The sequence below is a fragment of the Gobio gobio genome (assembly GCF_949357685.1).
Source record: "Gobio gobio genome assembly, chromosome: 25".
Lineage (NCBI taxonomy): Eukaryota > Metazoa > Chordata > Actinopteri > Cypriniformes > Gobionidae > Gobio > Gobio gobio.
Window position 1 is genome coordinate 21,515,284 of NC_137121.1, and position 144,179 is coordinate 21,659,462.

Below are 144,179 nucleotides of genomic sequence, written 5' to 3' on the forward strand. Positions count from 1 at the left end.
GGCCCTTGCACTTATCTTTTTTTAATTGTAGGATTTTTCACAACCTGCCCCAGAAACTGAGGCCTCTGCTTCAATGGGCTATAGGAGGAATGTGAACAAGGTAATTCTTAAAACCCTTGACCTAAATTAGTCAGTCCTAGTTATGCCACTTTAATAAAAAATAAAAAATAAAAAATTATTTAACCTCCAGAATACTTTAAATGATTGTTTGTGGTGGAATTATGTATCAGGTGGAAACAGACTCTGTCAGGGTCCTTTACAAAAGGAGTCTAGAACTAGACTGTTCCCTAAAGGAGCTGGACTGTGAGCTGAGGAGGCTCCAAATAAAAAAAATTAAATTGGAGATCAAACAGCTGGAAAAACAGATCTCAGTATGTGAACTTATTTAACCAAGTAACACTTTAATATGAACATTGTATATTTATTAATTTAGATACCATGGCAACTAACACCGATTAAAGCCGAGCTACTTTCATAGTACCTAAAACCCAGGATTGGCACAAACTAAGCTTAAACATATCTGGCTAGCCAGCTAAACCAGCTTCATGGTATAGGCCCCCGCTGTGTATAGTTTATTTATTTTCTCATTAAAACAGCAATCGATTGGAGCGCTGAAAACAGCGTCACAAGCACTCTGCGTGATTTCAAAAACACATTCCAGCGTCAGATCGCCTCTTATTTAACTACTAGTCAAAAGAAAGATATTTTAAAGAATGTTAGGAACCAAGCAGAGAGAGCAAAAATATCTTATTTTGTGTTCAGCAGAACAAAGAAACTCATACAGGTTTGGAACAACTTGAGGATGAGTAAATGATGACAGAATTTTCATTTTTGGGTGAACTATCCCTTTAAGCCGAATTGACACGGATCTGGCGCGCTGTCACATGCGTCCCATTACCTCACAACTCTTTGTTCATTTAAGACGTTATTTAACTCATTTAAAACTGTTCTTCTGAGGATACTCGACAAAACGGACATTTGGGCATAATTCTGTGTGTTATAGTTTGTTCGAGAGCAAAAGAGAACTGGATTCTGGCGCGCTGTCTGTGCTCACGATTCTTGCACGTGTAACCCACACCACTCTACCTAGTTGACAATGCATATGCACGTAAAAAGTCATTTTGGTGTATAAATTGCACGATAAATACAAATTGTGTTATAGATACGCATTTCATGTAACTTTATATGTAATTCGGGTCTCTTTCATTGTAATTCAATTCCCCGTTGAGTTATTTGATCCGATTCAACCCTTACAGTAATGATATTCATTTATTCACTTATAGGCTATTATTATTATTAATAATTCATTAACAGTTTATCAAGTGTAATGGAAATTTTTAACATAAACCACATAAGGTGTTATTGATATTAAACTCATATAAGAAATTTTGTTCGGTAATTCTCGTTTTCTGTGGTAAACACATTTTTGTTTGATAACCTTTGATACTTTTCTCAGTAGAACTAGTGTTTGTTATTAGATAACACCATCTAAGCCTAAGGAGTTTGTTATTGTGTTATCAAAGAAGCCCTCACCCACTGAAATGAGAGTAGAACGAGTGTGAGGCTTCTTGTCTTTCCCATGTGCGTAAATTTCATCTAACATAAAGGCAATAGTTGAAGGGGACACAAATACTGCCAAAATTGTACTTGTAAGGATGTTTAGCGTGCTTATTGTGCTCCACAGTATCCCTTATGGTACACTCACTTATGCTCCTTTCTGTTAATATAAACATGTTTATTCCTTTACTTATTTTGACATTTGTTTTTTTCATCATTAGAATCATTCCAATACCTTTTTCTCACATGACTTGAAAGGGGGAGACCATAAAATGCCATGAGATGGAATGCGGAAAGAGAGTAATGCGTGGGACAACCTGTTACTTTGATGTATTACCCCTACGGTTCAAGGCTTTATGACGTTTAAAGCAGCACTAGGTAGGTTTTGCTCTCTGGGTCCCCCTACAGTTGGGACACAGTATTGTCCTCTACTACTGTCGTAAACTGTCATTCTACATCAGGGGATGCATCGCACGTGCATTTATTGACATGACAACTATGATAGCCCTGAACACAGCAGGAGTTCACATGCAGGTGTTCTGCTTGTGTCGCGTGTGAAATGTCTTCATCCCAGGTACAGTGGCATATGTTTCAGCATGTCATATGAATATCATTTCATGGGTTTTATTTTTTTCAAACGCCAAATGATCGCGATGCTCACGTTTATAAGCCAGCGTCATTATAGTAGCCTAGTCTATTGGGTCCCGTTTTACAGAATCTATATGATACTTCAATTCAATGTTTGAGTGGTAGGAATCACCATATATTGTCAATAGCCTATTATAATATCAAGCTACCATAGATGAATCTGCAAATGTGAAAAATCGATTTGCATTATAGCTTGAGGCAAGACAAATAAACCGATATCACAGACATGTTAGGTATCCTAAAATATGATTTTGTACGTCTTATCATATGTATTTACTTGCAAGAATGTAGCCCCTCCTCCTCCAGCTCACGCCAACGAGCAAACGCTGCCCAATGTTGATCCTCGTCCTGCCTTTAATACCATCACTTTCTCGTTTCCTCTTTTTGCTTTCCTCCGACAAAACCTTTGCTTTCTTATTTTTCTGTGCTGCTTCGGCCATGACTATAACATTCGGCAAACAAATAATAGTTTGGCTCGCACGTCTGAATTTAAGGAAGTGGGGGTGGTGGTGGAAGTGACGTATATGCCGTAAAGCAGTCGAATTTTGTAGTTCTTTTTTTTCTCGGGTTACTACCCGAAACCCAAAGTTTAAAAGTACGATTAAAAACGATACAGACTCTGTCAGGCTGAGGCAGACGTGTCATTCAACCTATTGTAAGTCGATGTATCATCACAAGAGTTTTGAAAATATATTATAAAGGTTGAAAAGTTACCTAGTGCTGCTTTAACGGCCATAACAGTTATATGTTATACATAACAGGAATGGGCAGGCCCTCGAACCCAGTGAATCTGGAAACGTCATTTTTCAAATTCCTATCTGACTGCAACACGTGGCCTGCAAATGCGCCCTGAAATCCGAGCTCAAAAAACACTTCCTGATCACATAAAAACACATGGCCCACAGCTGCTGTTCTCATAAAACATCATAAAAAGGTCGTAAATTTGATGACTTCCGGAAATAGAGGTCAAAAGGTGAAAACCTGTTATGGTCGTTAAACCATAAATCATAGGGGTAATAAATCAAAGTGACAGGTTGTCCCGCGCATTACTCTCTCTGTTGAAGGATGGATGACAACACGTGCTCTACAAATGTGGCCGGATATGAGAGGTCAAAAACAACCCTGGGGAGTTCAAATATAATGTCAAAGTTCCAAATGGACAAAGGTCAAATTGATTCCCTGAGGATATGGAAGGCCAAAGGGCTACAAAGGTATTCCAAAAATGAAAGGTCAAAGGCCAAAATGATCCCCCGGAGAATATGAAAAGTTCAAAGGTGAGCATGACGTGGGTGGTCAAGGTCAAAAGTGAGTGTGATGTGGGTGGTCAAGGTCAAAGGTCGCCATCAATCACATTTTTTGACAGGTGGTGGACCTTACTACTGTCATCTACAGAACTGAAAAGAAATATGAGATGGAAGGAAAAATGATGCCACCGCTTTCATGTTCTCTCCCAAATATGTTTCGTTCCCCCGATAAACTTTGCGTTCCCTAGCAAAAGTTTTGCGTTCCCCTGAGAAACTTTGTGTTAGCTCGCAAAGGACACAAAGTAGGGCATAACCGTTCCCTCCTCTCAGGGAACCGAGGTTACGTTAGGTAACCGGAAACGTTTCCCAGGAGAAAGCGAAACCTTTGCGAGTGAACGCAAAAGCATTTAATTATATATATTTGTTTCATCACCATGTACAGCTGTTGTTCAGCTGGGTTGTTTGGGGGTATTGAGGGGTATTGAGAAACCGAGTCCCTCCCAGGAATCGGGTCTCCATTAGGACACCAAGCGATCCCAACGGCTCCAATTACTTTTAATAAGTACTCTCTTAAGCACCTGTTTACAATTCCTACAAAATCATGTTATGATAAATGCTGTTTGAACTATGTTATAATGGCCATTAATGTCTGTATTAGTTTGTTAATGTACTAGCATAGCATAGATACCCGAATTAGCCTGATAGCTTAGTGTATACACGCAGTTGCACTTATACCCAACAACAATTATCTTTAATGTAATTATGTTAATTTAGTGTTAAATGTCCAAATATTATCTTTAATGTAATTATGTTAATTTAAAGGAAATGTATGTAAGATTGTGGTCAAAACTGGTACTGCAATCACTTTCAAATTACTGTAGAGCGGTGTATCCCCTCTCTCCCTCCCCCTGACTCGAGGTTGCCAGATACGCTGCAGAATCCAGTAGGAATGTAGGCTGCTACAAGGAGCTTCCAATGGCAAGTGACGAGTCCCACACAGTACCTTTTTTTTTTTTCATTGTCATGACGTTTTTCTGATTCATAACGAGGTCTTTTAGGTTTCGTAAAGTTAGACATTTTTTATCCAAAAAGTTTGTAGCTGCAGCTGTGGTAACTAGAGCAGAGCTGGCACCCCGGATGCCGAAACACTACTGACTTTGTGATTGGTAGATAGGTGGAGGGTGGCGCTTCAGGCCTAAACACAACATGTCAACATCAACATCAGTTGAGGGCTGCAACTTAACTTTTAAATGACAATATCCTGGCCGGACAACTGTTGTCAGTGATATAAGTATTTGAAATGAACATGATTTCTTAATGTCTAGTGACATATCAGGGCGATTTTATGATTAATCAGAGGTGGACAAAGTACACAACTCCATTACTTGAGTGAAAGTAAAAGTACTACTGGTCGAATATTACTCTGTTACAAGTGAAAGTTGTTAAAAACTATTTTTACTTAAGTAAAAGTACAGAAGAACTTGCTTTTAAAAGTACTTAAGTATCAAAAGTAAATTTCCTTTTTTATGTCAATGCATTATTTTATTATTGTTGCATTGTTGTGTAAATGCACGCTATGTCATCATGATGGTTTGAGCAGTCAGTGATGCTCCATACGACTACCTTGAACTAATTTAAATACTTAAAAGTTACAAAGCTTTTTACAAAGCTGCTGTCACTTTAAGGCAGAATGTACAAATCCTACACACTGATACACATCCGAAATTCCCCCAACTGTTTACGTTCACTTAAGACATAATCAACTTTGTTTACGTGAATACTTTCCAAAATGAAAATGTTGACATTTTGTGTGTATTTGGTCTGTTTAAGTGCGAAAAAAACACAAAAGAAAGCTCTATTCAGTACTCGTGCTCTGGCATCTGAGAGGCACAAAAACCAGACTGAACTGAGCTTTATCATCATGCTTTTTCAGATTCATTCATATGTCTATGCTTCTCTTTCTCCCAGACATTTACATTTTGCAAAAAAAAAAAAAAACTTTTAAAGAAGAAAAAAAATCATCCACTGACTTTCAAAGCTGCTACAGAAATGACTTTTGACTTCGAGGGCCTTGATAGAAATGTAGGGGAGTAAAAAGTACTATATTTCTTTCAAATGTAGTGAAGTTAAAGTAAAAGTTTCCCTAAAAAAATTATATTTCAGTAAAGTACAGATACTCAAAAAGTGTACTTAAGTACAGTACTCAAGTTAATGTACTTTGTTACTGTCCACCTCTGTGATTAATTGAAATACATTTCTTACATACAGTTCCTTTAAGTGTTAAATGTCCAAATATTGGTTATAAAAATCATGTAATGATGTTCATTTATTCACTCAACAGGCTATTATTAACAGTTTATCAAGTGAAAGACATTTTCAATCTGTTTTATTATGCACTATATAATAAGCTATACATATTTAAAATTAATATTGTATTTATGTATGTACTTTGCATAATCATTAACTGATAGTTGAGGAGAACCGATTCGCCATGCCACCGAAAGTTCATTCGTCCCTGCCATGTCCCTTTAGAGACTCCGTAGGGCAGCAGAGGAGTGGTGACTAGGGCTGCACAATATATCAAAATATCGCAAATGTACATATCACGATATGCATATCGCTACGGCACGCAATATCTGAATGATTTTAATAGGCTACTTCCACATTGTAAAAAGGTCGACGCATATAGCAGAGAATAGACTGGGCACACGACTGTTACATATGTGACTTGCTTGATGTTAAAAATAGTTTTTAAACGCAATAACTTGCAAAAAACAACTCTTGCAGTCTCACGCTGTCTGACACACACACACCGAAACGTGCGCACAAGCCGCCTCTCTGAAAGCGTGTGATCCCTTCAGCTCTGTTTCGTGTCTTGTTACACACTCGAACTGTCAAATACACACACAGTTATGGCAAAATGGCTGTCTTGACGAGTATTCATGTAAACACAGTCGGTTATGCTTTAAGTGAACAATATCAGTTGTGGAAAGAAACCGAATGTGTGCAAATAGGATCCATGCATTAGGTCTTAAAGTTACAGCCTGCTAATACAGTAAACCTGCCGTTTATTACGTATCAGTGTATATTTAATTAATGTGAAGACTACTGTTTTTAGTTCTTATTTTTAATAACAAAGATAAATTAAAATAACAAAAATAATTGTCCACCCCTAGTTCAGGTGTCTTTGTTTACCTGGATGTTCTTGATGCTAAGTTTTAGGTTGATATATATTACCAAGTCAAGCAAAGAGTTTTTGGTATTTGTTTTTGTTTGTGTACATTGATGTTAAAATTATATTGTCAGATTTGTGACATTAATTTTTGCTAAAACACTCCTTGCAACACATAATGTGAAACTCATAAATGGTATCATTCTCAGTTTAATTTTTTTATATATATATACACACAGTATATCATTTAAATTTGAAGATTTTTAGCAATATCGTATCGCATATCGAATATCGCATTATTTTACAAGGTATTGCATATAGCAATTTTCTTCAATATCGCACAGCCCTAGTGGTGACTTTACCAAGGGTCAGGCTGTATTTATTTGACACTTTATTCTATTTTTGGTAGGGATTAATCTCAAATTATGGCAAATTTGTCCCTTGGCTTTTCAATCATGAAACATATTTCGAATATTCAAGAAATCCAAAACAAAAAACATAATTGAATAATATTTCCAGGTGTTACCGCCTTAATATCAACAGTTTAATATCCACAACATCCTGTCCTTTCCTTTCGTCATTAAGATATGCTTTATACCACTGACCATAAACACATTTATGCTGTGGGAGAATCATAAAAATAAGCACGATACTGCATAAATGATGACAACTGTGGGACAAATAAATTGTTTTTATAAATTAAAAATTTTAATGGTTTAGGTCTGCTTGTAAAATGCCATATTTTTATGCATTCTTAAAATAGTTGTTGTCACGGACTCGTGTATTTTAAACATAACTGTTTCAAAATTCACATTTACAGTGAAACTGAAATTTAATAAACACATAAAAACAAAATGAACTGTGGCCAGCAAGAATTTAATGTAAATTCATCCAAAGAAATTCATTGACCTAAAATGGGCCATAAATTAGAATTTTGATTTAGTTTTGGACTTTGATTGATAAATGCAGATTGCTTTAAGATGCGTTCTTCGTGTCAAGTGAACCGCATCAATACAAATTCATGAAAACATTGAGGAAAAAAACAAACAAAATTATTTACACAAAAAAAAGTGTTAACTTCTTATCAAACTGAAATTATACATGCAAAATGGTTTTCGTCTAAATATATATAAAAAAGGAGCAAAACACTCATTCCGCTAAATTGCAGGAAGATTCACATTTGTTCTATTTTATTGCTTTAATAGAAGGTTGGGTTATTCTTGAAAACCCTCGGGACCCTTTAAAACTCCAAATGTGTGACATAAAACAAACAAAAGTAACACCCAACAGACTAGTCACTTAAAATCATAATGTGTGTGCACAAATACACACGGAGCACACGTGAAAACACACGAAAATCTAAACATAGAAGTCCAGCTCTGTGACCTGTGAGAGCACAAGAAGAGGGTCCGCTGAAGAACTCCCACACAGACCCCACCGTTCAGGACCTTCACTTGTATGTGGAAGTGTGGAGGTTTGATTTGTGAAGATTACGTGTTGATTTCTGCATGTGACATTGCAGCGCATCTTCAGGAGAACTGGAGCTGTTGCACGCCCGGGATCTGCAACAGAAGAAACATAAATAAAAGCATCACTCAAAATGCTAGAAAAGTGTGCCATCTTTCTTTGAAATAAATGACACGTGGTTTGATGGAGGCAATAGATGAGAGATCATGTATGTTGTTTTTGGCTGCAAAGAACATGCCAGCATTCTCACCTGCTGATAGGCGGTGGTGTACACCATCACATTTTGTTGCTGTCCATCAGCTGTTATGATCCCAGCAGGGAGCGGGTTTGCTGAGAAAGAAAATATTTCATAGTGTTAGATTGGCTAATGATGTTTGTGTTGTATAAATCTAAATGTTGTCTCTATCTATCTATCCATCCATCCATCCATCCATCTAAAACAACACAATGGACCTTTTGGAGGCATCACACACCCCTAACCTGACGGGAGTGCAGTAGCCCGGCATCCAGAGATGAAATATGGATCGGTCTTTCATTTTATAAAATTGTATATTATATTTTATTCAATCTATATTTCCTTTTACTGAAACACTAAAGAATCAAGATGATATGGCCTGTACTATTGTCTGTACCTCTCACCGAGAGAAAGCACATGTTATCAGTATGTTTTGGGAAACTTTTTGTTGTTAGGATCAGAGCTCAACAACTCCAACCTTAGAGAGACTGTGTATCTGTGTATGTGCGCTGTATTCTGTGTTACAGATCAGTATTGGAGGTACGGGCATCCTAAGAGATGGGTGGACTTCTTGTTCTGGGCAAGCTGGTGCCTGGTCCAGAATCTAGAAGGTCACTACGTGCCTAATTCCGGGGTGAAAGCGTCAACAAGTGATCTATGTACACGTGAACCTGATTAACTGACAATGTGTAGAAATTTACCATGACTGTCCATTTTCTCTGAGCCAATCAGAATCATCCACCTTGCAGTAATGACATGGCTAGACCTTGAAAACAGTATAACTGTTGACATATTGTAGGCGGGTAGAGGGAGCGCGGCCTACGAACTCCTTGTGAGACTTGAAGCTGGCTTCTGCTGATAAACTACAAACTATTCTTCAGTAAATTTTTCTTTAATTAATTGCACTCGTGACTCTTGGTCTTCATTTTTCACTACTGGTTCTGGGTCCTAAACTGTTACCCCAACAATAACATTTTAGCTACGTTTGACTGTATAGACAGTGTTTTCTGCTATGTATCTGCAGACCTCATTCACAGCAGCGCCACCTTTGATTTTTAATGGAAATGAAAGCAAGGCTGTGAGGGATGAACATTCATCTCTTAAGTGGGTTGTACTGTTATTCAATGTGGTTTTGGATTGTTCTGCTGATGAAACACTGCAAAAATATCTTTCAGAGGAATTTCAGTAGACAAAAAAACTTGTCATCAGACAACATGAACTGTGGAAAATTAGTGATCTAGGAACTACTAGAAATACAGCTTTTGAAATGGTCTATCTCTCACAGCCTTGTTTTCATACCTGTCATCATGGCGCTGCTCTGAATAAGGTCTATTCTGCATTATTAGAGCCGGATAGACCTGTAAGCGGTACACCAATCACACCAGACTGGGCCATCTCACCAATCAGAGCAGAGTAGACCAATCACACCAGACTGGGCCATCTCACCAATCAGAGCAGAGTAGACCAATCACACCAGACTGGGCCATCTGACCAATCAGAGCTGAGTAGACCAATTACAGCAGACTGGGCCATCTCACCAATCAGAGCAGAGTAGACCAATCACATTTACATTTACATTTATGCATTTGGCAGACGCTTTTATGTAAGCAATGTAAGCGACTTACATTGCATTCAAGGAACACATTTTACATTTTTCTCAATTCTTGCTTTCCCTGGGAATCGAACCCATGACCTTGGCGTTGCTAGCGCCATGCTCTACTGTTTGAGCTATAGGAAAGCTCAATCACAGCAGACTGGGCCATCTCACCAATCAGAGCAGAGTAGACCAATCACACCAGACTGGGCCATCTCACCAATCAGAGCAGAGTAGACCAATTACAGCAGACTGGGCCATCTCACCAATCAGAGCAGAGTAGACCAATTACAGCAGACTGGGCCATCTCACCAATCAGAGCAGAGTAGACCAACTACAGCCGACTGGGCCATCTCACCAATCAGAGCAGAGTAGACCAATCACAGCAGACTGGGGCCATCTTACCAATCAGAGCAAAGTAGACCAATCACAACAGGCTGGGCCATCTGACCAATCAGAGCAGTGTAAACCAATCAACAGGCTGGGCCATCTGACCAATCAGAGCAGAGTAGACCAATCACAGCAGACTGGGGCCATCTTACCAATCAGAGCAGAGTAGACCAATCAACAGACTGGGCCATCTGAACAATCAGAGCAGAGTAGACCAATCACAACCAGACTGGGCCATCTGACCAATCAGAGCAGTGTAGACCAATCAACAGACTGGACCATCTGACCAATCAACAGACTGGGTCATCTGACCAATCAACAGACTGGGTCATCTGACCAATCAGAGCAGAGTAGATTCTAATCACAACCAGAGTGGGCCATCTGACCAATCAGAACAGAGTAGACCAATCAACAGACTGGGCCATCCCACCAATCAGAGCAGAGTAGACCAATCAACAGACTGGGCCATCCCACCAATCAGAGCAGAGTAGACCAATCAAAAGACTGGGCCATCTGACCAATCAACAGACTGGGCCATCTGACCAATCAGAGCAGAGTAGACCAATCACAACCAGACTGGGCCATCTGACCAATCAGAACAGAGTAGACCAATCAACAGACTGGGCCATCCCACCAATCAGAGCAGAGTAGACCAATCAAAAGACTGGGCCATCTGACCAATCAACAGACTGGGCCATCTGACCAATCAGAGCAGAGTAGACCAATCACAAACAGACTGGGCCATCTGACCAATCAGAACAGAGTAGACCAATCAACAGTCTGGGCCATCTGACCAATCAACAGACTGGGTCATCTGACCAATCAGAACAGAGTAGACCAATCAACAGACTGGGCCATCTGACCAATCAACAGACTGGGCCATCTGACCAATCAGAGCAGAGTAGACCAATCAACAGACTGGGCCATCTGACCAATCAACAGACTGGGCCATCTGACCAATCAGAGCAGAGTAGACCAATCAACAGACTGGGCCATCTGACCAATCAGAACAGAGTAGACCATTTACAGCAGACTGGGCCATCTGGCCAATCAGAGCAGATTAGACCAATCACAGCAGACTGGGCCATCTGGCCAATCAGAGCAGAGTAGACCAATCACAGCAGGCTGGGCCATCCCACCAATCAGAGCAGAGTAGACCAATCACAACAGGCTGGGCCATCCCACCAATCAGAGCAGAGTAGACCAATCAAAAGACTGGGCCATCTGACCAATCAACAGACTGGGCCATCTGAACAATCAGAGCAGAGTAAACCAATCACAACCAGACTGGGCCATCTGACCAATCAGAGCAGAGTAGACCAATCACAACCAGAGTGGGCCATCTGAACAATCAACAGACTGGACCATCTGACCAATCAGAACAGAGTAGACCAATCAACAGACTGGGCCACCCCACCAATCAGAGCAGAGTAGACCAATCAAAAGACTGGGCCATCTGACCAATCAACAGACTGGGCCATCTGACCAATCAGAGCAGAGTAGACCAATCACAACCAGACTGGGCCATCTGACCAATCAGAACAGACTGGGTCATCTGACCAATCAACAGACTGGGTCATCTGACCAATCAGAACAGAGTAGACCAATCAACAGTCTGGGCCATCTGACCAATCAACAGACTGGGTCATCTGACCAATCAACAGACTGGGTCATCTGACCAATCAGAACAGAGTAGACCAATCAACAGACTGGGCCATCTGACCAATCAACAGACTGGGTCATCTGACCAATCAGAACAGAGTAGACCAATCAACAGACTGGGCCATCTGACCAATCAGAGCAGAGTAGACCAATCAACAGACTGGGTCATCCCACCAATCAGAGCAGAGTAGACCAATCACAACCAGTCTGGGCCATCTGACCAATCAGAACAGAGTAGACCAATCAACAGACTGGGTCATCCCACCAATCAGAGCAGAGTAGACCAATCACAACCGGACTGGGCCATCTGACCAATCAGAACAGAGTAGACCAATCAACAGACTGGGTCATCTGACCAATCAGAGCAGAGAAGACCAATCACAACCAGACTGGGCCATCTGCCCAATCAGAACAGAGTAGACCAATCAACAGACTGGGCCATCTGACCAATCAGAACAGACTGGGTCATCTGACCAATCAGAGCAGAGTAGACCAATTAACAGTCTGGGACATCTGACCAATCAACAGACTGGGTCATCTGACCAATCAGAGCAGAGTAGACCAATCAACTGTCTGGGCCATCTGGCCAATCAACAGAACGGGTCATCTGACCAATCAGAGCAGAGTAGACCAATCACAACCAGAGTGGGCCATCTGAACAATCAATAGACTGGGTCATCTGACCAATCAGAGCAGAGTAGACCAATCACAACCAGACTGGGCCATCTGACCAATCAACAGACTGGGTCATCTGACCAATCAGAGCAGAGTAGACCAATCACAACAGACTGGACCATCTGACCAATCAGAACAGAGTAGACCAATCAACAGACTGGGCCATCCCACCAATCAGAGCAGAGTAGACCAATCAAAAGACTGGGCCATCTGACCAATCAACAGACTGGGCCATCTGACCAATCAGAGCAGAGTAGACCAATCACAACCAGACTGGGCCATCTGACCAATCAGAACAGAGTAGACCAATCAACAGTCTGGGCCATCTGACCAATCAACAGACTGGGTCATCTGACCAATCAGAACAGAGTAGACCAATCAACAGACTGGGCCATCTGACCAATCAGAGCAGAGTAGACCAATCAACAGACTGGGTCATCCCACCAATCAGAGCAGAGTAGACCAATCACAACCAGTCTGGGCCATCTGACCAATCAGAACAGAGTAGACCAATCAACAGACTGGGTCATCCCACCAATCAGAGCAGAGTAGACCAATCACAACCGGACTGGGCCATCTGACCAATCAGAACAGAGTAGACCAATCAACAGACTGGGTCATCTGACCAATCAGAGCAGAGAAGACCAATCACAACCAGACTGGGCCATCTGCCCAATCAGAACAGAGTAGACCAATCAACAGACTGGGCCATCTGACCAATCAGAACAGACTGGGTCATCTGACCAATCAGAGCAGAGTAGACCAATCAACAGTCTGGGACATCTGACCAATCAACAGACTGGGTCATCTGACCAATCAGAGCAGAGTAGACCAATCAACTGTCTGGGCCATCTGGCCAATCAACAGAATGGGTCATCTGACCAATCAGAGCAGAGTAGACCAATCACAAACAGACTGGGCCATCTGACCAATCAGAACAGAGTAGACCAATCAACAGACTGGACCATCTGACCAATCAGAGCAGAGTAGACCAATCACAACCAGACTGGGCCATCTGACCAATCAGAGCAGAGTAGACCAATCAACAGATTGGGCCACCCCACAAATCAGAGCAGAGTAGACCAATCAACAGACTGGGCCATCCCACCAATCAGAGCAGAGTAGACCAATCAACCGACTGGGCCATCCCACCAATCAGAGCAGAGTAGACCAATCAACAGACTGGGCCACCCCACCAATCAGAGCAGAGTAGACCAATCAACAGACTGGGCCATCCCACCAATCAGAGCAGAGTAGGGTCTAAGAAAGGAGAGGTTTAGGGCGTTTTCACACCTGAAAGTCCGCACCAAGGTCCGAACCGAAGTTCATGTTTTGATACTTTTTATATATTCGGTTAGTTTTGGTTTGGTTTCACATTGCAATTATGTGAGCGGACTAAAGAACTTTACATGACGCACTTGCGTCCACTCGTCATCATAATGTGGGCTGCATCTCGACATTGATTGGTTTGTAAACGGACGTGCATCTAAGGTCAGCGTCTTTTACAAAAATGAATGAACGGACGGACGCATATCGTTGGCACTAGTGAACAGTGCGCACTGCTTGACTATTTTTTATTCGTTACGTTTAAAAGTGGACATTTCAAGCTTTATATACACATATTTCTCATGTTTGTAAGGCAAGTAGCCTGCTGAGTTTCGGTTTATTTGAGACCCGCTCCAGTTCATGTAAAGCATGTGATCGCTCCCGCGATTATTGTCTGCTATAGACTATTTGCTTCTTATTTATTAAATCCAGGCAATTATCTGATTAAACGTTGATTAAAATTAAGATACAATTTATACAAAACGAAATTCCCATTAAAGAAATGCTTTCTAAGCAAAATCATACAAAATTTCGTTCAAAATTATTTCTGACTTTCTGTCTTCTGACATATTGCGCATATTTTCACTTTTCATTATCAATGTAGCCTAGATTGAATTTAAAAATAACGTTATAATATTTAAACATAAACAGGAACTTCCTGTAAATGCTCTGAAAGTCCGAACCATACAGAAAATGCTTTCACACTAGAAACGAACCGAACCTTTGATCAGTTTGATCCGGAACGACGACCTCTTTTCGTCGGACCAAATTTCGCCTGTTTGGTCCGGACCGTGGTACGGGGGAGGTTTCACACCTGTCATTTTGATTCGGACCAAACTGAAAAGTCCGAAAATCTGGACCAAACAAGGTAGGTGTGAAAACGCCCTTAGAGAGACCGAATCTTCAAACAAATAGTTTTCACATTCTTTGAGAAAAGAGGTGATGCTGCAAATGTATATTGGGAGACAATTAAGGTGTTTTCTGATCTTGGATGCATGAAGGAGACCTTCAAAATAAAACGAGGAACCTTTAAAATAGCACAATAGGGACACTTGAATGAAAATTAGAAATGTTACTTTTGCAACTAAATGAAATATAACAAGTTCATGTTGAAAATGAAAAAATATACATATAAAGCTGCATAAAAATATTACAAGAAACAAAATACTACTACCTAAATGACTAAAACTTAAACTAAAATGAAACCTGGAAATATTAAAATAAAAAAGATAACTCAAAATATGAATAAATACTACAATAGCATATAAACAAAATGAATAAATTCAGGTTTGTCTGTATGTAGAAGTAGCGTAGCCATCTGTTCTCAAGTTCATAAGTTACTTACTGAAAGACTCATCGGTCAGCTCCTCTCCCATGCCTTCGGTTACAGTTACAGTGCTTATGCCTTTCTCTCCTTTCATGGCCTGAGGACACACAGACACCACGTAACGTCAACCTGAACCAATCAAGAGGAGGACACCTCTGACAGAAGTGTTTCCAAAAAGCCTTTATTTCAGTGATGTATGAATATGATGACGACATTAGAAATATGAATGCTACCTCTCTGAACTTCTGCAGGTAGAGCTTCAGAGGCTCCACATACATGTCGAACCCCAGCGTGGACATAGCGAACAGGATGTCTTCGCCGTTTATCGTCTTGCGTTTCTCCTGATGGCACCTCTCGCTGGCTTCTGAGGTGATGAAACTGATGAACTCGCTCACACACTCCTGCACACACTCCTTGGCGTCCTTTGCTATCTGAGGGGATGGAAGGACAAAAATATATTTTTGAAGAACATGCATTTGACTTAAAAGTTTGTTTTCAGCAAAAAAGTAAGCATTAAACAAAACTGCCTGGAAAAGAAATTACTTTTCCTGTTTGTGGTACTGCATTCTTCATGATTCGGGCAACGTTGGCGATTGGGAGATAGATGTCTTGCTCCCGTAGGTTATCTCGGCTGCCATTGCCATCCTCGTGGTCGAGTCCCTCATCACCTTCATCTTTACAAAATAATAATTAAAAAATGCATTATCTAAATAACATTTTTTCACTAAACCAAATTATTTATCATTTAAATTATCTAAAATATTATACAAAATATATTATATTTGATATTATTAATTAATAAATTATCTAAATGCTAAATAAATCACTTGGATTCCTTTACCATCCTGAGCTTGGAGAACAAAGTGACTACCAGCCATATATTCTCCTGTTATGCCAAGTTGAGAGGCATCTGTGGTTGAACTGTCTCCGTCCATCTGAAACATAAATTACATTTTATTATTATTTGATTCTCAAATGGTTCTTGTCTCAAAACCAAGTGAGCTGCCAACCTAGACAGCATTTGTGGCCATTAGACAGTGCACTACTAGACGTGTGGGCATCTAAGATGTTGAGACAGCCATCTTGTCATAATATATGTACAATTAATATGAATTGAACCTATATTATATTCAGCAATAAACTATTTTTATTTTAAAGAACAAAGCAAACTCATTTGACAGGTTTCATCTATCTACACACACCTAAGATATCAAAATATTATGTCATAGAAATGACATATTTGTTTACCCTAAACTGGCTGCCTTTGATATATAATTGATAATAAGATTCTTCCGTGTATCTATATATCATATATTGCATAGATATGTTGATACCAAACCACATTGGTGTATTTTATTGGCTAAACAACCGGTGATAGCAATGAACATATAGGCTGAAAGCGCTAAATCAACTCAAACCACATTCCCCGCTGAAATATTCAGACAAATTAATTGATGGACGCATTTAATAGCAGAAGAGGGCAGATAACCAGGACGACGAGCCAGGACACTCGTCGATCCGTCAATATTGCTGGTAGTAAACAAAGGGGCCGCGGCGCGCACCGTGACGAGCTTTTTGCAATTATTCCCACAACAGCGAGCTGCTTTTCATATCGCCCGCTTAATTTCTCATTCTCCCCGCCAACTAATAATAAAACACTCGCGCGCGGAGATTTCCATTCGATGTAACAAAATATGGGTTAGCAATCATTGGCCGGAGCCGCACACTAACCTGCGATGAAGCCCTGGTTGGTTCTCGTCTCAGTTCGGCCGTTTGGTTGGACAGAAAATGGCTGCGGGAGAGCCAGTCCCTGCGCAGGGCTGAACAGTCCTCGAGGAGGAGCCTCACTCGGACACCAGGTGGCGCTATAGTCCAGTGTAAAAATGAAACACAATGTGTCGAAATAGCGCCTCCCTTTGGTACACTTCACTAAAATTGCCTTGAGATGACCAGTCTACCGCGTAACACATCAATTCCCCTAACAGATATCAACGGTTTCCGTTTTTGTCAAGGCCACTTTTCTGTCTTCATGATTTATTTGTGTTGTGTGTGTGTGTGTGTGTGTGTGTGTGTGTGTGTGTGTGTGTGTGTGTGTGTGTGTGTGTGTGTGTGTGTGTGTGTGTGTGTGTGTGTGTGTGTGTGTGTGTGTGTGTACGTACAGAAGTGTGCTTCTCCCACTTTTCCAAGACTGAGTCTTTCAGTCTTAAACAATCCATAAACTAAATGAACTAAAACATTTTCTTATCTTCAGTTTCACCATAGCATTTTTCCTCCCTAATTTCATTATTTCATTGAAGAGCTTAAAAAAAGTTAAAAAATACATTTATCACAAATATTTGTATTGTATTTATTAACAATTATTGTCGATTTTTTTTACTTGTCTTTGATTTTGACAATAAAGTACATGGGTTCATTTCGATTTTACAAATTTATTAACTAAACGTATTAACTTTATTTAATAACTTAAGTTAATAAATAGGATATTTCTAGGTTTTATTTTAATGCTTTGCTTTGAATAAAGTACAGTCTCAATATAAAACTGTTATTTGTGTAGGCTAATCATATGCTTATATTTTTATTTTATTAAATGTTTCTCACAGTATAAAGAGGTCTGTTTACATCCAGTTGCCTGGATCAACATTATTCAGAAATTAAAATTCAGAAATTAAGCAGAAAAATTAAAACAATTTCAAATGTTGTCCTTTTTTAATATCAGGCATTTAAAGACAAATTATTAGCAAAAAGGATTCTATTGAACTGTGGATATTAAATAATGCTAAATAACTATAAATGTCATGTACGTGGTAAACATGCAGGGACAAAGGATTTTTCAGATAACTTAAATGATTTCTATACAAATTATTTATACACATTTCCTACAGTAATTTTCTTCCTTTCATCGATCTACTTTAGCATTGATACATTTACATGAGTGATTTATACGTTTTATTTCTTTCACATCAAAATATAATAAAATACTAGCAACACTGAGACATTATTGTTTTAATCCATCTTGAACATTAATTAATAAATAGAAAAATAAAATCCACATGCATTAGTAAATTGTATAGACTGCCCAACACAAATCAAGACGAATTATTTATTATAAAATGAATTTCATTAATGGCCTGCCACATCTCAATGTCACTAAATACACATTTCTGAACCATAAAACATATTAGAACCATATTGAAAATTCTGCTGAGTGCAAATCAGTCATATGTTCAACATAATAACATGGAAACAGACAACAGTTCTTTATTCAATGAAGATGGTCACGTGACTGCTGTCACATGAGGCAGCATGTGTGATTCATTGAACTGCATGTATGGAGAGATTGATAGTTCAAATATTGGAGTAAAGTCAATCACTAATGTTTAACTGTGCAGAGAAATGCAAAAAAAATGTAGGTCAGCGCATCAGATCTAACCTGTTTAATGAAATATGACAATGTTGTTTCAAAATTTACGTCACCAGTGATATTAAAAGAAAACACAGAGCCAGAAAGGCAGTGCCCAACAAATCCGCCAGAGCCGTCAGATACGGGATGGAGAAGCTATCAGGGTCCCGGCCGCATTTCCACAAGCAGTGAACCATCACGTCAGCAGTGCCCAGCAGGAGAAACACCTGAACGGAAGAAGATTCAGCTTAAATACCACCCCTCTCCTCAAGAGGGCGCACCCTAACATCACTTGCCTGTGTGAAAGCTGCTACCAAATAGAAGGAAATGAAGACTGCAGTGGGCGGAGCCGGGCTGCCTTGTATTAGGTAAATGGTGTAGATGAAGACCAGGTGACCTGGGATGGCCAACATGAGGAGCACCTGTGCTGATCTTCCATTCGGCCCTGCCAGAAACAATGCAAATGGGATTTTTGTCTTTGTTTTGAAACCTTAAACATTGATGGAAATCTGTTAGGGCCCTGATATTCTTCAAACACAACCGAAGTACGAACTAGCGTGACACAAAATCAGACTTGCGTTGGAGAGCTGCTTTATAGTAGAAATGGAAGATTCTAATTGAAAGCGACTAACACTGTTTTAAAAAAGTGAAAGTAATACGCAAAGACAAAGTATGGTAACACATACTTGGAATTTGTCCTCTACATTTAACCCATTAAAGTTAGTGTACACTGCACACTCACATTAGGAGTAGTGAGTAGTGAACGCACACACACTGCAAACTGTGGACACACACACCTGGATCAGTGGGTCCTCCTACCCTGAGAATCTTGAGATGCACCCATCACTTAGAACACTTAAAGCGGGCAGGGAATTTCCCGCTTTTATCTCAGAGAGGGGATCCAGAGCTTCAAACTCAGTTGAACAGGAGGTTACCTCGGCCCTGACCAAACGCCACTGGCCACAGAGTTCACGCCCAGATTTGGAGTTCTCTGGTCTGCAACTATGGCTCAACAACTGGTGTTTGTAATCCCCCCCTATACCCTCATTCACTATTCCCAACATTACTCCATTAATATTGTTCACTTGAGAGAGTGAATGAAAATGAGTAAGTAAATTCAGCCACTGAGTGTGCCAAAATGGCTGCTGCTTTTACATAGTTTGTGCTTGATTTTTAATAATTATTTGAAACTTAGCAAACTGGCAGCTCCGGTAGTAATGAAAAGACATGTACTAGTCATGGAGACTATGTATAAACCTTAATGAAACAATTAAACATAATTTGAAAAGGAATTTACACCTGTATTATATTATGTTGTAGCCACACTGACCAGTGGTTTATAAAATGGATGGATGATAGATTCAGCTGTGGGAGGCATCTTCTGGCGAGACGAGGGAATTCATTCAGTGCGGGACTCTCATAGTGCATTATGGGTGTTATCTAGCCGTTGAGCGTACATTAGTTGTACACTCGTTATTGCGGTGCATTGTGGGATTGAATGAGTGCACTCAATAATGTCCACAATGGTTTCGGAAAGCACTACAAATGGCTGTCCCCTCAAATAGTGGGCTTTTTAAAGGTGCACTATGTAACATTTTTTCAGTAAAATATCCAAAAACCACTAGGCCAGTGTTATACATTTTGTTCAGTTGAGTACTTACAATATCCCAAATGTTTCCAACTATTTGTAAATTGTGAGAAAATTGCTATTTTAACCAAGGAACCGGGACGTGTGAGGTGTGATCTGCGTTACCCTCGGTTTATTTTTGCAGAAACGCTTTACTCTCACTGCAGTGTGCAACAAGTGTCATAGCAGCCGCCGAGTGAACGCACAGAGTAACCTCATAACATAATTTTCAACACACTCAGATGTATCTAATATGATAAACAGAGCTGCGTTACCTAATACTCATGACCGGAAAAGCGGAAGTGGCGCCGGGGACTGTGGCATAATAAAAGTCCCGCCGGCGACTATGCCATAGTAAAAGTCCCACTGCACGTGAGGCGTGTATTCCGCTCTTCTTATTAACAATCGCTCCAGTGGCCTTGCTCAGCTCCACAACACTCAGTCCTGCTCTGCTTCATACTACAGTAACGTTAATAATCGCATCCATGAACATGAGTCTTATCCCGATTCTTTTCCACCAGCTGTGAGGTGAAGACCACATGTCCCAAGATTCTGCACTCACACGTGACGTCATCAAACTACGCCTTTGTTTTGAATAGGCGACTTCTAGTGGACGGAAAAGTTACATAGTGCAGCTTTAAGGGTATAGGGGGCGATTTCATGCTGCGTTCTCACCAAACGCGAATAGTGCATCAGGAGCGAGTGATTTCAATGTTAAGTCAATGGAAAGGCGCGTTGACGCGCGTCTGGAGGTCCCGCGGCGCGATGGACGCGATTTGAGCATCTTGCGCGAGTGGTGCTTTTTGTGCAATCACGCGTTTGAAGCGAATTCGCGTCTGACGCTAGCCTGACAAGCCAGACCCACATCAAGATGTTTGGTCTGGAAACTCACCATTGACAGGGCTCAATCCGAGTGGCGGGATAAACGGTTGTCTGTCAAATTCCCTCTGCACGCAATTGGATAGCGCCACAACCAACCGAAGCGGAGCTAACATTAGTTGATCGATTAAACTCTGAATACATCTTCCTTTCTAACGAATGACTTCAGTGCCGTTCCTTGTTCTTTCCTCAAAGAAAAGCTTAACTCCAAGTCTTCCAGAGTAGCGGCCAAAACCGATTTGAAAGACGCTGATAATCAGCTTCTTTGTTTACCTGTAGCACCAAGAACCTCCGCAACTCCGCTCCGTCATTATGTTAAGCCCGCCCACCGACTCTATACATGATGTGATTGGCCTGAGCAGAGTTTGTTTTTTCCAGCTCTGAGGTCAACCAAGAGTTGCTAGACTACACTCGCGGCAAAAACATTTTCTGCCGCTAGGGTGCGTCTAGTTTTCTAGGCTAGTCTGACGCCCGAGTTGAAAAACTTTGGCGTCAATTCGCGCCGCGTAAACCAATCAGGAGCCTGCTTGCTGCTGTCACGTGGTAAAGTGACGATAATTTAAAAATACTACTATTGTGTCATAAAATGTAGTTTTAAAACTTTTTCAGGTGAGAATGCAGTTGTTTAAAGCGCAAATCTGTGGTTTATTTATAAAGAGAGCGTCTATTTAAAAAAAATTATCTTGTGTTTTTGAAGTTGTGAGATCCAGGCGATCACCGGGCACTCAGCGCTCATTAACCCCGGCGAGAGCAGCCTTTCCTCGGCTAGTCCTTCTGACGTTGGCCGCTGGCTGTGATGTCGTGTAGTGGTTCGTCTTATGTGGATCTAACGGGCGATCTTTGGTGTCATGAATCTATAATTTGTTGTCTGCCAAATCGTTTTGACTGAGGGCAAAGAGAAGTTTCATAACTTTACTTTTTAAGGATATTTAAATATACATGCAGTGAAGATAATGTAGGAGTTGCCTGGACCACATTTGTGTGACTATTAATGTTTAATATATATTTTTAATGAAAATGAAAAGAGGCAGACGTCAAACTAGATGTGGTAGACACGATTTTGACGCTCTATTCGCGTTTGGTGTGAACGCAACATCAGACATTAGCTCTGATCCGATGCTTTCTTAACTGCTGTTTTTATTGTGTTATTGAAAGAAAAGAGCACAGCACGTATTTACATGTTCATCTAAACATCGCTCCAAACAGTGTGGTCGGCGTCAGGATGATCGCTAACAGTATACCATTGCAAAGGTACATCCCAAAGTCTATTAACCCCAAAGTAAAGAATAAAAAAGAACTTTGAATTGCATTTCAGGGCCTTTACCTGTGGCACAAAAGCTGCGGCAGGGGCAGAAACATCCTTTAGCGTCGTCTGGAAGTTCGCCCAGTGGACACTGAAAATGAAGATAAGTGGCTATACGACTAGCCTGGATGGAAACCAGATTACCACCAACACCTTAAGGAAAGGTTGATATTGGAAATTTAAAACAGTCACAGTTGATCAGAACGCAGCAAGTGAGGTTTGCTTGACCTACCACTTATAACAGGAGTGTAGAGAACAACTCCCTCAAGCATTGGATCTGCGATGGTTCGGTCCAGAATCAGTCCTCCAAGACTGGAGATATGAAATAAAAACCAACATAAGCTGGTTGCATCATCACAAAAAGGTCCAGGCTAGACTTATATTTATACATTTACCTGCTGATCACCATTGCGGTTATTATTGGCTCCCAGCTGGAAAACAGCAGTTTTTGGCTTTCAGGGTGCCGAAATGACAGAATGACCCATGCCGGCGTCAGGCACAGGAAAACAATACACACCAGATAGGTAATATAAGGGTAAGGTTCTACAAACAGAGAGAGTTACAAAATAAAATGGTGTTAAAGAGAGTGAAAACAGCCCACACCTCTCATGTGGAAAAGCAAACTAGTCTTTGTCCAATGAACTGGTCTTTCATTCTCACCCATGCAGTAAAAAAAGCCTTGACCGATGAAGGCGAGCAGTCCAAGTGTGATGAGGTCACCAAAACTGGCAGCGATGGGCGTGGCTATGTTGTCAGGGTTGACGCCCACCTTCTTGGAACCAAAAATTACACCAACCATTAAGATCCCTAGAAAAAAAATTATATATCAATTATCAAATCCATTCAGAATGTATAAATGCGGTAAACAATGTACAAATTAATTCTTATGTACGTCAAGTCTGGGGTCCAGTTTTAAGTCCAGTTTTATTTCTTTTTCAAAGACATTAAGACTTGTATTCAGCAAGGATGCATTAAATTAATCAAAAGTGACTGTAAAGAGATTTATATTGAATAGATTTATATCCTGAAAAATTGTATCACAGTTTCGACAAAAATTTGAAGCAGCACAACTGTTTTCAACATTGATAATAACAATAAATGTTTCTTGAGCAGCAAATCAGCATATTCGAAGGATTTCTGAATGATCATGTGACACTGAAGGCTGGAGAAATGATGCTGAAAATTCAGCTTTGCCATTACAGGAACGTCCAAATCTCACTATTGTGATGATTGGGCCGTTGCTATGCAGTTGCTAAGGTGTTCTAAGTGGTTGTTAAGGTGTTGCTATGGTGTTCTGGTGTTACTTTCCGGCATTAATTACAAAAGCCCCTCCATTGTCTCTATTATATTCTGGTCTCTATATATGGCTCAAGTCCTTCAATGCAAGTCAATGTATTTTTCCCCACACTTTTTATCATCTGCCTTGTGAAAATGTTATGTTTGATTGATTAGAAAAGTAACAACCTTTCCTCAAAATCTTTTGCCCTTAAAGGTCCCATGGCATGGATTTTTTTATTTTATTTTATAATGTATTCTGAGGTGTACTTATATTGTTAGTATGATTTTTACGTCATAAAATGTAATAATTTAAAACATCTATACTGATGTTTGCCCTCTGGCTAAATGCCCTGTTTCAAGGGGCGTTTCTGCTGTGAGACTTCAGTAAAAACGCACACTGTTGTGATTGGCTGACATCTTTGCATTTGAAATGAGTATTAGATCTTGTAGCGGAGGGGGCGTGGTTTAACGAGGTCTACGAGGCAGGCACGAGCCTGCCAGAGAGACGGATGGACCTGAGTTCACTTCTCATCAGTTCTCTCAGCACGTCTCAGTTCAGTGAACTGTTGTAGTTACAGCATATACTTCAGGTTATTAGTTTATTTCTAGTCGGAGGGGCTGTCACTCATGTCCGAAAGTTAGTAACTTTCGTAAATGATGGATCAGCGCTGACTCGAGACGCAAACCGTTTAGAACGATTCAGTCCGATTTGGTGAACTGGTTCGACCGGTTCACTAAAAAGAACTGGTTCAAAAGAACGATTTGTTCGCGAACCGGACATCACTAGTGAACCAGAGACGGAGCGATTGCTAACAAAGTTATATTGTACCTACTGAGTTGTGAGAGCGCTGTCAGCACGAGTTAATTTTGTTTGTATCTGAGAGTTCTGAATAAACACGAGTCCCAGTCACGCAGAGCCCGTCTTCCTCCTTATTCTACCAACTTTGTAACACATGTAATGTACCATTACAGCTGTCGAGATGAACGAGTAAGTGTTGATTATAGCATTATTTTTGTATAATGTAATCCAGTTTATTGTGGGGATAGCTGGCTAGCCTAACCCGGATACCCCGCGCTTACCCCCCTTCTGCTTAATCTTGCGCCGCATATGGCGCCTCCGCTGTGGGCCAGATGCAGTACTGGGGGTCGGTGATGTTGAAGGCCAACCGGTCAGTGCAGCCTGAGCTTCGGCGTGCGTGAGGTTTATCTCTAAAGATGTGGCTCTGCCGATGTTGAGCAGAAACTCACGACTGTGTGCACATTTTAGAACAGATAGACGCGACAAGGACGTACAAAAACACTGACTCACAAGATAGAAAACACGAAAACACCGTTCTGTCGGGAGAGAGAGAAGCCGCAGCACGAATAATAAAGTTCTGTGTGAACTTGAATAATTAGCTACACATCAGAAATCACTGATCACAGATCAGAAGGAACTGAAAAAAGACTTCTGTTTTCATTTGTACATCCAAACACTGAGAAACTGCCAGCATCCACTGGACAAACAAATATGGCGCTCGCATGGGCGTGCCAAAATCTCTGGGTGGAGGAAAGGGAGGTAACTGTTCCTGTTGTGACGTCATAACAGGAAAATTCAAGATCAGCTCGTCTGGGCTGTCATTTTCTCAAAGGCAGAGAAAGACAGCCAGAACTCGGTTTACACCGATCAAAATTTCTAGCCACTTGGGGACAATATTCAGGCTAAGGGAACTCATATTAATGTTGAAAAACCTCCTAAAATTAAAATTTCATGCCATGGGACCTTTAAGAGAAATTTCCAATCACGTAGATTTCTACTGAAAAGACACACAAATTCCCAGAACGACTTGTGAACGCACCTTAAGAGTGTGGGGGTTAATAATGTTCAGTGCTTAACCTTGTCTGTCATCACTAAGGAATTGCTTCCATGAATCAAACACTGGCAGTTCTATCCATTTATGATAAACGCTGATAATGTGAGCTATGTGGCCTGAGGATATTAGGTCTATATTTGGGACCTGTATGGAAAATGGGTTTGCATGGCCAAGATCACAAGCGATGAGCCATTCAAGTGAGAATAACCTCATGATCAGCACCCACAAAGACGATGTCCTTCTTATTTGATGCCCTTGAAGCATTTAACGATTATAAATGGTCTATTTTAGGAAGATAAACATTGGTCAGAAATTTGGATGCAAACCCTGCAGCAGGGATGCTGTGAACGCCGTCACCACGCTGCAACAGCAGAGCAGAGCTACATGGTTCACGATGAGCTCCTCTTCCAGCATCCATCCAAGAGCAGATGCTACAAGAGCAGCCAGGAAGCCCAGAAATGTAGCTTGTACCTAAAGAGACAAAATACGTTTAATGAAGAATTTCAGAATTTCACCAAACAAGTATCAAATGAGCGGCATTAACCTGTTTGAGGGCAAGATTCCCAATGATCAGGTTCCTCTTCTCGCTTGAAGAGTTAATTCTGCCAACATTCACCTGCAATATTGATATTGAAGAGTTGAATGACTGTTTATTTGTTTTCTTTAAGCAATATAAAGCATTACATAAAGCATAAGTTTTTTTTTGTTCAAACCGCTAAGAGACATTCAAGTATAACCCTGAGGGCTGTTCTCTTCACAGCAGGGTGTGAAGTTCCTCACCATGACAAGAAGCATGTGATGAAGGGGAAAGAACACAACGAAGATACAATACAGCAGAAGACCTCAATGAGGAGGAGGAAGTAGATCATATGTGATGGGACAGTGGACAGATCAGGGTTCCCACTTCCTACACATTTCAATCAATGAATTTCCAGGACTTTTCCAGTCGTTTGTGAATACTGTATGTTTTTCAATGGCTTTAAAATATTGTATTAATTACATATTTATTAAATATTGTGTAAATATAATTTATTTATTAATCATTTATTTCCAATATTTTCCCCATTTTAAATTACCCTCATAATTCCAGGGTTCCCTCACTCTTAAAAATAAAGGTTCCAAAAGTTAATCTGAAGAACCTTTTTTTCCTCTAAAATGAACCTTTTGTGCAATGGAAAGGTTCTATGGATGTTAAAAGTTCTTCATGGAACCATGGAACCTTAATTTTTGCGGACATTTTCACATTGTGGATTACAGATGCAAATACACATTTATTACATTTTAAATAATAATAAGAACATTTAAGCAAGAATGTAAAAGAGATCATTAGTACTAGTGCCCCACCAGGCTTCTTAACTAGGTTAACCAAGAATTCACTGATCAGATTCATCAGAAAGACCATTCTAGTTGAATATTTTTAGGGATGCACCCAATTTAAAATGACGGCCGATACCGATAAGTCAATTATTTGTTTTACATATAGGAGAAATGGCCTATATAAGAATTCTATACTACTTTTCCTAAAAAATAAAAATAGAACACAAAAAACTCATTATATAAAAAACATTTTATGTTAGATGTGATTAATCGCGATTAATTGATTTGACAGCACTAAAAAAAAAAGATATTCTATTTGAGATTTGTTAAAAAATTACATTTAACAGAGTAATTAATTATTAGAGTTTTTAAAGATTAATTAATGACAAGCATTAAATGACAGCAAAGGTAATCTAAACGCACAAATAGAGAAATTGAGCAAATAAAATGTAATTTCCAATAACAGCCACTACTGCTAAATAAAAAATAATTACTCCAATAATTGCCTATGGCCAATATGGTACTAACATACTGTGCATCCCTATATCTTTTTCTGGGGAAAAGCATGGCTTTTAGACTGGCACAAAACCAGCATAAACCAGCCTGAAAATCAATGGTCCAGTGGGGTTTAATAGGTATATAGATAACATAATAATCTTACAGCGGTGGAGAGTCTTGACGCCAGTGTCATCTCCAGGTTCCCCTTTAGGCCCAGTAGAGGGGGGACAAGGATGAAGATCTCGGTCACGTTACTAAAAACGTCCCAGTGCTAATTTGTAAACACAAGATAACCATTTACAGTATAGTCAAAAATCCCAAACATCCACCCCAAGATCATCTTCCACACTCACCTGCACTAGGTCCAGCAACATCCCCGCCAGCACCGTTCCAAAACCTGCCAGGAGGAATGGAACCAAAATCTGTATCACCATAGCCCAGATCGACTCCCTTGGCATCTCCCGGCCATGAATATTCTGAGGTTTATCCCATGATATGGTCCCGGAAGCCGATGCATTGGGAAGCAGGGGATCCGACTCTGAAAACTCCTTACTGCAGGTACGAGTGAAGCTTGATGTTCTGATCTCTGGTATAAATTGATGCCCATTTTCTCCGGATGGCAGGTAAGCTGAGGTCAGCTGACATTCCTTCTGGTTTGCTTCAGTGGTGGATCCCATTACACATCCAACCTTTCCAAAAAGAATTCAGGTGTTTGAAGTCAAAGTAACAAGAGGTGTTTGTTTGTAGTTCATTATGTAAAGATGTTTGATATAATGAAGAGTGTAAATTTTGGATCAAACTAGTGTAGATGATTTGACATTTTAACATGAAACAAATTAAGAAAGGAAGTCACAAATGTAATTTGTAATAATAGTGAATTGTAATAATAGATAATAGTGAATCTTTAATCTCCAATTATTTACATATTTATAGTCACCTTTAAATATTGTACAGTCTCGTTTCTAAATTATTGTACAGTTCTCGAACTAAAACTGTAGATCAAGTTTGAACTGTTAAGCTTTAAATTCAAAGTTAAAGGTTTTTATTTGACCAAAAATATCTGTGGCTATGGCATGATATATAAAAAATAAATATAATATTATTTAAAATTTAAAAGAGATATATATTTAGTTCTGTGTACATAGCGCTTTTGTGAAGTCAAAAGTTTGAGAACTAAGGTTTACATTTAGAAAAGAAAAGACCAGTGCATATTTCTAAATTTAACTTACAGACAACATAATTATTATTCAGCACATGTGATTATATTGATCTGACATACTAATATATAAGCAGAACATTTAAATGCTTAATATTTAATAAGATGTGCTCAGGTAAACATTACTATACTGAAAATCTTATAAAATTGCAACTTAAATTCAATGTTTACAAAAATGTGCCTTACCTTAAGCAGCAAAGCCCTAAAACCAACAAGTTGTGCATGTGGTGGTTGTCGAGCACATTTTTTAAAAACTTTTTTCTCTCATTCAGCCTGACATACACATTATTAGCAGACTGACTGTGTGACAGTGAAGTCAATCAGGTTTGTGAAGTCACTCTGTTTGTGCTGAGCTCATACTGACAATGAACTCATTTGGCACACATTTCTCATTACAAAACCGAGGACAGACTCAAATTATATGAATGTGGGCTTCAGGCGTTTGCGCCAACGGACTGGTAAATAATTCTGTACAATTGTACAATTACAAGGAGAGAGTTGTTCCATAATTTGTGTTGTCGCCGTGCTTAAGGCGCCACACACAGGACAGAGTGAGAACTGCAAGTTAAAGGGTATTCTTGTTCTTGATACGTAAAGCCATTGTATTTATTTTTAAATTGATCGGAGATTATATATTTTCACAAATGCAATATTTAATTTGTTCGCCTTCTCTTTTATTTGTTTTTATAAAAATTACGACTTTTTACTGTCATTCTCCCCACAAAAAAACTATCCTCAGAGCATAGCTCAAAAGTTCATATATATTAAAATATATATTACAATATAAAAATATATGTAACAAATCAAAACGACCAAAATAGACATTCGGTCATTTTCTACGTGCCTTTATTATGAATTTCCCCCAGAAGCGCAGACCGGAAATTTGCGTCACCGTGCGAATCATGTGACTCCCAGCTCAGCCCCTCCCCTCTCTGACACTGTGCAGTAACCCCCCAAACAGACTGATCTAATGGCAGCTGTCTGAAAACACCAGTCTGTGTCGTTTTTATCAGGATGGCTGTGGATTCATTATCTCCTGATTGGGAGTTTGACCGCTTTGATGATGGATCACAAAGTAAGTAACGCGTCTGTTCGGGATGACATTGGGAATGTGTATAAAGCTGAATAGACCAGAGCCTGCAGCTAAGTAGCTGAATAATGTTAGCCAGCTGTCAGATGACCAGGGAAAGTGGCCAACTTTAAACACTGATTAGATTCATGTGTGTGGGCTTTATTGATTACACACAAATTGTGATCAATTTTGATTTCACTTTCATTTGGAAGTGTCTCTACATCATTGTAGATGAGGATTGGATTTCTTTTAATGCAAAAATAGGCAATTCATTTAATTAGCCAGTGAATTCAGTGCTCAGAATATTATTTTATTATTTATTCACTTATTATTATTACATTTAAGTAAGATTGACTTGCCTAAAGTCTGAATATCATACATTCGGATTCGATATTGTTTTGGTTTATAACAGGGGAGATCAAACTTTAAAGAACTAAAGACCTATTATTTTTATTTTATACAAGATGTCATATAAAATAATATCTGTATTTTCATATATATATATATATATATATATCTCGATTAATTGTTATTAATAGCATCCAAAATAAAAGTTCATGTTTAAGTAATATGTATGTACACACACATTCATGTATATGTTTAAGAAATATTTGCATGTACATACTGTATATATTTATATAATTTATATTTTATATACATATAAATATTTAATATATAAATATAACACATTTTTCTTATATATATGCATGCATGCATGTGTGTGTATTTATATATATACATAATAATTATACATAGCACACAGACATTATGTAAATATGAAGTTTTATTTTGGATGCGATTAATCGATTTGACATCGCTAATATAATTAAAATGACCTTTGTGTGTGTGTACGACCTTTGTGTGTGTGTATAAGTCTCTTATGCTCATCAAACCTGCATTTATTTGTTCAAAAATACATTTAAAAAACTGTAATATTGTGAAATTTCAATTTAAAATAGATTTTCAAAATAATAATTTCTGAAGGATCATGTGACACTGAAGACTGGAGTAATGGCGGATGAGAATTCAGCTTTGCATCAAAAAAATAAATAATATTTTAAAGTATAATAAAATAGAAAACCATTATTTTAAATTGTAATAATATTTCACAATATTACATTTTTTTCTGTATTTTAAAAAACATATATATATAAAAAAAATTTTTTTATTAATTTATTTTCCATTTATATAATTATACAAATATATGTGTACTTAGAATTTCCTGTCCCCCAATAAGGAAGGAAATCATTTTGAGCTTTTATTGCTGGTTTTGTGACTGTTATGTGTTGCATTTGGTTCCTTCCTGTGTAGAAATTCACACAGAAGTGCAGGTTAAAAACTATGAGAAGTTTTTAGAAGAATATACCGCTCAGCTCCAGGGTATTGAAGAAGCGCTAGACGACTCTATCGGGGATGTATGGGACTTCACCCTGGATCCCATCTCTTTGAAGGTGTTGTGTAATTTATTGCATCTTCATATCAGTGATTATTTCTTGTTGAATTGCATTTAAGATCACTGTCTTTGCTCTTCCTCACCAGCTCCTGCCGTATGAACAGTCCTCACTGTTGGAACTCATCAAGACAGAAAATAAGGTCTGCCAATCCTTGGTTCGAGTTTGAACAATTTTCTGTTTTAGATGCTGCAGTTTACATGTGATGGACTGAAGTGAAATGAGTGTATTATGAGTTTACCTGTTGCTTCTCTCTCTCTCTCTCTCTCTCTCTCTCTCTCTCTCTCTCTCTCTCTCTCTCTCTGTCTCTCTCTGTCTCTCTCTGTCTCTCTCTCTCTTCAACAGGTGCTTAATAAAGTCATCACAGTGTATGCAGCTCTTTGCAGTGAGGTTAAAAAACTCAAATATGAGGTAAGTTGGAGACTTGAGTAATGAATGGAAATAATACGAGAAAATACAAGGAGGACGCATTTAAAGGGTTAGTTCACCCAAAAATGAAAATTATCCCATAATTGCATTTATTTATATATCAGGTCAGAGGTCACTCTCCCACTGGAACTCGACTTGCGTATGGCCCTTACCGGAAGCCAGTGATTATAGTTTATAAAGTTATAAATATGGATATTTTTCTTACAAAAATGGATTGCTTCGCTTCAGAAGGCATTTATTAACCCCCTGGAGCCGTATACGCCGTATAGCTGCCGCTATTTTGTATTGAAGTCTATGGGAAGTCTAGTTTAATTTCCCCTAAAAGTGGGCGTGAATCTGTTCAGAGACATTCTATGACGTTGTGCCGATTGTGCGTATGCTCCGTATGATTACTTTTATGAGGGATGGATGCCTTTTGGGCTTCAAAATCTATGGTACCATAGTTTTTTTAAATATATAACTCCAATTGTGTTAGCCTGAAAGAATAAGGTCCTTTATACCTAGGATGGCTTGAGGGTGAGTAAATTATGGGATCATTTTCATATTTGGGTGAACTAACTTTTTAATTTATGCAAAAGTAAAGCTATTTAAAAATGTTACGAAAGATTTCTTTTTCAGATTTCTTTTTCCTGAAAAAAATGTATCAGTTTCCACAAAAATATTAAGCAGCACAACTGCTTGCAGCATTGAAAATGATATGAAATATTTCTTGAGCAGCAAATCATTATATTGGAATGATTCCTGAAGGATCATGTGACTGGAGTAATGATGCTGAAAATTCAGCTTTGATCACAGGAATAAATTACATTTTGAAATATATTCAAATAGAAAAGAGTTATTTTAAACTGTAATAATATTGCTGTTTTACTGTATTTTTAATCAAATAAATGGCAGCCTCAGTGGTTAGCAGAGAGAGCAAATAATCTTTTGAACAGATGTTTATAAAGTCATATGTTTAATTATAAAGTTTATGGTTTTGTACTATTTTTTTGTCTGCTTTTAGGCTGAAACCAAGTTCTACAATGGCTTGTTGTATTATGGTGAAGGAGGTAACAATTGTTGTTTTATTTATTTGCAGTTCAGTTTACAGCTTGTCTGCATGAGAATCTTTTAAGTTTACTATTATTCCCATTTTAGTTCAATAATCATATATCTGAGTGGATATTCATTGATTATTGATTTTATCCAGCTAGAATGGAACGCTATTCATGTTCAACTTTGTCGTTCGACTTTAATTGAACTAACCTGTACTTTTTAATAAAAAAGTATTGCATGACTCCATTTGATTGGATTGCAGTGTCAGACACTAGTGTGGTGGAGGGAGAGTCTCAGATTCAGATGGGCCGCTTCATTTCCTTCTTACAGGTTTGACATTATGATCTTTTTGCATTCAAAAGAAATGACTGAGCCTTAAACACATTAATGTTTTCTTTGCTTCCATGTAACAGGAGCTGTCTTGCTTTGTGTCGCGCTGCTTTGAGGTGGTGGTCAACATGGTTCACCAGCTGGCTGCTTTATACAACAGCAGCAAGTGAGAAATATAAAATATTCACATGTTATGTAGTGTTATTTGAATGCGCTGTTGCTGAATTATTATTATTTTTTATATCTCAGGGGTGCAACAAAAATCATTGAGTCCACAGGTGTACACTTTCAGGTGATTTTCATTTTCTCTGTCATCTTCATGTGGTTCTTGACTCATACCTGACGTCTTGTATTGAAGGTTTCTCTCTGTCCACAATCAGGCAGTGTACGAGCATCTGGGAGAACTTCTGGTGGTGCTCATCACCCTGGATGAGATCATGGAGAACCACGCCACACTGAGGGAACACTGGAAGATGTATAAAAGGTGGAGTGGGAGAAGGCATTTATGAAATGTGAGAAGAAGGCATTTATGAAATGTGTTTGAAGAGCTTTTCTGTGTTGTTTTCTAAAGGTTACTGAAATCTGTCCATCATAACCCGGCTAAGTTTGCCATTCCAGAGGAGAAACTGAAGCCCTTTGAGAAGCTCTTACTGAAGCTGGAGGGACAGCTGTTGGACAGCATGATCTTTCAGGTCAACACCATTCTTTTTTTGTTTTTGCATTGTAAAATAAAACCTGGAGCTGTAGTTTGCTTTTTTGCCATTTAAAGGAACTCGCCGACTTTTTGGGACTTTAGCTTATTCACCGTATCCCCCAGAGTTAGATAAGTCCATACATACCATTCTCATCTCCGTCCGTGCCATAACTCTGTCTGACGCACCCACCGCTAGCCTAGCTTAGCACAAAGACTGGAGGTAAATGGCTCCAGCTAGCCTACGTGTTCTAAGACCGACGGAAAATGAAAAGTTGCGATTTTCTGGAACGATATGGCTAGGAACTATTCTCTCATTCCTGCGTAGTAATCAAGGAACTTTGCTGGCGTACCATGGGTGCAGCAGCGCAATGATGAATAGCGCTTGCGTAATATCATTGCGCCGCTGCACCCATGGTACGGCAGGAATGAGAGAATAGTTCCTAGCCATATCGGTCTAGAAAATCGCAACTTTTCATTCTTAGTACACGATGTAACTATACGCATCACAACATATAAAAAGGAAAATGTTGCTGTTATTTTGTCGCTTATTGAGCAGTAGGCTAGCTGGAGCCCTTTACCTCCAGTCTTTGTGCTAAGCTAGGCTAGCGGTGTGTGCGTCAGACAGAGTTATGGCACACACGGGGATGAGAATGGTATGTATGGACTTATCTAACTCTTGGGGATACGATGAATAAGATAAAGTCCCAAAAAGTCATCGTGTTCCTTTAATTTTGTCAGATAAACACCCTTTAATTTTGTCAGATAAACACCCTAACCAAGTTTAGGGTTTTGTTCTTCCCAATATAACATACTCCTCATATTTTGATGGTCATTAAAAACACATTACTTTTCTGTGTGTGTGTATGTTGCGTTAAATTTATGTTAAAATGCCCCTATTATGCTATTTAAAAGGCTCCTGATTTTGTTTTGGAGGTCTCCAACAACAGGTTTACATGCATCAAAGGTTAAAAAACACTTTTTCCTCATAATATCCATTGCACATCACCACATTTTGGATGAATCAGTCCCTCTAAATCTCTCCTTTTCACAAGCTTACTCTGCTCTGATTGGCCAGACAGCCCAGTCTGTTGTGACTGGTCTACCGCTTGCAGCACGTTTCGAAAGCTACATATAGATACATCAATAATTCATACTTGCAGGTTGTGATTCTGAGGAGCAAATAATGCGTTTGAGGGCGGGTCAAGTTGTTTGCGGGCGGACAACGTACAACATAGCATTACGCGAATGTCTTTTCCAATGACGTAGAACCGGGATTCGAAATACAAACGACTCGTATAGGCGGTTCAGAGTCGATTCTTTCTTTTGGGAGACAATAACTTTATTTATTGTGCACTTTCGACTTAACAGCTTCAAAATTTGTTATTTTGATATGGGTGTGTGCAATTAATTAAGTATCACCATCTTATGTTTATCACAGACCTTATTTCACTCCCCATTATAAAAACCCATAGGCAAAGCTCGAGGGAACCACTGGCGAATTAGTCTTCCAGGTTTTGACATCATACCTGCGTCGCTCTATATTGGCTGTAGGTTAATAAGTGTTTTTTTCCTTTTTCATGCAGGCTTGTGTGGAGCAGAGGTTTGATAACCCAGGAGAAGGTGTATCGGTTTCTAAAAACAGTGCCTTTGCAGAAGAGTTTGCGTACAATATCAGAACCATTTTTGCCAACGTTGAGTCAAAGCTCGGTTTGTATTTGTTTTCAATTCCAAATAGCATCAATGAGACTTATTTTTTTGCTGTAGAGAACTGATAACAGTCATATAATCCATGTGACTTGCAGGTGAGCCGTCAGAGATTGACCAGCGGGATAAGTATACAGGCGTATGTGGCCTCTTTGTGCTACACTTCCACATCTTTAGGTCTGTTGACAAGAAGATCTATAAATCCCTGCTGGATGTGTGTAAAAAGGTGGGCACACTAACTAGTGGGAATTGTGCAATCTGCTCTTATCAGTCATTATCAAAACGATTTCCCTTCTCTAATCTTCCAGGTCCCTGCAGTGACATTAGCAGCTAATATAATCTGGTTTCCAGACACATTTCTGATAAACAAAGTCCCAGCGGCAGCTAAACTACTGGACAAGAAGAGCGTCCAGAGCATCCGCAGCAGCAGAGATGCATTCCTGCAGCAAAAGGCACAGACACTAATGAAGTAAGACAATTCTTGGAACAATACATTCATGGTCAGTGTATTTTATGCCATTATATCATTTGGGGTTCCTTATATTGACTGAATATGTTCCGGTGTGCAGGGACATGCAGTCCTACTACATATTTGTGACCTCCTGGATGATGAAAATGGAGTCAATATTATCGAAAGAACCGAAACCAGACAAACTGTCTGAGGACTTGAGCCACAGGTGTAATACCTTTGTCCAGGTAGAGATTAAAGTGTTCTTCTTTTTTCTGTCATTTTTGGGGTTAAAAATGTTGTTTATAGAGTTGGAAAATAATAATCTTCGGAATTACATTGCATTTCCAGTGCGGTGACGGTTTCATTATCAGATGTGGGTCACACATTAGATTAGGGTCCAGTTCTCAATATTAAATAACAGGGTTGCAAAGGGGCTGAAAATATCTTGTAAATTTCCGGAAACTTTCCAAAAAATCCTGGAAAATTTCCAAAGAATCCTGCAAAACTTTTCAACCCTATTAACTAACAATTAACTACTAATTTTGCCTCAAAAAACTCCTAATTACTGCTTATTAATATTTAGTAAGGTAGTTGTTAAAGGGTTATGAGGGTGAGTAATAAATGGCATTATTTTGAATTTGCATTATGGTGAACTAACCATTTAAGTTTAGGTATTGGGTAGGGGATTGAGGGATGCAGAAAAAGGCATTAATATGTGCTTTATTAATACTAATAAACAGACATTCCTAGTAATATGCATGCTAATAAGCAACTAGTTAATAATGAGAATTGGACCTTAAACTAAAGGGTAACACTTTGTTTTTACCATGTCCTATTTTGTTTCATATGTTACATGTACTTACCATAGTAATAACAGTAAATACTGCATAATTACATGCAACTAACCCTAACCCTCAACCAAACCCTAATCCTACCCTAACCCTATAGTAAGTATATGATGTTAATAAATATTACTCAGTACTTAAATATATTATAACACTGTAACAATGACACCTTAAAATAAAGTGTACAATCAACTAAAGTGTTACCCAGATGTGTCTGTGTTTCAACAGGGAATCCTGTACGCTTACAGCATCAGCACCATCATCAAGACCACTATGAATATGTACATGTCCATGCAGCGTCCCATGACGAAGACTTCGGTGAAGGCCCTGTGCCGATTGATGGAGCTGTTGAAAGTGGGTTGATGAGTCAGATAATTAAACAAATTAACATTTTATTTTCATATGCGAGCAGTGTTTATTATATACCGACTGCACTTCATCGTAGTGTGCACAATCATTTACACACTAAAAGTAGTGTATTAGTTATGGTGCTCGCAGTTTAAACACTAATGTCGTACATTAGTTATAGTGTGCACAATAATTGTAGTGTGGACAATATTTTAACTGTAGTAGTCATGTTCACTACGTATCTAATATATTGGTTGTGTGTCAACATTAATAGTAGTGTGCATTATAAGTATATTGTAGTATGCACAATAATTTACACAATAACAATAGTCTACACTAAAAATGTAGTGCATTACTCAGTTTAAACACAGATATTGTGCACTACAACTGTAGTACATTACTTGTAGTGTGCACAATAATTTGGAAACTAATAACGATGTGCACTATAAATTTAGTATATAATTTTACACATTAATAGTAGTGTTCACTACATATCTAGTATGATGGTTGTAGTGTGCACCGAAATGTCTGCATTAATAGTAGGACGCACTATAAATCTAGTGCATTGTATTGTGCACAATAATTTAGAGAATAATAGTAGTCCGCACTACAAATTTAGCGCATTACTTGCAGTGCTCACCGTTTTAACACAAATAAGTGCGCACTACAAATGTAGTACATTACTTGTACTGTGCATGATAATTTGGAAACTAATAACGATATGCACTACACATTTAGTATATAATTTTACACATTAATAGTAGTGTTCACTACATATCTAGTATGATGGTTGTAGTGTGCAGAATAATTTGGAAACCAATAATTATAAACACTACACATTTAGTATATAATTTTACACATTAATAGTATTGGTCACTACATATCTAGTATGGTGGTTGTAGTGTGTACAATAATGTCCATAAATCTAGTACATTGTAATATAAGTCATGCAAACTAATATTAGTAATGTACAGGCTGTTCTAGGTACCAAGTGTACACTAGGTAGTATGCACAAGTTACACTGTGCAGTGATAGGTAGTGTGTACTAGTTTTTTAGGCTGTGTGCAGTGTGCACTAGTTCTACTCTCCACCATAAATCAAGTACTCTAGTTGTAGGGTGCATTACAGATGTGCTACACTGATGGTATTCTTCTAGGTTGAGGGAAGTGCACAGTGTTTATATGAGTGTTTGTCAAGCACAGGCTGTGGAGCACACATTCCACCGGCGCTCAGTGGTTGTGGCAGATTCTGTGTCTCACATCACGCAACAGCTGCAGTCTCAGGCTCTGGCCTCCATCGCTACTGCTAAGGTACAAACACACAACCATTTCACATACACCAGCTCTATAGACCAGATATTCTAATGATTGATTGATGTCCTCATTCAGAAACGAGTGATCTCTGATAAGAAGTACAGCGAGCAGAGGCTGGACGTGTTGTCGGCTCTGGTTCTGGCTGAGAACACTCTGAACGGGCCCAGCACCAAAGAGAGGAGACTGATAGTGTCTCTGGCTCTCAGTGTTGGCACTCAGATGGTGAGTATACATACACAGAGTGCTTTTGAATCAAATTAATGGCCAATTTGTGACATTTGCATATAAACTATTATAATGAATGTCGAAGCCTCCAAAACTTTGAACAAGTTACTTCCAGTTTATTTATTTATTTTATGTTGCAAAATGCCAATGGAGTTTATTTTCCTAATAATGCATTTTATGTATTTGTTTATTAAATATTTTTTGTTTCGTTTGTTTGATGTTCATCGTTTTTGTTTGTTGTTTTTATGTTGGTTGTTTTGTTTGTTCGTTGTGTTTTGTTTGTTCATTGTTTTGTGTTATGTTCATTGTTTTGTTTTGATGTTTTGTTTGTTTGATGGTCGTTTTTTGTGTTTTGTTTGTTTGTTGTTTTTATGTTTTGCTTGTTTGTTGGTTTTTGTTTTGTTTATTTTCTTAATAATGCATTTTATGTATTTGTTTATTAATTATTTTTTATTTATTATTTTGTTTTGTTTGTTTGATGATCATTGTTTTTGTTTTTATGTTTGTTGTTTTGTTTGTTTGTTGTTTTGTTTTATATTTTGTTTGTTTTTGATTTTGTATGTTGCTTATTTTCGTTTTGTTTGATGTTCATTGTTTTTGTTTTGTTTGATGTTCATTGGTTTTTTATGTTTTGTTTGTTTGATGGTCGTTTTTTGTGTTTTGTTTGTTGTTTTTATGTTTTGATTGCTTGTTGGTTTTTTGGTTTTGTTTATTTTCTTAATACATTTTATGTATTTGTTTATTAAATATTTTTTATTTATTATTTTGTTTTCTTTGTTTGATGATCATTGTTTTTGTTTTGTTTGTTTGTTGGTTGGTTTTGTTTTTTGTTTTATATTTTGTATTGTTTGTTGTTCATTGTTTTTGTTTTGTTTGATGTTCATTGTGTTTTTTGTTTTGTTTTTGGTTTTGTTTGTTTGTTTGATTTGTTTTTTTGGTTTTGCACAGAAAACCTTTAAGGATGAGGAGCTCCTACCTTTACAGCTTGTGCTGAAAAAGCTGGACTTAATCAGTGAACTAAGAGAACGGTGAGCCTTGAATTTGTTCAACTAGTTATGATTAGCAGTAGCCGATTTTGAGTCAGTGATATCTATGTGGCTGTGTTGTAAGTGCATGATGGGATATCCTCTCTCCTCAGAGTCAAAGTGCAATGCGACTGCAGTTTTCTGTACTGGCATCGAACTGTCTTCCCCATATACCTGGATGACGTGTACGAAAATGCTGTGGATGCGGCCAGAATTCATGTAAAAGCATAGCACAAATTTTTTCTTTTTGTGAAATATTTTTTTTACATGTCATTTAAATATGTATATATTTTCTCTAGTACATGTTCAGTGCGCTCAGAGACTGTGTGCCCACCATGTTGCACGCCAAACACATGGAGTCATGTGATCAGCTGCTGGAGTGTTATGACACTGAGATCATGGAAATCCTCAATGAGGTAATCAGAGTGCTGGATGCATGTTTCTTTGTAGTGTAACAAAAGATGATGTAGCACTTTGGGTTCTACGGAGTCTGAATGAAACCAGAACATCCAATTATCAAACCTTTTATCCCATGACAGTTTACGACCCCAAATGTAAATGCTGTGTGTTAATAAAGTTGAGACACCCCATTGTCTGAGATGATTGTCTACAATTAATGACCATTTGCTCACGATATGATCCACTCAAATGCTGCAGAAACAACAAAACTGTTGACTTTGTTAACCATAAGGGAGTAGAATTTGGCTTGAGGCAGACTCTAATTTCTTACAGTAGTAATTTTGTATATATTTTCTGATCTTTAGCACCTGCTAGACAAGCTGTGTAAGGAGATTGAGAAGGACCTGCGCTTGTCTGTGCACACACACCTCAAACTGGATGACCGAAATCCTTTCAAAGTGGGCATGAAGGATCTGGCGCACTTTTTCTCTCTCAAGCCCATTCGCTTCTTCAACCGTTTCATTGACATCAAAGGTAGGGCATGAAAGACTGAATGCATGAGTTCTACTAAATCTATTTTATATAATGAGCACTTTAAAGGGAACATATCCTACATGTTTGTCTTTTGTACCTGAAATGTAATTATAATGTTAGTCAAGGTTTTTCGCATTTAAAAACAAGTGTTTTTTTAGTACTGTACCTTAAAGACTAATAACTGTAATTCAGGGAAATTTTGAGAGGAAAAAAAACAGCACTGCCAAAGTCAAATAGTTGAAGTATTAATATATTTTTTAAACAATGTTTTAACCTTTATTTAATCTGTATGTAATATTATTAATGTTTTTGCCTTTTTGAAAATCATGAGATTAATCCCAATTATTATTGTTTTTTTAATTTGTCTTATTTCTTTCTTTATTTTTTTTACAGAAAATGTATGTAACAAAATGTATTTTTACGTATTCAAGAATTAATTTTTTTAACAATAATTTATTGTAAAAAAAAGATTTATCTAATACTCTAACATTAATCATGGGTTACAGTTTTTTATTTTGTATAATTTAATAGAGTTTATTTAAGTTAGTAAATAGCTTTAGGAAATTGAAAATATCAATGTTATTCATAATCTTTTGTGATTTATGTTGTTTATATTATTATAGTATTAATACTATAATATAATAAATACAATATATATATATATATATATATATATATATATATATATAATGTGTGTGTGTGTGTATGTATTATAACATTTATATTTGATTTAATCATAAAGAACAATACCTTTATACATGAAAATAAAGAAAAGATGTCTTTCAATTGGGATAATTTCACTTGTCCTTGGTAGTGATGCTTCTAAGCAAGATGTGTAAGATATTAAGAACAAATCCTCTGTTCCCTGCAGCCTATGTGACTCACTATCTAGACAAGACATTTTACAACTTGACCACTGTGGCTCTTCATGACTGGGCCACGTACAGCGAGATGAGGAATCTTGCCACACAGCGCTATGGTTTGGTCATGACTGAGGCCCATCTCCCCAGCCAAACTCTGGAACAGGTACAGTATGTACCTCACTCAACAGATCAGCTCAAAAATGTCACATTTAGCCTCACAACACTGCTGGTGTCTTCTAGGGACTGGACGTCCTTGAGATCATGAGAAACATTCACGTCTTCGTCTCCCGCTACCTCTACAACCTAAACAACCAGGCAAGACTTTACCTCTGAAGTTACCGGTCCACAAATGTACATTACTTGATGTGTTTGTGTAAAACATGTTCTCCATTGTGTGTAGATCTTCATAGAAAGGACCAGCAACAACAAGCACTTAAACACCATAAACATCCGTCACATTGCCAACTCCATTCGCACTCATGGAACGGGTATCATGAACACAACGGTATGTAGAGATCCGTCTGTATTATGTGACCAGTAATATCTCATCATAATATGCCGAAATCTTAGAAAGCAGGGTGGCCGATTTAAAGCTGAAATATATGGTTTCACACTATTTCATTTAAAGATAGTAAAAATACATGCATAAAAGTTGCTGAAATTAAATGTATATTTATTTTAGGGCTGTCAAACGATTAATCACAATTAATCGCATCCAAAATAAAAGTTTGTGTTTAAATAATATATGTGTGTACTGTATATAATTATTATGTACTTATAAATACACACACATTCATGTATATATTTAAGAAAAATTTTATATTTATACTGTATATAAAATATTTATATATAAGATAAATTATATACATACAGTATATACATGCAAATATTTCTTAAATGTATACATGCATGTGTGTGTTTTTTATATATGTATTTATATATACATAATTATACACAGTACACGCACAGATTATGTAAACACAAACTTTTATTTTGGATGCGATTAATTACTATTAATTGTTTGACAGCTCTAATTTATTTTACATAGTATGTACTAAATGATAAATAAATAATTTGCAAATGGATATGAAAAAACTTGAACTTGTTGAAAAATAAATAAATAAATAAAATAAAGTAAAATAAACAGATTTATAATTTAGATGGCAACTTCTTGATTCTGTAGTACTATTTTAGTGTTTTCCTATATTACTATTACTGTATATTACTATAGTGTAATTCTAGTATAAGTACTGATAATAGAAAATAAATGCTATAATACTTTTTCCTAGAGAAGTGACCGAAGCTAAATACTGAAGTCGGAAAGGAAATGACGCATTCTACGCAGTCCCTAAAGGGACATAAGCATGAAAAATATATTTCAATGCTTTTGCGTTCTCTCTCAATTATAAGTTGGGTGATTTATATTGTATAATTTGTGGGCATCAGGTAGCCGCTATCAATATGCAGGGTTTTAAAATTGCTTTTTAATGTGCGCTCACTTTTCACTATCGCATTTGCTATCCCGCGTACTACCGCGTACTAACATTTTCCATGTCTTTCCGAATAAGGAAATCCCTACTCTTTCATATACCATTTACATTCTTTAAACAGAGACAGTAAAGTAATGAAGACCCGTGAGGCACTGGTGTTCTCGGTGCTGTCAAAATAAAAGCCTGGCACACCGTCAAAATAAAAGTCTGTTTCTGACATATCTGCCAAACAGAAAAACCTTAAAAAATGCTAAATGTATATCGATTGCCCACTAATATTGATGGTTTGAAGTATCTCTCTCCAGGTGAACTTCACGTATCAGTTTCTCCGCAAGAAGTTCTATATTTTCAGTCAGTTCATGTATGACGAGCACATCAAATCCAGACTCATCAAAGACATCCGCTTCTTCAGGGAAACCAAGGATCAGACCGACCAAAAAGTATGTTGCTCTCCGTTTGCATGTTGTTTTTTTCATGAAGCAATATCATTTTTTGAAGACGTGTTCTTCTGTTCGTTTCTGCTGTATGAAGTACCCCTTTGAGCGCGCGGAGAAGTTCAACCGTGGCATCAGGAAGTTGGGTCTTACTCCTGATGGTCAGAGCTACCTGGATCAGTTCAGACAGCTCATCAGTCAGATCGGTAAACTTTGTCTAAAGATTTTTAAACACATCTGGAACTCTTTCCTTTTGTAATGTTCTCAACGTCATGAGGTGCATGCTGGGATGCTTAGGGCCCTTTGATTTGAGCGGTGTGAAAAACGCAAACGGTATCCAGCCAAAAAAAAAGGAATTTACGATATAACGCAGAATATCACTGAAAACAGAAACTGAGAGGTCTGTTACAAAGAGAGAGTGAAAAACAGGATCGAAAATATCCTATTACTTCTAAATTATGTAAATATCTTGCTACCACAAGTGGATGTAAGAGAACATTATAAAATGTAAAAAAAAAATACAGGGAATTTAGGGTGGGAAAATAGAACATATTTCATAGAGCCTAATATTTTTTGCATTTTAATAATATATTAAATTGTTAAAGTAAACAGATTTATTAGAGCCTAGATGCTTTTAAACATCACGTGGGACACTTTGGGCTGATTTTACTCAGTCCAGTCCAATTCATTAAAAAAAAGAAAACTTTAACAAAATTTTTTTAAAGGGATAGTTCACCCAAAAATGAAGATTCTGTCCTCATTTCTCAACCTAAAGTTGTATGAGTTTCTTTCTTCTGCTGAACACTAACAAAGATATTTTGAAGAATGTCGGTAACCAAACAGATCTCGGCAGCCATTGACTTCCATAGTATTTTTTTTCTGTGGAAGTCAATGGGTGCCGTCAACTGTCGGGTTACCAACATTCTTTAAAATACCTTCTTTTGTGTTCAGCAGAAGAAAGACACTCATACAGGTTTGAAACAACATGAGGGTGAGTAAGTGATGGGTGAATTATCCCTTTAAGCAGTCTGAAGGTTTTTATTATTATTGAGGCTTCTTTCATTCCCTTTCTTCTGCTCTCTTCCAGGCAATGCGATGGGCTATGTGCGCATGATTCGGTCAGGAGGGCTGCACTGCTGCAGTAGCGCTATTAGGTAGAGCATCACTTTCTATTACCACTATAAAATAAGATGGACAGCGTCTCCGCTTCCTTCCACTGTAGAAAAATGAAAATATACCCAGAATATGACCCAGAAATGGTCATTGCTGATGACGTCGTTTGGAGCCTGAGTCTGCACAGTAATGATCCTGTGGTGGAGTCGCGGCATCAAGGTCCCGTCCACACTCCCGCTCCCGCAGATTCATTCGCAAGCACACCTGTCAATCATGACGTCACATCCCATTTTTAAGGCATCAAATAACTAACACCTGAACATTCGTCTGCAGGATAAGAAGTACCTAAAATGTCAGAAACCATTTTCAGAAACTTCAGAACTTTGAAGTGTAATTGGATTGGATTAATTGGATTTGGCTTGCATCTCTTTCGATTACATGGATAGGGCGGGTTTATGACCTATACTGCAGCCAGCCACCAGGGGACGATCGCAACATTTTGGCTTCACTTTTCAGGGCATGTGCTGCACACTTGACAAACTAAACACAAAGGTTATTTTGACATTCAGATCATAGTAATATTTGACTAAATGATTAATACTAGATAAAGTTGTCTCGCATGAAATGAGACACACACACACACACACACACACACACACACACACACACACACACACACACACACACACACACACACACATATGGCATATAGCAAGGTATTTACACTGACATGTCTTCCAGGTTTGTTCCTGATCTAGAGGACATTGTGAACTTTGAGGAGCTTGTAAAAGAGGAAGATCTTTCTGAAGAGACGCAGAAGGCCGCCAGGTACTGTACATCATAACTCACTCAATCAGCATCTCTGCCACCTGCCAGCTTGGGAACCTATTATAGAAAATTAATATGAATTAAATAAATAATAAAACATAACAATTAAAAAATACTAAAACAATAATAATGCTATTACTAATAATAATAATAAAAACTAGCAATGATAATTCATACTACTACTAATAATAATTAATGATAATACTACCTATAATACAATAATAGTAATGAATAAATCATAATAATCATTGTTAGTTTTTAGCATTTTAGTTATTATTAAATACTAAAACATTAATAATATAATTGATTTAATATAAATGGTATTAAAAATATACAATAATTATTAATAAATAATAAAACGACAATAATTCATAAATACCAAACACTAATTACTGAAATATCCATCCATCCATCATCTTCAGCTTATCCGGGGCCGGGTCGCGGGGGCAACAGTCTAAGCAGAGACAACCCAGACTTCCCTCTCCCTAGCCACTTCCGACAGCTCTTCCGGGGGAACCTCGAGGCGTTCCCAGGCCAGCCGGGAGACATAATCCCTCCAGCGTGTCCTAGATCTTCCCCGGGGCCTCCTCCCGGTGGGACGTGCCCAGAACACCTCCCTGGGAAGGCGTCCAGGAGGCATCCGAAATAGATGCCCGAAGATTTCAAAAGGGAAAATACTTTCCATTCTTTTTCTATTTGGTATGATGAAAGTCTAAATGGATATTCAGCTGGCCCAGATACCTCAGCTGGCTCCTCTCGATGTGGAGGAGCACCGGCTCTACTCTGAGCTCCTCCCGAGTGACCGAGCTTCTCACATCTCTAAGGGAGCGCCCAGCCACCCTACGGAGAAAGCTCATTTCGGCCGCCTGTATCCGGGATCTTGTCCTTTCGGTCATGACCCAAAGCTCATGACCATAGGTGAGAGTAGGAACATAGATCGACCGGTAAATCGAGAGCTTTGCCTTACAGCTAAGCTCCTTCTTTACCACGACAGACCGGTACATCGACTGCATTACTGCAGAAGCTGCACCAATCCGTCTGTCAATCTCCCGTTCCATCCTTCCCTCACTCATGAACAAGACCCCAAGATACCTGAACTCCTCCACTTGAGGCAGGAACTCTCCACCAACCTGAAGTGGGCAATCCACCCTTTTCCGACTGAGAACCATGGCCTCGGACTTGGAGGTGCTGATTCTCATCCCAGCCGCTTCACACTCGGCTGCAAACCGCCCCAGTGCACGCTGAAGGTCCTGGTCTGAGGAGACCAACACGACAACATCATCTGCAAAAAGCAGCGACAAAATCGTATGGTCCCCAAACCGAACACTCTCCGGCCCTTGGCTGCGCATAGAAATTCTGTCCATAAAAATTATGAACAGAACCGGTGACAAAGAGCAGCCCTGCCGGAGTCCAACATGCACCAGGAACAGGTCTGACTTACTGCCGGCAATACGAACCAAGCTCTGGCTCCGGTCACACAGGGACCGAACAGCCCTAAGCAGGGGGCCGCCGACCCCATACTCCCAGAGCATCCTCCACAGGATGCCACGAGGAACACAGTCGAATGCCTTCTCCAAATCCACAAAACACATGTGGACTGGTTGGGCAAACTCCCATGAACCCTCCAGCACCCTGGAAAGGGTATAGAGCTGGTCCAGTGTTCCACGGCCGGGACGAAAACCACAATGTCCCTACTGAATCCGAGGTTCCACTATCGGCCAAATTCTCCTCTCCAGTACCCTGGCATAGACTTTCCCGGGGAGGCTGAGAAGTGTGATCCCCCCTATAGTTGGAACACACTCTCTGGTCCCCCTTATTGAAAAGAGGGACCACCACCCCGGTCTGCCAGTCCAGAGGTACTGTCCCCAACCGCCATGCGATGTTGCAGAGGCGTGTCAGCCAAGACAGCCCCACAACATCCAGAGACTTGAGGTACTCAGGGCGGATCTCATCCACCCTCGGTGCCTTGCCACCGAGGAGCTTTTTAACTACCTCGATGACTTCAGCCCGTGTGATGGACCTCCTCCGAGTCCCCAGCCACTGCTTCCTCAATGGAAGACATGTCGGTGGGATTGAGGAGATCCTCGAAGTATTCCTTCCGCCGCCCGACGATATCCCCAGTTGAGGTCAACAGGTGCCCATCTCCACTGTAAACAGTGTTGGTAGGGCACTGCTTCCCCCTCCTGAGGCGTTGAACGGTTTGCCAGAATCTCTTCGAGGACAACCGATAGTCTTTCTCCAAGGCCTCACCAAACTCCTCCCAGGCCCGTTTTTTTGTCTCCACGACTACCCGGGCTGCAGTCCGCTTGGCCTGCCGGTACCTGTCAGCTGCCTCCAGAGTCCCACAAGCCATCCAGGCCCGATAGGACTCCTTCTTCAGCTTGACGGCATCCCTTACTTCCGGTGTCCACCACCGGGTTCGGGGATTGCCGCCTCGACAGGCACCGGAGACCTTACGGCCACAGCTCCAAACGGCCGCATCGACAATGGAGGTGGAGAACATGGTCCACTCGGACTCAATATCTCCAGACTCCCTCGAGATCCGGTCGAAGCTCCGCCGGAGGTGGGAGTTGAAGATTTCTCTGACAGGGTTTCCAACAGACCCTCACAGTACGTTTGGGTCTGCCGAGTCTGTCCAGCTTCCTCCCCCGCCATCGGATCCAACTCACCACCAGGTGGTGATCAGTTGACAGCTCCGCCCCTCTCTTCACCCGAGTGTCCAAGACATATGGCCAAAGGTCTGATGAGATGACCACAAAGTCGATCATCGACCTCCGGTCTAGGGTGTCCTGGTGCCACGTGCACTGATGGACACCCTTATGCTTGAACATGGTGTTCGTTATGGACAAACCGTGGCTAGCACAGAAATCCAATAACAGAACACCGCTCGGGTTCAGATCAGGGGGGCCGTTCCTCCCAAACATGCCCCTCCAGGTGTCACTGCCCACGTGGGCGTTGAAGTCCCCCAGTAGAATGACGGAGTCTCCAGTCGGAGCACTTTCCAGCACCCCTCCCAGAGACTCCAAGAGGGCCGGGTACTCCGCACTGCCGTTCGGCCCGTAGGCACACACGACAGTGAGAGACCTATCCCCGGCTCGAAGGCGCAGGGAAGCGACCCTCTCATTCACCGGGGTGAACTCCAACACATGGCGGCTGAGCTGGGGGGCTATAAGCAAACCCACTCCAGCCCTCCGCCTCTCACCATGGGCAACTCCAGAGTGATAGAGAGTCCAGCCTCTCTCATGAAGTGTGGTTCCAGAGTCCAAGCTGTGTGTGGAGGTGAGCCCGACTATCTCTAGTCGGTACCTCTCGACCTCCCGCACAAGCTCAGGCTCCTTCCCCGCCAACGAGGTGACATTCCACGTCCCTAAAGCCAGATTCCGTGTCCAGAGATCGGGTCGTCGGGGGCCTTGCCTTCGACTGTCGCCCGATCCACTATGCACCGGCCCCTTACGCTCCCTCCTGCAGGTGGTGAGCCCACAGGAGGGCGGCCCCACGTCACTCCTTCGGGCTGAGCCTGGCCGGACCCCATGGGGGGAGGCCCGGCCACCAGGCGCTCGCATACGAGCCCCAACCCCGGGCCTGGCTCCAGGGTGGAGCCCCGGCTGCGCCATGCCGGGCGACGTCTCGGTCCTTGTTGTAAATGTCATCATAAAGGGTTTGTGAACTGTTCTTAGTCTGGCCCGTCACCAGGGACCGGTTTGCCTTGGGAGACCCTACCAGGGGCATATAGCCCCAGACAACATAGCTCCCAGGATCATTCGGGTACTCAAACCTCTCCACCACGATAAGGTGACAGTTCAAGGAGAGGAATTACTGAAATATAATAATGATAAATAAATCCTTAATAAAAATCATAATTATAAATAATTAGTAATACATGATAATAGAACCATACCAATAATAATAATAATAACAACAATTAATTATTATTATTCTTGTTTTCATATTTATGGGTTATATTAATAACACTCATTATAATACATAATTATTACATGATTAATCAATCATAAACATGGTTGATAATTAAAACATATCAATAATAATATTAGTAGTCAATCATTTGTAAATTATTAATTTCTAAAATGATTAATATAACAATAATTGATAAATACTAAAAATACTAGTTACTGAAATATAATGAGTGATAAATAAAACAATAATAATTAGTCATTAATAATAAACAGCAACATTAGTAACATAATGATCATAATAAAAACATACAAAAAATAATAACAATAAACTATTAATAATATTGTTTTCATATTTATTGGTTCTTCAAAATAACACTCATACTATATATTTACTACATAATTTAAAAAAACATTAACATTATTGATAATTAAAATAGACCAATAACAATAGTCAAATATATAATGAATATTTTCTAAATCTTTATTAATGATAATATTTTTTTTCTTCCTCCAGTCAACTGGATTGTGTGCTTAGCGACCTGACTAGCAACTCGGCTGAAGGAACCGAGTACTTCAAGATGCTGGTGGGGGTTTTCGCACCAGAGTTTCGCAGCATTAAGAACATGCACTTGAGGAACTTCTACATGATTGTTCCTCCTCTGGTGGGTCTTCAGATCTGGGATGTGGCAATCTCTTGCTAATTTCAGCATCACATGCATGACGGTCATTTCTCTTCTCCCTCACAGACGGTCAATTTCGTGGAACACTCCATCGGCTGCAAAGAAAAACTAAACAAAAAGAACAAAGTGGGAGCTGCGTTTACAGATGATGGTTTTGCCATGGGTACGCGTTCAATGCAGTTACAAACATCGGTTGTATTATACATTTTTTGCTATGAGCGATCTATTCAGTGACCTTTCCCGTGTTGTCCAGGTGTCGCCTACATCCTGAAGCTTCTAGACCAGTACCAGGAGTTTGACTCCCTCCATTGGTTTCAAGCTGTGAGGGAAAAGTACTTGAAGGAAATGAATGCAGTGGTGAAGGAGCAGAACGTTCAGTCCACCAGCCAAGACGAGAAGCTCATGCAGACCATGAACCTGACCCAGAAGAGACTGGACGTGTATCTACAGGTGTGGGAGCATCTTCATGCTCTTCAACAGTGATGGCAAATTGCTGTGTTTATTCACTTCTTCTCTCCATTTGTAGGAGTTCGAGCTGCTTTATTTCTCTCTGAGCAGCGCTCGGATCTTCTTCAGAGCTGATAAAACAGCAGCCGAGGAGACCCAGGAGAAGAAGGACAGAGGTTGGTTGATGGATCCATGATCTCTAGAACATCTTATAGGGACTTTATGTAGCACAAACACTTATTCAAGCTCTTTTTCAGAGGACGTTGCCAAAACCGGTCCTGGTTCCTCAGCGATTGAGGGTTCTCCTGGGGAATCAAGCGGCAAGTGAAACTACGAAACAGCTTGAATGAGATAAATCATGGAGGTTATAAACATTGATCCTCCAGCCACTGTACTTCTTTTGGAGTCTGTACAGCGTCTTAAACTCATTTTGGCGTTACGCCACCTGCACTCTTTAGACTGGAACTGACTGTGGATTTGGACCAACGATTCGCTTTTAGACCACATTTGTTTTATGCATCTACAATGATATGTTCAACCGCTGTTTTGCCAACATTGTTTCCGATACTGACATGCTCAAATGTGATTGGTAGATGAAGGTTTCTTAAAGGGATAGTTCACCCCAAAATGAAAATTGTCATAATTTGCTCTCACCCTCAAGTTGTTCCAGACCTGTATAGATGTTTTTGTTCTGCTGTACACAAAGGAAGATATTTGGAAGAATGTTGTAACCAAGCAGATCTCCCAATTTGACTACACCATAGTATTTTTCCCCCCTACTATGGTAGTCAATGGGGGGCGAGATCTGCTTGGTTTTATACAGTTTTAAAACAACTCGAGGGTGAGTAAGTGAAGACTGAATTTTCATTTTTGGGTGAACTATCCCTTTAACGTCCTCTTGAATAGGCACAAGTATTTTTATATGATAAAAACTATTAAGTATACTTTTTTAGATATAGAAATTAAAAAACAAAAATTCAAAGATAATGAAATTTAAAGGTTAGTTCACTTAAAAATTTAAATCATTTTTTATTCACCCTCATGTCACTTCAAATCTGTATTACTTTTATTCTGTGGGACCAATAGAGTATTTTGGACCCCATTTACTTTCATTATATGGACAAAAATGGTTCTTTCTCAAAAGAAAGGAAATTCATACATGTTTGGGACAACATGAGGGTGAGTAAATGACAGACCTTTCATTTTTGTTATATCAATGTTGATTTATGGAAACTAGAATGCTTTTTTTTTCTGTCAAGAGAATTGAGTACTAATTTACTTTACTAACGCCCAAATCTTATAAAAAAATTGACATGTATAATATAAAATGTAGCACACTGACATGATTTGTTTAGTCTATTTGTGCTGTTTAAAATGTGTCCGAAACACACATCGTGATGGAGGAAGTTGAATCGCACTTGCCTTAAAGCTGCTGCCGTCTTACAGTATTCATAGTGATCGAGAAGCACACTACGCAGCAGTTTCTTCACATCATTGACACTCCATCTGATTTTCTTGTCTATTTTGACCGGTTGTAAGTCGTTTGTGTGTATTAACCATCAACCTCATGGCGTCTTTATTAAAATACTTGGGGGGTGAAAAAACAACAAACCGTCTGCTCAGGTGAAAGAGGAAAAGGCATGTTAGTTTTAGTCATGCATTACAGAGAGATTACACACAGCATGCTGGTACTGCAAGTGCGGTTTCACCCACACAACCAACCCCTTCCCATACAGAGTCCAAACACTGGTTCAGGAAAGCCGTTCTGCTTTATTACAAAGAAAGGGAGCCTTAAAGGTGGTCAGAAAATACAAGATTGGTCTGTTTTTCGTACTATCGGTTTTCCCTTTCCTACGAAATGCTTCTATTCAAATAGCTGCAGCTGAAATGTCTCCACCCCCTTGGTTTTGTCCTCGGTAGGCCTTCCGTGTCGCCTTTATTCGTTTAGTTGAATTGGTCTTTAAGTGCACGGGGTAACAAACGTGATTCCCCGTCTGGCAGCTCAACATACTGTTCACTAATTTTTTTTGTCTTTTGCATTTTTGCTTCTACCACATAATGCCATTTCTGTTTACCTCCTAAAAACGAGGTCAAGCATAGTTACTTCTTCCAAAATAGACGTAATGTATATATATATATAGATACATCTATCTATATATATCATATATATACACATTCATACATACATATCTTTATTCATGTGATGTCAAAAAATTAAAAAAATGTACACGTTTATTACAAAATCGTAACAAAGACTGAAAAGGGTTTGTATTCATTCTGGAACAATGTTTCTCGATAAGCTCACAGCCGCCTGGTCCGCGGCTTGTGCCCAGCAACGGTCACTGAAACAGTCTGATTGGGGTTTTATTGAAGCTAAGCAGAAAACAGCTCGGGATGAGGAACGCAGGTGGATGGAGCAAAAGGAATGACAAACGAAAGAAAAGAGAAGGAGGAGGGAGGGGGGGGGAGCACCTCCATGATGTTAATGACAGGGCCGCGCATCCTTCCAGGCAACGACGGGCGCGGAGCGATTTTCCCTCATTAAAAAAAAAGCAGAAAACAATTTTTGTGTTCTTTTATTACTAAATAGTGCAACAATGAACATTGCATTTTCTTTTGCCCTTGTGTATTCACATGTATTGGATTTGTCTTTGTGTCTGTCCTGTTTGTTAGCGCAGCGCGCTTCGGAAAACAAAGCGCAAACTGCTTTTTTTTTTCTCTTTAATACCAATGGATGTGTTTGTGTGCTGTACTGCAACTTCAAAGACTCCAGGCAAACACCAAAAGGGGCTTTCCATCAGAGGAGTAAACAAAACATTGACCCTGCTCGAAATGAAATGGAGGGAGAAGAAGAAGAAGAAAAAAAACGTAAGAGGGGAATTTAAAAACAGAATGAAAATATATAGAAGTGTTTTTTGTGTTCGGGCAGCACATAATTTGTAAGGCAGGGTCCCTCCCCCCCAGTTCTCAAGGTGGAGATCCCTGCCACCCTCCCCTCCCCCTCCCGCAGTTCTTGTCCAGACAGTTGAGGAATAAAACCAGGTTTTTTGTGGTCGGGCAGGTCGGCTGGCTGTCTCTGGCCGATCGCTCCTAGAGCTCCCGGGTGCTGATGGACGCAGCTTCAGAAGGCCTGCTGGGCCGGATTGTAATTGAAGGTGGTTGGCACGTGAGGCCGCTCCTCTAGCTTGTCGTATTCCAGGTGAAACTCCTGAGAGATGAGAAAAGCACAGAACTGACGTCCAGCCATACATATATATATATATCTATATATGAATATATGACATGCACATCACTTGAACGGTCAGTATAATTACGACATATTTCGACATTATCAGCAATGATAGATAACGGTGCACAATTGGTCAATTAAGTAAAACTAATTGTATTTGTTTGTAATACTTCATTAATTTCCACTCTGCAGCAGATTGATTCAAACATACATTTTTTTGCAGTGAACGTGTGAATAACTGAATCTCCAAAAAAGTAAATTTTATCAAATTAAACTAAAGAAAAAAAAAACACATTAGAGGTGTGCAATATATATATATCGTCTATGATAACATCTTGATTGTTTTAAAGAGATGTCCCTCACTTTAAATAAAAACACATACGCTACGTGATGTAGTCTTAGTAGGTTAGTTAGACTAGAGTGCATGCTTTCACTGCATGAATTAGTCTATTAAAATGCATTTAGAATACCCCTAATGGTTAAGATAAGGGCAAAAATACCAATGCATGTCTTTTATATTGATATCATATAATGTAGTTAATCAATATCACATGAAGAGTGCTGTATTTTCTCCAAATATCAATAGGATTACAAAAGTGATATTGATTTTAAACAACAGTTAAAAAAATAGAAGTTAATATTAAGTGACTTCCCCTTTAGACACCATTTCCTGTTTTTGCCCAAATGACATTTTACACACAAAATTGCCTGTTTTTGCCAATGAACATAGTTCCAAACAAAGCAACAGGACTGTTTTGACTCATTAAGACAAATGCTTCGTTCCTTGAACGAATCGGTTGAAACTCAATGGCTGAATCCAAAATCGCCCCCTAAACCCTCATTCACTATTCCCTACGTTAGTCCACAAATACAGTTCACTTTGAAAGAGTGAACGAAAACAAGGGAGCGAATTCGGACAGCCGTTCAGTGTATATCGTCTGTAAACTCGCTATTGCGGTGCAATGTGGGACAGAATGAGTGCACTCAAAAACGTCCACTATGGTTTCGGACACCACTACAAATGGCTGTCCTCTAAAATAATGCCCAATTTGAGGGTATAAGGGGCGATTTTGGGTTCGGACATTTATTAACAGGGACTTGCTGCCACCTACAGGCAGTTTTATTTTCATATTTAAAGTATCTTTTCATGTCTAAATAATTTAAAAACATCAAAACATTATGCATTTGTAACTGTAGGTTAAATGCATTCATATCCCTCTGAGCTGTGTAAATGTCACTTCAGGTGCAGCTTTTCTTTTTCTTCTGCATTGCAAAGATGAATTTTGTTGATACTGATTTCATTTGGTTGGTAACTATTGTGTCGCATTATTGTAATTTATTTGTTGATTAAATGTAAGAATTTGACACAAAAGATGATACATGCGTTTAATTAAGTTTAAAATAGCTATATAAACATAAAAATTGCTCATAAAAGGTCAAAATAAATTTAAACTTTTTGGAAAAAATTACTTCTGTCACTGCTGTGAATTGACCAGTGCACAGAATATGAATAATATCAACAAAATTTGGAGTCAGCTGTCAATGGCAGTCCTAAACACAATAAACACACTCAGCAAAATATTGTCTAATTATTGTTATCAATATAATCCCAGAAAATATAATTTTTTGTCAATATCGCACCCCTACCACACACACACACACACACACATTTTAATTAATATATTAAAAAATGATTAAAAAAAAATAATATATATTTAATATATAAAAAAACCCTTCAGATTCAGTTTCAAAGAAGAAAAAAAGTGGTATAATATATATTATTTTGTGTACATATTTGTTATTATTAAATTATGGTTATTTAAGCATTATATCATACACTTTCTAGATATTTTATTCAGAGTCAGCTCATATCGTATAATAAAAAATAAAAAAAACACTATCATTGACATTGCAAGGCTCGAAATTGCGACCATTTTGGTTGCATCTGCTCCCAAAATTGAATCTTTGCGACCTCAAAATATATTTGGGAGCATTTGTGTGAGTGCAAATAATTGTTGAGGTGCGACCTGTCCATTTCTCTACAAAATGTTCGCTTTTTACTGCACTGTATGTGCCTGCTGTGAGCTGATACAGTGACCGGTCCACCGTTCCATCACAACCAATTACACTGCATCTTTACGCTCTTAACTTTAAAGGCGATTTTAGGTTGGTTAATATTAGGCGTCAATCACTCCCTTTCACTGCGCTCTGTTGTCACGTGACAGGGAGCTAACTAGCGCGCAAAATATAAAGAACTGAAGAGAGAAGATGAAAAGAACAGTTACATATCACATACTCAGCATTTGATTTTTCCTGGTTAACTACTTCACTAAAACGTAGGGGTGTAACAGTACACAAAACTGACGGTTCGGTACGTACCTCGGTTTTGAAGTCAAGGTTCGGTACGGGTTCGGTACAGCAGGAGGGAGAAAACTAAACATAAAATTTCTTTTTTATTATTAAACAGTGGTTTACTGAACAAATTGTGTCTCTGTCTTTAAATGAATTCCATTAAAATTAAAAGTTTCTGAAGAAAAAAAAAATCTGCTAATGCTGTAAACTATATAGGAAGCCTTTACTTGCATATTACTATAATATTAAAGGTTAACAACAGAGCCCAAACTAGGCCTAAATTCAGTTGCTATTTATTTTTAGATATAATAAACAATCAAATAACAAATTATGCAAACATGTAAACTGCACACAAGGCAGTTTTTGCAAATAACTTCTAAATCTAATTATACAATTATGTTTTTACTCCAATAAATTTGTTGAAATATAATCATTTACACATTTTCAAGACATATATTTAAACATACATTAAATAATCAAGACATCACTAACAGGTTAAGTAAAATATAATGAATATATAGGCTAATATAGTGCATATATTTAGCGAAAGTATTAATTTCTCTAGCAAACTAACAAGCTGTAGATACTGAATGACTTGCCTGCTAATGCTACGTGACATTGTTTACAAGCTGTTTTATAGACGTTTTTCTGCGGTTAAAACATTGATAGAGCGATAGTAAGTTGTACTACATCTTTTAACATATGGACTGATGTTCATTCTGTAACTTTTATTAAAGAAGAGATGATCGCATTCACTCGTGCTCCGTGCTGCCGCTTGAACTGAGGCGCCTATACAGTGTCATGCCACATTAAAGAGCGTCAAAACGGCATTTTTTGTTTGAATTTCGAGATAAAATGACAGAAATTTGAAAGATGACACTTTGTTACTTATTGAAAGTAACAAAACGCGGAGCTTATTGCGATTATTGGTGGTTGGGTTACGACCACAAGACACATTCCGAAAATTCGTGGGACGAATGCGTGTACAGTTACACCCCTAATCATATTTAATCAAATGTCACGGAAGAAAAATGTGTTTTGTGACATAAGGTAAAGTGAGGTCAACCTCAACAACGGGCCAGGGGTCTTTCGGTACACCATGAAAGTACCACGGTACTTTGGTTCGGGCTGAATATTGTTACATCCCTATTAAAACGCTCCCACGCTGTACTTTTCCTTCCTTCCTTTTGTTTTGTTTCTCCTTTTTGAAATGTCTCTCAGGTCTGTTTTGTCTCCATTGCTGCTTAAAGTTTAACTGATGTTATTTGTTAAATAACTGATAATATTTAACGCAAATAACGCAGCATCCATTTTTTCTGTCATCCTTGGGCTAGCGTTACATTATATGATCACGGTCTTATTCATGCAAATGCTTTGAAACAATTCAAATGCGTCAAGACTAAAGAGAACGCACTGACTGTGAATGCCCTGACACACACACGACACAAAGAAAGACGCACGTTAGTATCGCGCGAGCGCACAGACAGAGCGGCAGAAACGATTTCTCTTCCGCGCTTGAACGAACAATAACAGAATGATGCCAAAATGCCCGTTTTGTCGAGTATTCTCATAAGAGACGTCTTACATTAACTTAATGAGTTGACAGCACGTCAGATCCGCGTCATGTTCGCCAGTGGCAGATCTTAAAAGTCACAGCAGCCTAATAAACCAGTTGTTGTGCATTAATGTTAATCAAAGAACAAAGGTAACAACATTTTTGCTTTAATAAGGATTCATCTACATTTGATTTATTTTATTTATCATATACATTGAACTTTATTCAATTTCTGTATAGGCCACAGGTAAATATTACCTTTATAATGGGGTTATGTGAAGGTTGTTTTAAATTCCCTTAAATTAAAAGTAATTTTTAAAAGCCTAATACGGTAACTGTTGAAATTGAGTCCGCTTTCAATTATACTGTAATGTTGAATGTCTAACATTAATGTATATAAACATTTTATTTGTGGTGCTGGTGCTCCATTTCTATAACAGTAATCCTGCTGCTCTCTAAGATATCGGCACGAGCCATTAGAAATGGCACAAATCAGATGTTACGTTTCAGAAATAATCAGCAACTCTCTGTAGCTGAAGACAAAAAGATGGAAAAGGACAAAGATTTCAGAATCTTTACCTTAGCGACCTTCCTCCAGTTATGACAATCAAAGAAGTAGTATGTTCCTCTCTCGTAGGTGTTGGTCTTTAGCGTGGGCTCCATGCCAGGTGCTCTTGTAATCCAAACCCTTTCCTCTTTATGGTACCGCCAGTCCCGGTTGAAGCTGCAATACAACAAAACGACCCATTTAACCCCTCGACGACCACCTGTGGTTAGTTAAAATGTTAATGACTTAATCAGCAGGACGTACAGCTCGACGGCAGCGAGGAGTTGTAAGAGGTCTCCTCCGTTCATGTAGTAGAGGTAGAACAGCAGGTCTTCACCATATCGCCCCAGTTTTATTGCAGCCAGCTGTATAGAGCACATTATGAGGTCAGCTGTGTGCGCATTACAATTTCAATGCAGTTTTATTGAAGTGTTTATCACCTCACCTTGTCCCTTATGTGAATGTTGGTTAAGTACTCTGAAGGAACATGGAAGTCTAAAAAACAGTTGCATTCATTACTAAAGAGCCAAAATGAGTTGGTCATCTTTACCAGTTAGGTCAAATTAACTCTTACCAATGTCTTGTGGTCGACATGGAGCTGAAGCCCACGGAGATGCAAACTTAGGATACAGATTCCTACAAGGAGTTAAAACAGAAATGAAGAAATGAATGTGTGGAACCGTGACATGTGTGTCAATATGTGGCAAAAAAACCCTAAAGTATCATACTCTGGAGAGTTGAGGTTGAGTCCTAGCGTTGTTAGGTCACTTCCTAAAGCCAGGTGAACCATCCCAGGGTCCGTCTCAGCTGCCCGGATGAATGTCAGGAGTCCAATCATTCCAAACTGATCCGTCACCATTCCTGAGGGAATGTTTGTTACCTTGCCTATAAAAGACGAGAACAAACGTCAAGTTTGATTGAGTGTTTCCAATATACAGGGCTCCTACATATTAGACCAATTAATTTAATTTCCTGCAATTAGCAGTGAATGTATATTATATAATAGGGGTGTGACGAGATCTCGTGCCACGACGAGATTTCCCGTCGAGGTGAAAAGCCGTCTCGTGTTATATTGTCATGACAGGGCGTGAGGGTAAAGTTAGGATAGAATATGCCAACGCTACATTTACATTACGCCTCCACTCTAGTTTTGCTTTGTATATAAATAAAACCAATATAAATTTAAAATAAGTGTGTTATGAGTGCGTGTTACGTGTTAGTGGACTGCACAGTGGCGGAGAATTCGTTACGCAGCAGAAGCATCAGACTTATATTTTAAAATGTGCGTTCAGCACCACCGCTTCATATTCACAGAGTACGCACTATCGCAAAATGAACATTGAAAGTAAACGTAATACGTTACCGCTGTTTGAAAGCGGCTCCCTGAGGCACGCAAATATCTCCCAATATAATCTCATTGTAACCATCTCTTAGCTCTGTATCATGCTTGAAGAAAAAATTGGTCTCTATATGAATATTGAGTACTTATGGATTATGGTTATTGTTTGTACTTAATATCTATGATACATTTGTGGGAAGGAGTTCAGTTAGGATGTCAAAAGAAGCTCATGTGCAGTTCTATGGTCTGAAGAGACAATCATACAGGACAGAAGCCAGTCAGTTGAGTTTTTGGCAAAACCTTTACAGTGCTTGTTGTCTTTTACTGCATATGATAATTCATAATCAGAAAGAAGAACTGAAATGACATTCATTACAAGAGGAGTTAAAACACTTCAAATTCACCTGGAAACAATTTTTCTAGTCATGCGTTTCATCATTGAGGATTTCTTAAAAATACTATGTAAAAATCTCGTCTCGTCTCGATCTCGTGTCTCGTCTCGTGAGATAAGTGTCTCGTCACACCCCTATTATATAATTATAATATTTCATTGCTATCGGGCTGAAACCTTTCCTGGATCAAAAATGTCTATGGTTGTGGCTTACGAAAACAGTCATCCACACACAGTACACAATTTATTAACATTTGGTATTCGTCCCACCCCTTCTCCACTCTGATTGGACGACTGGGTGAAAGTGACAGTGATGAGCGCTGGGTTTTACCCAAAGTTGAACATTCTTCAACTCTCGGCGACCAGTAAAAAAAATGCAGGGTGCCAAGCGCTTCAGTGTGAAATAGACACTCAGCACCTTGATACGTTCCAGCCGTTTTTAAAACCTCTCACTGAAAAAAATTGGGAAAATACGCTAACCTCAGGAAAAAAGCTTCTATAGGCCATATATATAACAGGGTCTATAACTGGTGCACCGGGCCCCGCGATTGATGATTTAAGATATTGTTTCCTATGCCTTTTAATGGGGTTGTAAGTATTATTATTATATTTTTAAACATATAAACTTAAAATGGAAACCTGCCTGAACAGATTCTTGAAAATAATTGATTAAAAAGCACATTACTTGTTTTATTCAACAGTTATGTTTTCAAAGCTGGAAGTTGTCGGAAATACATCCGTGCATGTTGCTAGGGAGCCTCACCATCAGGCAACACCTGGATCCCTTTCTTTTGCTGGTTGTTATTCTGTGCTGATGATGTCTTGTCGCCGGGAAATTTGGGTCCATCTGCACTTGAGCTGCCCTTGCCTGAGGAGTTCAAGTTCTGTGGAGAGAGCAGAGGCAGAACAATGAGTTAAAGGTCAAGCAATCATCACAGCACTGGACAGCGTCACTTCAAATTTGAATAGCTGAGTATCCTTACCCATCCTGCAAAACAATGACATGTTATTTATGCAATCTGTCTCTGAAGCTTATCATATTGAGGCAATACTGACTGATTTGCTTTCATCCGTGCTCAATGTTGGGTCCTTGTAGTTGGGCCCAGGTAGGGCTGGGAAGTCTTCGTTGTGAATCGAGAAGTCCTGCGACTGTTCGTTCGATGGCTTTGTGACCATTCCAACTACAGAAAGATTCATTTTAACAAAGGGTTATAGTGAGGAAATAAAAATAAAACCACTGACCTTGTCATGCATTCACAACACATCATCCATTCAAGAAGAAGCATGCTTAGTCATAAAAAACTAAGAGGGTTTGGGTTTCAGCTAAGTAATGCGATGTGTAAAACTAACTCGTACCATAGGGTGCCCTTCCAGCCAGCGGATTATGCAACGGTGTTGGGTTGCCGTTTCCCTCCCTCCGACTTCTGTCTGCAAGTGCTGGGAATTCTGAGAGATCTATTCCTGTCACATTTTCACTCCCGTCTGCCACACAGATGATAGAAAAAGAATACAATGAGAATGGTCTAATTTTCTTTCTAGAACACAATTGAAGTGTCACGGTTCCTATCATGGTGTATCATCACCAAGTATGTTCAATGAAGCACTCACCTGTCCCGTTGAAGATGTTATTGGATAAGGAGTTCATTCCAAACCCCTGGCTCCGGCCCATTCCAAATCCTGACATACTACAATGACACACATGAGGATTTGACCCTTTTGTTAAGGTCAGTCTTAATCAGTCTTGATTGGCCTTATCTTGGCCTAAGGTGAAAGTTAATTCAAATACATAATATGTATTTAAGATTATTTTTAACATAAAAGCAGCTTTAATTTTAGCAATAAACAAAGGAGATGTGCGTATTTTAGAAAGAAGATTTTTTGAAGTTTCATGTGTGCCCATCAACCAAAAATGTGCACAGAAAACAAGCTTTACAAAATATGTAGACCTGTGATTCGGTTATAATGGGAAAGTCCATAAACAAGGCTCAACAATAAGGATGGCTTGCTGGTCCAGGGACAGTGTAAAAAATGTCCAGCCAGTTGACAGAAGTGTGCTATTGGGTCACTGCTATACGCTACCATTCAAATGTTTGGGGATTATTTTTTATTTATTTTTTAAAAGAATACTTACTTTTATTCAGCAAGGACACATTAAATTGATCAAAAGTGACAGTGAAGACATTTATAGTGTTACAAAAGATTTCTATTTATTAATTTAATCAAAGAATCCTGAAAAAAAGGTTTTGTTTTCACAAAAATATAAAGCAGCACAACTGTTTTCAACATTGATAATAAGAAATGTTTCGTGAGCAGCAAATCATCATATTATAATGTTTTCTGAAGAATCATGTGACACTGAATACTGGAGTAACGGCTGCTTTTTTGCTTCTATCTTATTTCACAATATTGCTGTTTTTACTGTATTCTTGATTAAATAAATGCAGCCTTAGTGAGCATAAGTGACTTAAAAAACATTAAAAAAAAAACATTCAAAAGTTGATAAGTAGAATTCGCCACCAAAAGACAAATGTATGAGTACTGGCACAGAATGAATGGGTTGAGTATACAACACACTCGTAACAAATATACATACAACTTATTAGTAATGCATCCCATTATTTTCCAGTACAAGTGTTTTATTTATTGCTGCCAGCGAGTTTCCTGTATAATTTTAATAGCAGTACAATTTTCAGCTATTAATGAAGATAAAAAAAATTACAATGTGTACATATGTATAAGAAATTCATTTTAAAGTGCTCCTATTATGCCATTTTAAAGGTTCCTACTTTTGTTTTGGAGGTCTCCTACAACAGGTTTACATGCATTAAAGGGTCATGAATTATGAGTGTTGAGCATCATATAAGTCAATGTTACCATCCATTCATTTTGATTGTAGGAGAAAACTAGTTAATTTTAAAAATGTTTATTCTATATTCAACTTCCGTGTTTAAATTCATCTTTGTATTAACGTCACAGAATGTGACGCTTTGTCGTACTATAGTACAGCGATGACTCATCAATGTCTCATTAATTATTCATGAGTCTGCGTGTCCTTATCCTATGAGAAGAGGCCTCACTTTATTATTCATGAGACTGCGTGTCCTTATCCTATGAGAAGACGTCTTGTTTAATTATTCACGAGTCTGCGTGTCCTTATCCTATGAGAAGATGCCTCGCTTAACACAGCAGCACGCGTTGATTGACAGGCGCTTCAAAGAGTGAGATCGCATTCAGTAAGTGAGAGATGCATTAATGGATCAAAAACAAGTGATTATTTTTGCTTTGTATTAGTTTCTGCGTTGCATAAGTTCTCTTCAGTAGATCCTGAGTCTTCACACAAACGCGATTCATCCACAATGTGAGTGTAACCTGTCGTTACGGCCCATTAACCAATCAAACGGCTCATAAAACACTGCAAAATAAGCCTCAAAAGTTATCAATGATACAACAGCGTGTTCGTATATATTTTCTATACAGAGAACATGCGAATGGCTGTGCATTTATTTGTGCAATAAATAGCTGTCCTAGGATATGTATTTTATGTATTAATGCTATTTAAGGAACACTTTTGTGTGCTAAAAACAAAAACAATGACTTAATTCAACAATTTCTTCTCGTCAGTGTCAGTCTCCTACACTGTTGACGTAGTAAATACAGTCCAGCACTTTCTAGTTTCTAGGCAGAACGGCAGCTCACCATTGGCCAGCTCCTGCGTCAGCAATACACGTATGCGTCGTGGTGCTCACGTGAACAGCATCGGCCTAACTGTGCGTTCACACCGCCGGCGGCGTGAGTGTCAAAGTGGCCGGAAGTCATTCATTTTCAATGGGAGCCGGCAGCGAGATCAGGCGAGAGCGGCGCGGCGTGTCTTCGATGATTTGGGCATCGAGGGGAGTTGAAATCAGCTCAGCAGCAACTTTAGCAGCAACCAGGCGGCTACCAATCAGAATGTAGAAGTGCTCCGCTTGATAGGATTCCAGAGAGCGCAGTGCTGTAAACTTTGATTCCGAGCACATTAGTTCCCAAGCAAAATGGAGGCGAGGTTGATCATTGCTGTGGCGGGTTTGATAAGAAGGCCTGCGACACTATTTATAGGCAACCTTTTCGCTCTATAACGCTTGTTTTTCAGCAGGAATGTAATTAATTTGCTCAAAACAACACAGATTTAACTAATTGCATTAATGCTGCACAGTATTGTAATGTAGGCTGCACACAAATTAATGTTAATTAAAGACCAATGCTAGCAAACGACTCCTATAAACTGCATGTTGAAATTAGACTAGCACTTAACCATGAACACAAAAGTTGGTTTATTTTGTTAGTAAACATGTAACTATAAATGTTAAGTTCTTTCCATTGATTTGTTTTTTATTTTTTAACTGTCACTTTATTCAGTGTCACATAAATTATTTCATGAGGTTAACTTATACGGTTATACCCTACTCGTGGACAGTCAGCACAAAAGCCGATCAACATGATTGTTTGCTTTAAAGCATTTGATCTACGTCAGAGCGTCCACAAATCTTTCTACAGCGTCGATGGCAGGGCAGCCAGAGCAAATTTTGATGCTCTTGCTGGCGGCGGTGTGAACACGCAGTAAGCCGGCGTTTTGACGTATAATTCAGAAGCGATGCACTGTATTTACCACGTCAATAGCGTAGGAGAATGACACAGACAAGAAGAACTTGTTTTATTACAAGTCGTTGTTTTGGGGGGGTTTTGTGCACAAAAAGTATTCTCGTCGCTTCATAAAATTAAGGTTGAACCACTGTAGTCACATGGACTATTTTAACAATGTCTTTACTACCTTTTCCGGACCTTGAGAGTTGCAATGACATTGAAGTCTATGGATGGTTCATAAACCTCTCAGATTTCAACAAAAAGATCTTAATTTGTGTTCTGAAGATGAACGATGGTCTTACGGGTTTGGAACGACATGAGGGTGAGTAATTAATGACAGAATTTAAATTTTTGGGTGAAGTAACCCTTTAACTAGTTCAAGCACCCTTGCAGTTGGGTCCTTTTGTGCAGCTACAAGTTGTAATGCTACGTTTATGTTGTGCATCTAGAGCCACGTTTCCACCGCAGGAACTTTCCCCAGGAACTAGGAAATTTGGGGTGGTACTCTGTGTGTTTCGACCGCAGGAACTGGGGTCTAAATGAAGTTCCGGGTAAATATTTCCCCCCTCCAAACGGCCCTGCTCCCGAGGTAGTACTTTTTCAAAGTTCGGGAACTTTCGGGGGTGGGACTTGGGCGCTGAACATGCTGATTGGTTGAACTCACGCAGCATATTATTTCAACCGGCATTTTTAAAAGTCTTTTGCGAGGTTCATTCGTTCTGCGTTCAGTAAATATCAGTCTTGCTCTTTCTGTCCGATGGCGCGCGTTCGTCTCAGCAATCGGTCAATGTCTGTAATAGCTGATCATAACATACGTTGTCTTATTTTAAATCTAGCTTTACGAGCTTTCAGAATACGCTTTAGTATCAGTGCTCGTCTCTTTTCCGCAGTTTTGTTAATGACCTCTTTATTAAACCAATACAAAACTAGCAAAAGCAGCGCTGCTTGCATCTCCTTGCAATTGTTGCAGACAGAATCGCACAAAAATGATTACTGTCCGTCGCTGACTGGGAGGAGCAGCCGCGCGCAGTCCATACATCACCGGACTAATTTGCCTACTCTTCCCGGTACTTTAGACCGCAGTGGAAACGCAGACAGTAGCAGATCTGAGGGGAAAAAAGTTCCTGGTACAAATTGTTCCGAGTAATTTCGGTGGAAACGCGGCTTAGGATATCTGATTAATAGAATGCGTCATAGAACGGCCTTCAGTTTACTGGTGTTCTATCAGTACTCAAAATTAAAAATTGACAAAATTGCCCATCCTTTCTATTCATTTGCACTTTGGTCTTTGTGCTTTTACATTCATAAACAGCTATATTACACACTACATGAAAGGGTAATATCCAAAAAAAGCATAATAGGGAGACTTTAAAATAAATAAAAGTATACAAAATGTGAAACTGCAAGCCTAACGCTCCTAATCCTTGCTGTTGAGCCGTGCCATAAACGATAAAGATAATTCAAAGACATTCTATTACTGTGGGAAATAAAAGCATTGGACGTTACAAAAAGTGTCTTCAGAAGTAAATTTACAGTTTGTTTTATTCCCATATCATTGAATACAATCTGACCACTGTCCTGGCACTGGTATTTCTGTATTATATAACTTTTTTTTTTAATAGTAAACTGTACTAGTGTTAAATTGACAGCCTCACCAAAACAAGTCGTGTTTGCTCTCTCATTTGTGGCCAGTCTTACCTGTTAATGGTGAATGGTTGGCGTGCTGGTTGCTGTTTGGGCATGCAGATAATGCTGGGAGAGCTGCGGTTAGGGCTGCCCAGGCCAGAGCTGCCCATGCTGTTGGTCCTGCCGCTCATGCCCATGCCCTGCCCTACCTGCGAGCTCATCATGTTCCTGGAGTTCATGGGCAGGATGCCCCTGCGGAACATCAGCAAGGCTGGGATTTAGCACAGCAGACCACGTCATCCCACACAACACAAATCACACAGAGGAGATGGCGTACCTGTTCGGCGAAGGTGGTGTGTGGAGGGACATTGTTGGGACGCCTGTCGTTGGGGTGCTATGGCTCGGTAACTGAGTGCCTTGTGTTAAACTCCGGTTCAATTGAGGATTATTGTTGCTCATACCCCTCATTGAGAAACCTAGTGCACCTACAAATTGAGAAACACTGCTCAAATGGTGCTCAGAATCAGAGTGCATAGTGTTTTTATGAGAAGCACAACAACTTATCAGAAATATAAGCTGGAGCAAAGACTGGTACTCACTTTGCGGACCATACAAACTCGCACCAAGCTGTGACAATTGACCTGACGATGACGGCGAGGGAGATGGCAGCATCTGTAAACCAAGTTTTTAAACCAATATGTCAGCTCTGACATTATTAAACACACAAGCTAGAAACCTTTTTCATACACAAATTTACATATACTAGACCTGCTAGATTAATCGTTAAAAGATTGCGATCTCGATTCAAACACCCACATGATTTTATTCCTAAATGACCGCAATTCTGCTATGTTTTTTATGCCTGTTTCACATTGCAAGCGTCAGGGGAGTATTTTTCCACTACCCATGTAAATGAATGACGGTTGTCCATTGGCGCAAAGCAAGCAGAGCAGAGCAAGCATTTTCAATTAATTTTTATGGAAGTTGAACTTTACACTTGAATGAATTGAAAACGCTCACTCTGCTCCACGCCAGTGGACATGCACACCTGGTTCACGCGGCTTTCTGACGCTTGCAATGTGAAACGGTTTAAAACAAAGACCCCAGGAGTTTGTCATTGAATCATTCATTTAAAAGTTTTATTCACAAACGCTGATTCATCCAATAACAATACAAGTCTTGATGAATGAGACATTAGCCCCTTTCACACATACAGTCTTTACTGGTAAATTACCAGTAACAGATCATGTGTGATCAGGACCTTTTCAAAAAATACTGGTAAATCAGTTCTGGCAATTTACCAGTAAGGGAAGTTGTAATATTACCAGTAAATTACCAGTAATGTGCTCTGTGTGAACGCAGAATGAAGATTACCGGTATATTCATGTATGAAGTCAGAACGCGCTGACATAAGAAGTCTGCTTTGGGCCAATCATAAGTTCTTATGGAGATGATGTGATTACTCCACTCTGTTTACGGAAAGCTTTTTAACAGTTTTTCTATGTAAACACTGTTTACAGTTGCGCCATGTCTCGCAGCTTTTTCAACATGTCTTGCTCGAGACCCTGCCTTCTTTCCCATTCATCAATGCTGTGGCTCAGCAGTTGGATACTATTACGTGAGTGTCGTGTTTTTAAGAGCAAACATGCGTTTTGTTTGATCATCTGTTATGCCTGTCATTCAGACATCAAAAAGATGTTGTCAAATTGAACAGATAAAGAAAACTAAAGCGCTTCATCCCGTGCGGGCGAATGAAGACAACAGCGCAGCGTTTAAAGATGACTGACATCACAGAATTTACCGGTATTTTGCTGCTGATGTGTGAACGGTCTCTTACCGGTAAAAAGCCAGAACGCTTGTGAAATGAAAGACGCTTTTTAGTGCTAATGCAACATAAGAACAAATTATCATTAGATTTGTATTTGATGCGCTATCTGTGTATTTTACGGTTGCTACCTGTGTATATCACTGTCATGTTGTCATTCAGAATAATGGGAAATACAGTTTGTCATAACTTGCTGCTCGGTTCTCCTCATAAAAAGCGAAACTGTAGTGTCCTAATTTGTTCCCGCCATAATGTTTTAAACGCTCCCAACTTCAAAAATTTGGAAATTATGACATTATAGTGGCATTCGCATTGTAGTTTTAGTAATGTAATTTATCAGTAATACATTTCAGTAGTTTTGAACCATATATACATTTATGAAGGACTATTTCAAAATAAAAACATGAATTATTGTTTTGTTAGGAAAACATTTTAACATTTATATAGTCAGTTCAGTGGTAATGTTGAAAGAAGCCAATAATAATGTAATATTTTGTCATTCTATCAGACCTCTGGTCAACAAAACCATTATACACAATAATCAAAATTAACAAACGACTGTTCTTACGTCTTTCTCCGATCGATGCGGGAACATTGACGGCTGGCCATAGTACATGCTCTCATCAGGGTAGTCACTTTCGACCCCCTCAACAAACTTCTTTCTCGTTGCACTGAACATTCCGTTTGTCACCTACGGAAAAAGAGGAAATGTTTAAAACCAAGATATTTAATTCCTGATCACCCACATCTGGAGCAAAATCATATCAGATTATTTTTGCACACATCTAGTGGACATATCATTAACCAGTTCTATATAGCACCACAGAGAACTAGTAATAAATAATGAATTACCACTGCAGAACAAGACCTAAGGCTATTTGCTGCTTCAAAGTGCATTATGAAAAGGTACAGGCTGTTTTTTCTACACAATTTACACCTAACTCTTGCAAATAGGATGTGCAAGATTAAACTTTAGTGTAATTTAGCGAATAGTCATATGCTTTAAGAACATATAGTCCAGCTCTGGCGGTACGTTGTTAAACACATAATGTATTCATCTATTTAAAACATAGCAGATATTTGGCATATGGTTGGAAAACAAACAACTATCGCTTTCTAAACTGACACCTGACAACAAACACAAAACCAGCTTAGTACACCACCTAAACCCATGAAGAAACAGCAATTACTAGCCAGATACTTACACAAACTCACATTTCAATACACCGTAACATTGTTCAAAACATTACAAAAGATTCGTACGTGTTATGATGTTACGAACACAATTACAGAGAGACAGAGCTAAAATAAACAATGGCATGTCGCGAAATGTTCTCATTTATATCAGCTAGTTAGCTTTGCCGTTAGCTGTGTAGCTGCTAACTAGACATTTTCAGCTTTAATAAAGATTTAAATAAAAACCAAAACACATCGTACCATTTAATCTATATTAGCCAGGGTGTTTTCGTTTATACAAAACTTCTAGAAACACATAATGCATATATCTATCTGTTTAAATGGTCTAGGCCTCTGTCTCGGCTGTCTGTTTTTGTTAGCGCTCAGCGCTAGTCGGCTAACTCTGGCCTCCAGAACAAAAACAGAAACCAGTAAAGCCGTGCAAACGTGTCACTGCATTCATTCAGCTACTAAATATATGCTTGGATATACGCATAAAGCTGCAAATGTTCATTTGGCCCTGAATATGCGAAGCAAACCCTTTTGTGCAATGTATTTTTTTTGGGTGAAAATGAAATTGACTAACCGCATTAATTTACCCTCTCCTCGCAGATCCAAGATGGCTGTGTATCCTACAGGCGAGAATGCTGGGGGAATAGCCTTTACCCTCTGACCCCCTGACCTTCAGTTTATTTCATACTAGACTGAAAATTGTGTTGGACACAGTCTGCTGGATATTAGATACTTTGCAGGAGATTTTTATTATGTTATAATAGCATGATACCATTACATTGTATTCACTATTTTTTACCTACCTGAAACATCACTAGCACAGTTTCATTTGATTTTTTGTTGATATTTTGCACATTATATTTTATAATAATATTTCGTAGTCTGCCATTTAACAAACACTGTTTAGAATACAGAACATCTTACAGAATATGTATAATTTACATCTGCAGCCAAGTGCAGGTAACATATTGATTAAGAATTCATAATTTCAGCTGCATGACACAAAAGGGAGGTTTTCGAGATTTAATTCTAGGAGTTACAAACTTTTTGCTGATAAGTGTATAAGGCCTGTTCATGCCACACTCAAAAGCAGCATGTAAATAACGGATAACGTACAGTCAGTATCACAAAATACAGCCACGCAGTGTGGTGTCATATCACATTAAAGGTGTTTCTTTAAACAATGTTAACCTAAGACCTTGTTTTACTAAAAAATTCAAAACCACTGGGTTGTTATGTAGCAGAAGCATAGACGGTACCATTTCGCCGCTGATCTGAAATTGAAATTGCATGATGATCCTATTTTTTGTCTTTTATGTAAAACTGTCTTGATATCATGATGAAGTAGAGTAGATATAGTAGATATTTTTTTTAACTTTTAATCATAATAACAAACACATAAATATATATACACAAAAATCCAGAAAATCACATTTTTAAATAATTATTTTGCATTGTATTGCATTACATAAGTATTTGATCACCTACCAACCAGTAAGAATTCCGGCTCTCACAGACCTGTTAGTTTTTCTATAAGAAGCCCTCCTGTTCTCCACTCATTACCTGTATAAGACACCTGTCCACACACTCAATCAAACAGACTCCAACCTCTCCACAATGGTCAAGACCAGAGAGCTGTGTAAGGATATCAGGGATACAATTGTAGACTTGCACATGTCTGGGATGGGCTACAGGACAATAGGCAAGCAGCTTGGTGAGAAGACAACAACTGTTGGCGCAATTATTAAAAAATTGAAGAAGTTCAAGATGACGGTCAATCTCCCTCGGTCTGGGGCACCATGCAATATCTCAACTCGTGGGGCATCAATGAGGAAGGTGAGGGATCAGCCCAGAACTACACAGCAGGACCTGGTCAATGACCTGAAGAGACCTGGGACCACAGTCTAAAAAAAAACCCATTAGTAACACACTACGCCGTCATGGGTAAAATCTTGCAGCGCACGCAAGGTCCCCCTGCTCAAGCCAGCGCATGTCCAGGCCCGTCTGAAATTTGCCAATGACCATCTGGATGATCCAGAGGAGGAATGGGAGAAGGTCATGTGGTCTGATGAGACAAAAATAGAGCTTTTTGGTCTAAACTCTACTTCCCATGTTTGGAGGAAGAAGAAGGATGAGTACAACCCCAAGAACACCATCCCAACGTTGAAGCATGGAGGTGGAAACATCATTTTTTAGGAATGCTTTTCTGACAGGACGACTGCACCGTACTGAGGGGAGGATGGATGGGGCCATGTATCGCGAGATCTTGGCCAACAACTTCCTTCCCTCAGTAAGAGCATTGAAGATGGGTCGTGGCTGGGTCTTCCAGCATGACAACGACCCGAAACACACAGCCAGGGCAACTAAGGAGTGGCTCCGTAAGAAGCATCTCAAGGTCCAGACCTGAACCCAATAGAAAATCTTTGGAGGGAGCTGAAAGTCTGTATTGCCTAGCGACAGCCCCGAAACCTGAAGGATCTGGAGAAGGTCTGTATGGAGGAGTGGGCCAAAATCCCTGCTGCAGTGTGTGCAAACCTGGTTAAGAACTACAGGAAACGCATGATCTCTGTAATTGCAAACAAAGGTTTCTGTACCAAATACTAAGTTCTGCTTTTCTGATGTATCAAATACTTATGTCATGCAATAAAATGCAAATTAATTACTTAAAAATCATACAATGTGATTTTCTGGATTTTTTGATTCCGTCACTCACAGTTGAAGAGTACCTATGATAAAAAATTACAGACCTCTAGATGCTTTGTAAGTGGGCAAACCTGCAAAATCGGCAGTGAATCAAATGCTTGTTCTCCCCACTGTATATAATTTAGAAATTATATATATTTTTTAAAGTTATGTATAAAATTATGTATCAACACACACACGCACACACACATATACACTCACCTAAAGGATTATTAGGAACACCTGTTCAATTTCTCATTAATGCAATTATCTAATCAACCAATCACATGGCAGTTGCTTCAATGCATTTAGGGGTGTGGTCCTGGTCAAGACAATCTCCTGAACTCCAAACTGAATGTCAGAATGGGAAAGAAAGGTGATTTAAGCAATTTTGAGCGTGGCATGGTTGTTGGTGCCAGATGGGCCGGTCTGAGTATTTCACAATCTGCTCAGTTACTGGGATTTTCACGCACAACCATTTCTAGGGTTTACAAAGAATGGTGTGAAAAGGGAAAAACATCCAGTATGCGGCAGTCCTGTGGGCGAAAATGCCTTGTTGATGCTAGAGGTCAGAGGAGAATTGGCCGACTGATTCAAGCTGATAGAAGAGCAACTTTGACTGAAATAACCACTCGTTACAACCGAGGTATGCAGCAAAGCATTTGTGAAGCCACAACACGCACAACCTTGAGGTGGATGGGCTACAACAGCAGAAGACCCCACCGGGTACCACTCATCTCCACTACAAATAGGAAAAAGAGGCTACAATTTGCACGAGCTCACCAAAATTGGACAGTTGAAGACTGGAAAAATGTTGCCTGGTCTGATGAGTCTCGATTTCTGTTGAGACATTCAGATGGTAGAGTCAGAATTTGGCGTAAACAGAATGAGAACATGGATCCATCATGACTTGTTACCACTGTGCAGGCTGGTGGTGGTTGTGTAATGGTGTGGGGGATGTTTTCATGGCACACTTTAGGCCCCTTAGTGCCAATTGGGCATCGTATAAATGCCACGGCCTACCTGAGCATTGTTTCTGACCATGTCCATCCCTTTATGGCCACCATGTACCCATCCTCTGATGGCTACTTCCAGCAGGATAATGCACCATGTCACAAAGCTCGAATCATTTCAAATTGGTTTCTTGAACATGACAATGAGTTCACTGTACTAAAATGGCCCCCACAGTCACCAGATCTCAACCCAATAGAGCATCTTTGGGATGTGGTGGAACGGGAGCTTCGTGCCCTGGATGTGCATCCCACAAATCTCCATCAACTGCAAGATGCTATCCTATCAATATGGGCCACATACATACATTGAAAAACTGTAAATGGTTTATCTCACATGTCAATTTACTGTAAAATACTGTTAAATGTATGTATTTTGCAAGTATTTTGAGGTACCATATAATTTATAGAAAAAAAACTGTTGAAATAATATTCCCAGAATTCCTTGCGCTACACTTTTTTTTTTTTGTCTGTAATGTACATAAGTCTGTTTTGTGTTACATTTTGTTATGTAGTTAATGTTTATTGCATTATTTTAGTGTCACCCTTTGTTACCCTGATGGAGTGCACAGTCTAGAATTTCCTATGTTGTATGAACAGCCCACTTAGGAACTCATCATGATTCATCATGTGGCCTTCTATTGTGCCACTTGTATTATTGTGGTGGTTAACATTACATTTTAAGGCAAAAAGGCAGATTATTTCACTTAATAGAATAAACAGTTATACGTTGTAAAATATATAGGCATCCTGTAAACCTGGAAACACTGTCACAGTATTTTTACAGTGAATTTCTGGCAACCACAGCTACTTTTACCATAAATGTAATGGGATGTTTTTTATTATATATTATAATCAGTTTGATTATGAAAAAAAAATTCTTATTTTTTCATATGTACTCTTAAACTTTCCAGACCAAATACTGTGGCATGCCATGTGATGTTGACAGCCTCTATTGGTTGCCCATAACTGGGTGAGTCTTATCTTTTTGGGGTGGTGCACTCAAGTGCTCTCAGTTATGCAGAGGGTCCTGACCGAGATATAAGTGCTTAAATAGAAGGTCTCAGATTACCCTCAAATTCCTTAATCACAAGACACCTTTAGGCTTATCACAGCTCTCGGTCAGCTCCACCTTCCAGAGCTGGAAGAAATCATTTAGCCGGAATGGGGAGGAGCATGCTGGATGTCATCTCTGGTGCTCTCGGCGACTGGCAGGGCAGAGGTGTCAGCAGAACACAGGAGCATGAAACACCACACTGCCGCCCATTTTGCGCTTTCAGCCTTTGTGACAAAAAAGCACAATGGTGAATGAAGATCTACATTTTCAGCTACATTTCTGGTAAGAAGGAGGGAATATTTATATCATTTTATTGCGTCTTTCATATCACTTATTTACACTCTTAAAAATAATGGTTCTTTATGGGCATCGATGGTTCCATGTAGAACCTTTAACTACCATGGAACCTTTCCACTGCACAAAATATTCTTTATAGTGGAAAAAAAGCTTCCATAGATGTTAAAGTTTCTTTATGGAACCATAGATGCCAATAAAGAGCCTTTATTTTTACAGGATTGCTGTATTTTTGAGAATGTATTTCATAAACGCTTATTTTGTGTCTCAAGAGACCATGAATGTGGGCAGAGAAGATGGGAAATGTTGTGCGGGGTGCCGTGGCCTTCGTGCCCTCCGAGAGATGTCAACGCTTCTTAGTAGGCGACTTGAAGGAGATGCCGCTTGATCGTACACTGGACCTGAGTAGCCGGCAGTTACGTCGCTTTCCCGTCAGAGCTTCTGCTTTCGATGAACTAGTCAAACTCTATCTGAGTGACAACCACCTGAGCAACCTGCCGTCGGAGCTGCGAAACCTGCAGAAGCTCCAGCTTCTAGCCTTGGACTTCAACTGTTTCGAGGAGCTTCCTCTGGTCGTATGCAGCCTTGTTCAGCTTAACATCCTCTACCTTGGTAATAACCGACTGTACGGGCTGCCGAAGGAGCTGAGGAAACTCACTGAGCTTAAAACGTTGTGGTTGGAGACCAACTGCTTCACCAAGTTCCCTCGAGTAATATGCAGCCTTCCTAACATCAAGACCCTTCATTTGGGCTACAATCAGCTACGTAGTTTACCCTCAGAGCTTGGGCGACTGGAGGAGCTGCGGAGCATCTGGCTAGCGGGGAACATGCTAACTGACTTCCCTCCTGTGCTGCTGAAGATGCATTACTTGGAGGTGATCGATGTGGACCGCAACCGCATTCGGCAGTTTCCGTCGCTCGCCTACTTGAGAGGCTTGAAGCTCGTCATCTACGACCACAATCCCTGCATTAACGCGCCCGTGGTGGCTGAGGGCGTGAGACGGGTAGGCCGCTGGGCTGACAGCTCTGATGATGAGGAAGATGAGGTTGATGGACAGGTTGCCAAAGCAAGCGTGAAGGTCCAGGGATCACTGGAAAACATTGAGTGAGGAAGATCAGGGAGGAACCGTAGAGCAAACAGCTTTATGACATAAAGAGCATCAAGATACTGACGAGTTATTGAAACTGCAGAGGATGACTGCTGAAATACTGAGATGTTTGGGAAAATTATTGCTCTACAAATGTAGCATCTTTTATAGTTTTTATAATAGTATAGGCCTGGTTTCACAGACAGGTCTTAGATTAAGCCAGGATTAGGCCTGGGTTAAATTAGGCATTTTGTGACAAAACAATGGCACTGACATACTTTAAGATATGTCAGTGCAAGTTACATTCAGTTAAAATAGCTCAAACAAGCATTTTAGTCTGGGACTGCTTAAAGAGTTTATTCACCCAAAAATGAAAATTACCCCATGATTTGGTGAATGAGGGGGGTCGAGATTTTGAAGGCCATAAAAGTGCATCCAAGGCTTTCTGAAGCGAAGCGATGCGTTTTGTAACAAATATATCCATATTTAAAACTTTATAAACTGTAACCTCCAGTTTCTCCGGAGTATGCGCGTTCACGAGAGAGTGCGTATGACGTAGGACGCAGGCGTAGCTTAGATGAGAGTAGACGCCTCTCGAGTTTCAAACAAATAGGGCTGGGCCACACTGACATTTCTCTTTAAAAATTCAAATTTAAGACTTCTAATTCGTGACCAGTGTTTTGTTCTGCTCTATCCTCTGCGCTTCCGTGTTAGTCAGTACGCCATTTGTTGGGTCAGCGTTCACTCTTCGGACGGAACTAGACATTGCATAATGTTATACAAGAAACAATGATATTAAATATGGATATTTTTGCACTTTTTTGGCCTTCAAAATCTCGACCCCCATTCACTGCCATTATAAAGCTTGGAAGAGCCAGGACATTTTTTAACATTACTCCGATTGTATTCGTCTGAAAGAAAAATGTCATATACACCTTGGATGACTTGAGGGTGAGTAAATCATGGGATAATTTTCATTTTTGGGTGAACTATCCCTTTAAGCCTTGTCTGTGAAAAAGGCACAAGTATATATTTTATAGTAGATTTTTGAAGTTTATAGAAATTATTTAAATGTAAATAATTGTAATTAATAAAATGAATTAGATTCATAATAAACAATTAGGACATATATTAGATATTAGAATGAAAGGGTTAGGGATATTTATGAATTTAAAGATTAAATTAATAAATACATTTTTTCTGCCATTTGTAACACAATTATTTAAATTAAAATCAGCTTCCTTGATATGAAGTGTGCCAAAGTCTTTCTTTCTATCTTTTTGAGATGTTATTTATGGTTGGTCCTTCATTTCAGTGTTTTACAGTATTGGCAACATTTCTTCTTCGGAAAAAGACATATTTCAGGAATACCATTTTTGTTTTTCCAAAACCGCAACCTAAATATTTTCTGTAGAAAATATTCTCAGATTTCAGTCAGACTGTTTGAATTTAATCAACCAGATTTCTGGATCTGTTCAGTGAGGTTGGCCATGCCAATGACAAATGGTATAATTCTAACAATGTGCCCATGTTCATAAATAATGCAGGTTTCCTGTAACAGATTCGGGTCTCCATTTTGATGTAAGACTCTTAATAGGTTTTAATCATCCTCTATTGTGCTCCTGCTCTGTAATATGAAGTCAAGCAGGACACTGCTCACTAGATTCACAGGTTAAAAATGTGTGAACAAGTCAACAAAGATGACAGAATAACTATAAGCAATCAAATATTGTTTAAAATTATGTATATTTACAAATTAAAACCTGTCAATGATGTAGTCCCTGAGAATAGTGAATTTCACATCGAATTTTCCACCCTTTTATGTGAATGCAACAAGAATGAGAACAACTTTTCTTGCAACTTTTCAGCCAAGCAAGCAAATTTGCATTTAAAAGACGTCTAATAGCCGTCCAAACACAGCCCTGACGTCTAGGCTAAAACAAGTTTGGGCTGTCAGTGAAAATGTAAGAGAATCAACGCACAGAAAACCAAACACCTTGTAATAGCTGTTGACTATGCTTACATAATGGAATATCATACATCTCCCAAGTTATTTTGGAAAAAACGACATGAAACCAAATTCAAGGTTATTTTGGCTAGAAGTGGGTTACTCATAGCCGGACTATATCGGGTCTAGACGGTGAAATGATGGCTATTACTTGCTGGAAGCCCTGTCTGGGAGGTGATAATATTTTGGTATTAGGCTAGTAAATTAAACATACGACATATAGTATAAACCTTGCAAATATATGATCTGTAGTTAATTGTAGGCCTATCTAAATCTTGTATAAATAAAATAGGCTATAATATATAAGGGTTGTTAACGTGACATGGAATTGTCACTGTCACACATGATAAAAATGAATATAAATAGTATTGTCATCATTTAAAATGCTGTAAATGGCAAAACATTTCTTTGTCTTACATGGACCTATTCATATAAAAACTGCTTTGTCTTTAGATTTGTTACATTTTTGAGCCAGATCTCAAAATTGTCCTATGGTGTGGCTGTCTCGAGCATGGTTCAATAAATTACAACTTTTATCAATTAAAAGAAAAGCATAATTTCTCATCAAAACTCATGTCACAATAAGAAAAAAGAAAAGAAAAGAGAAAAAAAGCATAAAAATGATAACAAATACCTCAGGCACAATTAAGTGTCTATTTTAGCAAATGACAATCATTTTTTCATCCATATTTTTCTAAAAGCATGGAACTTGATACATTTTGTCACCATTTTGTCTTTCCAGTGTGACACCATATCCTGATTTTAATCGGGCAATTCCACTGACAAGTTTTATGCTGGCTTCACGTGCTATCGGAAATGTCCTACTTCCCACTTCAGAAGTCGTGATTACGAGCTTGTTGCATTCAAGTGCTTTTGTTGTCGGAAGGAATCGTGGAGGACACCAGGTTTATTCTTGCCTATGTATTGGGAAAATCTTATTAAACCCAAAATTATATGTAGTGTCACATGCACTGACAACCATAAACATTTACGATGCTATCCAGATAGTCCGCTTTCTTCCGACTCTGTAGGCTATAATCTCGGTCAAATGAAGGCTGTTTTCGCTGTGTATAATACAATAGCCGCTTCAAATGATACTCGTACATGTAAATCTATGCACTACAATAATGACAAGACAAGACGATCTAGCTGTTTTAGTTTTGGGGAAAAAACTAATAAATCATACCTGTCACAGCAGTAGTTCTACAATTTTGAAATCAAAATTATTACCGAACTTCCAAGTTGCAAACACGACATCAGAGGGCGTTCGTGTGCATTTCCCCCCAAGGAAACTCGTATTTACGATCAATCCGATAGCACGTGAAGGCAGCATAATTAGTTGAAGGACCCCATTCAAGGTCATGTTACTGAAGCCCCCTGTGAAGCCCATGACGTGCACAGGGGAAGTTTTTGTCTCAGAATTGTTCAAATGTTTAACTTTTTTTGGAACCACTATAAAAGTGTTAATTTCTGCTGTCCTTTGGTGCGACACTCCTATATTCTTAATTATTTCTATGTCGCACCATAGGACACATTTCAGTAAAAAATGTCAAGAAACAGTGAAAGAATTGACAAAGTTAGTGACCCCTTATATTTTCTCAAACATCAGACTTCACACTACATAATAATATGCTTTTTTTTCTTTAAAAGTGGTTTTACAAAAGCTTTTTTTTTTTTACCGCTTATCTGTCAACTACCCATAAAAATAATATAAATAACTATATAAATAAATTAATAATAAACGTACGTGAAAATTATTTCAAAACGTCCCACAAACAACAACAATAATATTTTAGCCTCTTTTTTACGCAGCAGCTGCACAATATGACAAATTCAAAGTCTTTCTTCTCCTTTTATACATCTTAATAATATAACAGTAAGATATAAACGAAGATCCTCTGAATGTAAATATATATGTTTGGCAGAAAGGAAGACAACGTTATATAAGCTATATGAGAACTTTTATTTTGAAGGACACGAAGTCAATCAGCCATTTGGAAAGAAAGAGCGATCAGTTCCACACAGGGCTGAGATTGAGAGCGGAGCTCCATTACTAACAGCAGTGATGGGGAAGAAGACTCGCACAGGCACCGGCAGGAGAACCATATTACAGCTCTCACCGCCGGGACCGAACCGCAACGTTACGGGAGCCGCTAGAGAGGACGGGGTCGCCTCTGGATCCGAAGGTGGGCAAGAAAGAAATCAGTCAAATCGTACAAAGTCGTCGGTAGAATCAGATACACAAAAACATGGAGCAAGGCGAAACCATTTTAAGACAAACACGCTTGTGGAAAACGGGTTTATTTAGTAAACTAGTTGGCTTACATTTGAGACATTTGGCTAATCATAATAAAATATAACGTTATAGTTTAAATTAAAGTTAAATAGTTTAAAAACCACGTAAAAAACACAGTTCATATCTTTTGAACATCCGTTGTCAAGTTTAGCGTTAGCCACAATGCTACCGAGGAACCGGAAAATGTCCCTGCTGATAGAGCTTGACAAGCTGTTTATGACTTAAACAACATAAAATCATGCTTAATGATTTACTTTCATGTATTAAAGAGGAGTTTTTCTTATTCAAGACATTTATAAGCCACATTTGGAGTTAGCAGCGCAGCCGGAACAGGGCTTCAGACAAAGCGTTAGCCAACATGCTAATTGACCCGCACCAGAACAGCTTGGTTATAAATGTTTTAAACATGTTACAAACTGTATGTTTCCTTTTGTAGACGAACCTGAGGGTAACACGGACGGTCAAAGAGAAGTTAATATAGTAATGAAGACACCAGCTGTGAAGGCCACACGTGAGTTATGCTAAATTGTTGTCACCATAATATGAACTGTAGAATAACATTGTAACAATACGTATGTATAGCATGTAGGATGTATTGTAAAAGATCCTGAAATGTATTTTATGTGCAAGTGTTATATATATATATATATACACGCATACTTTTAAATACAAGTTAAAGAATGTGAATCAAATGTATTACAAATATCATTGTATTTGCTGCTGTAGAGGGTTTATCTCTGCTTGGAGCTTATGAAGACAGTGAAGATGAAGATGCGGCGGAAAACACCTCGACTGCCACAAAGGCAAAACATAACCAGTCGGCAGACATTGACAGCACACTTGCCAATTTTATGGCGGTGAGTGAAGTCATGGGCTACTTAATTCACAAAAGTGAAAATTGTCGTCGAAGCACAGTTTTTCTTAAATTGTCTTTTTTCTATCCACATGGGTTATCATATGTCTTCCCCCCCAAAGGAAATTGATGCGATTACGACCCAACCAGCCCAGACAGATGAATCAGGGACAGAGCCAAGTGCACCCGCCCCAACTCCTCCTCGCCCTGAACCCAAAACAGACCAGCAGACTCAAGAATTTCAATACAACACACAGTACTCCCTCGCAGGAGGTGAGTTTTCTAGTCGACTGGTTCGGTTTCCTACGTAGTGTATAAATCTCAAAATAATTAAAAACGTGGGAGTTAATGCTTGTTTTTTTTGTGTTTGGGGATGTTGTAGCTGGATTGGAGATGGGAGATTGGCAGGAAGTGTGGGATGAAAATACCGGCTGTTACTACTACTGGAATACTCAGACCAATGAGGTGGCCTGGGAGCTTCCTCATTACTTGGCAGACCAGATGCAGAGTCAACAGTACACTGGCAGGTGAGTGGAGCTAAACCAACACTTTATATAAATATATACAGTACCAGTCAAACGTTTGGAAACATTACTCATTTTATTGTCTCTTTTGTTTATCAAGCCTGCATTTATTTGATCAAATGTACAGGAAAAACTGTGTGAAATTATTACAATTTAAAATATTGTTTTTCTATTTTAATATACTTTAAAATATGATTTATTTCTGTGATGCAAAGCTGAATTTTCATCAGATTTATGATACATTTTGGAATCAGTTGTACTGCTTAGTATTTTTTTATAACCTGTCAGTTTTTTCCAGGATTCTTTGAAGAATAAAAAATTATTTATTTTAAATCTAAATCTTTTGTACCAATATTCACTACCGTTCAAAGGTCTGGGGTCAAGGTTTTTTTTTTTTTCTTAAAGAAATTAACTTTTATTCAGCAAGGATGTGTTAAAATATAAATAAACAATTTAAAACTCTCTCTTTATCAATTTATGCGTTTTAGATGTACCTTTTTATATATAATATATTGTTTATAATAAATATTAGTAATATTCAAGAAAATGATCAGACTTTGTTCATCCTAGTTTAAGAAGTAAATATTGCAATGTAAATGCAATTTTTTAAATATATACAGTATTTATTATATTGTGTATTAATATTGTATCTACTATGTATATTATGTATAAGTGTGTGTGTGTGTGTGTGTATTTATCATGTATTTGATATATTCATCTTGGAATTTTATTTTCCACAGCTCATCTGTAAATGGTAATGGTGTGGCACATCATAGCAGTTTTACTGAACAGTCTGTTGCAGCTGCTCCTGCATCTAAGAGAGAAACCAAAAAGAAGGCATGGACTTTTTTGTTGTGGCAACTTTCCCCTTAATTACATGAGATGGGAAAACTACCTGGAATTATTCATATTATTTTCTTTTTATTTACAGTTTGGTCATTAGTGTAATTCTGCCTCTGTTCACACAGGAAGTAATCGAGAGTGTTGTGGCTTTGACCAGCGAAGAAGAAGAGCGGAGAGGAGTGGCGGCTACTCTTCTTGCTCCTCTCATCCCAGAGGAGGTGAAGGAGGCAGAGGAGAAGTGGAGAAAGAAGGTGCTGGCCATAGAGGAGACCGTAGAAGCACCACTGGAAGTAGAGGGAGAAGGCACTCCATCTTTGGACTCCCCCGCTCTCCGGGACACAGATAGCCAGAGTAACCAGCGCAGCAGGAACCACTCAGCAGAATCTTCCGACAGGGAGGAGGAGGAGGCTGAAGAAGACACCATGGAACTAGAACTAGCACTAGAGAGGAAAAAAGTGAGTTGCATCTTTAGAAATAACTTTTTAGTCTATATTGTATGAATATTCCTATATTCTGATTACGAAGCATCATGTAAACCTCTGAGTCTTATTTTCATAAGCCATTATTGTCAAAGAAATATATGATTTTCTTTTTTGAAATGGTCATATTGAAAGTTTTTTTCTTCTACAGGCTGAACTTCGTGCCTTGGAGGAAGGTGACGGCAGTGCCGGTGGGTCGAGCCCCTGTTCTGAAGCTAGTCAAGATGGTCCTCGTAATTTACTCTTGAAGAAGAGCAAATGGAAGACGGCCTTCCTCCGTGCGCCAAGTCCTGACTCGAGCAGCCGGGGCTCAGACAAGGCGGAATGGACCGCTCCAGAGCACTCAGAAAATGGTAAAGATTGGCAGTAATAACCGAAGTTTGGAAATGTAATTATTAAGGCTGGGTATTGACAAAGTCAATTTGATTTCAATTCACAAGATTGCGATTTTTTTTTTTTTTTTTTTTTTTTTTTTTTTTTTTTTTTTTTTTTTTTTTTTTTTTCAATTTTACAATAAAAAAAAAAAATCTCTCAACTAATACTAGACAGGGATTTAGTTGGTACTACATTACTTTACCTGTACTATTGAAGGTTAAAATATTTTTTTATAATAATAAGTTATAATACTACTAACTTAAAAAAAAAAACCTTTAAATGGTGGCTGTCAAACATTTTAATGGATTTATTCAAACATACGTTACATATTGAAGAACACCAAAATTAATATGTAATATAGTATATATTTAGCAAAACACTGAGCTAACTGTAACATTACGTGACATTGTTTACAAGCTGGTTTATTGATGTCTCCCTGTGATTGAAACCCTGATTGAGCGATTACATGTGACGTGATAGGGATTTCGGTAAGTTGTACTGTATCTTTCAACATACCTTCTGATGTTCATTATTTATTTCGTGCTGTAACTTGTAGTAAAGAGGAAGAGATGATCAGTTCACGTGCTGCTTCGCTTGAACTGAGGCGGCAACAGCGATTCGTCACGGCACAATAAAGTATGCAAATTGGTATTTAAGGTTTGAATTTCATAAAATGGACAGAATCTGATATAAGGCTTTGTTTCATATCAACACTAACAAAGCACAACGCTTATTGCTATTTATTGGATGGGAGACGCAAAACAAAAGTTTTGTCACACTAGGGTCATAAGGGTCCAATACTCACTACTAACAAATTTTTTATGACTTTTGCCTCAATAAACGCCTAATAACTATTTAGTAATAGATAGTAAGGTAGTTGTTTAGGTGTTGGGTAGGATTAAGGGATATAGAATATGGTTATGCAGAATAAAGCATTGTGTGCTTTATACGTATTAATATCCTAGTAAAATGCATGCCAATAAGCAACTAGTTAATAGTGAGAATTTGACCCTAAACTAAAGTGTTACCAAAAGTCCTTTCATTCATCAGCTGAAAACAGCATATCAATCAGTACATTTGGTTTTGAACATTGTAAATGAATGAGTGACTTACTGAACCTTTTGTGTTTCAAGCACATTCCAAAACCGCTGAGAAGCAAGGAGAAGAGGATGAAAAGGAGAAGCCTGTATCCAAAGCTCTTCAAAAGGAAGAAGAGGACCTCAAGGTATTTAATACACTTTCCTGTTCTTATTGTGCACAAATAAACGTTGTACATTACGATTTGCTTCACAATCTATCGTCAAAATGTAATGGCTTATTTAGGTTTGGGGTCAGTAAGATTTTTTTGGTAATACTTTACAATAAGGTTCATTAGTTAACTACTTTAGTTAACATTAACTAATAATGAACTGCACTTTTAAAGCATTTATTTATCTTTGTTAATGTTAATTTCAACATTTACTAATGCATTATTAATCTTGTTAACATTAGTTAATGCACTGTGAACTAACATGAACAAACCATGAACAGCTGTATTTTTATTAACTTATGTTAAAAAAGATTAACTAATGCTGAACAGAGGTGTTGTTCATGGTTAGTTCATGTTAAAGGGTTAGTTCACCCAAAAATGAAAATTCTGTCATTAATTACTTACCCTCATGTCGTTCGACACCCGTAAGACCTCAACTCAGCAAGAACACAAATGAAGATATTTTAGTTGAAATCTGATGGCTCTGAAAGGCCTCCATTGGCACAATGCACCGTTCACTCTCAAGACCCTTAAAAGGTACTAAAGACGTCGTTACAAAGTCCATCTCACTACAGTGGTTCTAAAATAACTTTATGAATCGGCGAGAATAGTGCGCAAAAAAAACCTAAATAGCGACTTATATAGTGATCATGAACCTCATGAAGCTTCGAAGCGTTATGAATCAGTAAGTCGAATCATGATTCGGATCGCGTGTCAAACCGCCAAACTGCTGAAATTTGGCGATTCAAACTGCTCATTCGACTCACTGATTCATAACGCTTCGAAGCTTCATGAGGCCGTGTTTTGAAATCGTCATCACTATATAAGTCGTTATTTAGGGTTTTTTTGCGCACAAAAACTATTCTCGCCGATTCATAAAGTTATTTTAGAACCACTGTAGTGAGATGGACTTTGTAACGACGTCTTTAGTACCTTTTAAGTGTCTTGAGAGTGAACCGTGCCATTGTGCCAATGGAGGCCTTTCAGAGCCATCAGATTTCAAATAAAATATCTTCATTTGTGTTCCGAAGATGAACGGAGGTCTTACGGGTGTCGAACGACATGAAGGTAAGTAATTAATGACAGAATTTTCATTTTTGGGTGAACTAACCCTTTAACTAATGCATTAACTAATGTTAACCAATACCACCTTATTGTAAAGTGTTACCGAGTTGTTTTTTTAACATACCTTTTTTGGTATTTTCTGGTATACCTCAGTTACACTAGTATGAGAAAATGAGCTACAAGTTACTGGTAATATGAAATGTCATGGGACGGCAATGGTCTTTATTAAAAGTTGTCCATGTTGCCGCCTCTAGTTTCAGATCGGAGAGCTTGCTAACACACTCACCAGCAAAATGGAGTTCTTGGGAATTGACAAGAAAACCATCTCAAACTTTCAACTGCTGTTGCTGCAAACGGAGGTAAGGAAACCAGACAATAAGCTCATAAGCATTGTTTATACTGCTGGTCCATGTATTGAAATGGCCTTTTGACTTGTTTCCTTTCCTCCAGACGCGGATCGCAGACTGGAGAGAGGGCGCTCTGAACGGAAACTATCTCCGGCGCAGGCTGCAAGAAGCCGCCGAGCACATAAAACATTACGAACTTAACGCCACTCCCAAAGGCTGGTCCTGCCACTGGGACAGGTACGCGCTCCTTACCTTTCACATCCTTATCACTCCCCCTCCCTAAAAGTCCCCCTCCTCATGTGACGATTGACACTGCCTCCGCCGCTATGACATACGCGCGACTGATTTGCACTTGTTGTATTACTGGGGAGTGTTTACAAGCACGGATAAAGACAGAAGGTAATCCTGATAAGGGAGCGTCTCTAAAGAGCCAGCCTGACCACCAAAGATTTGGGCCCCATCGCTTCCCCTCAAAATCAGTCTAAAGGGTTAGGAAGGTGGTTGCGCGTGCGAGAGCTTTGAACTTTTCAGGACTGCCCCCAAAATGATGGGAGGAATGAGTGACACAGAGTGACCATATGGAAGCAGCGTGTCACACGAGCATCAATAAAGGAAGACGATGCCTTGCCCTCGGAGCCTGAAGGTCAGACCAATCTATTTCATTGTTTTACTGGATTTCTTTCCATGCACTATTGATGATTGTTAAATAAAAATGTTGTCTTTTACCCTCTGTTGAAGATGCCTGCCTTAAGGCATCTTGCGGAGGGGTTTTGTCACTGTCAGTGTGAGTATTGCCATGATTTGTAATGATGTTGGTAACTTTTCAGGACTGGAGATTTCTCTCTCTTTTTTTTCCCCCCATGTTTTTTTTATTTATTTACTTTATTTTAGTAGAGATTAAGGTGGGTTCTTTATTAGTGCACCCATTATAATCTGGTTTCTCCTCTGGGCTCCCAATGAAGCCCAGTTCAACATTCCCTCATTAGGGAACTAGAGCCCCCCTTTCCCTATGACTCTCCAAGGGTCTCACGACCTTGAAATCAGTTGAGGGAAAAGTTTCTAAGACGCATATGTGTGTTTGTTTCTCCACCTCTAGAGAGCACAGGCGGTACTTCTATGTGAACGAGCGGACCAATGCTTCCCAGTGGGAGTTTCCAGTCGTGCAGGAGGAAGAGGAAACCAAGCCGCCCCTACCGCCCACAGCTGCACCCGGAGACACTACTAGCCAACCATCTGCAGACACTACTGCTGCTATAACAGGTCAGGATTGTTGGTCATGACTCCTTTTATTTAAAAATACATTAAATAATTTTTAATATTATACATACAATGACTTGAATACACCTCTTTCATAGATTTTTAAATTCTAATAATGTTAAAATCACCAATTGCATAGGCTGAAATTTTAATCAAATAATTTGAAAGGGAAAAAGTACCTTTATAAAGTAGCATAATAAACATACAACTATGGGATTCTATTTTTTAATAAACAGTAACTTCCTTAGGAGATGTGCAGTCTTATTGGTTGGCTCCCCCGCCTCCTCAGCCACCGTTGCCGCCTCTTCCTCCAGAGGTTCCGCCCCCGCCACCTACGGAGCAACCTCCGCCACCCCCTCCACCGCCTGAATCTCCACCTCCACCCCCTCCACCACCCCTTGAGGATGACGGAGAGATCGAGGAAGTGGAAATGGAGGATGAGGATTCCGAGCCCCCGGCTCCTGGAACAGAAGAGTTCAAGGTCACTTTCTTTTGTCTTGAGAGTCAAGATTGTTTAGCTTGTGCTTTAGTGCAAACTAAAGCTATATACGTTTTAATGTCTTTTCCTTAGGCGGCTGAAGCAGCAGCATCTTTGGTATCTGCGGCTAAAGGACAGAAACGCAAGGCCCCAGGCTCCGTCCCGCTGCCCAAAACGGTCACCATCGGCAGCAGCGCCATTCTTTACACTCAACCCATTGCCACAGCTGGTAAGAATCAATACATTTTACACATTACATCAGTAATCAGTAATTTTGGAAGGGCGACCTGTCTTGTGGCAAGATGTTGTTCATGTTCCTCTCATTCTTTCACAGCCCCTCTTCTTGTTAGTAATCCTTACTGGGGGATGACCGCTGCAGTTGCACCTCCTCTGCCTACAGAAACCATAGTCCCACCAATGCCAGCCCTGCCCCCCCAACCACCCCCTCCTGCTCCACAACCTCCCAGCGTCCTGGAACCCATAAACAAAGTCCTTACAGATAAAACCAAGAAGCTAAAAAAAGAGAAGGTAGGTTTTGTTTTGTTTTTTATGTTGGGTTTTTATTACTTGATTTGTATTAATTTTTTTTAAAATGAAAAAAAAAAACTAAAATATTTGAGAAAGAATTCATAGGAAATAATTTGGTGCGATTTTGTTTTCGTTGAGACAAAGAAGAGCAAGACGAAGATGCCGTCCCTTGTAAAGAAGTGGCAGAGCATTCAGAAAGAGCTAGATGAAGAGGAGAAGTCAAGCTCGAGCGATGAAGATCGAGATCAGCTCAACAGCAAACGCATCGAGGAATGGAAACTGCAACAGCTTTCAACGTAAGTTCGAAGAAGCCAATGCCAAGAGTATCTACACACATTTGAGATGATAAACTGATTGTTTAAATACTTGTCTTTTTTTGTCTTCATTTGCAGAGGGAAGGCTGGGAAGAATGCTAACTTTGAAGCACTGCCTGATGACTGGAGGGATAGACTGTTAAAGAAAAGAAAGATGCAGAGTTCATAATATCAGTCTTGAAAGCTTCTGGCAGGGTTGGACTAACTGCTTTTTGGCATTGTGTCCCACTTGCTAAGCTTCAGTGGACTTTGAACAAATGTTTATTTTTTTGATATGCGCACATTGTCTGTCGGAGCCTATTTTAGGTAAACTCCGTGCTGCATCATCTCGTGATTCAAAGGTATACATTGTTCAGAAGTTATTTTAAAGATGCAATGAACCTGAAACCAGGTTAAACATGTACAGAATTTTTTTTGTTCTACTTTTTTTATTACCCCAACCATGAAACCTGTGCACGATTTGTCTATAAATTAAAACATAATGAAATCAATATTAAACTGTCCCATTTCTTCAGTTCCTCACAACTGTATTCTTACAAAGAAAATCCTGAGTTTTGTTCAATATGAAGTGTGCGAACATCAGCTGTACAGTGATCTCTCCTCTTTTACATTGCTGTAACTGTGTATCCAGCTAAGATTATTCTCAGATCAGACAAATTGACTACTTTTAACAATTTTCAGCCATGCATCCAACAAAATCAGTTGAAACTTTCACCTTGGCCACTCCATTGCACTTTAAAATATGATTAATCTTTTTTCCCCCCCATGGATGTGTGACGAACAGTCAACTCAACACAAATGCTATGTTCACTATGTCTTACTTTTAAATCTTGTGATGTTCAGTGTAAATGTTCCCCGAATTGGGGCTGTAGAGCCATTTAACTTTTTCTACATTGTAGATAATAAACTTTTTTTTTTCCACAAATGTTTTGTTCAAGAAACTGTTCTGTGAGCTGTTACTAAAGCTATTTAAAATTAAGTGAAAAAAATGTTAACATAAACTAAAATATAAAGAACTTATACTTCAAGTACAGATTTCATTTTGCTGCCAAGACAACAGTTCTAAGTTTTGGTCAGTTTAAAGAGATGGTTCACCCAAAAATGTAAATTACACCATGATTTACCGTCAAGCCAAACTAGTTGTATATGACTCTTCTTTCAGATGAATACAATCAGTTATATTAAAAATGTCCTGGCTAATCCAAGCTTTATAATGGTTGTGAATGGCAGCCCAAAATTTGAAGCCCAAAAAAGCCCGTCCATCCATTATAAAAGTAATCCACACGACTGCAGGGGGTTAATAAAGGCCTTCTAAAGCAAACCGATTTTTAGAACCATATCCATATTTAACACCCTGTAAAGTAAAAAAATCCAGCTAAAGTATCCGGTCTGGTGGACGTTTTTTTTTTTTTTTAAATGTAACTCTTTTTGTATTCGTCTAAAAGAAGAATGTTATGTACACTTAGGATGGCTTGAGGGTGAGTACATTTGTTGTTGAACTATCCCTTTAAGTAGACAATGAATTACTAAAACTGAAAATTTAAAACAGAAGTTATCATACATTTGATGGGCCCATCAAGTGTTTGGTTACTCATGTTCTTTAAAATTTGTTATTTTGTGCTCCGAAGAAGAAATTCATACAGGTTACAACTTGATGGTGGGTAAATAACATTTTCATTTTTAGGTGAACTATCTCTTTAATGAATCTTAAATAACGACTTCAAGCTCTATAGCACAAACGTTTTGCTTCTTTTTAAGCAATATATTACTTTCCTCCTGATTTTATTTTATTTTACATGTACATATATAAACATTAAACGAATTAAAAGGTAAATATATTTCACAACAAGTGCCTGCTCTACGTTTTTGCAGCGTGCTTTACACAGGAAACGTGCGTCGTGCCCATGGCAACTGTTACACAAATGGCGTCTGGGGCGCCTCAATAATAATTGTAACGATGAGATTTGCATTAAAAAGTGTAGTTGTTTAGCTCTCTACTAGGGCCATTTTAATAAAAAAAAAAATTTGGGACACTATGCAGTTGTCCTTAGGGGGTTAAAACGAGGCATTCTCAACTAACCAGCGGCGTTATTTGATATCCTGTCAAGCGCTTGTAAACTGTGCAGTTGTTTACTGTTTAGTGTTGTTTACGATGACTTAATGACCCGCGTGAAGTCGCATCGCTTTGAGGTTCGGGAATGCAGGTGAGTAATGGCACAAAATTTACTGCTGCTTTTCACTCTACGGTTACAGTCTAATATTACCCAGTTGGTTAACATGCCAGCTCACTGATACTCAATGCCTGTTAACCTTCGTGCCCCCTTGCTTGTATTTAAACTCACTTCTTTGTTCTCTTATCATGTTGAACAAAAGAAAAAAGATGATTCATACGAGAGATTCATTTTGCTACATCTTCAGCATTATGGATTCTTCTCAGGTAAGTCATTCAAGTCAACATTAGACACTGTTAGACTGGTTTAATAGATGCTATGTTCTCTAATATAGCATTACATAGTCTATTATTTTTCTATCTCACATTTTGTTTCTGTACATAGACAACAGCTCCTCTGTGCATTCTGGCGTCCCCTTCAAAAGAGAATGGGAGGGCAACCAAGATTCAACTGCCTCAGACACGATCAACTCACCATCTGAGAGCAATGACTCCAACCTAGAAGAGGAACCCAAGCCATGTCAAAGTATATATGCAAAACTGGCTCTTGGATCCTGTTTCTATGAAGTGTGGAAGCCCATTTTGCCACAATAAAAAAAAAAAAAATCAAGTTTTGGTGAATTATAATTTATATAAAATGTTATAATGATGATGTAAAACATTTACATCATAATTATGACATGCTAAATAAGAATTATGACACAAACCTTTCCACTTAATTGTCATAATTTCAACTTTTTATCTCGTAACATAATTTAAATGTTATATCGTATTTTGACATTGTCATTATTTCTTTTTATCCCAGTTATAACTAATATGTCAAAATATATACATCAATGTCTAAGTATGGCAACATTTGGACTTATATTTCAACATTCTTTTGGACTCTACTAAGTAATAATTATGAGATTAAAACTTGAAATTATGAGATAGTTGAAATTGAGATAAAAGGGTCATAATTATGATGAAAAACCATCACGTTTTTAATTTCTTAATCTTAATTTATGTCATAATCTCGTCTTTTTACCTGATCGTTTTGATCGTTAAGTTTGTCATCATTTTGACTTGGGTAATAATTTTGACTATTTTCTCATAATTATGACTATGTCAATTTTGACTTTTTATCTCATAAAAAGATGGCTGTCTTAGTACATCTTTGTTTTTTGTTTTTTGTTTTTTTATAATTTTGACTGTATTTCATATGTCATAACTTGACTTTTTATCTCATAATTTCGACTTTGTAATAATTTTGACTTTTTATATCATAATTGTCTTATGTCAAAGTTTTGACTTTTTAAATCCAATAATTTCAACATTATTTTGAAATTATGAGATAGTAATAATAATGAGATTAAGTCAAAATTATGACGAAAAGCCATCACATTTTTAATTTCATAATCTTGATTTATGTCATCATTTTGTCTTTTTATCTGATCATTTTGATTAGTTTGTGATAATTTTGACCTTTAAGTAATAATAAAAAATAAAAAAATCCCTCTCAATTATGAATGTCAATTTCGACTTTTTATCTCATAATTATGACTTAGTATATCTTTTTTTTCCTCCGTAATTTTGACTTTCATGATGTTAGCTGACTTTATATCTAATGGTTATGACTTTTTATTCTCATTATTATGATTTACCAAAGCATGATTTGTTTTTCTAATGTGGTGGGAATGGGCTTCCATAATGAAGCATGAATATGATATGTCAATTTACATATTGTACCATACAAGACTAAATAAATTTGAACTCATGTAAAGATGCCATATGCTGTGGCATCATTGCCACCTAAATTTAACCATATATTAATTTCTCTCAAGTTGCTACACAATACGTAACTCTTGAGTCTAACGGTAGATCCCATTTGAAATTCATTGCCTTTATAAAAGATTCAGACACTAAGAAACGCATGATTGATTTAGGGAGCATGTACCAGTGATATGTCTTGTTTAGACGGGTAATGCTGATAATCGTTGCTGTTGACGGATGCTTCTCACATGTCTCTTAACTACAGCATGTTTGTTGGGTAAGAGATCTTGTATAACTATGTCTGTGTGTTTCATTTCTTTCCAAGACTTTTTCAGCTTAGACAAAGTTCTCAGAACACGGCAGCTTGTTTTTGACTTTGATGGAGAGCGGCCCATTCCACGACTAAGGGACCCTTTGGACCTCTTCACTATCCCATCTACCTCCTGTCCATTCCAGGGCGTCCGCTGGCCCATAGAATGTGAAGTGATCCGTGACAAAATCCAGCATATAGGTAAAAAGGCAATTTATGAACTCATACAATGAACTCTGATGATAGCCTTTTTGGTAACACTTTATTTTATAGTTTTCTTGTTACATATATTACATGTACATACCATAGTAATAACAGTAAATTATGCATAATTACATGCAACTAACCCTCAACCAAACCCTAATCATACCCTAACCCTATAGTAAGTACATGGTGTTAATTACTATTACGCAGTACTTGAATATATAATTACACTTTAACAATGACACCTTAAAATAAAGTGTAACCAACTTTTTGTTGTTTTTTATTTGTGAATTAAAATGTTTTTCTATTTTTTGGAGAGAAAAATCAAAAATGAGAAAGATCCTAAAAAGAAAATGAAGAAAAAAAAAGCCTACTTAAAACAAAGGAAAACATAATCTTTTATCATTATTTCTTAGGGGAAAAATAATAATAATAATAATTTTTTCATAGGTTAATAAGTATTTTAAAAATTTCAGATATTTTGACATTTTTATGACAAGACAAGTTTAATTTAGGTTGAAAAGTGTCATGTAGTGTGACTCACCCAAAATTAATGATATACAAAAAATACTTTTTACCATGCAAAATATATTTAAAAACATAAAAGTTTATGTTTCACCCGTTTTAAACTACACACCATTTTGATGGAATTTTTTTGTCACTTAAAATATCAGATAATTTGACTTTTTATGGCAAGACAAGCTCATGTGTTGCGATTCCCTCAAAACTGATGATAATTATGAACAAGCAATTCTTAATATTTGCCTTGCAAAATGTATAAAAAATATTTTTTGAAAATAAGAATTAAAATTTCACCCTTTTGAAACTAAATTTTTAAATATTTTGTACATCTTAATTCATAAATGAGGGCTGTAAACCCTCCATTTCTTCTATATCTTTTGAAAACCAGAATGGGACCCCTCAGAGCCGGAGCCGTTCTATCAGCCAACAGGTGAGGAGCAGACTCCCATGCCAGTAGGAGCGGTCAGAGGAAACACTGTCTACTGCATAGACTCAGGTAAGAAAACATTTTGCTCTGTGTAAAAATCTCTAGCAACTTCCATACTTTGGTTTTATATCCTCTTTTCTTGGTTCACTATTTTAGCCACAAAAACCTTCTACTTCACCTATTCTCGTGTGGGTGGGAGCAGAGGACCCATTAAAAGTGCCACGTCCTGTGCCAACCATCAGGAGGAGCCTGCGCTAGCATTTGAGTCTCGTTTTGAAAGTGGAAACCTACAAAAAGCTGTGCAAGTGTGAGTCATTCAGCTTCATAAACACTCCCATAAATACTCATCTTTCTTTTCAGAGTCTGCATATCTTAATCTAATGTAAACCTGTCTGATCTGGGTGTTCCAGTGGTCAGTATGACTATGAGCTGACTTTGCGTACCGACTTGTACACCAATAAGCACACTCAGTGGTTCTACTTCCGGGTGAGGAACATGAGGGCAGGCGTCAGCTACCGCTTCACCATCATCAACCTGATGAAGTCCAGCAGTCTGTATGGTGCCGGTATGCGCCCGTTATTCTACTCTGAACACGCTGCCTGGCTGAAGAGAGAAGGATGGCATCGAGCAGGAACCAACATCAGGTGACATATAGTGATTTGTCTCTGTTCTCATTGCAATGTTTTAAAGTCAATGTGAAGACACAAAGTTGTGGCTCAGTTATGTCCAAGATAAATTAAAGGATAAACCTTTTTAAAATCTAGTTGAAAACTATGGAAGCCTATTTCTGCCACATAAGAAAAACAATCATGCTTTGGTAATAATTATGACATAAAAGATACTAAGTCATAATTATGAGATCAAAAGTCAAAATGGTGAGATACTAAGTTATAATTATGAGGAAAAAACATTGAAATCATGAGGAATTATGAGATAAAAAAAGTCGAAATTGAGTTGACTAGATAGTCATAATTATGGCAAAAGCCATATTTGTTATAATTGACTTGTCAATTTATAGTTTGTCTCATAGTTAAGACTTAGGCCTAGTCCACATGTACACGGGTGAGTTTTTCCCAAGGGGGTACCCCAGCCCCCGGAAAGCGTACCACCCATAGGCCCGCATGCTAACCAAGCCATCACCTGTTGTTAGCATCCCATTGACTCCCATTCATTTTGGCCTCACTTTGACAGTCAATATCTTTACATCTGAGGCGTTTAAAGACTCCATTCGTCCATTGTTTATTTCTAAACAAACACGACAATGTATAAAAGGCTTCATTACCTTGTATCTTACACTATCGCTCCGTTGAAGCTGTTTTTGTAAAATATAGGCTAACGATTGCGTCATAACCACGCGACTGTGTCGCGCAGTTGAGCAAATTACCGTATAGACCCGAGGAGAAGCTCGTAGGCAATCTTTTACTGTCTATGAGGCAATTGGGGGGACGTGGAGGCATAAACGCAGATAGAGATGTTGCAGATCCTGCTTCATTCATCAAAAGTTGCTCCTGCTTACCCTCTCTGTCTCTGCAAGATTCTGTGATTCAGATTTTATGTTGCACAACTACTAGAAGACTTGCCACTGTCGGACAGGCTGATCACGTCACATCTACATCGTCAAGCTCAGTCTGTGGCTGCGCAGTTCGCTCAGCCATCAGGAAGTGAGTGCTTCTACCTGACTTCAATTCTCCCCGTTGAAGTCTATGCGGTCGCTCTGTCCATTTCTTTTACTGTCTATGGTTTTTCCTCTGTTTAAAAAAAAATTTGCTTCCACATGAAAACGCAAAAACATGTTATGAAGCGCTGTCAAGAGCATGCCAAACCAACAGGTGGCAATATAACCCTAACCGTTAAGCCATGTTGGCCAATCAGAAGCCTGGAAAAAAGGTTATTGCCGGTTCTGGTTTTGACGTAACAAGCCAAATTCTCTGGTTTCACTGTCCACACAACAACACTGCAAGTTTCTAAAAATCTTCACCTTGGTAGGAGTTTTCAAAAAGTTTGGTTTTCATGACCGGATACTGCGCTTGCGTGTGGACGAATGGCCAAACCGCATAGAAAAAGCTGCGGTTTTGAAAATACCTGTGTTCGTGTGGACAGGCCCTTAGTGGCCTGGTTTCACAGACAGGGCCAGGATTAGGCCTTAGTTCAATTAAGGCATTTAAGTATATTTTATAAATGTGCCTTGGAAAAAAAACATTACTGGTATGCATCTGGAGACAAAACAATGGAAGTGACATATTTTAAGATATGTCATTGCAAGTTGCTTTCAGTTAAAACAGCTCAAACATGCATTTTAGTCTAGGACTAGCTTAAGCTTTGTCTGTGAAACTGGAGGAGTATCTCTTAATTTTGACTAGTATGACAATTTCCCCTTGTCTGTCATAATTATGATTGACCAAAGCATGATTTGGGCTTCCATAGAAAACACATACAATGTCCTTAGAAATGTACTCTTTGTATTCATGTTGATCTCATATGGTTTGAATTTTTTTTATAACACTTTCAAGAAGTATTAGTTTAATGATAAATGTTATGTGGTGTAAAAAAAATAATTACATATTTTCCTTACATACATGTGAGTGTCTTTATTTTAAAAAGTTTATTTAAATATCATTAAGATTTTGGGGAGTCAGACCACATGAGACTATACAACTTGAACTAGGCCTAACCATGCCTTGTCATAAAAAGGTCATATTATCTGATATTTTAAGAGACTTATTGACCTGAGGGTCTGCAGGGGTTCTCACTATGATATCATTTCCTGTTTTTTTACACATTTAGTACACCACATGACTTTGATTTGGTGGATATTAATAAGCAGTAAAGCTCTTTGACTAAAATATTTTTTCTAAAAAAATGATAAAATTATACTTTTTTTTTTCTCCAAAAATTTAAGTTGGATTTTTCTTCATTATGATATCAGGACACTGAAATTGTTGGCTTTATGCACTTCAAAAAAACATTCAAATGAATTTTATTTCAGAAATTACAAACATGCTTATCAAACATGAGGTGTATTCAAGTCTTTGTATGTTTAAATCGATCCGGACAAAAAAGGGTGGGTGTCAGTGACCCAACTCTTGTCTCAATGTCTTTTAGGTACTACAGAAACAACACTGAACAAGATGGTAAAGCTTTGTACTCCCTTACCTGGACCCTGGAGTTCCCTTATGACAGCGACACCTGCTACCTGGCCCATTGCTACCCTTATACATATTCAAACCTTCAGCATTACCTGCATGAGGTCATCTCAGACCCTGTCCGTGCAGCTTACTGTAAACTGCGGGTTCTCTGCCGTAGTCTTGCGGGGAATGCGGTGTATGTGCTGACTGTAACATCACCGTCCACCAGCTTAGCAGAACGGAAAGCCAAGCGGGCCGTAGTCGTGACGGCACGGGTGCACCCAGGAGAAACCAACGGCTCTTGGATGATGCAGGGCTTTCTGGAGTTCCTGCTGAGCGACTTGCCTGACGCTTGTTTGTTGCGGGAAGTTTTCGTCTTTAAGGTGAGGGAAGGAATGCAGGGCACGGATGGAGAATGGGTTTCGGCAAAAATGTCTATATATGCTCATGCCAAATGCTTGATGTTAAGGATGTTCTGGCCACAGGTTATACCGATGCTTAACCCTGACGGTGTGGTGGTGGGAAACTACCGCTGCTCACTCACAGGCCGCGATTTGAACCGAAACTACCGCAGTCTTCTGCGCGACTCTTTCCCCTGTATTTGGTACACTCGCAACATGGTGAAAAGGTGAGTGAGGATTGTGTCACTCTTTTAGCATGCTAAACGTGAAATAGGTGCGGTCACATTCGGTGAAATTTTGCACAGCTCACACAGAAGTCACTTTCAAAGCAAGCTTTCTGAGCTTGGTCAGCATGGCGAATTCGCATGACCAACTTGAACATGAGCGGAATCTGCATGGAGAAATCTTTCACTCTCAGGCAAAACTCCCAATCACACAGATTCCTATTGGAATGACTGGATTTCGCAGAGCAATGGTAAATGTGACCGCACCTATACACCTGGCTAATCTGATCCCACAGGTTGCTTGCCGAAAGAGAAGTGGTGGTCTACTGTGACTTTCATGGCCATAGCAGGAAAAACAATGTGTTCATGTATGGATGTAATGATCGGAAAGATGCCTCGCAGTGTCTTCAAGAACGCATTTTCCCGCTGATGATGAGCAAGAATGCCAAAGACAAGGTTAGCTGCGGCCTTCATAGTCCTAATAGCATGGCAAAGAGCATTTAGTCTCTCATGCAATGTTTGAATTATGCTTTTGTCTTTTAGTTTTCCTTTAGGAGTTGCAAGTTCAAAATGCATAAAAGCAAAGAGGGTACCGGCCGCATCGTCATGTGGAGACTAGGCATTAGGAACAGCTACACAATGGAGTCTACTTTCGGAGGCTCAACATTGGGTACTTACTACAAGTTATCAAAAATGTGTCCAACTCTTAAGTGTGAAAGGCTGTGCATGTGTTTTGGAGGAGGCGTGGAGATGGAGGGGGTGGGATCTTAAGCTTTTAAAGCTAGCTTGCTATTGCTAGCCTCTCGGAAATTGCCTGCCCTACCTTTTAATATTTATATTTTAGCTTTATTTCAATTAACAAAAATGTTTTTTAATAGTTTATTTTTAATTAACAGTATCAACACCGGTGTACACCAAAAAGACATGTCCATTGTTTTCATTTTTAGGGGACAGGAAAGGAACACACTTCAGCATGCAGGACCTGAAATCAATGGGCCATTGCTTTTGTGACACTCTGCTTGACTTTTGTGACCCTGACCCAGCCAAGGTGGCCTGTCTTTGGGCTTTACTCCTTTTTAATATGGTTTTAATCAGCTTTGAAACAGCATAATTTATTTAAAAATGCATTTAAATATTTTTTAAACAGACTTCACTCTGTCTGGAGGAGTTAGGGGTGTTATTGAGACAAGAGGTCAAACAAAAACTAGGAAGAGAACTGAACTCTTTAGAGAATCTGTCTGACATTGACGTCGAGTCCAGGTAAAAGTACAGTCAAATAAAACGATATGTTTCTTGTGAACATTTGATAACTGTATGTCATAGCAAACCCTATCAATTATTTCACAATCTTGATGTTATGTGCAGCACAAGTGGATCAAACAGTACTGAATCAGATGGACTTCCTGTTCATCTTTTAAATGCCACAAACAAGGTGCAGTGTGCCGCAAACCCTCTCAGAGACATCCTTAAGAGGATTTTTCTTCATCTTCATTTTTCTTCATTTTACTTTAAAACAGGGCAAGAAAAAACACCTAAGAAGCCGTAAAGAAAGAAACAGACTCCGGCAAGAACGAGTACGGAGTGCAGGACCCAAAATTATTGACAGGAACATCAAACATTTGGTTGGTCTTACTAAAAATAAATGTTTATAGGTTATTCCTAATTTATTATGATAAATTTGGGGAAAGTCTCGTTCTGTTATAGTGCTGGGCAATCGATTAATCGTGATTAATCGCATCCAAAATAAAAGTTTGTGTTAGCATATGTGTGTGTGTGCTGTTTATAATAATTATGTATATACAGTATAAATACACACACATGCATGTATATATTTAAGAAATATTTGCTTGTATATATTTATATAATTAATCTTATATATAAATATTTTATATATAAATATAACATATTTGTCTTTAAAATATACATGCATGTGTATATATATATATATATATATATATATATATATATATATATATATATATATACACACATATATTATGTAAACACAAACTTTTATTTTGGATGTGATTAGTCGTGATTAGTCGCGATTAATCGATTGCCCAGCACTAGTCATAAGCTGTTCATACATTACCAATACAAAAAGCGATGGATACATGACAATTCTTATATATAGCCCCTTTAAATAAATATATGTATGCATTTAAATAAATAATAAATGTATTTGATAGCTTTAAAAGTTTAATAGATTTTTTTTAACTAAAATGTATTTAAGAGTAAGCACACGGTTTCAATTAGAAGTGTTATAATATTAGCTATATGCCTTTCTGAAGGATCCTGCGCCCTCGAATGAAAATACAGTCAAAGTGAGAATCCAAGAGAAAACTATGGGATTCATGAAGGACACTAAGAAACAAAAGGTAATGAATCCACATTCTTTGTGTGAGTATGGTCCGAAAATGATGATGATGAGTGATATATGATGTAAAATACCAAAGAAATAGGATTGAAATGATAGTGAAAAAATGTGTATTCTCTGTGCTGTGTAGGTGCCAAATTCAGTTAAGGCAGACCAGACTGTGAGGTCTTGGATCCCTCATCCCACCACTCGCATAGGTGTTGTAGATAATGTTGCAGATCTTTGGGGGAACAGACTAGATAAGGTAACGGATCTGAATAGATATTTTCGATAATTTACCTAATCAGGCACTGACCATCAAATAATTCAAGATTATGGCAGAATACAATGCACAACAAACAAAAAGAAACCCTATTTATTCCAGATTGCGCCTGCCACCAGTTTGCACAATGGTTTTTCATCTTGTCGGCACTCTGTCTCAGGTAGATATATTTAAATATATAAAAATTAATCATTCACTTTCCTTTCCATCAAGAGAAGTGCATAAAGTTGATGAAAATGTCATGTTTTTCAGTTGATCCTACACACAAAACGTATCAGCACGCTACCTCATCTGCCCCTCAGGGGCAATTGCAAAGGCAGACCCTCTTAGTTACTGGAGGTCATAAAAGATGTCCGTCTGTACCAGCCTCCAGAGAGAGAGCCCTGACTATACCAGTCCAGCCGTACACAATTCCCTTCTACCCCGATTTCAGACCCCTACCAGAAATGAAAGGTATATATATTTTTTTTTCTCACAGGCAGCTTTTCACCAACATTTTGACCACACTGATGACCTATTTATCATTTTGCCTTCTCACAGGAAGATCCCGTATTTCAGACATTATGCAGAGGAGGTAAGTAGACTAACTACACCACATGACGGCAAATTACACTTCACAGTGGAAGGGGCGTAATAATACCAGAACACCTTAGCAACTACACAGTAATTCCCTGGCAATCATTTTTGTACAATTCCAAGTGTGTAATAACAATAAATATATGCACAGCGCTTCACGTTTTCCACATTTTGTTATGTTACAGCCTTATTCCAAAATGGATTAAATTCATTATTTTCCTCAAAATTCTACAAACAATACCCCATAATGACAACGTGAAAGAAGTTTGTTTGAAATCTTTGCAGATTTATTAAAAATAAAATAAAAATCACACGTACATAAGTATTCACAACCTTTTCCATGACACTTAAAATTGAGCTCAGGTGCTCCTGTTTCCTCTGATCATCCTTGAGATGTTTCTATAACTTGATTGGAGTCCACCTGTGGTTAATTCAGTTGATTGGACATGATTTGGAAAGGCACACACCTGTCTATATAAGGTCCCACAGTTAAAAGTGCATGTCAGAGCACAAACCAAGCTATGAAGTCCAAGTAATTGTCTGTAGACCTCCGAGACAGGATTGTATCGAGGCACAGATCTGTGGATGGGTACAGAAAAATTTCTGCAGCAATGAAAGTCCCAATGAGCACAGTGGCCTCCTCCATCATCACATAATTAGAGCTGGCCGCCCGGCCAAACTGAGCGATTGGGGGAGAAGGGCCTTAGTCAGGGAGGTGACCAAGAACCCGATGGTCACTCTGACAGAGCTCCAGCTCCAGAACCTTCCAGAAGAACAACCATCTCTGCAGCACTCCACCAATCAGGTCTTTATGGTAGAGTGGCCAGACGGAAGCCACTCCTCAGTAAGAGGCACATGACAGCCCAGAACACAATTCTCTGGTCTGATGAAGCAAAGATTGAACTCTTTGGCCTGAATGGCAAGCGTCATGTCTGGAGGAAACCAGGCACAGCTCATCACCTGGCCAATACTATCCCTTCAGTAAAGCATGGTGGTGGCAGCATCATGCTGTGGGGATGTTTTTCAGCGGCAGGAACTGGGAGACTAGTCAAGATCGAGGGAAAGACGAATGCAGCAATGTACAGAGGCATCCTTGTTGAAAACCTGCTCCAGAGCGCTTTGGACCTTAAACTGGGGAAAAGGTTTATCTTCCAATAGGACAAGGACCCTAAGCACACAGCCAAGATAACAAAGGAGTGGCTACGGGACAACTCTGTGAATGTCCTTGAGTGTGCCAGCAAGAGCCCACACTTGAACCCGATTGAACTTCTCTGGAGAGATCTGAAAATGTCTGTGCACCGACATTCCCCATCCAACCTGATGGAGCTTGAGAGGTCCTGCAAAGAAGAATGGGAGAAACTGCCCAAAAATAAGCGTGCCAAGCTTGTAGCATCATAACTCAAAAAGACATGAGGCTGTAAATGGTGCCAAAGGTGCTTCAACAAAGTATTGAGCGAAGGCTGTGAATACTTTACGTAACTTTATGTATATAAATTATATACATACTATAATAATATATACATTTAGATAAATAATTCGTAATTATATATATTTATATATATACACAAACATTATATTAACAAACTTTTGTTAGATGCGATTCATCGATTTGACAGCACTAATACATACATTTATATATATAATATATGCATACACAATTAAATAATATATATTATTTATAAAATAATATACATAATGTATGAATTATTAATGTAGATTTACATGTATAAACTGTCTTTAAACATTAAGATGATAATAAATTAATAAATATAAAAAATAAAGGACTTTACCCACAGTCAACAGAAACTCAGGCAGGAAAGACAGATGCAAGTGACCCATATCCCTGTCAAACACTTAATGCCACTCGACAACATGGGAACACTGAGGATCAGTCATAAGACAGATGGACAAGGTAAACATTTAGTATTTCTTTAAAAATTGGCATGTCTGTTATACTTGGACAAACGTAACTAAATTTGTTGTACATTATGTATGTGCATTGCACAACTTGAAATTTAATATCAGACTTAAATAAAGCCTCCAAATGTTTTGGCAATGTGTATTATGATACTTGCAACCCGATTCATTTTCCCATGTTACCAAGGTGCTGTGGCTGGCCTTGCATCACCAGATACAGAGCAGTCCAAGAGGACCACCGACCAAATCAGGAAACAAGACGGCTCCTGTTTCCTCCCTGACCTGCACAGGTTTAACTCATTATTTTTCTAGAGGTTTGCTTGACTCCTGTCACATAGACCGCAGAATGTCATCAGCCGTTCTTACCGCTGTCATTGTGTGTTTCTCTGTAGCAATGCTCAACTGTTTGAGAACCAGGCTGCGTTTAGAAGTCTGAGGTTAGGGAGGCTGTCTAAAGGAAGCAAAACTCAGGTTTTTGGAAGAATTGCTGCCTCCACAGAAAGCCTGAATAACGAGGAGAGGTATGTCGCAAAAAGAACACTCACATTTTGTTTAATCGTAGTAAGTTAACTCATCAGCTGATTTCCTTGACAAGGCTCCATCTGCAGTTCATGCAAGTGGAGGACGAATCCACAGATGTTCTTCCTCAAACGTCTCACACGCAGAAGTCTCAGGAAAAGCAGGTCAAGCCGGACAAAAGCACATGAAGATGAAGAGATGTTGAGCAGGAGGTCCTTTCTTGTTAAGCCAAGTGACTGAATACAGAAATGTGACTTTTCTTTGCAATCATATGCCATTCCCCGTTTCAGTTCAGTGCAGTCCATCAATTTCTATGCATTTAATAAAAGGGACATTAATACTAGAAAACAAAGACTATGTTTCTTGTTTTCCCTTTTTGAGCCATTTTCTGAAAAAAAAAGAGTATAAGTTATTCTAATATTGACTTCCCTTCTATTAAAGAGATGTCCTTACTTATTTGAAGTTGCCATGTGTGATAAGCATGATTTGTTATTTTTATTTCTAATGAAATAATGTGTGGAAGTGATTTTTATTATAGCTGATTTATCTACTTAATTAAATTTGTAATTTTGTTCAATTCAGCATCAATAAATAATATGATTTAGAGGTTTATAACATTGGAGTGTATTCTGTCTTTGTCTTAAAAAGTCTGTAAAATGTTTGTTTATTTGCCCACATACAAAATATAATACAAGGCAAGATTTGTTTGTATAAAATAAGGCACCAAGACATCCACAGTAACAATCCAGTTCAATGACTGACATGTGTCCTCTAGTGGTTGCCACTGCCATATTTCTAGTCTTTTTTGTGTTACCACAGAGAATATTATAATCCAGTTCATCAGTGCAGGCGTCTCGTCACGTTCTTAATTCCTGAATCCCATCAAACTGTCGCAAATGGAAGCGACTTTCAGTGTGTCGGACCATTGCACGCAAGGCAACAAATCCAAAAAGAGCCTGAAAAAAACCATTCAATGTTCAGTATTAAATCAACAACAAAAAACATTTAATTTTGAACATATTTAAAGGATTATAATCTCATATAAATACACAAATATATATACAGATTCATACCTCTGCAAAAATAAATAAGGCCAGTATTATATGAACTCCTCTCTCCAGAGGTTGGATGAGAATAGCCTCATTGAAAAGCTGGAACAGAATCAGAGGAAACTGGAGTAGAAGAGTCAGGAGCCAAAATCCAGCCAATTCTGGAACCTATTCAAAAATAAAGGATGAATTATACGATCATGTATATTATATTACTTATATTATTATATATTATTATATTGACCTTTTCTTGCAGATTTCCAATATTGCCCAGGTAGAGTCTGATGGCCTCAATCAGGGTCATTAAAATAAGAATTGTGATCAGGATGAACTTGTAATAATCTGCAAGGGCTGGGTACTAGATGAAAAGCATCATTGTATGTTAAATTAATATTTATTTATTATGTTAATATACATGAATATGATTAAACAGCAATGGTCAGTCAATGATGCCAGACTGAATTGTTTAAAAATATTGGGTAGAAGAGAATCACCTTTAGTTGTAGCATCACAACCTCACTGATCCACCAGAAAGGAAAGAACCACATGTTAAAGTAAAGCGACATCTGAAGAGGGAGACTCGATACTACATCCTTATCTGCAGAATAAAAGTGCAAAAAATGAAAGTTACAGCACACTAAAACTACCTAGCGAGCTGCACAAATAGACCACATTTCTGTGAATTATAAGCGCGTTAAGGGAAAGCTTTCTATTAAAATAATCCATATAAATTGAGTGATTTAGTCCAAATTTTCTGAAGAGCCTCGATTGCTTTTTATGATAAACAGATTGAATTTAGACTTTTATTCACATATAAACATTGATCAGCCAACATAAACAGAAGCTCAACTGAACCTGTTGACGCTCAAGAACAAACCTCATTGGTTCTTGCAGAAGCTCAAATGTGCTGCGTACAGGCCCGTATTAACAAAACGTAGGGCCCTGGAGCTATGACAAACCCAAGGGCCGTAGTTGCCGATCTTGGTGCCACAACGTTTTCTACCACAGAAATAATTCGTATTTTTAAAAAACTAAATCTTCAAAGCCCAGCGATACAATGAGTATATACTGTCTGAATGTTCCATTTTAATATTAAGTAGGCCTATATATAAATATCACAGGCTGCAACACATTAACATCATAAATGCATTAACTCCAGATATGAGGTCAAAGCAAACAGGTTTCCAGAAAAAGCAACAACTTTTGAGCATGCAACTTTTTAAAAAACTGTGAGGTCCCAAATTTGAGGTATTTTGGGGGGTTTGGTCCCCCAAGAAAATTGATTTCTCTGATCTATATATGTGCATTTTAAGATGTTTGAAGGCTAAAAAAATAAAATAATAAATAGCTTTCAAAACCATGTTAGTGGTAGATTATCTCTCCTCGTTTCAACCCGCTCTCATTGTCATTTCCATCACTCTTTCACTCTTTTTTCTCTCAGTCTCCTTCTCTTGCCCTGTCTCTTCCCCTCCTGAAGCTGAGCTCTGGCTGATAGTCTTTTCATTGTTTAACATTTATATCTTAAAACAGCTGTCAAATATGAAATGTTTAGTTGCGCGAGCAGCGCGACTCACGCAGCAGCTTCTGTGTACATAAAGCACTCTATTGGTCAATTATTTCACAACATGTATAATGTACACCTCGGAAAAATACAGAGGTCCGGACCTCGGAGACCTCATAGCTAGGGTGACCACCTGCTAATAAGCCCAAGGGGGGACAAGGGGTATGTTTCTGAGGGACAATGTGGGACACTGCCTGGCGCAGCGGTGCCCCCACCCCACGGGCAGACTCACTGATAGTGGTTTACACATTTCTAGCACATAGCACCTTACATGGTATTGCCCTATTCCCCTAAACATGTGTAATTGCTGATGTATGCTCATGAATAGGCCTACCACTGTGTATTTTTTTTCTAAATAAAGATTCATAATATTTTGAACATTCAATTAATTGACAGATGCACTTCCACTTACGATTTACTTTAGCTATAATTTTATTTATTTTTCATTACAATTTATTCACTTTAAATAAATTATAATATAAAATTATAGGATTAACAGGAATTGCAGTTCACTCTAAAAAAAGGTTCTATATGGCACCAAAAATGGTTCTTGGCTCGTAATCATAGGGGAACCTTTTTTAGTGCTATACAACACAAATTTTGGTTCTTCGGTGGTTCTTCAGAGGTTCTTCACCGGTTCTTTGACTAAGGTGCTATATAGCACCTCTGAAGAACCACATTTTTTTGCATTGTTGTGTGACTCCATATACCATCTATGCTTAAAACATATATTTTTTTATAAAAAATCCATAATATGTTATATAAAATACACATTTTAGTCGTGTCCCCAGGTTTTCACTCAGTCCTGTTATCCTCACACATTGCCCCCTCTAAAAACTTGCATCATGCCACTAGACGAGCTTTTCAAAAGGATGTTGCATCATCTGGATCTTATGTAGGCCATGGGAAGACCAAAAGTAAGTCCTCTCATTTTTATTTCTGTATATTTGATGAAATTGTAACTTTGACTAGGAAGGTCATATCTCAACGCACTGTCCTGTTACCTAAATTATTTCTTAGAGGTTATTTGTTTATTTAAAAAAAATTAACTTTAGGTAAGTCACTACAATTTTCTCAGTGTCCTCATGCTATTAGCTACTTAGCCAAGTGGCAATTTGGCATGTGTTTGCTTATTTTTTGCTTAAAAACTCAATCCTGTGACTTTCAGTCCTGTTACTCATATGAAAAATAACAGGACTGAGTAAAAGTAACAGGAGAGAGTAGTCCTCTGTTTTGTTGATTTAAAATTGTGAATATTAGTTTATATATAATATTCACCTGATTTATGAGTTTTACAGTTGAAATTAGGAAAAAATGTGACATTTAGCACACACATGTACACTCTCTCTCTCTCTCTCTCTCTCTCTCTCTCTCTCTCTCTCTCTCTCTCTCTCTCTCTCTCTCTCTCTCTCTCTCTCTCTCTCTCTCTCTCTCTCTCTCTCTCTCTCTCTCTCTCTCTCTCTCTCTCTCACACACACACACACACGTATGGACACTCATTCCTGTTACACAGTCTTCATTCCTGCTACCAAGTGGTCATTCCTGTTACAAAAATGTACTTTTTTTCTAAAACAAAATTGTTAAACAACTGTTTTCATCAGTTTTGTTTTGGTCCATCATTTATACAATTGTTTAATACAACTAATTATTTAAGTCTTCAGTCTTCTTTAAAATGAAACAAAATATTTGTGTTTTTTATTAAAATACACCTTCATATAGAGTGTTTTTTTTAAATCACAAATATTAATTATTTGAACATATAACCAACAATTTCTTTAAAATATTTACTATCTTGAAGGGAAAACAAAGGAATTAATTGACATGATTTTAAACATGCTTTTTCAATGGCACATGAGTTTTGGTAACAGGACTGAGAAAACATACATCCATCTTCTGCTTAGAAACCTTGTAAAGAGCTAAATAAAGTTACCTGAGATTGACCAATACTAGGGGTGTAACGGTACACAAAACTGACGGTTCGGTACGTACCTCGGTTTTGAAGTCACGGTTCGGTTCGGTTCAGTTTTACAAAATTGCATTTTATTAATTTTTATTCAACAGTGGTTAAATGAGAAAAAAAATGTTGTCTGCCCTGAAATTAATTCAGTTAGAATTTTCTTAAAGATAATGCTGTATAGGGAGCCCTTACTTACATATTGCTATTAAAGATTAACAACAGAGCCCAAACTATTAGCCTAAATTCAATTGCTATTTATTTTTAGATATAATAATCAACACATAAGCTTCACATAAGGCAGTTTTTGCATTAACTTCTAAATCTAATTATTATTATTTTTTCTCAAATTTGTTGTTGAAATATAATCATTTAGTGGCTGTAATTTTCATGACAGGTTTATTTAAACATACATTAATTAAACAAGACATCACTAACAGGCTAAGTAGTATACAATGAATATATAGGCTATATATAGGCTAATATAATGAAACTATAGGCTAATATAGTGCATGTATTCAGTGAAAGAGTTAATCTCTCTAGTGAACTCACAGCTGTGGACACTGAATGACTTCTGAGGTAAACGTGATTCTACACGACATTGTCTACAAGCTGTTTTATTGTCTTTCCGCGGTTGTAACACCGATGGAGCGATTACACAACATATGATACGTTTCAGCAAGTTGTAATGTATCCTCAACATACCTTAAGATATTAATAATATTTATTCTTTCTCAAGCGGCAGCGCGCGGCTCGCCAGTGAACGCAATCATCTGTTCCTGATCGCGTTCACTCGCGCTGCCGCTTGAAGTTGAACTGATACCCGCCTATCAGTCACGTCATATTATAGAGCGTTAAAACTGCATTTATCGTTTGAATTTCGTGATAAAATGGACTGAATACTTAATATGTTCGTGTGGGAACTAGGATTGAAGTAATGTTCGTTTGGCTGCCTGAGCGACCAACTTTTTTTTTTGAGCAAGCATTGATTATGCGTGACACGGTCTCAATTCGCGGGACGCATGAATTGGGCTTCATATGGCGTTCCGAAGGGTTCTTTAATATGACTTTGCAACATGCACTCGTCTCAATGAACGTCTCGTCTGCGTCTGCCGAACGTGACGTCTGCGTCTGCCGAACGTGACGTCTGCGTCTGCCGAGCGTTTCGCCTGCGTCTGCCGAACGTGACGTCTGCGTTTGCCTTAAAGGGGTTTCCAGTACATTCCACACAATTCATTCTTTATTATTTTTTCCCCACTGATCTTCAATTATGTTTTATTAGCAATTAAGTGCTTTTACCTTGCTTGTGTAGCTATAGATTTTTTATTCCAAATACCAAATTTTAATTTACACAAATTATCATATCTAAAAGTTTTGTTTACTGTTGTTTCTTGTCAACATATCCACAGATACTTATGAAGAACTCATGCTAGAAAGGTTTCTATGTTTATGTTCATGTTTGTATTCACCACTTGGAGTCACTTGACCAACACAAAATAACGTAAACAATCGGGGTAATTTAGCTAACATACATAATATTTATAATTTGTAATAATTTTATAGTTGTAATATTTAGTTGTTAACTAAGTTTCGCCGAAGTTTGATTGACAGGCAATCTGACAGTTAACAGAATTATAAAAACAGTTAGCCTACACCTCCAAATCCCTCCCTATGCCTTATTCCTCAAACTTTGGAGAAAAGAGTCTGCTAAATGAATACATGTAAATGTAAAAGATAAAGACGAGCAGTTCATTATTATTATTTAGCATATAATTTAGCAGAGAATTAACATTTTAGAGCCAGGGATACTCTTTCAATTCTGCCTTGGTTTTTATCACACTTAAACAACATATTCATGTGCTAGAAGAGATGATCGATCAGTGCACGTATAGCTACTGCTTGAACTGAGACTATAGGCTACACAGTAAAGTCACAAAACAGTGGGTCTATTTATTGATTGGGTTTCTTAAAATGTAAAAAAAATAAAAATAAATTGTAAGCTCTGTTTCATACTACTGTTTTTGCGAAAGGTCCGTTGTCATTTGTGGACACTAAACATTGCAGATGTTTAGTACCTGCAGGAAAAGTACAATTGTACAATTAATTTCTTATTCCTGCTTTTAACATTTATTTCACACTGGTTTTAGTTTTCTTTTTATAAATCATTACTATACATGAATAAACAATTAAATGAAAAGATATGGAAACGTTCATTTTTAGGCATTAAAAATATGCAAAATCATTTATTAATCACCTACACTAAAAATCTATTTTAAGGCATCTAAGACCTGCACAGGGTGATATCAGTGTTTATGGAAACATCCTAAACCATAAAATGACTGTAAAAAAGGACTTAACTTTATATTAATACTAATACAACTTTATAGTTTATACAACTTAGACGACTGATAACATGTAGTGCTCAACCTTGATACACGGGGCACCAGGTCAAATTTTGGCCTGGGCAGCAAATTGGTCAGGGCCATGGGAGCCAGGACTGTTTGCATGATAAAAAGTCTGATTATAATAGTAAAACCTTCGTAACTGCAATTGAACAATAAGCTAAATAAATTAACTGTTCAATAACTAATAGGCCTATGTAAAGCTGAACATTAGGAATAAAAATATGCTGAACTAAACAATATAGCATTCTAGAAACGAAACACGGCAAAAGGTTAATTATGCTGCTGTTTAAATAAAGAAAATTAAATAAAGAAATAGGCCTAAAGAAATAATCGACGAACTACAGTAAAATAGCGAGGCATATAGGACATAAGCTGTTTTGTGTTCATAATAGTTATTGTATTATCTCGGAAATCAGACATTCTATTCTATTCTATTCTATTCTATTCTATATTTACCAGTAAATGCTATCCTGATCGAGTTGGCGATAACTGTTGTCCAACTAGTGTTGTAGTAGGCTACATTAAAATGATACATGATAAAAATACAATAACAACCCCAAAAATTATATATATATATATATATATATAGGCCTATAAAGGCTATAAAAACGTTTCCCCACGTATTATCTTTGTGGGATTAAACAAGAATTCACGCACGCATTTACACACTCAAATAAAATCACAGACGCAGACGTCACGGTATAAGACAGACGCAAATGTCACGTTCATTGAGAGGAATGAGTGAAGAGAAAGTAAATATTGCATTCGCTGACACACTGCACTGAGCCGTGTTGAGTAGCGTGTTATACTACGTGTTAGCGAAAAAATTAAATTATAACTTCACTGCTACACGTGAATGACGCGTAACGTCTGAGTGGACACTTCACTGCCACACGTGATTTGCGTGACGTCTGCGTGACGTCTACGTCACGTCTACGCCTCGTCTGCGTCTTAAATTGAATGGAATAAATAGCAGAATAAAAAAAAAAGTTAAGACGTTGAGTGAGACGTTCGTTGAGACGAGTGCATGTTGCAAAGTCATATTAAAGAACCCATCGGAACGCCATAGCTTCAAACGCTGTGCGCGCACGCGCTACGCGGGACGGGTGGTCACCCTACTCATAGCTGGCTACGGCCATCGTGTAGGCAGCCTATAGTTTACCTCAAAACTTCAGTTTAACGTTACATAGTCGGAGCTTTTCAGTCTGGTTCAGCTAGTTTCGCCACAGAGCCTTTACTGTACACATGATGTTGCGCTTGTATCAAATTTAAATGGATAAAGCGACTGCCTGGCGTTTGTTATGACTTCAATAGAGCAGGGAAAGCGCCGAACCGTCATCGCTATGCGTGAGACGATCCAGCTGCGACTGCTGGATGTGCGCGCGGTTTAATCAGGTAGCGCCGTTTCTTCACCTGACTTTTGATTTTACCATACACTCGCAGCACTCCAGTAGCGTAAATAACAGCGCTTAATATGTGGAGGTGTGGTTTGGCGAGCGGCCAAAAAGGAAAACTTTAGGTGCTCCCATTTGATTGTCAATCATTTCCTCGGCCAATCACGGGCCCCCTCCGTGCCCACCTAGCCCTTATGTTAATCCGGCCCTGGCTGCGTAACACAAGAATGAACCTCATTGGTTCTCGCACGTCAAGCGAACATGTTTGAGCTTCCGTTTACCAAAACTGATGTGTGAGTTGATGAATGTTTATATGTGAATAAAAGCCTAAATTCAATCTGTTCATCATTTAAAAAGCTATCAAGTCTCTTCAGAAAATTTGACCTAAACCGCTCATTCAATTCATATGGATTATTTTTTTACGATCTCTTTATTAACTTTTTGAAGCGTCAAATTGGTAGTTGTGTAGCTGTCATCAGAGGGACAGAAAGCTCTCAGATTTCATCAAAATGATTTAATTTGTGTTCCGGGTTTGTAGCGACATGAGGGTGAGTAATTAATGACAGAATTTTCATTTTTGTGTGACCTATCCCTTTAAGTATTTTTGGGAATCATAGGCGCGATTGACTTTGACAGATTGTTTCACTAATTTTCGCGAATCAGTTCTTTCGAACAGTTCGTTTATCTAGAAAAAATTTATGAAATGCTAACGTACTTATTAAAACATTTCTTGCTTTGTATGCATCTTCATAAACGGACATAAATGGGATCATAAAAATATTTCAATTGCGTCTTCATTTTAAAGTTTTTGACTCGAGAACCGCTTGATTCGGACGATTCTTGAACAAATCGTTCAGATCAATTTTGTGAATAAGTTCAATAACGTTAGATTCATTAAAACGATCCGACTGAAAAGAACCGTGTAGGTAGGCAGCTCTGTAGGTTTGAGACACTTCCAATGTTACCAACACAGTTTAACAGTGCTATAAAGCATTATTATATCAGCAAATCAGGTAACTTAACGTTAAGCAAAATGTCTACTTACAGGAGCTACATTACGTGACACATAAACTCGGCTAACCAGATGAATTAGCCCAGCAGCTAGCAGCTCAATACAAAGTCCCCGTTTCGACAACCCAAACACACTTACACTGGCTTAGAAAATGTGCATGTTCTTCGGGAGAGTGTTGTGTTCGGCTTTGGTCTACAAATACGTTTCTGGAGAAATCTCCAAGCCGTCGCCGTAAGGGTTCAGGCAGGTCCATGTTGAGAGGAACAGACGCGAGTCCGTAGCAACGAAGGCGGATCTCGTTCGGTTGCGACGGTCCAGCTGTGACGGGGGTGTGTTTTCACTCTCTCTCACACACTGCTCAAATCGGCTCAGATGCATTTGTAAGTGCTGAATTAACCCAGAGTGTATGATGAAGAAGGAAAGTAAATAGGTGGGTTTGAGTGATACACTGAGTACTTATTTTAACTTGCATAAATAGATGATACTAATTGTATTCATAAATTATATTTATTATCTATTTGTGCAAGTTAAAATAAGTAGACTAAAATATGGAAGCCCATTTCCACCACATAAGAAAGAAATGCCTTGGTAAATCGTAATTATGACATACTAAGTTATATTTATTAAATGAAAAGTCGAAATTAGGACTTTGAAAGTCAGTTATAACACAAAAGTCAAAATCATGGAGTACCTAAGACGTAAGTTAGTTATGATATACAAAAGTCATAATTATGGCATAGCCTACCAAGTCATAATTCTAAAATTAAAAAGCAATTATGAGATAAAGTTGTATTGTTTTGTCATAATTATGAGGTTTTGTAATTTTTCTACTTTTTATGTCATATTTAGATTTAGTATGATTACGACTTTCCATCTCCCAACTATGACTTAGTGTCATAATTAATTACGTTTTACTTAATAAAAATTTTTCCGGATGTGGTGGAAGTGGACTTCCATAAAAGCCTCAATAACAACTTCAAACTTCGTTATCATCCCAGCAAACTAAGTTGTTAAAAATTTTTTTGACATTGTCAAAAACTAAACACTGAATATGAGATATATTTTCAAAACGTTGCAGAAATGTAGTTAGGATGTTTTTAACCCGTCAACATGTCTCATTTCGTTGTAGAAACATACTTATCACGTACTTCGTTACTTCCATGTTTTTGTTTTGCAACATGGTTCTACTAATTTTTTAGGAGTTGTTAACATAGAAATTCATATATACAATAAAATAACTTTATTTTTTTTAATACATTTAAATTGCATTATTTACAGCTATTGCTAGTTCCAAGCGATGAAAATCATTCAAAATCAGTCTCTTGTGTAACGCCAGCATTACAGGGTTTGTATGTACGATGAATTCACAAGACAGTTTCCATGGACGTCAAGGTGTCCGAGCGTTCCACTGTGTCATAAAAGCGTAGACAGGCCTTGTACTGCAGGAGCTTCTCCGACAGGTGACTGTGTCCCACCCCGCTACTCAGCTCCACGCTCAAATCTGTGTACCTGCCCGAAAACATTAGAAAGATTCAGCTGTCAATCCTGTAAACACTTAACATTATTATGTCATATTCAAAGCTTGAACCATACCTCTGTGATATTCTCCAAAACACCAGTGTGTTAATAGTCATTAATATGGCCAGTGTAAAGAAAAACCTCTCCATGTTGCCACTGCCAAGGTTATTAGGATAGAAGTTTCCTGTAATTATAAAACACAATATTTTCATATTTAATACGAGTTCATGCTCTAAGACACCACATTGACTTTAAACCAAAATAGCAAGTTCAACATTTTCAAGAGAGATGTATGTTTACCTCCTGACACAAAGTAAAGGACGTGAATGAGGAAAGCCCCTAGAAAGCAGCCACCTCCGTATGAGAGGGTTAGGAAGTGCAAGGAGACGCCTCTAAGGTTGCTGGGAGTCAGACAGAAGGATATGAGAGAGCCTAAGCAGAGCAACAGGACAGATGGGTGAGTTTTTAATGTTCATTAAAAAAATATGTTTTTTGAAGATTAAAGGGTTAGTTCACCCAAAAATGAAAATTCTGTCAGTAATTACACACCCTCATGTGTTCCAACCATGTAAGACCTTCGTTCATCTTCGGAACATAATTTAGTATATTTTTGATGAAATCTGAGAGCTGTCTCACTCCTCCATAGGCTTTCAGAGGGAATGAAACTTGATGGCCCAGAATAGTAAGTAAAAACGTCATTTAAGGAGTCCAAATGACTACAGTGGCTCTGTATTAAGTCTATCATGCGACGAAAATACTTTTTGAGTGGAAAAACAACAAAAATAACGACTTTATCCCACTATTATTGTTGTTCAATTTGAGCCTCTGACGAGAGTTCGCGGGAGTGCCACGACGCATGCGCGAGAACTGAGATTAACCCTACTCCGAAAGAGTGAGCAGCCAGTAACAAGTAGTAGTAGAAGAAGAACGCCGTAATCTCAGTTCTCGCGCATGCGTCGTGGCACTCCCGCGAACTCTCGTCAGAGGCTCAAATTGAACAACAATAATAGTGGGATAAAGTCGTTATTTTTGTTGTTTTTCCTCTCAAAAAGTATTTTCGTCGCATGATAGACTTAATACAGAGCCACTGTAGTCATTTGGACTCCTTAAATGACGTTTTTACTTACTATTCTGGGCCATCAAGTTTCATTCCCTCTGAAAGCCTATGGAGGAGTGAGACAGCTCTCAGATTTCATCAAAAATATACTCAATTATGTTCCGAAGATGAACGAAGGTCTTACATGGTTGGAACAACATGAGGGTGAGTAATTATACTGACAGAATTTTCATTTTTGGGTGAACTAACCCTTTAACCAAAATCTTATGGGTTTGGAACAACATGAGGGTGAGTAAATAATGATAATTTTTGTTTTTGGGGTATATGTGTATATAGTGTATATGTTTTAGAAAGTGAATTGAGAATATTTACACGCTGGTGTCACGAAAGCCTCTGCCACTCCCAGTAAAATGTACTGGGGCGTAAGCTTGAAACAGGTCATAGAGGACACCTCTAGGACCTTTCCCGATAGTGTCTGCTCCACTTGTGGATAATCCTTCCTGTGGATTTCTGAGATCCCTGCCAGAAGTGCTGAGAGAGCTGCACAAGCATGACCCATAGCTGTAGGAATATTAAATATAAGGTCAATCGTCTATTGTCTATAGTGTAGCAGCTCACACTGAATTCACTTTCAAACCAAGCAGCTTTCTGCTGGTCAACGTGGCCAATTCACGTAACCAACTTGAACAGGTTGCAAAATCTTTCACACTCACCAAAACGTATGGATTTCTATTAAAATGACTGGAGGAAATTTTGCATGTCGCAAGTCAGCATGAAACAGAAGTTACAACAGTATTTTCTTCCTAATTGTGACGTATATCCAAGTGAATCAGCTTTTTGAACAAGAAATCATTTTGGGCGGGACTTGATTGGATGGTTGTGGTTTGCTATTGGTCGATCTCATGTGAGTGACAGGTTGTCCCACCCTTCCTTGCGCCAGTAAACAGATCATGGTGTTTTTGGTGACATGGTGACTTTAGGTTGACTTAGCAAATCATTAATTCTAGTTAGCAGAGGCGTTTCTTGCCCCCTTCAAAAAACTGTGCTGATATTTTGATACGTTTTTTTAATAATGTTTTGGATATAAATTTACCTGCAGTATAGAGTCATTCACAAGCTACACTCGTAACGCAATAATTGTCATTGCTAAGCGATAGAAGACATTTGCAAGTTTTTTTTTCGAACAATGAATTGTAAATGTCTACCTCATCCAGCTCTTATAAAATATCCTGTTACTATTTGGGTGTGAGAAACTACTGCAGATGACTCAGCACGTTAGTCTAGGGGTGTAACGTTACCCTCATGTCACGATTCGATACATATCACGATAAAGAACTCCAAGACATATGGTAAAAGGTTAACAAAAAAATTACTGTTGATTAAAATGCTACATTTGGTATTACATTGGGGGTGGAAATGAATAGGCTTGGACTTGGTGCTGGTAACCCAATGCACAGGTCAATGGTGACACCAGAATAAAAATATTCATGATTCTGAAGCTCAAAATACAGAATTATTTTAGACGAATATGCTTGCACTCTGTTACTGACTAGATATACAGAAAAAAGATGAGAGAGGCCTGTAATTTTCATCATAGGTACACTTCAACTATGAGAGACAGAATGAGAAAAAAAAATCCAGAAAATCACATTTTCTGATTTTTAAAGAATTTATTTGCAAATTATGGTGAAAAATAAGTATTTAGTCAATAACAAAAGTTAATCTCAATACTTTGTTATATACCCTTTGTTGGCAATGACAGAGGTCAAACGTTTTCTGTAAGTCTCCACAAGGTTTTTACACACTGTTGCTGGTAGTTTGGCCCATTCCTCCATGCAGATCTCCTCTAGAGCAGTGATGTTTTGGGGCTGTCGCTGGGCAACACAGATTTTCAACTCCCTCCAAAGATTTTCTATGGGGTTGAGATCTGGAGACTGGCTAGGCCACTCCAGGACCTTGAAATGCTTCTTACGAAGCCACTCCTTCGTTGCCCGGGCGGTGTGTTTGGGATCATTGTCATGCTGAAAGACCCAGCCAGGTTTCATCTTCAATGCCCTTGCTGATGGAAGGAGGTTTTTACTCAAAATCTCACGATACATGGCCCATTCATTCTTTCCTTTACACGGATCAGTCGTCCTGGTCCCATTGCAGAAAAACAGCCCCAAAGCATGTTTCCACCCACATGCTTCACAGTAGGTATGGTGTTCTTTGGATGCAACTCAGCATTCTTTCTCCTCCAAACATGACAAGTTGACCAAGTTTTACCAAAAAGTTCTATTTTTGTTTCATCTGACCATATGACATTCTCCCAATCCTCTTCTGGATCATCCAAATGCTCTCTAGCAAACTTCAGACGGGACCGGACATGTACTGGCTTAAGCAGGGGGACACGTCTGGCACTGCAGGATTTGAGTCCCTGGCGGCGTAGTGTGTTACTGATGGTAGCCTTTGTTACTTTGGCCCCAGCTCTCTGCAGGTCATTCACTAGGTCCCCCCGTGTGGTTCTAGGATTTTTGCTCACCGTTCTTGTGATCATTTTGACCCCACGGGGTGAGATCTTGCGTGGAGCCCCAGATCGAGGGAGATTATCAGAGGTCTTGTATGTCTTCCATTTTCTAATAATTGCTCCCACAGTTGATTTCTTCACACCAAGCTGCTTACCTATTGCAGCTTCAGTCTTCCCAGTCTTGTGCAGGTCTACAATTTTGTTTCTGGTGTCCTTTGACAGCTCTTTGGTCTTGGCCATAGTGGAGTTTGGAGTCTGACTGTTTGAGGTTGTGGACATGTGTCTTTTATACTGATAACGAGTTCAAACAGGTGCCATTAATACAGGTAACGAGTGGAGGACAGAGGAGCCTCTTAAAGAAGAAGTTACAGGTCTGTGAGAGCCAGAAATCTTGCTTTTTTGTTGGTAACCAAATACTTATTTTCCACCATAATTTGCAAATAAATTCTTTAAAAATCAGACAATGTGAATTTCTGGATTTTTTTTCTCATTCCGTCTCTCATAGTTGAAGTGTACCTATGATGAAAATCACAGGCCTCTCTCATATTTTTAAGTGGGAGAACTTGCACAATTGGTGGCTGACTAAATACTTTTTTGCCCCACTGTATTTAAAATAATGTATGCCACTTTTTACTGGAAACATAAAACATTTGGCATTATCAGGACCCAATGATATTCCCCCATTGCATTATTATACATTATATATAGTAGTTATGTAGTACTGACACTAAAACTTAATTTCAGGGTGAACTATACACAATACAGATTGTCACTATCCACGATACATATTGTTGCAGTTTTGTATTGCGATATACACCGATCAGGCATAGCATTATGACCACCACCTTCCTAATATTGTTTTGGTCCCCCTTTTGCTGCCAAAACTGTGATGCACTGTGTATTCTGACATATTTCTATCAGAAACAGCATTAACTTCTTCTTTTTGAGCTACACTAGCTCGTCTGTTTGATCTGACCACACGGGCCAGCCTTCGCTCCCCACGTGCATCAATGAGCCTTGGCCACCCATGAGCCTGTCGCCGGTTCACCACTGTTCCTTCCTTGGACCACTTTTGATAGATACTGACCACTGCAGACCAGGAACACCCCACAAGAGCTGCAGTTTTGGAGATGCTCTGACCACGCTTGCCCATTTTTCCTGCTTCTAACACATCAGGACAAAATGTTCACTTGCTGCCTAATATATCCCACCCACTAACAGGTGCCGTGATGAAGAGATAAGCAGTGTTCTTCACCTGTCATAATGTTACAGTGGGGCAAAAAAGTATTTAGTTAGCCACCAATTGTGCAATTTCTCCCACTTAAAAAGATGAGAGAGGCCTGTAATTTTCATCATAGGTACATCATCTGGCTCTCACAGACTTGTAACTTCTTCTTTAAGAGGCTCCTCTGTCCTCCACTCGTTACCTGTATTAATGGCACCTGTTTGAACTCGTTATCAGTATAAAAGACACATGTCTACAACCTCAAACAGTCAGACTCCAAACTCCACTATGGCCAAGACCAAAGAGCTGTCAAAGGACACCAGAAACAAAATTGTAGACCTGCACCAGGCTGGGAAGACTGAATCTGCAATAGGTAAGCAGCTTGGTGTGAAGAAATCAACTGTGGGAGCAATACTTAGAAAATGGAAGACATACAAGATCACTGATAATCTCCCGATCTGGGGCTCCACGCAAGATCTCACCCAGAACCACACGGGGGGACCTAGTGAATGACCTGCAGAGAGCTGGGACCAAAGTAACAAAGGCTACCATCAGTAACATATACGCCACCAGGGACTCAAATCCTGCAGTGCCAGACGTGTCCCCCTGCTTAAGCCAGTACATGTCTGGGCCCGTCTGAAGTTTGCTAGAGAGCATTTGGATGATCCAGAAGAGGATTGGGAGAATGTCATTATGGAATGTCAACCAAAATAGAACTTTTTGGTAAAAACTCAACTTGTCGTGTTTGGAGGAGAAAGAATGCCGAGTTGCATCCAAAGAACACCATAACTACTGTGAAGCATGAGTGTGGAAACATGCTTTGGGGTTGTTTTTCTGCAAAGGGACCAAGACGACTGATCCGTGTAAAGGAAAGAATGAATGGGCCATGTATCGTGAGATTTTGAGTAAAAACCTTCCATCAGCAAGGGCATTGAAGATGAAACGTGGCTGGGTCTTTCAGCATGACAATGATCCCAAACACACCGCCCGGGCAACGAAGGAGTGGCTTCGTAAGAAGCATTTCAAGGTCCTGGAGTGGCCTAGCCAGTCTCCAGATCTCAACCCCATAGAAAATCTTTGGAGGGAGTTGAAAATCCGTGTTGCTCAGCAACAGCCCCAAAACATCACTGCTCTAGAGGAGATCTGCATGGAGGAATGGGCTAAACTACCAGCAACAGTGTGTAAAAACCTTGTGGAGAAAATGTTTGACCTCTGTCATTGCCAACAAAGGGTATATAACAAAGTATTGAGATTAACTTTTGTTATTGACCAAATACTTATTTTCCACCATAATTTGCAAATAAATTCTTTAAAAATCAGACAATGTGATTTTCTGGATTTTTTCTCAGAAAAATAACTCTCATAGTTGAAGTGATGGAAATTACAGGCCTCTCTCATCTTTTTAAGTGGGAGAACTTGCACAATTGGTGGCTGACTAAATACTTTTTTGCCCAACTGTATGCCTGATCGGTGTATTATGACACAATATATTGTTTCACCCCTAGACCTGTCCCAATCAAAAAAGTATTGCAAACAATTTCAGAGCTTTTTCAAACCCGTTTGGACGATTAGATCAAAAGAGTGATTCATTCACGAACATGAGATCGTTAGTTCTGATTCTAAACAGCTGATAGAAAACACACATAACTGCTGAATTCTCAGAGAAAATTATTCTCAGGCCAGTATGCAGTTATCTTCATTGACGCATGAGGATTTATCTTTTACTGGAGCTCCTACCCCAGTATAAAGGGTGTAGTGACACCCCTGGTAGTTAGGATGCTCACTTATAAATGTGGCTGGGGAGGGCAGTATTTTCTTTGGCGACTGGTAGCAGGTGTGCAGGAGCTCCAGCAGGGGTGCTAAGATCAACACCGGCAGAATACTAATGACCTTCATCACTGCTACTGGCAGGAGAAAGCCGTTGAGTTTTAAGTTGGAATGCATCGTCTGCAGATAATAGCCAGATGGAATCTGTTAAAAGAATTGTAATAGAGATCATTTCTGAAACAAAGGCGTGTATACAGCTAAGCATTAATCTGATTTTGCTACACACTCACCTGGGTGATGCAAGCTCGATACAAAAGCTGAAGTCCAAAGAGAGGGAAAAGTTTGACTAGGATCTTAACATTTTCCACACTGGTCTCACTGTAACAACCTCCATTGTTTTCCTTGGCACGGTCTAGCCAGTTGGCAACATCTCCGCTCAAATGGCGGTAATGAAGACAGCACATTTTAAGAGAGTTCAGGAACACCCCCAGTGTAGTTAGCAAGGAACTGCCTGTTATTCCACAGAACAAAATTACAAGTTGTTAAGGAACAAAAATCAGAAATGCTCCAGGAAATGATCACACAAGCAACACCAAATACATTCAATAAATAATTTTCTCTATATTAAAAAAAGATTGAACAACCATTGAAAACTTTGGGGTCAAGAACATTTTGAAAGAAATTAATACTTTTTTTTCAGCAGGGACACATTAATTAAATTAATCAAAAGGGACAGTAAAGACAGAGGATTTCTATTTCTAAACCGTTTTCAACATTGATAATAAGAAAAACTGTTCCTTGAGCAGCAAATCATCATATTAGAATGATTTCTGAAGGATCATGTGACACTGAAGACTGGAGTAATGATGCTTAAAATTCAGCTTTGTCATCACAGCAATAAATTACATTTTAAAACACTTTAACATTTTAAGACATTTTACACTCACCTAAAGGATTATTAGGAACACCATACTAATACTGTGTTTGACCCCATTTCGCCTTCAGAACTGCATTGATTCTACGTGGCATTGATTCAACAAGGTGCTGAAAGCATTCTTTAGAAATGTTGTCCCATATTGATAAGATAGCATCTTGCAGTTGATGGAGATTTGTGGGATGCACATCCAGGGCACGAAGCTCCCGTTCCACCACATCCCAAAGATGCTTTATTGGGTTGAGATCTAGTGACTGTGGGGACCATTTTTGTACAGTGAACTCATTGTCATGTAAAAGAAACCAATTTGAAATGATTCGAGCTTTGTGACATGGTGCATTATCCTGCTGGAAGTAGCCATCAGAGGATGGGTACATGGTGGTCATAAAGGGATGGACATGGTCAGAAACAATGCTCAGGTAGGCCGTGGCATTTATACGATGCCCAATTGGCACTAAGGGGCCTAAAGTGTGCCAAGAAAACATCCCCCACACCATTACACAACCACCACCAGCCTGCACAGTGGTAACAAGGCATGATGGATCCATGTTCTCATTCTGTTTATGCCAAATTCTGACTCTACCATCTGAATGTCTCAACAGAAATCGAGACTCATCAGACCAGGCAACATTTTTCCAGTCTTCAACTGTCCATTTTTGGTGAGCTTGTGCAAATTGTAGCCTCTTTTTCCTATTTGTAGTGGAGATGAGTGGTACCCGGTGGGGTCTTCTGCTGTTGTAGCCCATCCGCCTCAAGGTTGTGTGTGTTGTGGCTTCACAAATGCTTTGCTACATACCTCGGTTGTAACAAGTGGTTATTTCAGTCAAAGTTACTCTTCTATCAGCTTGAATCAGTCGGCCCATTCTCCTCTGACCTCTAGCATAAACAAGGCATTTTCGCCCACAGGACTGCCGCATACTGGATGTTTTTCCCTTTTCACACCATTCTTTGTAAACCCTAGAAATGGTTGTGCGTGAAAATCCCAGTAACTGAGCAGATTGTGAAATACTCAGACCTGCCCGTCTGGCACCAACAACCATGCCACGCTCAAAATTGCTTAAATCACCTTTCTTTCCCATTCTGACATTCAGTTTGGAGTTCAGGAGATAGTCTTGACCAGGACCACACCCCTAAATGCATTGAGGCAACTGCCATGTGATTGGTTGATTAGATAATTGCATTAATGAGAAATTGAACAGGTGTTCCTAATAACCCTTTAGGTGAGTGTATATTCAAATAGAAAATAGTTATTTTTAATTTGTATTAATATTTCACAATATTACTCTTTTTACTGTATTTTTACTTGTATCGTTTAAATATCTTACAAACCCCTCTACTATTAAACAGTAGTGTATATGCATTATGGATGGTGTTAACTACCTTTTTTTGGACGGAAGGTGAGCTTGTTGCGCACCATGTGTATGGCGATGAGGGCGAGGAGAACAGAGGTGAAAGGGATGAGAAAACACAGGTTTTTGGCAACTGACTGCTGAATGTAGGCAATCCCCAAAAAAACAACTGTTGAATTCAGGTTGACCAGCCAGTAAAACCTGTGGATTGTAGACAGCGGCAGCATTTTAATTTATTGTCTTAAAGGTGCACTCAGTAATTTCGTCTTTCACAAAAAGAAATACATAGTAATTTTTTAATAGTTTTTAAAGTTATTATTAACCCTTTCACACGTAAATATTAGCTGCCGCCACAGTTTGCACCACAATTCAGAGAATCATATCTGTCGGATTTACAACATGTCAATTCATCCACTTCTCCCGAAATACATGAAACTCAGTGGCTCTCAGTGGCTGGTGAAGTGGGAAGAAGTAAATTTTATAGTTACCCACACAATGTGTATCTTTTTTATATAGTCTGTATACTGCACTGAAAGTTCTAATACATTGTGATTGTACAGCGTGATTGCGTCAAAGGGTTAAACACTTCAATCATGACAGTAGACTAATAAAAGTTTTTCTAATTTTACACGACTAAGGGAGGCCGCCATTTTGAGATCACATCACCAGCTGAATGCTACTCCCTTTATTTCAGTAAAACAGTTTTTAGAGACATTTGCTTACGAAATTAATACATCTTGGTGAATGTCAGCAGTGAAATAAAAAAGTTCTGTGCGTACCCTGAGATAAAATCCCGTTTTGAATGTCAGGTCAGTATAAGTACAAGCAGTCGCCTTATACCAGCGCAACAAAGACAAAGACTTTTGACAAGAACAGCAAATTCTGTGTCCAGATTACACAATAATAGAAACTTAGCATCTTACCAGTTGAAGAAGGACAAAAGCTGGTGTCGATCACAACCTTGAAGGTAATAGGCTGCCATTGGGCAGAGGATGGCACGGATGCCACCAATGCCAAGGGCCACAGCCACAAGCCCCGTGTAGAATAGTATGTGTTGCTCGTGAGGCTCAAGTTGATGCACAATATTATTTGTGTTTATATAGAAATCCTCAAAAGGGAATGCAACGACAGGAAGCAAGGCAGTTCCTTTAAAATGGACCAAAAGCACACTTCAGGTGAAAAGGTTCAGATTGGTTCTATATAGGGTTATTGACTCTTTAATGGGTCATTTCGTTTTTTTCTAGTTATAAAGTATTATAAGCTTTTTAAATTAGTTCAAAATGAATTCAACCAAAATCAATGAGTTAAAACTAATAACATAAAATGATCCCATGAACCCCTAAATGAAGCATCTGACAGAACCCTTGAAGGTTCAATATTGTACCTTTTCTTCTAAGAGCTGGAAGTCAGCTATCCAGTTTTCATGGACAGTTGATGACCACTTTTCACCCCTTGCTAGACTAGGACCAAACTAGCCTAAACCAGTCTGGACCAGCATGGAAACGGGCTAAGTTGGTCGAGCATGGTTTGTTATATAGCAATACTCTATGCTCTTCTAGTGCAACTCCAAATGAATTAGTGACAGTCTGTTACATTAGGTTAAATCCTGAACTAAACAAGTGCCTTTGAGTACAAGATGAGTTACAGGCATATCATTTATCTTTAGCATCTATCAACCAAGGTTTCACTGCAATGGCAACCACTAACCGAGGAAATGAAGGAGTGCACAAAAACAGAGTACTGTTGTCCTTCCCAAACACGTCTCAGCAAACCATCCCACAAGAACAGGTGTAAGTATGCTGGCTCCCACAAAGCATGTGTTCAGCATGGCTGCTTGGTAACTGCTGTATCCCAGCTTGATGGTGCAGAAAAGGATCATATTGCAAACAATCCCAAAGAAGGTGAACCTCTCAAAAAGCTCCACGAAAAGTACACAAACAATCACCTGCAGCTTCTTGCGTGGCTTGCTGACCGTCCCACTGGGATATCGAGATGTGCAGCAGATCCCATGAGGGAGGTGGCCATCGTGTCTATCAAAAGCATCTACGGGTGGCATGCTGCTTCTAGAGAGCTTCCTGTGGAAGTGATGTTAAGACAATACTGGTGCCCCGTCTCCATTACTAGAGAGCAGACAGGCAATTCCTCACTGACTTGTGAAATCTTGTGGATGCCTAACAACCCTCACGTTGTGTCTCCTGACTGAGGTTTCTGGGTAATGTTCATGGATTGCTTCTCCTCACTAATGTATTAAACTTCTCGGTCGCTTGTATTTTGTGTTTGATCGGTCTCCGGTCGAATCTCATTAAGATGGCTGATGTGGCGGCAGTGTGCAGGAGCGCTGATGATGCAAGTGATTTCAGAGGTGTGAGAAATACTTTGGTAATGAATGTCTTCAGAGAATCAGGGAAGGACATGCTATGCTTTTTATGTAGAGAAAACAAGTTTAAGTTTTGGATGCATTGAGAATTTATTAGTTTATCTCACAGTTTTACAAGGATTTGAAGAGTTGTTTTATCAGGCAGTTCTCAGGTGTTTGTTGCATGATAGTGTAGGACCGGTCGCCCCTGGGAGCCTTGTAGAGCCGGGCCTATATTTTTTTTATGCTTGTTTATTTATTTAAATGGTGTGAAGTTGACGAACCTAATGATATGTCTCTCAAATTCATTTCACAAGCATGTATCAATGTGGTGCTAGCAAATTAAAGATAATTAAACTTCTAAGGACACGAGGTGTCGCTATATAACACCCCACTGTGAAAGGTGGCCTGGAGGCAGGGCCAAGTTAGTCACATGTGAAATACGAAATCCCTGTCCCATCTTGCTGACTGTCTTTTGAAGTAAAATATCAACATTATATATAGTATAATATTGAAAAATATTATTGTTGTTGTTTTTGTCATTTTATATCATAGTGATTATTTTGTCCAGTTTCATGTTGAATTGGTTTATTTGAATCAAAAGAGAAAATATTTATTTTCTCCAGTTTGATGTTGAATTGTTAATTTGATTCAAAAGAACATATTTATTTATTTATCCAGTTTGATGTTGAATTGGTAATTTGATTCAAGATAAAATATTAATTTATTTATCCAGTTTGATGTTGAATTGGTAATTTGATTCAAGAGAAAATATTTATTTATTTATCCAGTTTGATGTTGAATTGGTAATTTGATTGGTTTATTTATTTATCCAGTTTGATGTTGAATTGGTAATTTGATTTATTTATTTATTTTCTCCAGTTTGATGTTGAATTGGTCATTTGATTCAAGAGAAAATATTTATTTCTCCAGTTTGATGTTGAATTGGTAATTTGATTCAAGAGAAAATATTTATTTATTTCTCCAGTTTGATGTTGAATTGGTAATTTGATTCAAGATAAAATATTTATTTATCCAGTTTGATGTTGAATTGGTAATTTGATTCAAGATAAAATATTTATTTATTTCTCCAGTTTGATGTTGAATTGGTAATTTGATTCAAGATAAAATATTTATTTATTTATCCAGTTTGATGTTGAATTGGTAATTTGATTCAAGATAAAATATTTATTTATTTCTCCAGTTTGATGTTGAATTGGTCATTTGATTCAAGAGAAAATATTTATTTATTTATCCAGTTTGATGTTGAATTGGTAATTTGATTCAAGAGAATGTTTTTTAATTTTATTAATTCATGTCCAGTTTAATGCCGAATTTACAAATGAGAACTCAAAAGAGTTAAATTATAAATGCTATACATACAAATATTAATTTTTTTATTTTTCCAGTTTGATGTTGAATTTATTCATTTGAATCAAAAGAGAAATAAATATATATATATAGTATTTATCCATCCATCCATCCATCCATCCATCCATTTATCCATCCATTGGTTTATTTTGATGTTGAATTGGTTTATATAAATTAAAAGAGAAAATATTTGTTTATTTATTTATTTTCTCCTGTTTGATGTTGCATGGATTATTTTAAATAAATACAAAATATTTATTATTTACTCTTGTTGAATTGGTTAATTCAAAAAAGAGAGAAAAAAGAAATTAATAAAAATTGGTTAATTTGAATAAAAAATTAAATGTATCAAATATATCATACATATTTCAGTTTGATATTAAACGTAATCATTTGAATCAGTGAAAATAATAAATATATATATATTAAATAATAATAATAATTGTATTTATTTAATTTCGTTAGTTGGATGTTGAATTTAATAAAATAAAATATAATATATAAATATATTTTAAAAATGTATATATATATATATATATAATCCATTTTAATCATATCATTGCCATAATTTCAGTTTTTCTTTTTAATGTGGTTGTCAATACATGAATTTCTTTGGAAAGTCTCTTTGAATCTGTGGTCTTTGGCCTGTGGCCATATAGCATCACATACTCTCTGTTCTGGATGGCTACGGTGTGCTGGGCTTGAATATTTCTGCCTGAGCTCACCAATTATTTGAGTGGAGAAAAGACCACACTAGTGGTGCTGACTGGGCGTGAATGAGACTCAAAGCTAGCAGAGCTATGGTGAAAAGAGAAAGGAAACCGGTAAGCAGAGAGAATACAGACTCTGTGTGGTGCATCGGGGAATGAGGCCACAGTTTGGTTGCCATGGATCCAAACCTGAGTTTTGTGATTGACCATATAGGCCACATATAAACAACAACAAAATAAAAACTTTCAGAGAGTCTTCTTTCTGTTCACATTTTTATTATTTTTATGACATGAATTGGTGCGCATTCCTGTTTGTTTGGTTATAAATATTGTCATAAATATATACCATGGAGGAATTGATGCTGTTTTTATTTATGAATTGAAATAGTCTTCAGAGCACCTGACCTGTATTTTGTAATAGGGGAATTATTCCTCTAGAGGGCACTATTTAAGTTGGCAAGAGAATGCAAATAGATTTCTGTGAGCTTGTGTAGGATTAAAAAAACACACAATTAGAGACTCTTTGATTTGTGCATTTCATATAGCTATAATGGTAGAAGCTTTAATGTTTGGTTAAATATGTCTAGGAGAAAGAAAATTATGCTCATATTTTATCATTAGAGTGGCTTATTATTTGAAGTGTCCATGCATTTGTCTTGATATATATTTAGAAAAGCTGTATGCAGAATGGTCTATGCAATTGAGATACATTTTCCCAGGTTATTTTTTTAAATGGAATAAAGTTCAGCTGCTCTGGGTCATAAGATTGAAAATACTGCTTTGCAAAACACTCCAGTGTCAAACACTAAGACGTTGCTTGTTCTAGTCTGACCTGTAGGTTACAGGTCAAACATTTTGAATCACTTCATTCACACAACACAGCTTTAAATGACATGCGTAAGTTCCCTGCATTCGCTTTCACACACTCTCTCAAGAGCTTTTCTGCTTGTAAATACGACTAAAAGTGGCTTTCCTTGAAACTGCATGCATTTTTTCGCCTTTATTTCTATACATAAGGAAACAGAGATCACTTCTCTATGGTGGAATAGCAGTAAAAGGATAGAGGGCTCTAATTAGCAAGGTGGCTTTTGATTCGTGCCACAGAATGGCTGGTGCAAATGCACAGGGCAAGAAGATTAGGCGGTTTGCTAGGTGACGTACGCCCAGACACTTTTTTCGCCTACTGGAAGCCCGGTCATTGAGACTGAGGAGCCTTGGGGTGTTAAGCTGCTGGGGTGCCAAAGGGACTGTTGTATAGGGTGACAATAGGGCTCCCTGGGCCCAGACAGAGGATGTGATAGGGGAGCTAATGCATCCTCTTGGAGAAGGCCCTGGGTGCAAGAGGAGAAGTGAGGGAAGCCAATTCTTGTCTATTTAAAATGTGCAGCACTCAATCTCAGTGCATACTGGGATTTATTTATAGGTAGTAATTATAATAATGTGGCAAAATTAGAAATGTTATGTTGCATTTATCTATGCTTGTAATTAGTGTATTTTTTATTTTTTTTTACTGATTCTTCACTTGTCTTTTGTGGATTTATATGCCATTCTCTATATAGGGAATAGTGAATGAATAAACGAGTGAGCGATTTTGGACACAGCTAAACATTGAGACAAATGTAGTGTGATTCTCGAGCAAATGACCAGCAAATGAAACAAGCTGTTTCAAACTCCAGAATCAAACTCCAAATGAACTTAATTTTGGCTTGATTTTGTTCGAAAGGACATTACACCAGTTCGTTATTTGATTCAGCTTGAAGTATATCGCGGCCTTAAAGTCAGCATGAAATGGAAGTTGCAATAGTCTTTTTTTGTGTTGTATATGTTGTGAAACTGCTTCTTGAATAATGTAAATTTAGGGCGGGACTTTATTTTGTCAATCGAGAATTGATTGGATAGTTGTGGTTTGCTATTGGTGTGATGTCAAGTGAGTGATAGGTTGTCCTGCCCTCACGCCAGTAAACACGTGATCAGAGAAGAGATGTTGCTGCAAGAGGGAGGGGAACGCAATAGTTTTGTGAAGGAACACAAAGTTTCTCAGAGGAATGCAAAAGTTTTGTAAGGGAACGCAAAGTTTCTCAGAGGAATGCAAAGTTTCTCAGAGGAATGCAAAGTTTCTCAGAGGAATGCAAAGTTTTGCGAGGGAACGCAGTTTCCCAGGGGAATGCAATAGTTTTGTGAGGGAACGCAAAGTTTCTCAGGGCAACGCAAATGTTTTGCGAGGGAACGCAGTTTCCCAGGGAATGCAAAAGTTTTTTGAGGGAACGCAAAGTTTCTCAGTGGAACGCAAAAGTTTTGCAAGGGAACACAAAAGTTTTGTGAGGGAACACGTTTCTCAAGGGAACACAAAAGTTTTGTGAGGGAACGCAAAGTTTCCCAGGGGAACACAAAAGTTTTGTGAGGGAACACGTTTCTCAGGGGAATGCAAAAGTTTTGTGAGGGAACGCAAAAGTTTTGTGAGGAAAAGCAAAGTTTCTCAGTGGAACGCAAATGTTTTGCAAGGGAACCCAAAGTTTCTTAGTGGAATGCAAAAGTTTTGTGAGGGAACACGTTTCTCGGGAACGCAAAAGTTTTGTGAGGGAACACGTTTCTCAAGGGAACACAAAAGTTTTGTGAGGGAACACGTTTCTCAAGGGAACACAAAAGTTTTGTGAGGGAACACGTTTCTCAGGGGAACGCAAAAGTTTTGTGAGGGAACGCAAAAGTTTTGTGAGGGAACACGTTTCTCAAGGGAGCACAAAAGTTTTGTGAGGGAACACGTTTCTCAAGGGAACACAAAAGTTTTGTGAGGGAACGCAAAGTTTCCCAGGGGAACACAAAAGTTTTGTGAGGGAACACGTTTCTCAGGGGAATGCAAAAGTTTTGTGAGGGAACGCAAAAGTTTTGTGAGGAAAAGCAAAGTTTCTCAGTGGAACGCAAATGTTTTGCAAGGGAACCCAAAGTTTCTTAGTGGAATGCAAAAGTTTTGTGAGGGAACACGTTTCTCGGGAACGCAAAAGTTTTGTGAGGGAACACGTTTCTCAGGGGAACGCAAAAGTTTTGTGAGGGAACGCAAAAGTTTTGTGAGGGAACACGTTTCTCAGGGCAACGCAAAAGTTTTGTGAGGGAACGCAAAAGTTTTGTGAGGGAACACGTTTCTCAGGAGAACGCAAAAGTTTTGTGAGGGAACGCAAAAGTTTTGTGAGGGAACACGTTTCTCAGGAGAACGCAAAAGTTTTGTGAGGGAACACGTTTCTCAGGGGAACACAAAAGTTTTGTGAGGGAACACGTTTCTCAGGGGAACGCAAAAGTTTTGTGAGGGAACGCAAAAGTTTTGTGAGGGAACACGTTTCTCAGGAGAACGCAGAAATTTTGTGAGGGAACACGTTTCTCAGGGGAACACAAAAGTTTTGTGAGGGAACACGTTTCTCAGGGGAACGCAAAAGTTTTGTGAGGGAACACGTTTCTCAGGGGAACGCAAAAGTTTTGTGAGGGAACACGTTTCTCAGGGGAACACAAAAGTTTTGTGAGGGAACACGTTTCTCAGGGGAACACAAAAGTTTTGTGAGGGAACACGTTTCTCAGGGGAACGCAAAAGTTTTGTGAGGGAACACGTTTCTCAGGGGAACGCAAACGTTTTGTGAGGGAACGCAAAGTTTTGTGAGGTAACGCAAAGTTTCTCAGGGCAACGCAAAAGTTTTGTGAGGGAACGCAGTTTCCCAGGGGAACGCAACATTTTTTTGAGGGAACGCAAAGTTTCTCAGGGCAGTGCAAAAGTTTTGTGAGGGAACGCAAAGTTTTGTGAGGGAACGCAAAGTTTTGTGAGGTAACGCAAAGTTTCTCAGGGCAACGCAAAAGTTTTGTGAGGGAACGCAGTTTCCCAGGGGAACGCAACATTTTTTTGAGGGAACGCAAAGTTTCTCAGGGCAGTGCAAAAGTTTTGTGAGGGAACGCAGTTTCCCAGGGGAACGCAAACGTTTTGTGAGGGAATGCAAAGTTTTGTGAGGGAACGCAAAGTTTCTCAGGGCAACGCAAAAGTTTTGCGAGGGAACGCAGTTTCCCAGGGGAACGCAAACGTTTTTTGAGGGAACGCAAAGTTTCCCAGGGCAACGCAAAAGTTTTGTGAGGGAACAAAAAGTAAAACAAAAATTACATGTATTATTTTCTACTTGTATACAGATTTTTACAGATTACAGTTTTTTTTTTGTCAACTCTGCAGTCCCCATTACCGCAACATACAGTATTTCCATTTTGTGAAATTGCATTGCTTTACTTGCATTTGTTTCAGGGGTCTCACTAACCCTAAAACTTCACCCATCCCTGAGCGAGGGAGTTTGAGTTAGTTAGTGCATATGCTGGAGCTGATTGTGAAGAGGAATGCCATTGAATTTGAACCTTTTTTTCACGCGCAAGCCTCTTTTGTGCGCTAACTAAAGAAATCCATTGTGCAGCTGGACACCCTGAGAAAGAGGGAGCTCAGAGCCGTTGTCTGCAGATGCTTCTGCTCGGCCTCGGGGAGCTGAATGGGGTGAATAGCATCGGAAACAGCCATACCCAGGCAAAACAATACCGCTGGGCAGCTTTGAAGATTAAGAAATTAGGGATGGGGTGGCTGGGGCATAATTACAAATTCTGTTTCATTTTATTGGATATGCATATGTTTGTGTGCAAGTATTTTGTTGGGAACTCTCTATTTTGCACAGTTTCTTGTAGTTTTCCCAATTTCCGTACAGTATGTAAACGTATTGAATATTCTAAAGCACTTCAGTTGGGATTGTTGAAATGCTCCAAATGTGCAACTCTTCTGATTCGCTGCTTTCTTTCCTCCAGTGCGAAATCAAAAGGAACGCAACAACTGGCCTTTACCTCACCGTTCTCCTGTTGCTAGGAAACCCTCGAGCACCGCTTGAGTTCCTTTTCTTTTTAAGGTCTACTCCACTCGCCACATTTTCCTTTAATTGAAGACAGCTTACATATGAGAAGAAAACAATTAGCGCTTTGAATACTTTGTTTGCTGTTTGTCAGGGTCGTACTGCTCACCGCCTCGCCTGCCTGGTGGCTCTGTTGTGATATAAGAACAGAGTCAACATCTCATTTGAGCCGCTAAGTGCATTTTAATTGAAGGACTTAAATGCTCACGACACATCACATCTGCAAGAGCTGTAGATGTAAACTTTCTCATTGCTGTGGCTTCAAATGTCTTTGTAGGCTTTTAATGGATGTTTAGTGCTTTCTTCTGTTCAGTTGGCTGCCATGGAACAAAGATTGGCCACTCAATGACCAAACTGATTTTTTACTCTCAAATTTGATTTTTATAAATAAGGGTTCTTCAGTGCATGGTTCTTGATAGCAATTCTTTTTTCCTATATAATGTTTTTACAGTCCATAAATTAACAGCACAACAACAAAACAAATATTATGAAATATAAAGGGCTGGTGTATTAACTGGTGTTAATGAAATATAAACACCAGTAGACTGGAATAAATATATGGAGTCAATGACCAAAAGTAGGTGAAAATTAATATGAGAGGAACTCTATGGCACTATGATTGGCTGATTACCCCGTCATTGTGATAAAGCCCGCCTCTCAAACCTTAAAAGGTCAAACTTTTGTAAGTGAATGGTCTGATTAAAGAGAAAAAGGGTCACTCACTCTGAATCAAAATTTGAAATGATTTGAAATGATGATGATGGTTTTTAGCGCACTTAGCTCAGATGCATTTTAGTGATCATGTGATCACACCTGTGGTGTTCCTGAGGATTTATTGGCTAATAATCTGAAAAGGTGGCAGATTATAAATAACCCATCTGATTTTTACTCTATTGTAGATGCCATATGAAAAATACATAAAACTTTGGCGTGTTTTAATAAATATTAAATAATAAAAATTATTATGTTAACATAAACATACAAAACTATTGTTATGGTTTTAAAATTATTTATATATTAAATATTATTTATATGTTATGTGTATGTATTGTATATTTTATCTTTATATATTATATTTGCATATGAATGTAGTATATGTATATATATATATATATATATATATATATATATATATATATATATATATATATATATATATATATATATATATATATATATATATATATAGGGGGGGGGGGGGGGGGGGTCTATGCACCTCAAGTTCCAGTGGCTGTGGAGCTGTGTATTTTTATATCGATTAATCTATCGACTAATTTTCCGATTAATCTACCGATTAATTTATCGCAATAATTTTCAACAATTTTACTTAAAAACATTTAATTTAACTTGCAACGTTGGCCTTCAGTAGTGTACATGTAAACAAGCCCTTGACAAAATGTAAAACTAAAAGAGTAAAAATTTAAAAAGGTGTACATTTGTAAACCAACATAAACAAAAAAAGAGAATATCAGCAAATACTTTTTATATAGAATAGTGTTATCACGATACCAAAATTATAACTTCGATATGATACCAGACTAAAATACCACAATACCGATACTGAATCCATACCATGGCAAAAAACTGTAAAAGTAATTGAAAAATATGACAGAACTTACTATTCATTGTTTTATCATTGTTTTAGGGTTAAAAAAACCCTAAAAACTCACTTGGCCGGCATGTTCCTGCCCTGCCCTGCCCTGCTTCACACAGAATATTAGGGCTGGCCCTTTAAGAGCTGCACGGACCAAATTCATTGTAACACCCGATTTCTCATTCAACTCTGTATACGTTCACTAAAGACATATACGACTGCGTTTACCCGACAACTCGCCAAGACGTACATTTGTACATATTTTTTACCATTCAAACCCAATAAACCGCGAAACTGCCGTCGCGATCTGTCTGAGTGAAAGGCGTGTGCACGGCTGAGCGCGCTTCAGGTCAGAGTCCGGCAGCACGCGCGAGCACATCCCGGCCACGCCGCACTTTTCTGTTGCTTTCTTTTTCCTGAGCTGCGCATATATATTTGACTGTTCTGCTTCCATTGTTTAGTGAATGGTGGAAGCAGAGCTCACACACACGTCCTCACTCCTGCTGTCACACATCGACGCAAATTAAGAAATACTGCTCTTATTAGATTGCTGTCATTTTTAAAGTACCGGTACTAATACAATTTCATATCGTACCCAACTTACCCTGTCAACTAAAAATATTGACGTTGACTAACTAACAGCGTCGACGCAGGCCTAGACAGCACCATCCCAGCCACTGGATCGGTCTCATGGCGGACAAGACTGGCATCCAGTGTGGTGGACCCTCCACTGATGTCTGTGCAAGCGTCCGGCGTCCTGAATCCAGTCCCAGCGCATCTGAGTCCGGTGGTCCCAGAACTTCCAAGTACGGTGGTCTAAGCGTATCCAAGTCGGCTTGTCCTGAGTCCAGTGGTCTTAGAGGTCCTTCTACCATTGGCTTCCTGTGATGGCAACCACAACCTTGATTATTTTGGTGGCAATGACCGCTACAGCTCCTCCTGAGGTTTAATTCACTCTCTGCCTGCCCTGTCAAGGCCAAGGATGCCGTCTCAGAACTCTTTGCATGCCCTGTTACGGCCAAGGAGGGTCTTCATATCTGCCTGCTCTGCCTATGGTGTTCTTCAGATCCGTATGCTCCGCTGTGGTGGTCTCCTGCTCCACCGGCTCTTCCCTGGTCACCTGCTTCACCGACTCCACTTTGGTGGTCTCCAGCTCTGCTTGCTCTGCCGTAGTGGTCTTCTGCTCCACTTTGATGGTCTCCTGCTCTGTTGGCTCAACCCTGGTTGCCTGCTTCGCCCTGGCCACCTGCTCCTCCGACTTCGCCCTGGCACCCTGCTCCACCTCAGTCTCCAGGCCCTCTTCCACTCCACGGACCTGGCCCTCCATCCCTCCCTCATTCTGTCTCTCGCTCCACCCTGGTTGCCTGCTTCGCCCTGGCCACCTGCTCCTCCGACTCCGGCCTGGCTCCCTGCTCCGCCTCAGTCTCCAGGCCCTCTTCACCTCCACGGACCTGGCCCTCCATCCCTCCCTCATTCTGTCTCTCGCTCCACCCTGGTTGCCTGCTTCGCCCTGGCCACCTGCTCCTCCGACTCCGGCCTGGCTCCCTGCTCCGCCTTAGTCTCCAGGCCCTCTTCACCTCCACGGGCCTGGCCCTCTATTCCTTCCCCATTCCGCCTCTGCTCCACCACCCTCCTTGAATTTTATTTGTTGTAAAGCAGGAGTGTCCAATCCTGCTCCTGGATGGCCATTGTCCTGCAAAGTTTAGCTCTAACCCCAATTAAACACACCTGAACCAGCTAATCAGGCTGAACCAACTGTGTGAACTTATAAAGGTTCTCATATAGCGTAATAGGAACTTAAAAAGACTGTAAAACCCTTTCTTTAAGTTAATCTCTTTTTTTATGTAGATGGATTAAATGGTTCAACAAACTTAGACATTATGTATTTGTATTATAGTGCTACATTTTAGAATAATATTACATCTATTTCTATTGTAATGTGTTCTGAACACCAGTAAAAGAAAAGCAGAGAAAATAAAGAGCAAGAAATAGAAACACCAAGCGAGTGACATAAAGAAAGCAGTGATGGAGAGAGACAGATAAAAGCGAGGTAGGAATGGAGTCAAAGTGTCTATGCAGCCCCATATTGCTGAGACCCGAAGTTTGTGTGTGAGTGTGTGTATGTGTTGTCTGTCCCCCATCGGGAGGCTGAGACGTGAGTCTGGGTTTGGCTGCGCCACTGAAGCTCAGATAAAAGGCACTCACTGCTCCCTCTCCTCTTTTCTCTCACAGGGCTCCAGGAACCTGATGTCATTTGGAAGTACTTTGATTTAAAGCCTCTGTTCGAGCCTGTGAAGGAGCGTTTTGTTCTGCTGCTGGTATGTAGAGAGCTCCACGCTGCAGTGGACACAACTCCGGACCTGGACAAAATGAGTTTGGGAAATGGGGCTCACACTTGTACACACTGGCCTTGTTGCATTCTGGGTTGCACAATGACAGTTAATCTTCATAAAGTGTGAATGGTAACCATGGGTCCGCAAACTGACAATGGCTCTCCGGGATTTCCAATGCTGATGCTGCATCAAAACTCTGAAAGCATACTGGATTAGCACCCAAGCAATTTACAAATTATTGTGGGGTACGGCAATGGCAGTTTTCAGGAAAACGTGGTCTGTGGTGGCGGAAAGCTTAACGACTGCATCCAAAACATATCAGGCATTGTGGTCTTTGAAGAGATCGGTACAACCCTCTATACAGAGCTTCCTAATCAGCAACTTTCCCAGCATTCAACCTCACTTTGGCTCTGTGACAAAACACTGTTGCCCTTCATATCGAACTTGCCATTACGCAAGTTACTCCATTAACATTCGGACTGACTCTAGTTTCTGACAATGTAGGTGCCAGGAGAGTAAAAGAGGCAGGCCAACACGACATTTGTGGTTCTTGCAATTGGTTGATTTTAAGTGGAAAAAAATTCTAAATAAATCCTACACCATTTCTTTTTTTTGGTGGGGTTTGGTGTGAGATCATTGCTTTATATACAAGTCCTGCATGCTTTATAGAGAAGCTCTAGAGTCCTGTAGATTATAAATGTAGCAAATTCTTACTAATTTATTCATTTAAATTAGGACCGATAAAACTAATAAATCCCCAAAAAGATGTTAAATTCCTACTTAAACATATTGTGATGCAACTCCACTAATCAGGGCTGCAATATGGCACAGGATAAGATATATTTTATGATATTTTACTGTTAAAGAAGTAAGCCATTAAAATATGTTACCGCGACCATAGTTGATGTTAATGTACAACATTTCTACCTCAGAGTAAAAATTAAAGTAAAAAATACAAACTGTACATTTTGAGATATTGTAAAATAAGAAATAAAGTCAGAACTTTGAGATGTATAAAGTTTCTATTATGAGATAAAAAGTTGTAACTGTGTGAGAGTAACATTTTAAAAAATACAGTCTTATTTTTTGAAATAGTAAATGTGATATATGAAATTGCAATTGTGTGAGATAGTTACAAAAGTGAGATCCAAAATTTGAGTTATAAAGTCACATATATAATATATACTAATGATTTGAATTACATATTTTTAAAAATAGTTGTAAATGTGAGATTCTGTGAAACTTTCGAAAGTTGAAAAAGTTGCATATGTGAAATAAAGTTGCAAATATGAGATATAGTTGTGGTCAGAATTATTGGCACCCCTGGTAAATAGGATCAAAGATGGCTGTAAAAATCTGCAATGTTTATCCTTTTGATCTTTTATTTAAAAATGCACAAAAGTCTAACCTTTCATTGAAATGAAAGTGGGGGGCAGATCACATTATGAAATAAATGCTTTTCTCCAAAACACGTAATTAATGGCACCCTTTTATTAAATACTTTTGTCAAGATAATAGTCTTCTTCTATAATGCCTGATGACGAGTTTGGAGAACACTTGACAATTACATTGTCCATTGGTCTTTCCTCCATACAGAATCTCTCCAGATCCGTCAGATTCCAAGATCCATGTTGGTCTCTTTCTCTTCAGTTCACCCCACTCATTTTCTATAGGGTTCAGGTCAGGGGACTGGGACGACCATGCACTCAAAAAAAGGCTTGTTGAATTTACTCAAAAAAGCAGCGTCAAGTGGTTCCACGCAACTATATTGAGTAATTATTAAAATTGTTAATATAGTTATATGAACAAAAGAAAGTCAAGTAAAGCTGACAAAATTTCTTTAAGTAAATACAAACCATTTTAATTAGTTACTGTTGCATAATATTTATATGTGCAGTTTACTTAATAATGTTATGTTAAATTTATCAAAGTTTGTTATGCATAATGGTAACCACAAAATTACAGAATCTCCTCTAATTGTCCAACATAACTGAACATTAAACACTAACATAAAACATAAAATAACACTTTAATCCCTAAATTTACTCTCCTAATAAAGTCCCTTGCAAAGCATGCTGGGGACTACAGATCCACTGCCCAGTTTGTTCGTTTCGCTCAGCAATGTTAAGTTGACCGAACAAACCGTTATTAAGTAAAGCTGACAATACTATTTTTTAGTAGAAACAACTCATTCAATTTAAGTTCATGTAGTTACATGAGTTTTTTAAGTAATGTGAACAAGGATGATTTGAGTGCATAACAACACTTTGTGTTTTGTATTTTACAACACTTCAGCTTATGATTCTTATTTAGTGGGGGTCATTTTTTAGGATTCTTTACCTAACTGAAGTCTCTGAGATCCTGACACCTTGCACTTCTGGAGACTCCAGGTAGGTTGCAGCTCTGGAAAATGGTGGCGCTGGAGACTAAAGGGTTCCTGATGGTTTCACCCTTAATTCTTCACCTTAATTCTTAATTCTTTTGCGGTTAATAAGTGTCTTTTCTCCGCCACATGTTTTTGTCTGACCCTGCTGACCCAATGAGCATTTCACTGTCCAATGGTCACGCCTTAACTGCAATGTCTAGTATTGCATTAGTATTGCATCCTTCTCATGGGCATTTAATACTTTTTGACTTTTCAGTCTGAGTTAAATCTCTTTTTTGGCTCAATTTATCTGTAAAAGAAAACATGCCTAATAATTCTGCACACCTGAATATAAGGTGTTTTTCATTTCCAGCCTTCATGAACAATTATATATCACTTATACATTATTAAATACTAAATTAATAGTAGTTATTAGGATTACTGTGGTTTGGAATTGGTCAAATGTGCCTGGAAAAAAAATATGATCAGAAAATCAACGTGCCTAATAATTCTGCACTCCCTGTATAGCAGAAGTGGTCAGGTTTTGATTTTTTTTATCAATTTGCTAGAATCCATGATATCATGTATTTGAACAAGATGTCCAGGACCTCCAGCAAAAGAAATAGGCCCACAACATTAAAGATCCAGCAGTATATTTATCTGTGGGCATGTGGTACTTTTTTATCCCTGTTGGCATCAAACACATCTGGTGGGTTTTCTGCCAAAAAGCTCTTCTTTTTGTTTTTGTTTCATCCGACCACAGAACCAGGTCCCTTTTGAAGTTCCAGCCGTGCCTGGCAACTGAATATGCTGGAGTTTGTTTTTGGATGAGCAAGAAGGATTTTTCTTGAAACCTTCCCAAACAACTTGTGGTGATTTATAGGGTTTTTTTAGATTTTTTTTAAAGAAGGCTTTCTGACCCCAGGACTCAACTAATCTCTGCAATTCTCCATCTGTGATCCTTGGAGAGTCTTTGTCCACTCAAACTGTCCTCCTCGCCATGCATTAGGACAATATAGACACACGTCCTCTTCCAGGCAGATTTGTAACATCTTTAGTTGATCGGAACTTCTTAATTATCGCCCTGATGGTGGAAATTGGGATTTTCAATGCTTTAGCTCTTTTCTTACTTTCTATTTTGTGAAGCTCAATAATCTTTCGCTGCTTATCAGATCTATAATCTTTGGTTTTATTCATTCTGGTGGATGGGAATTTGGGAATTTGGCCTTTGTGTTTCCTCATATTTATACTGAAACAAGAAGTCATAGCTAGACAATTTCATGCTCATAGTCACCCTGGAGCGCTAATTTGTTTTTAAATATTAATGGGAATATACTTACTCATTTTTTACTCATACATTTTTTAGGGGTGTCGATGGCCAACGTGTTTTGGAGAAAAGCATGTACTTCAATGAAAGGTTAGATTTTTGCGCATTTTTAAATAAAAGATCAAAAGGATAAACATTGCAGATTTATTTCTACAGCCATCTTTGATCATATTTACCAGGGGTGCCAATAATTCTGGCCACAACTGTATAAAGTCGAAAATGTGAAATATAAAGTTGCAAATATGAGATAATTGTCACGTTGTAGTCCACAAAGGATGTTGATGAGGAAGATCAAGTTCAAATTATAGTGATCTCTTTAATAAAACAAAACCAAAAGCAGTATTCCAACCAGAAAGGCTACACATTGCACCGTGCACAAACAACACCAGCCAATGACCTGAAAGAACTGAGGGCATAAATACACACGATAACAAACAAGACAAACAGGTGTGAATCAAAAATTAATTGACATCTAAGGAGCAAACGGGAACATAGAACAACGGAAACAGGAAACAAAAAGAAACATACTAAAAGTCCTTGAAAACGAAACCAAAACACTTCAAATTAAGAATAACTGTGACAGATATAGTTGCAATTGTGATATGTCGCAAATTTGAGATACAAAGTTGCAATTATGAGATAAAAACTATGCAACTATGAAGTATAAGGTCACACTTTTAAATATAAAGTTTTCTTTTTCGAAATAGTTGTAAATGTGAGCTATAACATCCCAAATATAAAGTTGCAATTATGAGATGTGGTTACATTGTGAAATATAGAGTAACATTTTGAAATATAAGGTCACATTTTTAGAAAGTTGCAAATGCGAGATATAAAATTGCAATTGTAGTCACATCTGTGAAAGTCAAAAAAGTGTGAGATAATTGTGATAAATTTGAGATATAAAGTTGCAAATGTAAGATATGACGTTGCAATTATAAAGATAAAGTTGAAAATGAGATATTCAGTCTTATTGCTTTCTAATCTTTATTTATGCTTGCATGTTTTATTACATTTTATATTGTATTTTAACTATATTTTCTTTTTATTTTGAGGCAGGAATATGCTGTTTCCTACCCTTTCAAAATATTTTTAATTTCATGAATAATCTTTATGCTCTGCTGCATTGCACAGCAGTAAAAAACTATATCTATATCCCATCTTTTAATTAATAAAGTATTTTTTTGTACTTGCATGTTAAATCTAAAAAAAGATCCATAGTTGATAATGATAATCAATAATAATTGTTCAGAAAGGAAAGCAGTCGTACAGTCAAGTCCACTGTTCTCTTGCGTTCCCTATGGATGCGCTGAACTGTGTAGAACTACACAAAGATCAGCAAAGACAATAATTCACCGCTTTGAGCGATCTGTTAGCTTTCAGGGATGTTTGCAGTGTTATCACTATGGCGCACTAAACTCGCAGGAATGTGGAATCCCGTTTTCTTGGAAACATTAAGGCATGTTTAAACGTATCATATTTGCCCAACAGCAATTTACTGGACAGAAAATATTTTCATTCTGAATTCACAAAAAAAAAAAAAAAAAAAAAGTTAACAGAATACCAGCACTCATTATTTGTGCTGTGTAATCAAAATGTTAATTTTTTTCTGCATAATTTGAACAGCTGCATATATGTATTATTTACAAAGAAAACTGAATTTATTAACATTGTCTTAGCTAAAATTATTATTATTAATAATTTTACATTAGTCTTTTCTGGTATAGCTTAAATGCTTAAATGAAATATAAATTAATTTCACAGTATACACTTATATTAAAAGATAATTTAAGGGCATTTTTAATTCCATTTTTATTGGATGAAATTTGAAGTTTTGTACAAAAAAAAGTATTAAGATGCACACATACACAAAACAATGGATGCTTCATGGATGTAAACACAGTTTTATAGCGGGCCCCCTTGAAACCATGCAGTTTTACAACTGAAGAACAGACTCTGCATAAATTAAAGATAATCCTTGGTAAATTATGTTAATGTATTCACATGGTCTCTGCATGCGTAACATGGGTAGTATATTACTAGTTTTGGGACCCTATTTTTTGTATTGAGTTGAACCATAAACCATACATCCCCCTTTAAATGAATGTAAGTCACCAAAAGACACACAATATTGAAAACGAAAGCACTTCCGGTTCCATATGCAATTATTAAAGATGCATCTGAAAGTTGCATTATCTGAATATTTTTTGCAGTGCCAATGGTTTGTTTGATCAGTGTCTGTTTAAACAGTCTGAGCTCATTGTGCTTCTTATTAAATTGAATTCTTATTAAAAGTTTCTTCAGCAGCCTTCAGAGATAACCTAATTCTGAAGAATGTTTGGCCTGCTGTGACTCTTAAACATGACCGGACATTTATCACCTTCGATGTGAATTGAAAATAGCCAAATGTTTGAAAACGAATCATGTAATAAACTAATAAATAGGAATTTCGATGGGTAAACAGTTACTGAAATTAATAAATGGGTCTAGTTACAAACATTCTGTACTTTTTACTCAACATATATTAGCCTCCAGTCAACATGACTCACTCTTTGCTTTTGAATCAAATCTAACCCTGTTCAAACAAATAAACCAGGGAACATGCTGATCCCTAAGGAGCAAATAATATATCTCATTCAAGCAGTTACACCTCTTTCTTAAAAACAAATATGTACCAGACCTTATAAAATCAGATAATCACACTTCCTATAATCTCCTTACATTGGAAAGTGTTGAAATGTAGTGCAAGGGTATTTCTTTGAGGACTGTCTTCAAACCAGGACAAGAATACTTGCATTCCAGGGGGTGCGTGTGCATAAAAGGGTGCAAATATGCATATAACATCTTGTTTTCAGGGTCACTGATGATGCATTGGCTACTGTTTTACTTAACCATACTCATTCCCTCAAGTTAAGAGGTTACTGATTTTGGCAACAAATATCAGAAAAATATTTGTATTAAAAATGTAATTATTAATTTTATTCATTTATGCATGCAGTTCTTAAAACAAGTGACCTGAAACAAAGACACACAAAAATAAATATTTTTGGGGGATAATTATAATGCTCTCATAATATCTTATGTCTTATAAATGTCAAAATACCCCATAACCAATTGTATATATGCTTACCTTATATTCCTTGAAATTGTGTAATGAATTTAAACCAATTCTGTCCAGTGCTCAAATTTGATAAAAGTTCTGATATTCTTTGTATATTTTTTTATATGTGTGCATATATAAACTCGTTGTTGTGCTCCTCAAACCATTCCTGAACCATTTTTGCTTTGTGTTAGGGCGCATTATCCTGCTGAAAGAGGCCACAGCCAATAGGGAATACCTTTTCCATGAAAGGGTGTACATGGTCTGCAACAATGCTTAGGTAGGTGGTACGTGTCAAAGTAACATCCACATGGATGGCAGGACTCAAAGTTTCCCAGCAGAACATTGCCCAAAGCCTCACACTGCCTCTGCCGGTTTGCCTTCTTCCCAAAGTGCATCCTGGTGCCATGTGTTCCCCAGCAAAGCAACGCACACACACCCGGCCATCCATGAGATGTTAAAGAAAACATGATTCATCAGACCAGGCCACCTTCTTCCATTGCTCCGTGGTCCAGTTCTGATGCTCATGTGCCCACTGTTGGCACTTTTGGCGGTGGACAAGGGTCAGTATGGGCACCCTGACTGGTCTGCGGCTATGCAGCCTCATACGCAACAAACTGTGACACTGTGTAATCTGACACCTTTTTATCAGAACCAGCATTACCTTCTTGAGCAATTTGAGCTATAGTAGCTCGTCTGTTTGATCGGACCACACAGGCCAGCCTTCGCTTCATAGGCCTCCCCACGTATATATCAATGAGCCTTGGCCGCCCATGACCCTGTCGCCGGTTAACCACTGTTCCTTTCTATGGACCACTTTTGATAGATACTGACCACTGCAGACCAGGAACTGTGAGATGGTGGTCCAGTGGGTTAAACCATGGAACTGATATGCAGAAGGTTGCTGGTTCGATCCCAGCGGTCACCACCAGTGTGTCCTTGAGCAAGGCACTTTACTCCACGTTGCTCCAGGGGGATTGGCACTGTAAGTCGCTTTGGATAAATGCGTCAGCCAAATACATAAATGTAAATGTAGGAACAACCCACAAGAACTGCAGTTTTGGAGATGCTCTGACCCAGTCATCTAGCCATCACAATTTGGCCCTTGTCTAACACATTGCCTCTAACACATCAATATATCCCACCCACATATCAAATATCCCACTATCCACATTTATTTATATTTATATATATATATATATATATATATATATGTATATATATATTTATATATATATATATATGTATATATATATATATGTATATATATATATATATATATATATATATATATATATATATATATATATATATATATATATATATATATATATATGTATAGGCCCATATATATATATATATATATATATATATATATATATATATATATATATATATATATATATATATATATATATATATATATATATATATATATATATATATATATATATATATATATATATATATATATATATATATATATATATATATATGTATATGTATAGGCCCATATATATATATATATATATATATATATATATATATATATATATATATATATATATATATATATATATATATATATATATATATATATATGTTTGTGTGTGATAAAAGTGTTTGTGACTGTGTGACTTGTAAGCTATTATATACCATAATTTACCACTGTACTACATTTACCATGAAAAAGAAAAACACAAGAATGTAAGTTATCCCCTTTTTAAAAATACATAGATAGATACAATTAACAAAAAAAATTCCATTTTTAATTTCAGAAATCTGGTCACCTTCACATTTCTGTGCCCACTGCATTCAGTTCAGGATGTAAAGAGTGCGGAGTGAAAGCGGAGCAGGAAGCGCTGTTTTTCGAAGTTCGGAGCGT

At 38.4% G+C, this 144,179-nt stretch overlaps 9 protein-coding genes across 18 annotated transcripts; 4 read left to right on the forward strand and 5 right to left on the reverse strand.

Annotated features, from left to right (window-relative positions):
* Nucleotides 1–6,813: 6,813 nt before the first annotated feature.
* On the reverse strand, nt 6,814–17,137 carry nfybb (nuclear transcription factor Y, beta b; the record flags this gene model as incomplete). Of its 2 annotated transcripts, XM_079810255.1 has the most annotated exons (7): nt 6,814–8,183; nt 8,339–8,418; nt 15,316–15,394; nt 15,531–15,728; nt 15,841–15,971; nt 16,139–16,232; nt 17,029–17,137. In XM_079810255.1, 6 exons carry the CDS (start codon nt 16,230–16,232, stop codon nt 8,151–8,153), a joined length of 615 nt encoding a protein of 204 aa, XP_079666381.1. In that variant the 3' UTR covers nt 6,814–8,150. The 2 variants fall into 2 exon arrangements, with proteins under 2 accessions (XP_079666381.1, XP_079666380.1); XM_079810254.1 differs by lacking the exon at nt 17,029–17,137 and having other exon boundaries at nt 6,843–8,183; nt 16,139–16,241.
* Nucleotides 17,138–18,762: 1,625 nt separating this feature from the next.
* Nucleotides 18,763–28,129, reverse strand: slc41a2a (solute carrier family 41 member 2a; the record flags this gene model as incomplete). The annotated part of the gene is made up of 10 exons (XM_079808781.1): nt 18,763–18,924; nt 18,994–19,142; nt 22,528–22,659; nt 22,739–22,818; nt 22,902–23,049; nt 23,167–23,313; nt 25,964–26,108; nt 26,182–26,253; nt 27,616–27,723; nt 27,806–28,129. The coding sequence occupies 10 exons, from the start codon at nt 28,127–28,129 to the stop codon at nt 18,763–18,765; spliced, it is 1,467 nt and encodes a 488-aa protein (XP_079664907.1).
* Nucleotides 28,130–29,596: 1,467 nt separating this feature from the next.
* On the forward strand, nt 29,597–51,890 carry washc4 (WASH complex subunit 4). Its single transcript, XM_079810308.1, has 33 exons — nt 29,597–29,743; nt 31,052–31,191; nt 31,280–31,333; nt 31,537–31,602; nt 32,624–32,669; nt 32,918–32,985; nt 33,069–33,151; nt 33,235–33,277; nt 33,366–33,469; nt 33,557–33,677; nt 35,263–35,386; nt 35,482–35,609; nt 35,692–35,852; nt 35,953–36,079; nt 36,908–37,033; nt 38,230–38,337; nt 38,416–38,562; nt 39,514–39,593; nt 39,704–39,809; nt 39,890–40,006; nt 40,355–40,523; nt 41,395–41,549; nt 41,627–41,701; nt 41,787–41,891; nt 43,182–43,316; nt 43,408–43,516; nt 44,398–44,464; nt 45,165–45,251; nt 49,680–49,827; nt 49,912–50,008; nt 50,099–50,295; nt 50,372–50,468; nt 50,550–51,890. Exons 1-33 carry the CDS (start codon nt 29,683–29,685, stop codon nt 50,618–50,620), a joined length of 3,522 nt encoding a protein of 1,173 aa, XP_079666434.1. The 5' UTR covers nt 29,597–29,682; the 3' UTR covers nt 50,621–51,890.
* Nucleotides 51,891–52,044: 154 nt separating this feature from the next.
* cnot2 (CCR4-NOT transcription complex, subunit 2) lies at nt 52,045–69,588 on the reverse strand. Of its 6 annotated transcripts, none has more exons than XM_079810316.1 (16): nt 69,539–69,588; nt 68,345–68,467; nt 66,551–66,623; nt 66,289–66,436; nt 66,024–66,203; nt 61,314–61,390; nt 61,062–61,187; nt 60,762–60,886; nt 60,469–60,589; nt 58,704–58,860; nt 58,550–58,611; nt 58,421–58,470; nt 58,240–58,340; nt 58,008–58,152; nt 55,901–55,954; nt 52,045–53,500 (listed from the first exon to the last, which is right to left on the reverse strand). In XM_079810316.1, exons 2-16 carry the CDS (start codon nt 68,453–68,455, stop codon nt 53,414–53,416), a joined length of 1,617 nt encoding a protein of 538 aa, XP_079666442.1. In that variant the 5' UTR covers nt 68,456–68,467; nt 69,539–69,588; the 3' UTR covers nt 52,045–53,413. The 6 variants fall into 6 exon arrangements, with proteins under 6 accessions (XP_079666442.1, XP_079666443.1, XP_079666444.1 ...); XM_079810317.1 differs by having other exon boundaries at nt 69,552–69,578; XM_079810318.1 differs by lacking the exon at nt 55,901–55,954.
* A 4,268-nt stretch (nt 69,589–73,856) lies between these two features.
* lrrc10 (leucine rich repeat containing 10) lies at nt 73,857–76,341 on the forward strand. The gene is made up of 2 exons (XM_079810320.1): nt 73,857–73,995; nt 74,280–76,341. Exon 2 carries the CDS (start codon nt 74,289–74,291, stop codon nt 75,114–75,116), a length of 828 nt encoding a protein of 275 aa, XP_079666446.1. The 5' UTR covers nt 73,857–73,995; nt 74,280–74,288; the 3' UTR covers nt 75,117–76,341.
* Nucleotides 76,342–79,086: 2,745 nt separating this feature from the next.
* Nucleotides 79,087–88,634, forward strand: fnbp4 (formin binding protein 4). Of its 4 annotated transcripts, none has more exons than XM_079810309.1 (17): nt 79,087–79,289; nt 79,836–79,910; nt 80,126–80,256; nt 80,375–80,525; nt 80,635–80,779; nt 81,517–81,613; nt 81,745–82,074; nt 82,250–82,451; nt 83,607–83,698; nt 85,042–85,146; nt 85,238–85,371; nt 86,231–86,394; nt 86,628–86,872; nt 86,963–87,098; nt 87,204–87,397; nt 87,536–87,693; nt 87,790–88,634. In XM_079810309.1, exons 1-17 carry the CDS (start codon nt 79,169–79,171, stop codon nt 87,878–87,880), a joined length of 2,571 nt encoding a protein of 856 aa, XP_079666435.1. In that variant the 5' UTR covers nt 79,087–79,168; the 3' UTR covers nt 87,881–88,634. The 4 variants fall into 4 exon arrangements, with proteins under 4 accessions (XP_079666435.1, XP_079666437.1, XP_079666436.1 ...); XM_079810311.1 differs by having other exon boundaries at nt 86,640–86,872; XM_079810310.1 differs by having other exon boundaries at nt 87,542–87,693; nt 87,790–88,633.
* Nucleotides 88,635–89,909: 1,275 nt separating this feature from the next.
* Nucleotides 89,910–103,110, forward strand: agbl2 (AGBL carboxypeptidase 2; the record flags this gene model as incomplete). Its single annotated transcript, XM_079808782.1, has 24 exons — nt 89,910–89,915; nt 90,085–90,148; nt 90,267–90,407; nt 91,959–92,144; nt 93,058–93,165; nt 93,253–93,403; nt 93,507–93,740; nt 96,199–96,604; nt 96,707–96,849; nt 97,143–97,302; nt 97,390–97,516; nt 97,794–97,894; nt 97,994–98,106; nt 98,212–98,278; nt 98,364–98,468; nt 99,138–99,224; nt 99,354–99,467; nt 99,588–99,645; nt 99,738–99,938; nt 100,026–100,059; nt 101,858–101,973; nt 102,166–102,268; nt 102,371–102,499; nt 102,574–103,110. 24 exons carry the CDS (start codon nt 89,910–89,912, stop codon nt 102,683–102,685), a joined length of 3,066 nt encoding a protein of 1,021 aa, XP_079664908.1. The 3' UTR covers nt 102,686–103,110.
* A 235-nt stretch (nt 103,111–103,345) lies between these two features.
* tmem17 (transmembrane protein 17) lies at nt 103,346–112,125 on the reverse strand (the record flags this gene model as incomplete). Its single annotated transcript, XM_079809020.1, has 5 exons — nt 103,346–103,453; nt 103,571–103,714; nt 103,791–103,904; nt 104,041–104,144; nt 112,011–112,125. The coding sequence occupies 5 exons, from the start codon at nt 112,123–112,125 to the stop codon at nt 103,355–103,357; spliced, it is 576 nt and encodes a 191-aa protein (XP_079665146.1). The 3' UTR covers nt 103,346–103,354.
* Nucleotides 112,126–113,236: 1,111 nt separating this feature from the next.
* On the reverse strand, nt 113,237–134,632 carry slc15a5 (solute carrier family 15 member 5; the record flags this gene model as incomplete). Its single annotated transcript, XM_079808783.1, has 12 exons — nt 113,237–113,381; nt 113,466–113,574; nt 113,691–113,822; nt 114,820–115,008; nt 119,963–120,149; nt 120,236–120,456; nt 122,260–122,429; nt 123,152–123,374; nt 123,936–124,207; nt 133,836–134,051; nt 134,186–134,442; nt 134,534–134,632. The coding sequence occupies 12 exons, from the start codon at nt 134,630–134,632 to the stop codon at nt 113,237–113,239; spliced, it is 2,220 nt and encodes a 739-aa protein (XP_079664909.1).
* Between the last annotated feature and the right edge of the window lie 9,547 nt (nt 134,633–144,179).

Bases quoted from the DNA above. Each gene is read 5' to 3' on its own strand.
- fnbp4 (XM_079810309.1), top strand. From the start codon at position 79,169: ATGGGGAAGAAGACTCGCACAGGCACCGGCAGGAGAACCATATTACAG. The intron at 85,372-86,230 runs GTACGCGCTCCT...CTCCACCTCTAG, and splicing joins TGGTCCTGCCACTGGGACAG to AGAGCACAGGCGGTACTTCT. The intron at 86,873-86,962 runs GTCACTTTCTTT...TCTTTTCCTTAG, and splicing joins CTGGAACAGAAGAGTTCAAG to GCGGCTGAAGCAGCAGCATC.
- washc4 (XM_079810308.1), top strand. From the start codon at position 29,683: ATGGCTGTGGATTCATTATCTCCTGATTGGGAGTTTGACCGCTTTGAT. The intron at 32,986-33,068 runs GTTTGACATTAT...TCCATGTAACAG, and splicing joins GCTTCATTTCCTTCTTACAG to GAGCTGTCTTGCTTTGTGTC. The intron at 39,810-39,889 runs GTAAAAGCATAG...TATTTTCTCTAG, and splicing joins TGGATGCGGCCAGAATTCAT to TACATGTTCAGTGCGCTCAG.
- cnot2 (XM_079810314.1), bottom strand. From the start codon at position 68,455: ATGTTCAGTGCAACGAGAAAGAAGTTTGTTGAGGGGGTCGAAAGTGAC. The intron at 58,861-60,468 runs GTGAGGCTCCCT...CGTCTTTTATAG, and splicing joins GATCCAGGTGTTGCCTGATG to GCAAGGTAACAAACATTCCC. The intron at 55,955-58,007 runs GTAAAGATTCTG...TTTTATGTTTAG, and splicing joins ACTGGAGGAAGGTCGCTAAG to TTTTCTCCCTCCTGCTGTAC.
- lrrc10 (XM_079810320.1), top strand. From the start codon at position 74,289: ATGTGGGCAGAGAAGATGGGAAATGTTGTGCGGGGTGCCGTGGCCTTC.